The sequence below is a fragment of the Cherax quadricarinatus genome, chromosome 75 (genome assembly GCF_038502225.1).
Source record: "Cherax quadricarinatus isolate ZL_2023a chromosome 75, ASM3850222v1, whole genome shotgun sequence".
Lineage (NCBI taxonomy): Eukaryota > Metazoa > Arthropoda > Malacostraca > Decapoda > Parastacidae > Cherax > Cherax quadricarinatus.
Window position 1 is genome coordinate 13765350 of NC_091366.1, and position 132500 is coordinate 13897849.

At 41.1% G+C, this 132500-nt stretch overlaps 1 protein-coding gene across 1 annotated transcript; it reads left to right on the top strand.

The window, feature by feature from the left end:
• Nucleotides 1-31838: 31838 nt before the first annotated feature.
• Nucleotides 31839-86369, top strand: LOC128691920 (sterol regulatory element-binding protein 1-like). The gene is made up of 15 exons (XM_053780900.2): nt 31839-32012; nt 38824-39080; nt 40712-41632; nt 48687-48932; nt 51068-51275; nt 51412-51593; nt 60137-60318; nt 69784-69950; nt 70359-70638; nt 74456-74636; nt 75029-75186; nt 79550-79673; nt 84641-84805; nt 84912-85047; nt 85884-86369. The coding sequence occupies exons 1-15, from the start codon at nt 31970-31972 to the stop codon at nt 86102-86104; spliced, it is 3471 nt and encodes a 1156-aa protein (XP_053636875.2). The 5' UTR covers nt 31839-31969; the 3' UTR covers nt 86105-86369.
• Nucleotides 86370-132500: the final 46131 nt, after the last annotated feature.

Consider the following 132500-nt stretch of genomic DNA (forward strand, 5'->3'; position numbering starts at 1 on the left):
ATCTGCACTGCTCGTGGTCTCGAGGTCCTCTCGGATGAGAGGGGGGAACTTACGGCCCTTTCATGCCTTCTAGTGACTGTCCCTCTTTTTTCTTTCTTTCTTTTTTTTTCTTAAAAATAATAAGAAAGAAGTCCCATTATCATGAAGTCTTTGTTCTGTGATAACCCTCCTCCTCCCAGGCCCTTTTTGTTACCACATCCTGTTCTGACCCGGCTTCATTATTGAACCATTCTCCAGACTCTTCCCGTACCCCTGTGCCTCCTGCTGGTTACGCTTCATCACCCCCTCCATGTACTGAGGCTCCGCCCATTTCTTTTAGTGCCTCTGGCTCTTGCACGCCTTTAACTATGCATCCAGCTTCCCCGAATATGGTTTTCGGATAGCCCACTTACCTCAGTTCGGGCAACAGTAAACGTTCCAGACCATTTACTGATGACAGTTCTTCGATGTCTACTCATTCTACCCAAATATGACCTACACAAACCCCCTTCCTTTATGCACCATGTTTACAAGTATGCAGTGGACTAAATTCTTTTTCCTACAACCGACATCTCCAACTGATTATCTTTCTGATCATAGTATTGGTAAAGCTCTTTTACGACACGTTGGTCAAAATATATCCTTTCATGCTCTTCGAAGTAGTGTGCACATTGTTACAGTTCAGAATGCAGAACAAGCTCATGATCTTTCCTAAATTACTTCCATTGATAACATTCCAGTCACAGTTCATAAGCACACTACTCTCAGTTCTTGCAGTGGTACAGTGGTTTTACTGTGTATCATTGTACAAAGTGATTTTCTGTCTTGCGGTGATGATATTTTGGAGCAATTAGCCTTTCAGGATCTTCCTATTCTCAAACAGGATACGTATGTCCTGCCCACTCGTGGGTGGAGGTGCTTTCTCAGTAACATCGCCTGCTTAACCTTTGATTCCAGTGAACTCCCATCCTCTGTTTATATCACGAGCCATCGCCTAGAGGTCCGTAAAGTGGTTCCTACTCCCGAACAGTGTCGAAATTGCTGGCGCTTTGGACACCCCACTAAATACTGCAGATCTGTGGTGGAGTGCCCGGTCTGTGGTGCCACAGATCATGCTAATGCATCTTGCAGTCTTCCCCTCACTTGTCTCAATTGCAATGAACCTCATCCTTCTTTTTCCCACCATTGTGAGGCCTGTCGTAATGAACAAGAAATCCGTTGTCTTAAGAAGAGCGAAGGCCTTATGCTGTGGCTGCCTCATGACTCCGCCTTCATAGGAATTTTGATGCTATCTCCGACTATATTGCAGAGACGAAACCCTCGATGGACACCAGCACGCCTCCTTCTACCCCTTCTTATTTTTCATGACCCTCGCAGCAATCTTTTCCTTTGCAGCATTCTGATTCCTCCTTGCCTACATACTTTCCATTGCCTCCACACATTGACTTCACTGCCCCTAATAGCCCATAGATTTTATTGCTTCTTATTGTTGACATACCTATCTTTGTGAATAATGATTTATTTACATTGGAATATTCGTGGCCTCAGGGGTAATCGGGGAGAGCTCCAGGTGTTGCTCTCCCAGTTTTCCCCAGTATGTGTCGGGTTACAAGAGTCCAAAATTCATTTGGCTGTTATTTGTCCCATTTTGGGCTATATGCTGTTGCATTCTTCTGATCCCTTTCCTGATGAATCATTTAATGAGAGTGAGCTTCTTGTGCATGTTGGTATACCATGTCAACAGGTCTTTGTTTGTTCTCTGCTGCATTATACTGCAGCCCGTATTTATTTGCACAAATGGTATACAGTTTGCTCTCTATATCTTTCCCCTTCCTCTACATGTTTTAAATACAGGTGCTCCCACCCATTTTGACTCTCGCACTCAGTCTTTCTCTTGCATTGATCTTGCTATCTGCTCTTCATTAATTGCACTTGATTATGCTTGGTCTGTTCTCCCAGATTTGCAAGACTTTCCTATTCTTCTTACTTCTACTATATATTCCTGACCACCTTGTAACCCCCGTTGGCAATTTGGACGAGCGAATTGGGACTTATACTCTCATCTTAGCTGCTTGGGGCCGTTATCGATATAATCAGACCTCGGATCGTCTTTTGGATTTTAAGGGGGCAAGGGCAGTCGCTCGCTGCATCACATGCATCACTAAACGCACTTATTGGCAAGACTACATGTCTACCATTACCTCGACTTCCCCTGTGTGTGCGGTTTGGAAGAAGGTACGGAAGTTGTGTGGCAAGTACACTCCGGACCCAGCTCCCGTTTTGCGTGTTGCTGGTGTTAATGTTGCGGAGCCTCTTGAAGTTGCTACGGAAATCGGGAACTATCTTGTCCGTGTCTCCTAAGGGCTTCACCTTTGTCCCTCATTTCTTGCGTATAAGTCTACCAAGGAGCAATTGCCCTTGGATTTCTCCTCTAATGGAATGGAGCTGTATAATATACCTTTCACTCTCCTAGAGCTAGAGTCCATGCTTTCTGCTTGTCAGTCATCAGCAACTGGACTTGATATTCATATGAGTATGGTACAACATCTGCATTCTACAGCCCTGCCAGTTCTTTTGCGTCTTTTCAATATTATTTGGATGCGAGGGGTTTTCCCTTAACAATGGAAATCTGCCATTGTACTACCGTTTTGCAAACCAGGCACCTCGGGGCTTGATACCTCTCACCATCGTCCCATTGTTGTGACCAGTGTAGTCTGCAAGGTGATGGAACGATTAGTGAATAGACGCCTGATATGGTATTTGGAGACTCACAATAGTCTTTCTCCTTGCCAATATGGCTTTCGCAAGGGCCGCTCTACTTTGGACCCCTTTCTTCACTTAGATACTTGTGTGCGAAATGCCTTTGCTAACACTCCATCCCAGCAGTCTTTTTGATGTAACCAAAATATAATGTATAAGTTGGTTAGTTTAAAGACTATGAAGTACACGAGGGTCATTAGATAGGGTCAAAGATAGTTTAATACCCGTCATAGGTATATACTGTACATATACATATATGTATACACTGCTACTCTCAGTTTATACACAAACATATATATATACTCCTGAGGATAAATAGCCGGGTCACCTCTTCGATAAGACCCGGGCAGGGACTCATGGACAAGACCCGGGCAGGGACTCTTGGATAAGACCCGGCAGGGACTCTTGGATAAGACCCGGCAGGGACTCTTGGACAAGACCTGGGCAGGGACTCTTGGACAAGACCCGGGCAGGGACTCTTGGACAAGACCCGGGCAGGGACTCATGGACAAGACCCGGGCAGGGACTCATGGACAAGACCCGGGCAGGGACTCATGGACAAGACCCGGGCAGGGACTCTTGGACAAGACCTGGGCAGGGACTCTTGGACAAGACCTGGGCAGGGACTCTTGGACAAGACCCGGGCAGGGACTCATGGACAAGACCCGGGCAGGGACTCATGGACAAGACCCGGGCAGGGACTCTTGGACAAGACCTGGGCAGGGACTCTTGGACAAGACCCGGGCAGGGACTCATGGACAAGACCCGGGCAGGGACTGTTGGACAAGACCTGGGCAGGGACTCTTGGACAAGACCCGGGCAGGGACTCATGGACAAGACCCGGGCAGGGACTCATGGACAAGACCCGGGCAGGGACTCTTGGACAAGACCCGGGCAGGGACTCATGGACAAGACCCGGGCAGGGACTCTTGGACAAGACCCGGGCAGGGACTCATGGACAAGACCCGGGCAGGGACTCATGGACAAGACCCGGGCAGGGACTCATGGACAAGACCCGGGCAGGGACTCTTGGACAAGACCTGGGCAGGGACTCTTGGACAAGACCCGGGCAGGGACTCATGGACAAGACCCGGGCAGGGACTCATGGACAAGACCCGGGCAGGGACTCTTGGACAAGACCTGGGCAGGGACTCTTGGACAAGACCCGGGCAGGGACTCTTGGACAAGACCCGGGCAGGGACTCATGGACAAGACCCGGGCAGGGACTCTTGGACAAGACCTGGGCAGGGACTCATGGACAAGACCCGGGCAGGGACTCATGGACAAGACCCGGGCAGGGACTCTTGGACAAGACCTGGGCAGGGACTCTTGGACAAGACCCGGGCAGGGACTCTTGGACAAGACCCGAGCAGGGACTCATGGAGAAGACCCGGGCAGGGACTCAAGGACAAGACCCAGGCAGGGACTCTTGGACAAGACCTGGGCAGGGACTCTTGGATAAGACCCGGCAGGGACTCTTGGATAAGACCCGGGCAGGGACTCTTGGATAAGACCCGGCAGGGACTCTTGGATAAGACCCGGGCAGGGACTCTTGGACAAGACCCAGGCAGGGACTCATGGACAAGACCCGGGCAGGGACTCTTGGATAAGACCCGGCAGGGACTCTTGGATAAGACCCGGGCAGGGACTCATGGACAAGACCCGGGCAGGGACTCTTGGATAAGACCCGGCAGGGACTCTTGGACAAGACCTGGGCAGCGACTCTTGGACAAGACCCAGGCAGGGACTCTTGGACAAGACCCAGGCAGGGACTCATGGACAAGACCCGGGCAGGGACTCAAGGATAAGACCCAGGCAGGGACTCTTGGACACGACCCGGGCAGGGACTCTTGGGCAAGACCCGGGCAGGGACTCTTGGACAAGACCCGGGCAGGGACTCTTGAACAAGACCCGGGCAGGGACTCTTGGACAAGACCCGGGCAGGGACTCTTGGAAAAGACCCGGGCAGGGACTCTTAGACAAGACCCTGGCAGGGACTCATGGACAAGACCCAGGCAGGGACTCTTGGACAAGACCCGGGCAGGGACTCTTGGACAAGACCCTGGCAGGGACTCATGGACAAGACCTGGGCAGGGACTCTTGGACAAGACCTGGGCAGGGACTCTTAGACAAAACCCGGGCAGGGACTCTTGGACAAGACCCGGGCAGGGACTCTTGGACAAGACCTGGGCAGGGACTCTTGGACAAGACCCGGGCAGGGACTCTTGGACAAAACCTGGGCAGGGACTCTTGGAAAAGACCCGGGCAGGGACTCTTGGACAAGACCCGGGCAGGGACTCTTGGACAAGACCCGGGCAGGGACTCTTGAACAAGACCCGGGCAGGGACTCTTGGACAAGACCCGGGCAGGGACTCTTGGAAAAGACCCGGGCAGGGACTCTTAGACAAGACCCGGGCAGGGACTCATGGACAAGACCCGGGCAGGGACTCATGGACAAGACCCGGGCAGGGACTCTTGGACAAGACCCGGGCAGGGACTCTTGGAAAAGACCCGGGCAGGGACTCTTGGACAAGACCCTGGCAGGGACTCATGGACAAGACCCTGGCAGGGACTCTCGGACAAGACGCGGGCAGGGACTCTCGGACAAGACCCGGGCAGGGAGTCTTGGACAAGACCCTGGCAGGGACTCATGGACAAGAACCGGGCAGGGACTCTTGGACAAGACCCGGGCAGGGACTCTCGGACAAGACCCGGGCAGGGACTCTCGGACAAGACCCGGGCAGGGAGTCTTGGACAAGACCCGGGCAAGGACTCTTGGACAAGACCCGGGCAGGGACTTTTGGACAAGACCCGGGCAGGGACTCTTGGACAAGACCCGGGCAGGGACTCTTGGACAAGACCCGGGCAGGGACTCTGGGACAAGACCCGGGCAGGGGCTCTTGGACAAGACCCGGGCAGGGTCTCTTGGACAAGACCCGGGCAGGGACTCTTGGACAAGACCCGGGCAAGGACTCTTGGACAAGACCCGGGCAGGGACTCTTGGACAAGCCCCTGGTAGGGGCTCTTGGACAAGACCCGGGCAGGGACTCTTGGACAAGACCCGGGCAGGGACTCTTGGACAAGACCCGGGCAGGGACTCTTGGACAAGACCCGGGCAGGGGCTCTTGGACAAGACCCTGGCAGGGACTCATGGACAAGACCTGGGCAGGGACTCTTGGACAAGACCCGGGCAGGGACTCTTAGACAAAACCCGGGCAGGGACTCTTGGACAAGACCCGGGCAGGGACTCTTGGACAAGACCCGGGCAGGGACTCTTGGACAAGACCCGGGCAGGGACTCTTGGACAATACCTGGGCAGGGACTCTTGGAAAAGACCCGGGCAGGGACTCTTGGACAAGACCCGGGCAGGGTCTCTTGGACAAAACCCGGGCAGGGACTCTTGAACAAGACCCGGGCAGGGACTCTTGGACAAGACCCTGGCAGGAACTCATGGACAAGAACCGGGCAGGGACTCTTGGACAAGACCCGGGCAGGGACTCTCGGACAAGACCCGGGCAGGGACTCTCGGACAAGACCCGGGCAAGGACTCTCGGGCAAGACCCGGGCAGGGAGTCTTGGACAAGACCCGGGCAAGGACTCTTGGACAAGACCCGGGCAGGGACTTTTGGACAAGACCCGGGCAGGGACTCTTGGACAAGACCCGGGCAGGGACTCTTGGACAAGACCCGGGCAGGGACTCTTGGACAAGACCCGGGCAGGGGCTCTTGGACAAGACCCGGGCAGGGACTCTTGGACAAGACCCGGGCAGGGACTCTTGGACAAGACCCGGGCAGGGACTCTTGGACAAGACCCGGGCAGGGACTCTTGGACAAGACCCGGGTAGGGGCTCTTGGACAAGACCCGGGCAGGGACTCTTGGACAAGACCCGGGCAGGGACTCTTGGACAAGACCCGGGCAGGGACTCTTGGACAAGACCCGGGCAGGGGCTCTTGGACAAGACCCGGGCAGGGACTCTTGGACAAGACCCGGGCAGGGACTCTTGGACAAGACCCTGGCAGGGACTCATGGACAAGACCCGGGCAGGGACTCTTGGACAAGACCCGGGCAGGGACTCTTGGACAAGACCCGGGCAGGGACTCTTGGACAAGACCCGGGCAGGGACTCTTGGACAAGACCCGGGCAGGGACTCTTGGACAAGACCCGGGCAGGGACTCTTGGACAAAACCTGGGCAGGGACTCTTGGAAAAGACCCGGGCAGGGACTCTTGGACAAGACCCGGGCAGGGACTCTTGGACAAGACCCGGGCAGGGACTCTTGGACAAGACCCGGGCAGGGACTCTTGGACAAGACCCGGGCAGGGACTCTTGGAAAAGACCCGGGCAGGGACTCTTAGACAAGACCCGGGCAGGGACTCATGGACAAGACCCGGGCAGGGACTCATGGACAAGACCCAAGCAGGGACTCTTGGACAAGACCCTGGCAGGGACTCATGGACAAGACCCGGGCAGGGACTCTTGGACAAGACCCGGGCAGGGACTCTCGGACAAGACCCGGGCAGGGACTCTCGGACAAGACCCGGGTAGGGACTCTTGGACAAGACCCGGGTAGGGACTCTTGGACAAGACCCGGGCAAGGACTCTTGGACAAGACCCGGGCAGGGACTCTTGGACAAGACCCGGGCAGGGACTCTTGGACAAGACCCGGGCAGGGACTCTTGGACAAGACCCGGGCAGGGACTCTTGGACAAGACCCGGGCAGGGGCTCTTGGACAAGACCCGGGCAGGGACTCTTGGACAAGACCCGGGCAGGGACTCTTGGACAAGACCCGGGCAGGGACTCTTGGACAAGACCCGGGCAGGGGCTCTTGGACAAGACCCTGGCAGGGACTCTTGGACAAGACCCGGGCAGGGACTCTTGGACAAGACCCTGGCAGGGACTCATGGACAAGACCCGGGCAGGGACTCTTGGACAAGACCCGGGCAGGGACTCAAGGACAAGACCCGGGCAGGGACTCTTGGACAAGACCCTGGCAGGGACTCTTGGACAAGACCCGGGCAGGGACTCTCGGGCAAGACCCGGGCAGGGACTCATGGACAAGACCCGGGCAGGGACTCATGGACAAGACCCGGCCAGGGACTCTCGGGCAAGACCCGGGCAGGGACTCAAGGACAAGACCCGGGCAGGGACTCAAGGACAAGACCCGGCAGGGACTCATGGACAAGACCCGGGCAGGGACTCTTGGACAAGACCCGGGCAGGGACTCTTGGACACTCATAAAGAACGGCATGTAGCTTGGCAGGAATACTTAAATTCCTATAATAGAATTTAAAGCAAACTTTCAGTGTATACACTCAGAGAAGCACATATGGGTGTATATATTTTGTATGAAATTAGTTAAATATTGGTCTCGACACGGATCCCAGTCTTACAACGTCTCGTACTTGCCCGAAATGTAGCACATGCTTGTGGCTTTCTTTGGCGCCTAACAATATTTTATTACATGTAAACTACATTTCCTGTATACTACAGCAAAGAAATTAATTTATTATTATTATTAATTATATATTTCTGTGAATTTAGTTTAATATTCGCTAGTACAGCGTCCTGACACGGGTCTTAATCTTATGATGACTCGCCAGTTTATTTCTGTATGAAGGTTGGATTAGGTCAGGTTCGTCAGGACACATGACAAGTGTTTCTTGAGCCGCCACTGGATTATTATTATTATAATCAAGGGGGAAGCGCTAAACCCGGAGGATTATACAGCGCCTGGGGGGGGGGGATGTGGAAGGCATTCAGGCTTAATTCGGGGAACTGGAGCACAGATCCAATTCCCTAAATCAAGAGCCCCTCACCAACATCAAGGAACCAGCCGCCACTGGAGAGTTTGGTCATTTGACCCAGGCTTTCTACTTTATATATGAAGACACAGTCTAGTTATAGTGTATAAAATAAATATTTATTTTAGGTGTGATATTTCATACAGCATATATATATATATATATATATATATATATATATATATATATATATATATATATATATATATATATATATATATATATATATATATATATATATAATGTTGATGGTTGTATATCACAGGGAAGATACAATGTTCAGTGTCTCTCTCTCTTAACCATCTCTCACTCTGGTGGTTGGTTGGGTAATGGGACTTAAAGCTTGTCTTCTTTACGAGGGTCACTGAGGATGCTTGCCACTTGTTACCCATCATCATACTTGAATCCCTAAAATAGTGATTAAAGTATACTAAGTGTATATGCACTGAGACACCTAAACTAAACAGGCCAAGTGTCTATTAACAAGTGCCTCTGACACCAAACTACTACACATCTGGGTGTGTATATTCTCTTAACCTTGAGAGACGACCTTTGCTATATATAGTATGAGAGGTACACTCTAGGGGTGGAAACGCTGTCACTGGTATTCTAGCAATCAACACATATTTCCGTATATTTAATCACAAACAAGTAAATTAAAATAACGGGTCCATTGGGAAAGAAAATTCACGTAGTCAATTAAAGAAAAATTGGGAATGTACTGTATGTTTTATCTAGTGGTTCACTGAGGCTGCTGGGAGATGTTGACTCAGTAGGGTACACTAGGGATCAGGGTACGCAAGTCACTAGGGTACGTGAACTAAAAATTAACCCACAGTTGTGACGACGTCTAGCCCCGTCCCTGGACTATTGTCCCATATTTTTGATAAAGAGTACCATTCTTATTTCACACACAATACCCCACCACCACTACAACTACCCCCATTACTACTACCTCTATAACTAGTACTAACCCCACTACAACTTCTACTATTACTACTACTACTACTACCGCAAAAATATGTTTATTAATTACAGAAACAACAACTATTATTATTATCAGTAGTTATTGTACTAGGAGTCAAGTGAATTCTTTTCCTGACGAACGCAATAACTAAAATCATTATCCACTGTTGACTTTACGGTTTAAAATGTGTTAACCTACCTCAGTTTTTTTTCAGACTCGGAACTGTGTTATTACCTAACCTTATTTACGGCCTAATAGCTGTTATTTGCAGTCTAAAACCCGCTATCCTAGCTCAGCTTATATACAGACTAGGTGTTATTCTGCCTCAGCTTATTTACAGGCTAAGTGTTTTATTCTATCACAGTTCATTTACAGGCTTAAAGTTGTTAACCAATCATAGCCCAGTTACAAGTTAACGTTTTTTTATCTCATTTCAGATAATTTACAGGCTTAAAGCCGTTGTGAAATTTTTTTACATAATTTCCTAAATGTAGAACATATAAATGAATAATATAATAATTGTCTATTAAAATGTAATGCTATTTGGACACATCGAGAAATTTCGAGTGAGGGGTGATGTAGAGCAGCCGGGGGAGTGCCACGGGAGAAGACGCCATATGTAATTTGTGGGCGCTGGTTGTCGTGGAAAATTCAGCTAATAATCCGGTGTCTTGGTGGCCAAATTGGGGTTTACGCCCTGAATTTGTAATAGGAACCCTTTTTAATGTTCCCTGCTGAAGAATTGGGACAGGAAATTTACGGGACCTCAAGAATTACGTGTGGAGGGTGGAAGATAAGGGATGCGACCATCACTCACAGGGAAGTGTGCCATTAGTCTTTTCATTTAGATCTCTAACTGGCCAGTGTAGGGTCTAGGTGTAAGGCAAGTTGTGGTATGAACATGGACAGGTGTCTTGTGGAAACATGTCCTGATGTGGTAGTGCCTCCGTGTCAGCGTGTCAGCGTGCCTCGTTGTGCTCCGGGTTATCTCGTGTTTTCACGGTCGCTCTTACGTGCTAGAACTTTAATTTGTGTCATCAATCCTATACGATACATCCCTCTAGCGCCTGGAACCAATCTTGGGCGGAAAACATTATATACTGAGTCAAAAAAAGGAGAATTAGTGTGCACTACCTAGCAGAGTTTACTGCCAGAGGGGAATCATAGGCCTGTGTCCCGTGTGAAAAAATAATAATAATTGAACTTTTCGTGTCAGAGGAAAGAAAGTCTCCCTGATAACATTGAGTATACATAGTGTATAGTGTATACTACAGTGGCTCCCTAGTATATTGATGATAAAGGCTAAAGTGTCATTTGTAAACAGGTGAATTTGTAAATGAAGTGATAAGCCTATAGAGGCAGGTGCCAGAAGTCGCCAGAAACTTACCACAGGTCAGCTGTTTTAATAATCTTCCTGGCCTGCTAGTGTACTCGCATATAATCTAGTGATACCAGTGAATAGCAGAATACAGTGTTGTAGTAGCAACTAACCAGTATTATAATGGTACTTAGTGGAGTGGAGTGACTTTCATTAGTTTCTTTTTCTTGAAATACCAGACGTTACTGTGAATTTCATATAACCTGTAGTTACCAGCGGTCGCAATATACACAACGAGAAGCAATTATTACTACAGAAAAAGCGTCCTTCCTCCAAAATTTGCACCAGTCAACTATAGTGATAATATAGCATTTATTGTGGTGGAGACGGAAAAAAAAATAGAAAAGCTAGATACAGCGATTGATAAACAAGGGTTGAGGTCGACCGTTCGTCACTGTAGGAGCTGCCAGAAATCACCGATTTCTTCAACACGCAAGTTATACTTTTGTATCAGTCAAATCACATATTACTCGGGTAGATAATTTCCAGTAGATCCTTCATGTGTTAGCTCAAATCACCGACCAGTATGTTTTAAATAAGTGACCCACTGATCAGATCAGATCGACTGGTCCGAACCCTTGACTGGTCCGAACCCGGGACTGGTTTCAAACGGTTTCGTTGGACAATAAAGCAGACCGTAAACGGATGGGGTTGTAGGCGCCCTTATAAACACAAACATTAAAAATCAGGAACGTGACGGTAAGCTGTCCAATATACAAAAACAGTTAGAAACAGAAATACAAATAGCTAGAGCTTCATTTAAGGTTATTAATAGAATATTCAAGAGGTTGCTAGTAGAATTGCAGTAAATCATCCATTCAAATCATTATGAAGCTGTGTGTAGTCTGTGGTCAGTCAAACAAACGGGCTTCCACATGGATAAATTGTCATTTTTGTGGAAATTGGTGTCACGCCCCTTGTGCAGATATTCAAGAACTAGCTACAAGCAGTATTAAAACAGAGAAGTGTTTTTGGGTATGCCCAAATGAGGAAAATCTGTGGACTAAAATCACAAGGGTATTAAAAGAGGACAACATCAAAGCTGCTTTCATAGAAAACCTGGAAGCTTTCTACAACAGATGGGAACATAAAAAGTCTGGGCTGAATGGTACTGCCCTTGATACTGGCCATGTAGTCACAAACTGTAAGGCTGGAGGTGATGTCCTGGTAGTCAGTAAATGTGGGGCTGATAGTGCTGTCCTGGGAGACAGTAATGGTGAAGCTGGAGGTGCTGTCCTGGGAGACAGAAATGGTGAAGCTGGAGATACTGTCCTGGGAGACAGTAATGGTGAAGCTGGAGATACTGTCCTGGGAGACAGTAATGGTGAAGCTGGAGATTTTGTCCAGGTAGTCGGGAATTATACGCAGGAAGGAATACATATAAATGACCTCATAGGGGACAGGAGCCATAGTAGGGAAACAAGTGTAGTCAAAGATAAGATAAAACCAATATTGCAAACTAGAAATACCGCAGGAAATAGCAAACAAGAGGACTCCAATAGCAATAGTGAGGATAAATTACCAAAAACAACTGGTGGGAGCTCCATTGTTGGTGCTAGGGAGGATAGAAGTAAGACAGGGAAACATGCACCAACAGGGAATACAGTCACAGAAACCCAAGGCAAGCGGAAACCAAGCCTGTGCACATACTATGCACTTGGTATCTGCTGGCATGGGAAATCTGGAAAAACAGATGGGACATGCAACTATGACCACCCTAGAAAATGCCATGCCCATATGACAACAGGAAAATGCAAACTCCCTTCCTGTAAGCTTTTTCACCCTGAAATGTGTACCTCTTCAGTACAGGAAAGACTGTGCTATAACTTAAATTGCCAGGCATACCATCTAAAGGGGACAAAAAGATACAAAACATCCAGGCCATGGGAAAACCTGGGTAGCCACAGCCACTCAAGAGGGAGAGGTTTTTTAGTGCCAGGAAGGAAAAAAAACTGGCAGGAAATGGCAGAAATCGTACACCAAATCCAGTCATTCCTGGAGTGGAACCACAGTCGATGGCCTCCACTCCAAACCAACAGATACAGATACTAATGCCGGAAAAAAAATCCCCCCCCAGTACCAACAATACCACCAGTCCGATAACATTCTTCTTTGCAAATATACAGGGTCTAAAGCCAGCAACAAACAACAAAATACCTTTCATCCGTGGACTGCTTGCAGAGGCAAAGGCAATGTTCGCGGCTTTCACTGAGACCCACATAAAGGATCACTTGGACAACGAAATATGGATCCCAGGTTACAACCTATACAGATGTGACAGAGTGAACAGGCAAAAGGGGGGGGGGGGTTGGCCTGTACATTGCAGAGTCACTTGTTTGCACAGAACTGCTTAATGCCTCAAATGATGTAGTGGAAGTTTTAGCAGTAAAGGTCGAGAACCAAAACCTAGTCATTGTGGTAGTCTACAAGCCTCCGGATGCAACATCCCAGCAATTCCAGGAACAGCTGTTAAAAATTGACCACTGTCTGGAAAATCTTCCAGCTCCTGGGGGATTTCAACTTAAGGCACCTAAAATGGAGGAATATAGCAAATAATATTGTTGCAGTAATAACACCAGGAGGCAGCTCTGATGAAAACTCACACTCACACGAGCTTTTAAATCTCTGCACAAAATTCAATTTAAACCAGCAAATAATAGAGCCTACTAGACTGGAGAATACACTAGACCTCATCTTCACTAACAATGATGATCTGATAAGAAATGTCACCATATCAAAAACAATATACTCAGATCACAACATAATTGAGGTTCAGACATGTATGCGTGGAGCCCCAGACCGACAAAATGAGACTAGTCACAAGGGAGCATTCACCAAATTCAACTTCAATAACAAAAACATAAAGTGGGACCAAGTAAACCAAGTCCTAACCGATATAAGCTGGGAAGATATACTAAGCAACACAGACCCCAACTTATGCCTAGAACAGATTAACTCGGTGGCACTCGATGTATGCACAAGGCTTATTCCTCTAAGAAAAAGGAGGAGTAGATGTAAAATAGAAAGAGACAGGCGCTCCCTTTACAGGCGACGGAAAAGAATAACAGAGCGGCTAAAAGAGGTCAATATATCTGAAATGCGTAGGGAGACACTGGTCAGAGAAATAGCAAGCATCGAACTTAAGCTAAAAGAATCCTTTAGGAGTCAGGAATCGCGGGAAGAACTAAAAGCCATAAATGAAATCGAAAGAAACCCAAAGTATTTCTTCTCCTATGCCAAATCAAAATCGAGAACAACGTCCAGTATTGGGCCCCTACTTAAACAAGATGGGTCCTACACAGATGACAGCAAGGAAATGAGTGAGCTACTCAAGTCCCAATATGACTCAGTTTTTAGCAAGCCGCTAACCAGACTGAGAGTCGAAGATCAAAATGAATTTTTTATGAGAGAGCCACAAAATTTGATTAACACAAGCCTATCCGATGTTATCCTGACGCCAAATGACTTCGAACAGGCGATAAATGACATGCCCATGCACTCTGCCCCAGGGCCAGACTCATGGAACTCTGTGTTCATCAAGAACTGCAAGAAGCCCCTATCACGAGCCTTTTCCATCCTATGGAGAGGGAGCATGGACACGGGGGTCGTCCCTCAGTTACTAAAAACAACAGACATAGCCCCACTCCACAAAGGGGGCAGTAAAGCAACAGCAAAGAACTACAGACCAATAGCACTAACATCCCATATCATAAAAATCTTTGAAAGGGCCCTAAGAAGCAAGATCACCACCCATCTAGAAACCCATCAGTTACACAACCCAGGGCAACATGGGTTTAGAACAGGTCGCTCCTGTCTGTCTCAACTATTGGATCACTACGACAAGGTCCTAAATGCACTAGAAGACAAAAAGAATGCAGATGTAATATATACAGACTTTGCAAAAGCCTTCGACAAGTGTGACCATGGCGTAATAGCGCACAAAATGCGTGCTAAAGGAATAACAGGAAAAGTCGGTCGATGGATCTATAATTTCCTCACTAACAGAACACAGAGAGTAGTCGTCAACAGAGTAAAGTCCGAGGCAGCTACGGTGAAAAGCTCTGTTCCACAAGGCACAGTACTAGCTCCCATCTTGTTCCTCATCCTCATATCCGACATAGACAAGGATGTCAGCCACAGCACCGTGTCTTCCTTTGCAGATGACACCCGAATCTGCATGACAGTGTCTTCCATTGCAGACACTGCAAGGCTCCAGGCGGACATCAACCAAATCTTTCAGTGGGCTGCAGAAAACAATATGAAGTTCAACGATGAGAAATTTCAATTACTCAGATATGGTAAACATGAGGAAATTAAATCTTCATCAGAGTACAAAACAAATTCTGGCCACAAAATAGAGCGAAACACCAACGTCAAAGACCTGGGAGTGATCATGTCGGAGGATCTCACCTTCAAGGACCATAACATTGTATCAATCGCATCTGCTAGAAAAATGACAGGATGGATAATGAGAACCTTCAAAACTAGGGAGGCCAAGCCCATGATGACACTCTTCAGGTCACTTGTTCTATCTAGGCTGGAATATTGCTGCACTCTAACAGCACCTTTCAAGGCAGGTGAAATTGCCGACCTAGAAAATGTACAGAGAACTTTCACGGCGCGCATAACGGAGATAAAACACCTCAATTACTGGGAGCGCTTGAGGTTTCTAAACCTGTATTCCCTGGAACGCAGGAGGGAGAGATACATGATTATATACACCTGGAAAATCCTAGAGGGACTAGTACCGAACTTGCACACGAAAATCACTCACTACGAAAGCAAAAGACTTGGCAGACGATGCACCATCCCCCCAATGAAAAGCAGGGGTGTCACTAGCACGTTAAGAGACCATACAATAAGTGTCAGGGGCCCGAGACTGTTCAACTGCCTCCCAGCACACATAAGGGGGATTACCAACAGACCCCTGGCAGTCTTCAAGCTGGCACTGGACAAGCACCTAAAGTCAGTTCCTGATCAGCCGGGCTGTGGCTCGTACGTTGGTTTGCGTGCAGCCAGCAGCAACAGCCTGGTTGATCAGGGGCTGATCCACCAGGAGGCCTGGTCACAGACCGGGCCGCGGGGGCGTTGACCCCCGAAACTCTCTCCAGGTAAACTCCAGGTAAACAGAGGTTGACGCCCAACAACTTGTGAGGGAAGGTGTCGAAGAATGTACTCTCAGGTGGCCTTCATTGGTAGTGGGGTTAGTCAAGACATGGTTTACAATGTTAGTGTGAAACTGCTTCTCCAGCTCTGATTCTGATGTGCTCACACCGGCACAGAATAAGTAAGTTTATTTAGGCATACGTACACACAAGTACAATTATCATATATAATTTAAATAACCTGGGATAACCCAAAAAAAAGTCAGAAACCACCGAGCTGATGCAACTAAGAGTGTCAATAGTGGTGTTGTCGAGAGTTAGCAGTGTTCATGCAATGAAATCAAAATGTTTATTTCCTTGCAAAGTTTACACTGTGTGGTTTACATATTATAAAATATTAATTACAAAGAAGACCACTAGCATGCCTAGGTATTTCTGGCAAACTAATGCTAATTCTTACTCTATATTAACACAGGTTATGGAGCAGTACATTTTAATATACCTTATTGCATACTAGGTAACTGAAGTGATTAATTAGATTTATAATAGTGAGGTGGTACCAAACATATAACAATATTACAATTATTAAATTTAGTAATGGGAATGATAAGTCTTGTCATGATACACTGTTTCTATTAAATCTGCTATATTGGCAGAGTATCTTAGGCACACTTAGGACTAACTTAAGATTTATTAGGCAATACCTATGTTAAGAATTTTATGTTTGCAGTCATTTTATGTTTACAGTCATGGAAGTATGAGTGTGGTGGTGGTGCAGCACGGACTTATGGAGAAACTTCCAAACCATGCAAGGCAGTACTCACTATGGTATGATAGTAAGAGTCGGGCGGCAATACCTAAAATTCTTGGTTCTTAAATTGTTGACGCTAAATGTGAATTGTGTGTGCGAGGTTGTGAAGGAACCCTGGGTGGTATGTTCCGGAGAGTCCTGCGTCTGCGACTTTCGTTCAGGAGGACAAGTATTTGGATGGGGGCTGCTTCATGTACCTGATTATATCGCTCATGCTGTGTCGTCAGGTCGATTAAAAGAGGAAGTGGCTCTGTTTATGGTTGAGGGATGTCCTTTTATTCTGCACGTGGAGTGGGCGTACGGCTTACTATTGTGCCTTAAGCGGGGTGAGTGCGGTGCTATGGTGGCAGGGTTTTAGGGAGGTCTACCTGCCTGGAGGTTTATCTGGAGGTTATTCCAGGGATCAACGCTCCCGCGGCCCGGTCCACGACCAGGTGGCCAGAGGGGTAGAAACTGTGTATGAGGAAGTGATGAATTGAGTTATGATTAGTAGGAAATTAAAGAGAAAGGTTGCATTGGAAAAGGGAATGAGGTAAACTTGCTACCAGGCCACGGGCCTACCAGGCCACGGTGGCCCGTGGCCTGGTGGCAAAAGCTCTCGCTTCATACGCTGAGTGTCCGGGTTCGATTCCCGGCGAGAGTTGAAGCATTGGACGTGTTTCCCTATACCAGTTGTCTATGTTCACCCATCAGTAAAATGGGTACCTGGGTGTTAGTGGACTAATGTGGGTCGCATCCTGGGACAAAAATTGACCTAATTTGCCTGAGTTGTTCAGCATAACAAGCGGCTTTCTATACAGTAGTATGTCACTGATGTCAGCTATGGTGTGTATACCTTGTACATGTACTGGTAGAAATAAAGATATTATATTATTATTATAAGACCCTTTAGATAGGATGTTTCAGGTTTGGGTGGCGGGGGTTTCCTGACGAGTCAGGTACAGGATGTATCCTGTGATTGTTGGTTATGTTCATGTTACTGTGTGGACGAGTTACGGGACGTGGTTACAACGTATAGGGAGGAGACAGGATTGAAGGTGAATGTCAGCAAGACGAATATCATGGGGTTGAGTGACTAGGGATGTATGGGGGAGTGGGGTTGCTCCCTGGTTACATGAGAGGCGAGGCCGTTGAAAATTTATGGCATTCATTATGTTAATGACAGGATCCTAGGGAAGGAGGTTAACTCAAACCTCCTTCGGGATGGTATCGTTGTGCTCTGCACACTTCTTCACTTATTCTGTAAAGGCTAATTGTTGCGAATAAATAACTACAGTTAGTGGCTTCTTTGTGCTAAACAATATTTATATAAACCACACTTTGTATACTACACAATGAAATAAAGTTGTTTATTGTTTTATTGTTTGTTTTATATCCTGTGGTGGGCCAGGTAGTCGGGAAGATTCAGGCAACAGTGTTTAAATTTCACTGGAAGACTTAAGTGTGTGGGTCAAGCTGGAGGCTGCGGTTATCTTGCCCATGAGGAGAGCGGGTTGGGGTTATTAGATTTGTGGAGGCGGATGTTGTGTGTGTATGTTAAACGGTTAGTGGTCCATATGTGGACCTTCCAGACCGGTTGTATGAGTGTGTGGGAGGTTGTGGGGTATTTTTCAGGAAAGGGGGTTGGACGATTGCTGAGATTATTGAGAGGGTTAATGATGCTGCCAGAACCCAAGAGGATGCTGACTCAAATATTGTGTAAAATCCTCATACAGGATGCGAGGTCTTCTGACGAGGACTTAAGTCCATTGTATAAAAAACGAAAAAAGGCACAATACCGTGATTGGAACGATACACAAATAACCCGCACATAGAAGAGAGGAGCTTACGACGACGTTTCGGTCCGACCTGGACCATTTACTAAGTCATACTTTGTAAATGGTCCAAGTCGGACCGAAACGTCGTCGTAAGCTCCTCTCTTCTATGTGCGGGTTGTGTATGTATCCATTATATGTTTGGTATAACATATGGGAAATCCCGTAGTGTCCGTGGTTCGATCGCGGACAAGGGTGGAAACATTGGGCATGTTTTCTTAAGACACCTGCTGCCCCTGTTCACCTAGCAGCAAGTACCTGGGTGTTAGCCGACTGGTGTGGGTCGCATCCTGGGCTAGGCTTTGAAATGAGCTGAGGTAGGATAACAGCTCTTAGCCTGTAAAGTTGACTCGTGTAAAAAAAAAAAATGTTGTGGATTTCTCCAATGGAGAGGCGAGTCATGTACAAGTTCTTGCAAGACATCTTGCCTGCAAGGGCTGTGCTCCTCCCCAGGAAGGTTGTTTTCTCAGGATACGACTTATTATGGCATGTACTTTTGTGATGGGGTGTGTGAACTGAGTACGTGGATGTCCAGGGTGTTAGTGTACTCACCTAATTGTGGTTGCAGGGGTCGAGACTCAGCTCCTGGCCCTGTATGATGGGATGTGTGTTTTTCCTGTCAGCGCTGTCATTGGATTTTCGATGTCAGTCTGATTTAGCGGCCAGAGCAGATGCATATATTTTAGTGGTGTATTTGCTCCGGAATGTCGACCACGAGATGGTATACCTGAAGAGGGTTTCGGGGGTCAACGCCCCCGCTGCCCGATCTGAGACCAGTCCTAGTGGTGGATCAGGGTTTTATCAACAAGGCTGTTACTGCTGGCCGCAGGTAAACCGACGTACGAACCACGGCCCGGCTGATCAGGTACTGATTTTAGGTGCCTGTCCAGTGCCTTCTTGAAGACAACCAGGAATCTATAGTCCGGAAAAGTTGTTAGCGGCCAAATTCCACGTTACCCTGACACTGGTGTTCTTTATTTAGATCACCCATTACCTATACTACTAAAAGGATATTGTTGTAATCGTCAGGACGGTCATGTCACGGGTCATGACACGGGTCATGGCACGGGTCATGACACGGGTCATGGCACGGGTTATGACACGGGTCATGGCACGGGTCATGACACGGGTCGTGACACGGGTCATGACACGGGTCATGACACGGGTCATGACACGGGTTATGACACGGGTCATGACACGGGTCATGACACGGGTCATGACATGGGTTATGACACGGGTCATAATCTTACGATGACCTGTATATAATAGGTTAGGTTAGCTGAGATTGGTCAGGAAACAGGACAAGTATTTTAGTCATGTGATGACCCACCACTGGAGCTTTTGGTCATCTGACCGAGACCTTCCGCTGGCTTACCACTCCACCTCTTTAAAAATTATGGTTATGATTACAACCATTTCATTGTTATATGGTGGCCTCGTTGATAAGAAATTTTTTGCGTACTTATCAGATAATAATAATAATCTTTATTTCTACAAGTACATGTACAACTTATACAGACCATAGCTGACATCAGTGATATATTACTATATAGAAAGGCCCTTTTATGCATAGCATTTCTCGCAAATTAGGTCAGTTTTGTCCCAGGATGCGACCCACACCAGTCCACTAACACCCAGGAACTATTTTACTGATTGTGAACATGAACAACCGGTGTAAAGAAACACGCCCAGTGTTTCTACCCTCGCTGGGATTCGAATCCAGACGCTCGCCAAGTGAAGCGAGAGCTTGAGCCTCCAGGCCACGGGGCACAGGGCACCCCACCAATATTTCAAAATTAAAAAACCAATTCCATCATGTTTCTGTGAGATTTAGTGGCACTGTGATATAGTGGGGGGGGGGGGATCTAGGATACATGTCCTGAGTGGCACTTTGGCCCAATTACAATAGCTTCAGGGGCTCATATTGCTATTTATTTTGGACATGTGCTGGATTTTGTCATGCACATTTTAGAACTCTCATGAATGTGTGGACTCATGACAACAGAATATCTCCAAGTTCTACCACCTTCATGTTAGGGTTAGTTAAGGTTTGTCAGGAAACACGACAAGTGTGTCCTGACGCGGGTCTTAGATGATAACCAGCCATTGGAGCTTTTGGTCATCTGACCGAGGCCTTCCCCTGGCTTACCCCTTCACCCCTTTAAAAATTATGATCAGTTATATCCATTTTCTACCACGTTCATGCTTTCATTTGACCTATAATTGTCTGAAGTAATTATGTTAAACGACTGTAAGTGTTTACACTTGTAAATTGCATGTGAGTTTGACAGAATATAAAAAAATGGGCCATTGAGTACGAAAATTCACATAACGAAAGATGATAATATAGCGTGTGTTTTTCCTGGGAGATGTTTACTTAGTAGGGAACACCAGAGACTAGGGATCAGTAGGGAACACCAGAGACTAGGGATCAGTAGGGAACACCAGAGACTAGGGATCAGTAGGGAACACCAGAGACTAGGGATCAGTAGGGAACACCAGAGACTAGGGATCAGTAGGGAACACCAGAGACTAGGGATCAGTAGGGAACACCAGAGACTAGGGATCAGTAGGGAACACCAGAGACTAGGGATCAGTAGGGAACACCAGAGACTAGGGATCAGTAGGGAACACCAGAGACTAGGGATCAGTAGGGAACACCAGAGACTAGGGATCAGTAGGGGACACCAGAGACTAGGGATCAGTAGGGGACACCAGAGACTAGGGATCAGTAGGGAACACCAGAGACTAGGGATCAGTAGGGAACACCAGAGACTAGGGATCAGTAGGGAACACCAGAGACTAGGGATCAGTAGGGAACACCAGAGACTAGGGATCAGTAGGGAACACCAGAGACTAGGGATCAGTAGGGAACACCAGAGACTAGGGATCAGTAGGGAACACCAGAGACTAGGGATCAGTAGGGAACACCAGAGACTAGGGATCAGTAGGGAACACCAGAGACTAGGGATCAGTAGGGAACACCAGAGACTAGGGATCAGTAGGGAACACCAGAGACTAGGGATCAGTAGGGAACACCAGAGACTAGGGATCAGTAGGGAACACCAGAGACTAGGGATCAGTAGGGAACACCAGAGACTAGGGATCAGTAGGGAACACCAGAGACTAGGGATCAGTAGGGAACACCAGAGACTAGGGATCAGTAGGGAACACCAGAGACTAGGGATCAGTAGGGAACACCAGAGACTAGGGATCAGTAGGGAACACCAGAGACTAGGGATCAGTAGGGAACACCAGAGACTAGGGATCAGTAGGGAACACCAGAGACTAGGGATCAGTAGGGAACACCAGAGACTAGGGATCAGTAGGGAACACCAGAGACTAGGGATCAGTAGGGAACACCAGAGACTAGGGATCAGTAGGGAACACTAGAGACTAGGGATCAGTAGGGAACACCAGAGACTAGGGATCAGTAGGGAACACCAGAGACTAGGGATCAGTAGGGAACACCAGAGACTAGGGATCAGTAGGGAACACCAGAGACTAGGGATCATCAGAGACTAGTAGGGAACACCAGAGAGGACTAGGGATCAGTAGGGAACACCAGAGACTAGGGATCAGTAGGGAACACCAGAGACTAGGGATCAGTAGGGAACACCAGAGACTAGGGATCAGTAGGGAACACCAGAGACTAGGGATCAGTAGGGAACACCAGAGACTAGGGATCAGTAGGGAACACCAGAGACTAGGGATCAGTAGGGAACACCAGAGACTAGGGATCAGTAGGGAACACCAGAGACTAGGGATCAGTAGGGAACACCAGAGACTAGGGATCAGTAGGGAACACCAGAGACTAGGGATCAGTAGGGAACACCAGAGACTAGGGATCAGTAGGGAACACCAGAGACTAGGGATCAGTAGGGAACACCAGAGACTAGGGATCAGTAGGGAACACCAGAGACTAGGGATCAGTAGGGAACACCAGAGACTAGGGATCAGTAGGGAACACCAGAGACTAGGGATCAGTAGGGAACACCAGAGACTAGGGATCAGTAGGGAACACCAGAGACTAGGGATCAGTAGGGAACACCAGAGACTAGGGATCAGTAGGGAACACCAGAGACTAGGGATCAGTAGGGAACACCAGAGACTAGGGATCAGTAGGGAACACCAGAGACTAGGGATCAGTAGGGAACACCAGAGACTAGGGATCAGTAGGGAACACCAGAGACTAGGGATCAGTAGGGAACACCAGAGACTAGGGATCAGTAGGGGACACCAGAGACTAGGGATCAGTAGGGAACACCAGAGACTAGGGATCAGTAGGGAACACCAGAGACTAGGGATCAGTAGGGAACACCAGAGACTAGGGATCAGTAGGGAACACCAGAGACTAGGGATCAGTAGGGAACACCAGAGACTAGGGATCAGTAGGGAACACCAGAGACTAGGGATCAGTAGGGAACACCAGAGACTAGGGATCAGTAGGGAACACCAGAGACTAGGGATCAGTAGGGAACACCAGAGACTAGGGATCAGTAGGGAACACCAGAGACTAGGGATCAGTAGGGAACACCAGAGACTAGGGATCAGTAGGGAACACCAGAGACTAGGGATCAGTAGGGAACACCAGAGACTAGGGATCAGTAGGGAACACCAGAGACTAGGGATCAGTAGGGAACACCAGAGACTAGGGATCAGTAGGGAACACCAGAGACTAGGGATCAGTAGGGAACACCAGAGACTAGGGATCAGTAGGGAACACCAGAGACTAGGGATCAGTAGGGAACACCAGAGACTAGGGATCAGTAGGGAACACCAGAGACTAGGGATCAGTAGGGAACACCAGAGACTAGGGATCAGTAGGGAACACCAGAGACTAGGGATCAGTAGGGAACACCAGAGACTAGGGATCAGTAGGGAACACCAGAGACTAGGGATCAGTAGGGAACACTAGAGACTAGGGATCAGTAGGGAACACCAGAGACTAGGGATCAGTAGGGAACACCAGAGACTAGGGATCAGTAGGGAACACCAGAGACTAGGGATCAGTAGGGAACACCAGAGACTAGGGATCAGTAGGGAACACCAGAGACTAGGACTAAGTAGGGAACACCAGAGACTAGGACTAAGTAGGGATCAGTAGGGAACACCAGAGACTAGGGATCAGTAGGGAACACCAGAGACTAGGGATCAGTAGGGAACACCAGAGACTAGGGATCTGTAGGGAACACCAGAAACTCGGGATCAGTAGGGAACACCAGAGACTAGGGATCAGTAGGGAACACCAGAGACTAGGGATCAGTAGGGAACACCAGAGACTAGGGATCAGTAGGGAACACCAGAGACTAGGGATCAGTAGGGAACACCAGAGACTAGGGATCAGTAGGGAACACCAGAGACTAGGGATCAGTAGGGAACACCAGAGACTAGGGATCAGTAGGGAACACCAGAGACTAGGGATCAGTAGGGAACACCAGAGACTAGGGATCAGTAGGGAACACCAGAGACTAGGACTAAGTAGGGAACACCAGAGACTAGGACTAAGTAGGGATCAGTAGGGAACACCAGAGACTAGGGATCAGTAGGGAACACCAGAGACTAGGGATCAGTAGGGAACACCAGAGACTAGGGATCAGTAGGGAACACCAGAGACTAGGGATCAGTAGGGAACACCATAGACTAGGGATCAGTAGGGAACACCAGAGACTAGGGATCAGTAGGGAACACCAGAGACTAGGGATCAGTAGGGAACACCAGAGACTAGGGATCAGTAGGGAACACCAGAGACTAGGACTAAGTAGGGAACACCAGAGACTAGGACTAAGTAGGGATCAGTAGGGAACACCAGAGACTAGGGATCAGTAGGGAACACCAGAGACTAGGGATCAGTAGGGAACACCAGAGACTAGGGATCTGTAGGGAACACCAGAAACTAGGGATCAGTAGGGAACACCAGAGACTAGGGATCAGTAGGGAACACCAGAGACTAGGGATCAGTAGGGAACACCAGAGACTAGGGATCAGTAGGGAACACCAGAGACTAGGGATCAGTAGGGAACACCAGAGACTAGGGATCAGTAGGGAACACCAGAAACTAGGGATCAGTAGGGAACACCAGAGACTAGGGATCAGTAGGGAACACCAGAGACTAGAGATCAGTAGGGAACACCAGAAACTAGGGATCAGTAGGGAACACCAGAGACTAGGGATCAGTAGGGAACACCAGAAACTAGGGATCAGTAGGGAACACCAGAGACTAGGGATCAGTAGGGAACACCAGAGACTAGGGATCAGTAGGGAACACCAGAGACTAGGGATCAGTAGGGAACACCAGAGACTAGAGATGAGGTGACGTCAACTTAAACATAACTCCATACCAGTAGAATTTATTAATTACAATAACGGCAGCTGTTAGTGACATCACGAAATTAATATAATTGTTTAAGTTCTTTATGGTTAATGGTGTGTAGAACTATCAACTACACTAGCCTCACCACCAGACAATATTACTTTAATACCTAAAATAGGTATTACAGTGAACTCCAAGCATATATACACCGAGACATACCAGTTAGTTTAGTTTAATATGTTTATTATGCACCCCATACCCATCCTGTGGGCGGTAGTCAAAAGATTACAGAAGTACATAATTGGTCCAGGGACTGGACTCCAAAGTTTCGATAGCTGAGCAAGTTACAGAGGTAATGAACTCACAATTTACAAAGGTAATGAACTCACAATTTACAAAGGTAATGAACTCACAATTTACAAAGGTAATGAACTCACAATTTACAAAGGTAATGAACTCACAATTTACAAAGGTAATGAACTCCAGGTAGGTCTGGTCACAATCATGACCAGTGTGTGTATGTTGTGTTGTCTCAGAGAGGCGGGACAGTGTGTCGTGGGGTCGGATTCCGGCCTGCCGCAGTTTGGTAACTTATATATATATAATATCAGGGATAAGTTAATATCAAAATTTTGGGTGATACCGTTACTTTTCTATTTTTTTATTTTTATAATTACAGTGACTATGTTCATTATATAAGCGTTATATTATAAAGGAATACTTATTGCACAATGAGTATTAAATAACACAAGAAGGTTAAATATTAAATAATTTAATATCTCTGAGATGATGATGTTATTACTCATTACTTGACCTGTATTAATTTCTGGTTGTCAAAGGCACTTGTTGATAGTGTGTACTCACCTATTTGTGGTTGCAGGGGTCGGGTCGTAGCTCCTAAACCCGATTTTTCGATGGTCGTTACTAGGTCCACTCTCTTACTGTTCTAAAAGCTTTATCGTACCTCATCTTAAAGTTATGTATGGATCCTGCCTCCACTACATCACTCTCCAGATTGTTCCACTTCCTGACAACTCTGTGACTGAAGAAATACTTACTAACTTCCTTGTGACTCATCGTAGTTTTCAACTTCCAGTTGTGACCCCTTGTTGCTGTGTTCCATCTCTGGAACATTCTTGCCCTGTCTACCTTCTCAATTCCTCTCAGTATTGTATACGTCGTTAGCATGTCCGCTTTATCCATCCTATCTTCCAGTGTCATCAGGTTGTGTTCCCTTAATCTTTCCTCATTGGACATTTCCCTTAGCTCCGGGACTAGTCTTGTTGCAAACCTTTCCACTTTCTCTAATTTCTTGACGTGCTTGACCAGGTGTGAGTTCTATAATGGTGCTGCATACCCCAATATGGGCCTGACGTACACGGTATACTGAGTCTTGAATGCCTCCGGATGCAACGTCCCAGCAATTCCAGGAACAGCTGTTAAAAATTGACCACTGTCTGGAAAATCTTCCAGCTCCTGCCCCCAACATCTTGCTCCTGGGGGATTTCAACTTGAGGCACCTAAAATGGAGGAATATAGCAAATAATGTTGTTGCAGTGATAACACCAGGAGGCAGCTCTGATGAGAACTCAAACACACACGAGCTTTTAAATCGCTGCACAAAATTCAACTTAAACCAGCAAATAATAGAGCCTACTAGACTGGAGAATACACTGGACCTCATCTTCACTAACAATGATGATCTGATATGAAATGTCACCATATCAAAAACAATATACTTGGATCACAACATAATCGAGGTTCAGACATGTATGCGCGGAGCCCCAGACCGACAAAATGAGATCAGTCACGAGGGAGCCTTCACCAAATTCAACTTCAATAACAAGAACATAAAGTGGGACCAAGTAAACCAAGTCCTAACCGATATAAGCTGGGAAGATAGACTAAGCAACACAGACCCCAACTTATGCCTAGAACAGATTAACTCTGTGGCACTCGATGTATGCTCAAGGCTTATTCCTTTAAGAAAAAGGAGGAGTAGATGTAAAATAGAAAGAGACAGGTGCTCCCTTTACAGGCGACGGAAAAGAATAACAAGAGCGGCTAAAAGAGGCCAATATATCTGAAATGCGTAGGGAGTCACTGGTCAGAGAAATAGCAAACATCGAACTTAAGCTAAAGGAATCTTATAGGAGTCAGGAATCGCGGGAAGAACTAAAAGCCATAAATGAAATCGAAAGAAACTCAAAGTATTTCTTTTCTTATGCCAAATCGAAATCGAGAACAACATCTAGTATTGGGCCCCTACTTAAACAGGATGGGTTCTACACAGATGACAGCAAGGAAATGAGTGAGCTACTCAAGTCCCAATATGACTCAGTTTTTAGCAAGCCTCTAACCAGACTGAGAGTCGAAGATCAAAATGAATTTTTTATGAGAGAGCCACAGAATTTGGTTAACACAAGCCTGTCTGATAATATCCTGACGCCAAATGACTTCGAACAGGCGATAAATGACATGCCCATGCACTCTGCCCCAGGGCCAGACTCATGGAACTCTGTGTTCATCAAGAACTGCAAGAAGCCCCTATCACGAGCTTTTACCATCCTATGGAGAGGGAGCATGGACACGGGGGTCGTCCCACAGTTACTGAAAACAACAGACATAGCCCCACTCCACAAAGGAGGCAGTAAAGCAATAGCAAAGAACTACAGACCGATAGCACTAACATCCCATATCATAAAAATCTTTGAAAGGGTCCTAAGAAGCAAGATCGCCACCCATCTAGATGCCCATCAATTACACAACCCAGGGCAACATGGGTTTAGAGCAGGTCGCTCCTGTCTGTCTCAGCTACTGGATCACTACGACAAGGTCCTAGATGCACTAGAAGACAAAAAGAATGCAGATGTAATATACACAGACTTTGCAAAAGCCTTCGACAAGTGTGACCATGGCGTAATAGCGCACAAAATGCGTGCTAAAGGAATAACAGGAAAAGTTGGTAGATAAATTTATAATTTCCTCACAAACAGAACACAAAGAGTAGTAGTCAACAGAGTAAAGTCCGAGGCAGCTACGGTGAAAAGCTCTGTTCCATATGGCACAGTACTCGCTCCCATCTTGTTTCTCATCCTCATATTTGACATAGACAAGGATGTCAGCCACAGCACCGTGTCTTCCTTTGCAGATGACACCCGAATCTGCATGACAATCTCTTCCATTGCAGACACTGCAAGGCTCCAGGCGGACATCAACCAAATCTTTCAGTGGGCTGTGCAAGAAAGGTATAAAATACCGACAATATGAAAGTTAAGACACATGTGCAACATCTGGATATCTTTATTGTAGTAGACGTTTCGCCATCCAGTGGCTTTATCAATACAGATTCTAGGACATAATAGGATGGCGAAACGTCTACTACAATAAAGATATCCAGATGTTGCACATGTGTCTTAACTTTCATATTGTCGGTATTTTATACCTTTCTTGCACAACTTGTCAGACACTGCAACATCATGGAATCTTGGTTCAGAGGACATCTACAAGACCTTCCGGGCTGCTGCAACTAACCCATCTCTTTGGGAAGGACCTACTTCCACTGGGAAATCCCGCCTACCAGTGACTTTGCCCTCGTCTGCTGCCCGTCCCTATCCACTGACGCCTATATAAACCGCCAGTCTTCTTGTCTTTGCTCCAGATTCTCCTCCACCACGATGCTGTGAACACTAACTCCAAGGCCGAGGGACTGATTACCTCATCTTTTGTATATAGTTCTACTGTCTTCCTATTATGTCCTAGAATCTGTATTGATAAAGCCACTCGATGGCGAAACGTCTACTACAATAAAGATATCCAGATGTTGCACATGTATCTTAACTTTCAGTGGGCTGCAGAAAACAATATGAAGTTCAACGATGAGAAATTTCAATTACTCAGATATGGTAAACATGAGGAAATTAAAACTTCATCAGAGTACAAAACAAATTCCTTCCACAAATTAGAGCGAAAAACCAACGTCAAAGACCTGGGAGTGATCATGTCGGAGGATCTCACCTTCAAGGACCATAAAATTGTATCAATCACATCTGCTAGAAAAATGACAGGATGGATAATGAGAACCTTCAAAACTAGGGATGCCAAGCCCATGATGACACTCTTCAGGTCGCTTGTTCTATCTAGGCTGGAATATTGCTGCACACTAACAGCACCTTTCAAGGCAGGTGAAATTGCCGACCTAGAAAATGTACAGAGAACCTTCACGGCGCGCATAACGGGGATAAAACACCTCAATTACTGGGAGCGCTTGAAGTTCCTGAACCTGTACTCCCTGGAACGTAGGCGGGAGAGATACATGATTATATACACCTGGAAAATCCTAGAGGGACTAGTACCGAACGTGCACACGAAAATCACTCACAACGAAAGCAAAAGACTTGGCAGACGATGCAACATCCCCCCAATGAAAAGCAGGGGTGTCACTAGCACGTTAAGAGACAATACAATAAGTGTCAGGGGCCCGAGGCTGTTCAACTGCCTCCCAGCATACATAAGGGGGATTACCAATAGACCCCTGGCAGTCTTCAAGCAGGCACTGGGCAAGCACCTAAAGTCGGTACCTAACCAGCCGGGCTGTGGCTCGTACGTTGGTTTGCGTGCAGCCAGCAGTAACAGCCTGGTTGATCAGGCTCTGACCCAAGAGTAGGCCTGATCACAGACCGGGCCGCGGGGGCGTTGACCCCCGGAACTCTCTCCAGGTAAACTCCACGTAAACTCCTTACTTAGATGTCGAAATGCTATCCTTAGGTTTGCCAGGCGCCCGTATGATGCAGCAGTTATTTGGTAGATGTGCACCTCAGGAGATGTGCTCAGTATGATGCTCACCCCAAGGTCCTTGTGTGAGGTCTTTGACTCCCCGAGCCTGTACTCCGCAAGCGATCTTCTTTGTTTTTCCCAAAGCTTCATGGTCTGCAACCTGTTGTCTTTGTTGTCTTTCTGTGATCCTCGTCTGCTTGAATTCTCATTAGTTTCACGTTGTTTACGTCGTCTGTTTATGTACTCACCTATATGTACTTACGCTATTTTGGTTATAATCATAACTATGACTTTTAAAGAGGTAGCCAAGCCAGTGGAAGGTCTCGGTCAGATGACCTAAGCTTACAGCTCTACGTCATCGTATGAGTTAAACCCACCCCAGGAAACGCTTGTCCTGTTTCCTGACCTATATGTAGTTTCAGAGGTCGTGTCACAGCTCCTGACCCCGTGTGTGTGTACTCACCTATATGTGGTTTGCAGGGGTTGAGTCACAGCTCCTGGCCCCGTGTATATGTGTGTACTCACCTATATGTGGTTGCAGGGGTTGAGTCACAGCTCTTGGGCCCTGTGTGTGTACTCACCTATATGTGGTTGCAAGGGTTGAGTTACACGAGGAAATTAAAACTTCATCAGAGTACAAAACAAATTCCGGCAACAAAATAGAGCGAAAAACCAACGTCAAAGACCTGGGAGTGATCATGTCGGAGGCTCTCACCTTCAAGGACCATAACATTGTATCAAGCGCAGCTGCTAGAAAAATGATAGGATGGATAATGAGAACCTTCAAAACTAGGGATGCCAAGCCCATGATGACACTCTTCAGGTCGCTTGTTCTGTCTAGGCTGGAATATTGCTGCACACTAACAGCACCTTTCAAGGCAGGTGAAATTGCTGACCTAGAAAATGTACAGAGAACCTTCACGGCGCGCATAACGGAGATAAAACACCTCAATTACTGGGAGCGCTTGAGGTTCCTAAACCTGTACTCCCTGGAACGCAGGCGGGAGAGATACATGATTATATACACCTGGAAAATCCTAGAGGGACTAGTACCGAACTTGCACACGAAAATCACTCACTACGAAAGCAAGACTTGGCAGACGATGCAACATCCCCCCAATGAAAAGCAGGGGTGTCACTAGCACGTTAAGAGACCATACAGTAAGTGTCAGGGGCCCGAGACTGTTCAACTGCCTCCCAGCATACATAAGGGGGATTACCAATAGACCCCTGGCAGTCTTCAAGCTGACACTGGACAAGCACCTAAAGTCGGTACCTGACCAGCCGGGCTGTGGTTCGTACGTTGGTTTGCGTGCAGCCAGCAGTAACAGCCTGGTTGATCAGGCTCTGATCCACCAGGAGGCCTGGTCACAGACCGGGCCGCGGGGGCGTTGACCCCCGGAGCTCTCTCCAGGTAAACTCCAGGTAAACAGCGCCTGGCCCCGTGTGTGTGTGTGCTCACCTGTATATTGTTACAAGGGTCGATTCACGGTTCCTGGCCCAGTGTGCGTGTACTCACCTATATGTGGTTGCAGGGGTTGAGTCACAGCTCCTGGCCTCATGTGTGTGTGTGTGTGTGTGTGTGTGTGTGTGTGTGTGTGTACTCTCCTGTATGTGGTTGCAGGGGTCGATTCACAGCTTCTGGCTCCACATCTTCACTGGTCGTGTAAGTTTATTTAGGTACAGGTACACATAAGTACAATTATCATACATAGTAACATATGCGTAAAAAACTAGGATAACCCCAAAAAAGTGTGTGTGTGTGTGTGTGTGTGTGTGTGTGTGTGTGTAACTCACAATCGTGAGGTAAATTGTTAATGTTGATATTTTTCAGCACAGGCAATTTTAATATTTAAAAAAAATATCGGTTGTTATTGGCAGTTTTTAAGCGAACCCGTAAAAAGTTGTCAATACTGATAAGTACAATACATATATGTATTATATACATTGTGTATGATGTACCCAGAAGTGAGTATTATCGTACGCATCAGCCTTTATCATACGGCTGGCAGGAAGGGGCTCACTGTTTTGGTGTGACGTCACGACCATGACGTCATATGGCGTGATGGTGTGTGCGTCCTGTGATTGGCGGAGAGGGCGTGGGAGCATTGCGCTGATTGGCTGATAGAATGAGGCAACATCGCGCGATGGTCAGTCGTGAGTGAGACGTGAAGGAGGTAATACGTACGCGGGTACGTGCGCGCAGCAAGCACGTACACGTACCTTGGTCAATATTTTCATTAATGTGTGGACTATTGAGGCAGTATGGAGGACGACGTCATGATGCCCGACGACCTGGTGGAGGAAGGTATGTGCCACTCCTAGTGCCACCTGTCAGTCAACCATCAGTGGAAATAAATCACTTTTGGTTAGCCTAGGTAGTTAACACACATTACTATGTAATAGTTTAATTATACCTGACTAAACTTATTTCCTTACTAAGAACCCCATTTATGTATGAAAAATAATTTTTAATAGATTTTACTCCTTTGGGTTTAGCGGTTAGTTTTGATTGTAATAATAATAAGTTTTAATAATCCCTTAATTGTATCCTTTGGTTATCCTACGTAATTTATACATTATGAAAACCAATAAAAGTTTTGCCCTATTGGGTTTAGCGCTTAGTTTTGATTGCAATACTAATTAATATTAATACTACTACAAGTTTTAACCTGTAATTGTATTTTATGTACTTTATTTTATTGCATCTTATTCCGAAATTCATATAATGCATTGGATTTAATGATTTTTATTGCAAATAATCATGATTGATTTTTGGTGTATGTAATTAGCTGCTCAGGGGATGATAATACAAGGACCATAATGGAAAGTTTTTTTTGGGGAGAGTTTAGCCTAAGTAATGTACAATATATGATGCAAGACAGTTTTAATTATGCAAAGATTGTGTGATTGTACCTGAGTAAGATTACTTAGTATGGCATTTTATTAATGACGTTCTGATCATCAGGACTTACAGTTCGTGGAATAATAATATATTATTGATGGTATTTAGTTATGACAATTTGATGAATAATTCTTTTACAACACTTGGACTGGATATAATTATTGCAATAAAGATACGTTAATGTTACACATGTCTTGTTTATCATGGAATAATGTAGTACATAGTTGGAAAGTCACACATATTGTAAAACACAACTTTAGTGACAGTTTGGCCCACACAGTGGGATTTTTAGTCTTGTAAAGTAAAAGGACACAAGTACAACTATTGTGACATTTATTGTGGCAACGTTTCGCTCTCCAGGAGCTTTATCAAGCCCCTTTTACTTTACATATTGTCGGTAATTCTACCAACTTTATTACATTTTTAGTCTTGTAAAAGTCCACTACATGGGTGAAATAAAGGAGCAAGTTACACTGCATTTGTCCATTTCCTTGGTGTCAGTATTTTATACCATTTCTCTCCAATAATACAGTCCCGGTGAAGAAACATTTTTGTGATTGTAATGCCTTAACCTGAACTTTTTAACTTGCTTAGTCATAATACTCTACCATTGTAATATCCCTCGGACTTATTCTATGAACCCAAATTGTATGACCCATGTGGGTTTATCACCAGTTTGCAAATATAATTATCTGATCGGGGGATGCCTGAATGTTGGTGAGGTGTTTTAGACTTAAAGGGATGGAGTTATTGTTTTTTATTACCAGTCTGTGACACTTGTGGGTTATTGCACCCTCAGGGTAACCGCTACTCATAAGTTTTTTTTTTTTTTGTATAGCATTCCCCCCCCCCCATCCCCCAAAAGAAATGCTGACATCCCAGGGACTGTTAGGTTAGGTTAGGTACACGTCCACATAAATACAGTTATCATACATAGTAATATAACTCAGAGTCAGTGATGTATATACAGTTCATTGGGACCTTACAATACAATGCAATTTTTATTTCTTTGCAAAGGTTACAATGTGTGATTTACATTTTACAAAGTGTTGTTAAGTACAAAGAAAGCTACTAACATGCTTGAACATTATTTTTTTAAGCCTAGCAGTAAGTAAGTTTATTTAAGCACAGGTACACATTTATTTACACAAGATACGTATATAGTTTTATCATTGTTTACTTTTTTGGGGGGGACAAATCCATTAATCTTCTATATTATAACATCCATGCTATCCTTTCCATAGGAAAAGTAATTATTTGTTGAGGAAATTGTGTATTTGTGATAATAGGAAAAATAAAAATATCATGTATGTAAATTTTTAAAGTCAGTGTTGAACAGGTCGGAAAGAAACTTTGTGTTAAATAATTTTAATAATGTAGCTCAACCTAACCAAACCTAACCATAATATTGTCAGTTAGATTAGGTCAGGTAATATTGTGTTAAGTTATATATACAAAAAAGGTCTTTTCCTGTAGGTACTAAATATATATGTACATATCCATTGGACAACGCATGTAATACTGGAGAATTTACATCATAAAAATACACCCAGTCATAAAGCAAACATTGACCCATAGTTTTTATATGATTGGATGACATTTGATATACATATGGAAGTCCCTAGTTTTAGAGGGGCTTTACAGGTCATATAAGAGAAGACATGGGGGTTGATTCCCGTGACAGGTTTGTAACACCTGTTACCCCATTCATGTTGGATGCTTTGATGTCTGGTGAAAAGGTCTTGATCCGAGGCATTTTATGCTACCCTTTTCTTTATTAAACATATGAACATAAGAAAGAAGGAACATTGCAGCAGGCCTACTGGCCCATGCAAGGCAGGTCCAGTTCTCCTACCAGCCCGTGCAAGGCAGGTCCAGTTCTCCTACCGGCTTAAGCCTTAACCTAGTCAGGTCAGGTCTTGTTCACTTAAGGAAGGAACACAGCATCTGACCTAGTAGCACAAGCTAGTCAGGTCAAACTCACACCCACCCACACCCACTCATGTACTTATCTAACCTATTTTTAAAACAACACAATGTCTCAGCCTCTATGACAGTATTTGGGAGTTTGTTCCCCTCATCCACAACTCTGTTACCAAACCAGTGCTTTCCAATATCCTTCCTGAATCTGAATTTTTCCAGCTTAATTAAAGCCATTGCTGCAATTCCTGTCTAGGCTAGATATTTGTAGCACGCTAATTTACATCCCCTTTATTCATTCCTGTTTTTCATTTATATACCTCAATCATATCCCCCGTAATTCTACGCCCTTCTAGAGAGTGCAGATTCAGGGCCCTCAGTCTATCCTCATACGGAAGATTTCTGATACATGGGATCAACTTTGTTATCCTCCTTTGTACATTTTCCAGTGCATTTATATCCATTCTGTAATACGGTGACCAGAACTGTGCAGCATAATCTAAATGAGGCCTACCCAAAGATATATAGAATTGAAGAATAACCTGAGGACTTTTATTATTTATACTTCTTGATATGAAGCCAAGGATTCTGTTAGCTTTATTGCAAACACTTATGCACTGTTGTCTTGGTTTTCAGATTACTGCTTACCATACTCCTAAATCCTTTTTGCAGTCAGTAAAATTAAGATCTACATTGTATTTAGTTTATAAGTGGCATGGTTATTTTCCTGTCCAACATTTAGAACTTTGCATTTGTCTACATTAAACTGCATCTGCCACTTCTCCGACCACTGCATCAGTCTATTCAAATCATCCTGGAATGCTCTAATGTCCTCATTAGATTGATTGGACGACCTGTTTTGGTCTCATAAATAAATTTGCTTATGTCGCAATTTATTCCCTCATCTGTGTCGTTTATGTATATTGTGAGCAACAAGGGGCCCAACACTGACCCCTGTGGAACACCGCTTGTGAACACACTGCTGCCTGTTTGTCAACCTTGCCTCTACCCAGGAAAAAATTTCTCCTATTCTGTGTGCCTTAAGTTTCCTTAATAGCCTCTGATGTGGAACTGTCAAAAGCCTTACTGAAGTCCTTATATACAATATCATATTCAATACCATGATCTACCTTCTCAAATTTTTTTTTTTTTTTCAACAAGTCAGCCGTCTCCCACCAAGGCAGGGTGACCCAAAAAAGAAAGAAAATCCCCAAAAAGAAAATACTTTCATCATCATTCAACACTTTCACCTTCTCAAATACCTTAGTGAAAAAAGTTAGTAAATTCGTTTGACAAGAATGCCCTTTGTAAAACCGTGCTGAGATTCATTAATCAATTTATGCCAGTCAAGATGGCTATGAGTTTGCCTCGGCAATTATTGATTCCATAAATTTTCCCACTATGGAAGTACGGCTTATTGGTCTATAGTTCGAAGCTAGGGACCTGTCACCTGCCTTGTAAATAGGTATTACATTTGCCATTTTCCACTTGTCTGGCACTATGCCAATTTGTAGTGATATATTGAAAAGATTGGCCAAAGGTATGCTAAGTTTCTCTTTACATTCCTTTAAAACCCTTGCAAACAGTTCATCAGGGCCTGGGGATTTGTTAGGTTTTAATTTCTCTCTTTGTCTGAAAACCATGTCACTAGTTACCCTAATCGTGCATAGTTTATTATCGTCCTGTTCCACATAATTTATTATTGCTGGAATTTCGCTAGTATCTTCCTGAGTAAAAAGTATGAGGAAGTAAGTATTGAAAAGTTCACACATTTCCTTATCACAGTCAGTGATCTGATCTGAGTTACTTTTAAGTGGGCCTATCTTGTCCCTAATCTTACTTTTGTATACCTGAAACAACCCTTTTGGGTTAGTCTTCGAATCCTTTGCGACTTTAGCCTCATAATCCCTTTTTCCTTTTCTTATTCCTTTTTTTATTTTTCTCTTTAATTGAATATATTGATTTCTTAACTGCCCATCCCCTCTTTTGATACACCTATATATGCCTCTCTTTTGACCAATGAGATGTTTTAATCTATTGTTTATCCATTTGCGATCATTTTTGTTAGATCTAATTCCCCTACTTCAAATGAAAGTTGTCTAGGCAGCTACAGCATAACAATGCTCTGAAAAAGTCATATTGACAACCAACACCACCTACCTGACCCAAAGTCAGGTCATCCCAGTTTAGCCCATCCAGGTAATTTCTCAGCCCCATAAAGTCAGTAAAGTGAAAGTCTAGAACAGAGACTTGATTGCAGTTCTCTGGGTAATTCCATGATATATTGAAACTAAGTGATTGGTGATCGCTTTCCCCAAGCTCGTCATTAATCTCAAGATTATTAATTAGTGATTCTTTGCTGGCAAGAACCAAGTCAAGCAGGTTGTTTCCTCTAGTTGGTTGTGTCACAAACTATTTTAAGAAGCAATCCTGAACCATATCTAGAAAGTTGCTAGACTCAAGATTTCCTATCACATTGTTTCAATCAGTTTGTCTAAAGTTAAAATCTCCCAATAACACATTTTCATATCTAGATGCCTTATGAATTTTGTCCCATAGCAGTTTACTGTGCTCCCTATCAACGCATAGATACATACTTAGAAGTTGATTATTTTGGGTGCCGTCCTGGCAAAGAACCTAAAATAGACCTCACTGGAAATAGGCCACACTACTTGACTCACTTGAATTATCCTGGGCTACTAAAGCTCCAGGGTTAATAATTGTAATCATGTCTTCTTCACTTGTGTCAATTTCCACTGTTAATCCTACTTTACCACAGCTTCCTAAAATAATGGTAATAAGTTTTTCATTTAAAACCCCATTGTAAATAAGTCACAGAAATTATTCAGCCATTATCAAGTTAAATCTACATATACTATATATATACATATGCCTTCAAGACTATTATTCAGAATACACACCAGTAATAAATTACGTCTAACTACCTACAGCATCAAGGCACCTACAGGTAGGTACCTTGATGCTGGCGAAGGTCGGGTGTGCCAAGGTATAGAAGGTATCCTCTCCTTCCTTTGGATCAAACTTGAGTGCGTCCTATTCCCCAGATGCTGTATGAGGTTCCACTGTATTTTGACCCTGTACTGGGAGCCTCTTCAGAAGAGGACCCCAGGTGGAGGTCGAAATTTAGAGACCAATTGATTTTCTGAGTTTTTCTCCATGTGGGCTATTATTGAGCATTGACAAGCGTTCATTACACTTTCTTTAGTTATGCATATAGAACAGTTGTAAAATGCTTTTTCTCATAATTCCTTTTTTAATTGTAATGTATGTAAACATGATGTAAATTTGAAGGTTTAACATGATGTATATTTGAAGATTTAACACGAGACAGATTTGAAGATTTAACATGAGGCAGATTTGAAGATTTAACATGAGGCAGATTTGAAGATTTAACATGAGGCAGATTTGAAGATTTAACATGAGGCAGATTTGAAGATTTAACATGAGGCAGATTTGAAGATTTAACATGAGGCAGATTTGAAGATTTAACATGAGGCAGATTTGAAGATTTAACATGAGGCAGATTTGAAGATTTAACATGAGGCAGATTTGAAGATTTAACATGAGGCAGATTTGAAGATTTAACATGAGGCAGATTTGAAGATTTAACATGAGGCAGATTTGAAGATTTAACATGAGGCAGATTTGAAGATTTAACATGAGGCAGATTTGAAGATTTAACATGAGGCAGATTTGAAGATTTAACATGAGGCAGATTTGAAGATTTAACATGAGGCAGATTTGAAGATTTAACATGAGGCAGATTTGAAGATTTAACATGAGGCAGATTTGAAGATTTAACATGAGGCAGATTTGAAGATTTAACATGAGGCAGATTTGAAGATTTAACATGAGGCAGATTTGAAGATTTAACATGAGGCAGATTTGAAGATTTAACATGAGGCAGATTTGAAGATTTAACATGAGGCAGATTTGAAGATTTAACATGAGGCAGATTTGAAGATTTAACATGAGGCAGATTTGAAGATTTAACATGAGGCAGATTTGAAGATTTAACATGAGGCAGATTTGAAGATTTAACATGAGGCAGATTTGAAGATTTAACATGAGGCAGATTTGAAGATTTAACATGAGGCAGATTTGAAGATTTAACATGAAGCAGATTCGAAGATTTAATATGATGCAGATTTGAAGATTTCACTACATATTTGCATTATTTGCCTCTGTCATTTGTCAGTGTAACCTGTGATTTGATATGAAAGCATGTTTTCAAATTTAACAGTTCATTAATTTATGTAATTTTTTTTTCTAGATTTATTGACACACATGAACTGGCCAGATCTAGACCTAGACGACATTAAAGACTTAGGTTTAGATTGGAGTGAAAGTGATGTGTTGTCTCATGGTGGAGTTGGAAGCAGTACAAACCCAGTGCTTGGATCTACCCCAGTTAATACCTCTACTCCAACTCATAATACCAGCTGCTTCAACACAACACTTAACAGCAACCTCATTGGCTCCAGCTTTCTAAATAGCAGTGACTGTTTTCTCAACAGCAGTGGCTTTCAGGTGAATTTATTAGTTATCTTATTATATGAATCTTCAGTTCCTTCATGCTTATGAGAAGTCTCAGAATTTCAGATAGTAATCTCTAATCAATTGACTTTGTGTAATCTGAAATCTCTATAAACCAACCATCTTGCTAGTTTTGATGATAAAAAATTGTGAATGACAGCAAAGAATTCATATTAATAGTAGATTCTGTGGTAAGCGTTTTTTTTTTTTTTTACACATCTGAAAAGTAAGATAATTAAGCAAATACTAATGTAAATAAAAAATTTTGGTTTTCTGTATTCTTTAAAAATGAATTAATCACAATTTTTGTTTTATGGCTTCTCAGATACTCTGTGTTTTGGTAATTTTTAAAATAAGAGCATTGAAGTCAACTGAAAACATCATAATTTGTATGTGGTGAAAAAGTATTTTACTGACACTACTGGAGTGGTTGTGTTAGGTGAGGAATTAAAATCTACTGAGAGGTTGGCTTTAACCCTAGGAATTACTGATTTTAATTAAGATGAGCAATGGCTGAGTTGGAAATATTGACAAAAGGCATAATATTGGAAATAAGAGATCATAAAATAAAAGTGGGGAAGAAAAATGTAGTAGTTTTTGTGAGACATCTGTGGAAAGAAAGTAGTTAATCTGTAGAAGCAAAAAGGAGACTTTACTAGAGTATAATGGTACCAATGCTTTTATATGGGTGTGAGGCATGAGCTCTAAATGTTAGTGAAGAGGGGGCTGGAGGCAGTGGAAGTGTCATGTTTGAGAGCATTGGTGTGAATATAATTCAGAGAAGTTGGACCATGAAAGCTGAGGACTGTGGGGGTTACCAAAGGTATAATTCAGAGACTTGTTAAGGTAGTTGGACATTTAGTAGGGATGAAGAACTGATTGATCAAGATTATATAAATGTGAGGTGAAATGAAGTAAGGTTAGAGGTCATCTTAAAGATTCAGGGATGGAATAAAGGGGGTTCTGAGTACTAGGGACTTGAGCATCTAGCAAACTTTTGTGAGCATATTATATTGGAGTGAGCAGAGATAAGTGGTTTTTATAGCTTGATGTGCTAGGAGTGTGAGCAAGGGATTCAGGGTAACTGGTTAGCCAGACTTGAAGTTATAAGGTGGGTAGTACAGTACCTGGAGGGGTGTGATGTTGAATGAATGATGGTGAATGTGTTCCCTTTTTTATTTCAAGTCGCCCTACTTTTGTGGGAGATGGCCGGCATTTAAAAAATATGTGTACATACTGTTTTGGTCCGGTATTTGATTTATTGGCAAGTCATTTTTAAATATTTGGTAAAGAAATTCACATTTCACTATTCAGAGTATTGCTTAAGCATTCACCAGCTGCTTACACAAATGTGTTTGTGAGAAATGTCTTGTCTTTTACATTTCACATGACTGCTTCAGTGCCCAACAAGTTCACTATGCTATGTGCTTTAGAGTAATTTTGTTAGATTTACAATTAGCTCATTTTTGTGCAAGTATAGTAGGTCATTTATTAATTTATCATTTTAATAGTTCTTCATTGGTTTAATCTTAAGGATGGTATAAGAAAGCTGCCTTGTTAGTCACTGTGTATTGTACATTTCAGTTGCATTTACTGGTAAAATATAATTTATTTTTTTTCCACAGGCTTCAAAGATAGCTCCACAACAACAGCAGCAGCACCAACAACAGCAGCAAACAGTACAGCAGCAGCAAACAGTACAACAGCAGCAAACAGTACAACAGCAGCAGCAGCACCAACCAGTGCAGCAGCAGCAGCACCAACCAGTGCAGCAACAGCAGCAGCAACCGGTACAGCAGCAGCAGCAGCAGCAGCAGCAATCAGTACAGCAGCAGCAGCAACAAATACAGCAGCAGCAGCACCAACCAGCACAACAACAACCACAGCAAACTCAGCAGCAAATAGTTGTAACATCAATAAGTGGAACTCCAGTGAGACAAGTGGCACATGTTGCCCCTCGTATTGGCCAAACTTCAATCATCAGTGTTCCTCAGTCCTTGGTTACCTCTAGTGGATTAAGTCAAACCCCTCAGCTACAACAACTGCTTACCCATCAACAAATTGGTGTCCAACAACAACAAATTCAGCCTCATACTGTACAGGTTCACCCCCAGCTTCAGCAAGTTACACTACCACAGAATATTGCAAAGAGAGTGGTTACCACTGCTGTTTCACAAGTAGTGCAACAGCCTTCTTTAATACAACAGCTGGTTATACCTAAATCGGAAACGATTACCACATCTTCAACTGGACAATGTATTACTGTACCGCATACTGTCTTGTATAAAACAGCACCCACGATTGCAACTATCACAACACCCATTCAGAATTTTGATCAGACTGCAGTTGTCACTGGTATTCCAGTTGTGCTGGATTCTGACCGTGTACCCCTAGCAAGAGTTGTCAGCTCTGGGTCAAAAATGATGGTTGTACCACAGAAAGGCGAGAAGCGAAATTCTCACAATGCTATTGAGAAGCGATATAGGAGTTCCATCAATGACAAGATTTTGGAACTTAAGAATCTAATTGCTGGTGAAGAGGCAAAGGTATGTAGTATTTACAGAAAGTACATTTAGTTTATATTTAACATTAGATGAAACCGGTTATTTTATATAACCGGACTTCAGTCCTGGAAATGGGAAGTACAATGCCTGCACTCTAAAGGAGGGGTTTGGGGATATTGGAAGTTTGGAGAGATATATTGTGTATTTTTATAGGTATATACTTCTAAGCTGTTGCATTCTGGGCACCTCTGCAAAAACAGTGATTATGTGTGAGTGAGGTGAAAGTGTTGATTGATGATGAAAGTATTTTCTTTTTGGGGATTTTCTTTCTCTTTGGGTCACCCTGCCTCGGTGGGAGACGGCCAACTTGTTGAAAAAAAAAAATGAAAGCAGGAATGAGATGGACTGTTTTGTTTGTTTTTATATAATACATTCATTCAGTTGTGTCATAAGGTCAGGGTAGTAGCTTTTGCATTAAATTTAAATAAATACAGGTTAAGTATTCATCGTTGAAAATTCTAATACAGCCTCACCTCGCTTAACAATGGAGTTACGTTCTTAAGACTATATCGGTAAATGAATTTGTCGTTAAGCAAGGAGCATACTATAATGGTAGTGGGTTTGTGTCAACCATCTTTGATATTGTTTTAATGTCACCTTTGCATCATTTATAACATTTTTAGCATATTTTTAGATGTTTATACAGTAGTGTACTGTATATTGTAATAAACAGAATAGAGGAAATTAGCTCTAATATACATTATTTAGTATGCATACTGGTCAGAGAGCCCGTCGCAAGTCTGATTTGTTGGTAGACTCCGTGATTACCTCATGTTTTATGCTTATTTTCTGCTCTATGGTGCGAAGGTATTGTTGAAAATGCCAAAAAGGCCTGCAGATTCCCCTATGGGTAATAGTGATAAAAAAGTGTACCTGGAGAGAGTTCCGGGGGTCAACGCCCCCATGGCCCGGTCTGTGACCAGGCCTCCTGGTGGACAGTACAGTGTACAGTAGTAGCCTTTTAACCCTTTGACTGTCACGGCCGTATATATACGTCTTACGAGGTACCGTGTTTGACGTATATCTACTCATAAATTCTAGCGGCTTCAAATCAAGCAGGAGAAAGCTGGTAGGCCCACATGTGAGAGAATGGGTCTGTGTGGTCAGTGTGCACCATATAAAAAAATCACTGTCAGACTATGGGCTCCATCCCGAGCTATCTCATATTCCAGAATCTGAAAAATTCTGAGATCAGAGGAACTTCGAACCCCAAGCATTTCGTATAAGGGATATTTAACTCGTACAAAATATGTTGGGCTACCATCTGTACTTTGTGAGTGGGGGAACTTTGTCTGCTGTTCAGTGAGTGGATGGTTATATTAACCCTTTTGCTGTCCAGACCCCCAAAATTAAAATTGCTCAAGGGAAGTTCCTTGATGCTGGTGAGGGGCTCTTGATCTAGTGAATTGGATCTCTGCTCCAGTTCCATGAATTGATCACCTTCCATACCCCTACAGGTGCTGTATAATCCCTATGGGTTTAGTGCTCCATCAAGAGTATTATAATAGTGCTCTCAGTGTCCAAATTTATAAAAAGAAACTTGTACTGTAGATTAAAAGAGTACATTTCCAGGTGGTAGTAAAAAAAAAAAAATTACAATCGGTACTTGTTGAGATAGAGATGTAAAGTTGAAGGTCAGTGACCAGCTGGCAGTAACATTGGTGACTGCCAAGCACCCCACATTTTCACTTTTTTGTGGAGTTTTCTAATTTATTATATTTTCCAGTAACTTTCATGGCCCATGAGAACCATATTATGCACAATATACATATATCCACCCATTGTGTTTAACACAGTGCCTACATTAATGTCATCACTATATTCTTTACAAGCCAAGTTTGCACAACCTAAAAACACACACACACACAGGTACAAATTTTTAACATTACTACTGTTGTAATTTTTTTTAACACTTGGCTGTCTTCCACTGGGGCAGGGTGACCTGAAAAAGAAATCTTCTCATAAAGTTTTCCTTATTTTTTTTTTTTTTTTTTTTTTTTTCAACAAGTCGGCCGTCTCCCACCGAGGCAGGGTGACCCAAAAAAGAAAGAAAATCCCCAAAAAGAAAATACTTTCATCATCATTCAACACTTTCACCACACTCGCACATTATCACTGTTTTTGCAGAGGTGCTCAGAATACAACAGTCTAGAAGCATACACATATAAAGATACACAACATATCCCTCCAAACTGCCAATATTTTTATATTTAGTAATTTATGCAAGAGAAGGGGTTACTAGCCCCCTTGCTCCTGGCATTTTAGTCACCTCTTACAATATGCATGGCTTACAGAGGAAGAATTCTTCTCTACTTCCCTATGGGGATGAAAGGAAGTAAATAAGAACAAGAACTATTAAGAAAATAGAAGAAAACTCAGATGAACGTGTATGCATGCGTGTACATGCACATGTCATGTGATCTGAGTAGAAGTAGCTAGATGTACCAGTTATCTTGCATGTTTATGAGACAAAGAAGGACACCACATTGTATAAAACAATTACAGGTTTGTGTTTCACACTCATTTGGCAGGACAGGAGTACTTCCCTGGGTGTATACAGGCTGAGGTCATATTCCTAGAACTGTTGCAATCTGTGGAACTCTTTGAAACATGGCTTCATACACAGCTATTTTACACTCCTCACACACAAAATGTGTGTCTACACTTTGCTATGTGTCTTGTATGTGCACAAACATAACATCCTGTCTGGAGTAGGAAGTCTTGTTAGAAAAAAATCACCATGCCTCAAACAAGAGGGTAGTTGGTGATCAGATCGGGGGTGCAGGTGTTGTGACCTGGTATTTATGTATTATTTGCCTGATGACAAACAAAAGTGGGCATGCAGTGATCTGTTGTCAATCATCATCTCTGGTACATATATGCATTGAGCATTCACTGTCCACAAAAAGGAAGACGTTTCATGTACCACTTACAGCTCTTGCAGACACAATCAGCAAACCCAATCTTCATGTCACATTTGTGAACCAAATGCATATTGGTGGTGTAATCAATGACAGCCACAGGTTTCAAAATGGGTTCATGGATGTGTGTATTCACCCTTTCAGTGTTTTTTATTTCGTTGTGGTGAATTGATGTCATCGATATCACATCACGTTTGCCATGCCACTGTAATGCCATAATATTAGCATTAAACACCTCCACTTCACTGGTATCAATGCCTGTGTTGAATCTGGGCACACGCTTATCATGTTCACATGCAGGAATCACCGAGTAAGTTGCCTGTGTACTACCTGAGATATCCAATAACTTTATGGTTTCTTTCATTATTTAGCTTCCTGTGTACACAATCAGACCCAGTACCAGGCCAGTTTCACAATCACACAGCACAAACACCTTGATACCAAGGCAGTTCCTCCTGCTTGATATATACTGCCTAACTGACAGTCTACCTTTGAAAGGTATCAAAAGACTCATTGATGACAAGGTTCTTGAATGGATAAAAACACATACTGAACTTTGTTTCAGATGCATGAAAAAAACATCCCTAATCTTGATAACATTGTTTCTGCCAGGCCATGTTTTGTCTTTTGGTGTAGCATATATAACAGCAAGGATGTGATCACTGAAGGCTGGACCAGCATGATTGAATAATATGCTTATACATATGGGGCATAAGCATTATTGTGGCAAACAAGAGAACCATCTGAGCCACACTTGTCCTTCCACCAGTGTAGGTGTGATTGTCTTGAAACCATCGTGTTTGCCATTGGATACTGAAACTATCTTGTTGGTTTCCCTCACTGTAATTTCCATCAGGGGTTGATTAAAAAATAGTTCAAAGAATTGATGTTCATTGGCATCGTTCGTGAGGGTACAGTTGGGCAGGATTCAACTGTGTCATCAAATTGATGGTGATTGGCCACAAAATTTGCATTTTCCTGCCTGTCCCAGATGTGTTCTGGTGGGTAGTGCTGGATATTAGCAGCTGATTGTGGTGGTGGTGTGAGTAGTGGAGGTGGCTGTGGGTTATTGGAATGTTGAGTGTGGGCCATACCTCCCAGCCTGGGCTGGTGCTGTACATCTTGTCACTACCTACTGTCTCATGCGGTGGTGCCATTGCAAACAGTCTTATTCATCCTAATTGATGCAACTTCATCATCACTATTGCTATTTGTTGCTGGTGTTTGATCCTGGGATGTACATGTACTGTCTCCTTGGGATAGGAACAGACATACTACTACCAGATTGTGTATAACTGCATAAAAATTGATACTTCACAGGTGATATTGTTAATCACTGCCACTACTAGAATGGTCATCGATTGCTAGAAAATTAAAATCCACATCACTGTCATCATTACTCATATCCGAGCCCAGGCTACAGGAGAATATAAGCTTTTGTTTACTCTGTAGTAAAGGTGGACATGTTTCAAACGAACCAATCAAGAATTAGTTGTGGGTCATCAGGGTTTTCGACAATATTTCTGGCGTCCAGAACGTCAGTTTCAGTCAGTATACGCCTGTAAACAAAGAAATCCTTGTTGATTTCATAATCCTTATTTTAGAGCTGTCACTGAGAATAATACTTTCATTTCGCCTAGGAGTGAGGCTTTTGCGACTACATGACAGTGAACAGTGTGTACTACACATGGTGTTCCTACAGTGTACTCCATATGGTGTTCCCACAGTGTACTCCATATGGTGTTCCCACAGTGTACTGTTGGGGCTCAAATTTTTTGTATACTGTTTGCACTGACTTTGCAGAACCATTCTTTCATATGTAGGCCTACCAGGACTCTCATACTAAATTTAAAACTGCTAGAATTTGAGTAGATCTGCATCAGGGACCTGGGCATCAATGATGTAATTCTTCATGATGGCCACTGAAAGGGGTAAATTCTGTGCCAAGTCATAAATGTGTTTAACCTACATTCTGTGGTTTTCAGTCTTTGCCTCACTGTAATTTGTTCATTAAGTGTTGAACTTGAATGTGTATTTTGTAAGGTCTTAGCAATGATAGTAGGTTGAAGTGAAAAATTATATTAGGAGAGCACTGGTGGCAAAGTCTCAGACTTCGTAAAATTGAAGAGCGCCATGAAGGTGTGGCTATTTAGAGAGAATGAATATATGCATGATGATTGCCAAAGGAATTACAAGAGGGATGGGGATGTTACAGTTCAGAAGGTCATTTGAATTAGCAACACTTTTGGCAAGTGCAACAGTTGGGTATCATAATTCTGAAGCATTTCTCCTACACAGTAGTCTTCATTAGTGGAAGCAGAGGTGGCAAATGTGGTGACAGTAGAAGCACTGGAGAGGTAAAGATGATATTATAAATACATCATTCTTGACATAGTTTGAGGTGGTCAGTCCCTCAGCTTAGAGATATGTTCAAGGCTGTGAAATTGAATACTTCTACAGGCTGGGGGACTGACCACCTTAACCCTTTCAGGGTCCGTCCCGTAGATCTGCGGCTTTACGATGAGTGTCCAAACCGTAGATCTACGCCATGAGCTCAGCTCACTCTGATAAACTGTGAGTGGTACATTTGGGCCTAGATATGAGAGAATACATCTATGTGGTATATGTGCACCACATAAAACAGATCCTGCAGCACACTGTGTATAATGAGAGAAAAAAACTGAAATCATGATTTTTCGATTAAAACAGCAACTTTGCAGTGTTTTTTCGTATGTTTTTATAGTTGTATTTGCAATTTCTTGGTCTCATTTGATAGAATGGAAGACATATTGCAGAAATAGAGATGATTTTGATTGGTTTTAGCACTGGAAATGGCTTGAAACTGAGCTCAAAGTAGCGGAAATGTTAAATTTTTGCCGATATTCAAGAGTAAACAAACGACCTCACACGTCTAATACACGTCAGCTGGTGGGTCTAATATACATTCACAAATATGGTGATGATATTTATACAATTATTACAGTATTGCATAACAGTAAATCTTCTATTTTTTGGTGTGAATAAAAATTCATTATGTGAATAAAAAATCAAAATGGAATTTATTTGTAAAGCCTCAAAACATAACTAATGAACAGAGGAAATGTTAGTTTAGTGCCAGGAATGCCTACATTGTTTATTCTGGACCCTATTTTGAAATTGGAATATTTTGAACTTTGTGTTAAATTGGCCAAATTAACAATTTCCGATCACTTTATTTTGTAGTTGAAACAGTTGACTTGGCGATTTCTTGTGCTCATTCGATAGAATAGAAGTAATACTAGTGAAATAGCTAAGAATTTGGTTGATTGGAATAATGTAATTGGCCTAAAATGGGAGTCAAAGTCGGCAAAATCGCCAATTCGTAAGTATTGCTGACACATCAAAATTCGCGAGAGCATAATTTCGTCAATTTTTCACCAAATTTCGTACTTTTTGTTTTATTACCTTCACAAAAAGATTCTCTACGATTTCATAAGAAAAAATAAAAATTTTTTTTTTTGAAAATTCTTGGACACTGGTGTGTGACTCCAGATTTGGGCCTTGGACCCTGAAAGGGTTAAACTACTACTATAAGGTTGCTGGACTGATTACATCATCTTTACCTCCACTGCTTCTACTGTCTCCTTGTTTGCCTTCTACTGTGTGTAGGAGAAACATTTTGGAATAAGTAAACCTAACTGTTCCACATATCTTGTCTGTTTGTCAGTATTGTATACCATTATTGTAAATATTATATTGACACTTCTGGCAAAACATATATTAAATATGATGGTAAATGTCTTTTTTCTTGGGAGGTGGAGGAGCACACCACTGTTGTAAGAAATGGTCATTGATAAAAAATAATAAATGATAGTTCTCATAAAAACATAGTTGACAACATAAGCTATTTTGGTTGCATTAATAAACTAGCACTGTATGTCCTTTGTGAATTGAATAAATAAGTTTGCCTATTCTACATAAAGTTAGTATTGTCTCAAAAAAATTATTTTAAATTTGTACCTTGTACAAGTACATTCACATTAGTGCTTAGGTCTGAATAAATATTTGTAGTTATAGATGATAAAATCAATTTTGGTAATATTTGTGCAAGTGTAAATTATTTATAACTCTTTCAGCTTCACAAATCTCAAATTTTGAAAAAGGCAATTGACTACATAAGGTACCTGCAGACACAAAATGCTAGATTAAGAACTGAGCTGAACACTTATCGAATGCGTGACGGTAACCAGAAGATCACAGATCTTTTGGTTGGACCGTACACCCCTCCTCCATCAGACATTTCCTCACCTGCTAGGTCACCTCTCTCGGATTCTTCACTGCCGCCATCACCTAAATCAGAAAAAATGGAAATAAAAGAAGAGGTAAGTTTTATTTTTGTTTTATTATTAGGTATGTACAGGCAGACACACTTAATGAATAGGTTGAGTTTTGAGAAACTTTCAAAGTTTCAAATTTTCATAAGTGAGATATTCCAGGGAGAAAAGAATTTCAGCTTGAGAATTGTGAATAAAGAAATTAACAAAAATTTTAGATAAATGTAATAAATTCTTCAGAATGTAAGTAAAGCCTCAGTGAATGATCAGACTGAATCAATGGAACTAGTAAATGTGGTCATAATTGATCTGATTTCCTTAAAAATGGCTCTAATAGACGTCTTTGTATTATACAAATTTTGATCATTTATATTTAATATTCTACTGTACAACTATGAAATAATTACTTTCCTACTGTATAACTATGATGTACTACTCTTTAGTATTAAGTAGAATGTAAGCCAATAATGTTAAGTTGGCCCATAATGCCAAGGCATTATAGAGGCTCTCTTTGCATTGCAACCCACTATTGTATATACACAATCTCAGTGTACTGTTTGCAAAGACAGTAAGTAAATAAATAAATAAATAAATAAGAGTTTCGGCTGAACAAGGTTCATAGGTTCATCTAAGTGGATGCTGTGGAGTCAATGATGTGTTTAATAAAACACATCACTAAGTATTTTCATGCTAAACATCAGTACTATATACTGTATTTAATATACCAGAAATTAAAAAGTCAGAACACTCTCCCCAAAAATGTTAATTTAAAAACTCCACATTTCTTGATCAAGGTGGGAGAAACAGGAACACTAGAGCAGGGAAAGGTACAGAGATTGTATACTATTGTATAGAGCCAATGAAGCTGACCTAAAATATTGTTTGGTATTGATGGTTCCTTTTAAAGCAGATCTCTCGAGGGAGGTTTCTTAATGTTGGTGAAGGGCTTTTGATGCAAGGAATTTGACATGACCTCCTCCTCTTTGAATTGAACATAAATGCCTTCCATATTCCCAGCTGCTACATGACCCCTACAGATTTAGTACTTCAATGTAAATATAATATTAATAAAGGCAGGAGAAGTATCAGACCTGGGAAGATAAGAGATCATTTACTGCCTGCACAAAGCCAGTAAAGTGTTTAAACTACTGGAAACTCCTTAAAGTACTGTACATATTTTGAATTTAGTCTTTGGAGCGAGCAAAGCCGAGGTAGATGCACATTAATCTATACATAGACTGTACTTGAGGGCCTAATCCAAAGTCTGCACTACTGTCACAATGTACAGGGGACAGATGTGGAAGAAAATGTAAAGTAGACCCAGTAAAAAGCAAAGGCACCATGGGCACAATAAGATAACAATATTTCAGCAACTGTGGCACAAGGTTATTCATCCTGCTATGAGAAGATATCAGAAATATTGCTGGAATAAGTGTAAAAGTTTTCAAGAGGAAACTGGACCACTACTTTTGAAATGCCAAATCAGTTTTATTGTAATGGCTATGTAGATCATTGGGCTGCCAACAGCAACAGCCTTCACTTCATCACATTTAAATTGTCCAGAACTTGTACCATCAGTGCATGAAGGGGCAATAAATGTAGTGTTTGTTAGAGGAAAGAAGGAACTAGGGGGCACACAGCCACCCCTCAAGCGTTGTTAATGGTGTGTACATATGTCATCACTCTACCTCCCAGTTTATATTTTTCTTATGTTACTCTGCCAAATGCATTTACTCTTCATATATGGGTCATTCAATGTAAGTGTAATTTTTTGTTTGGTACAATTTGGTTAAGAAAAGTTTATTTTTAAAAACAAGTTTTGGAGGAAATTTTCACATTCCCTTTCATTTTATTTTTTGATCAAGTATGCTGGTGTATTGTATGAAAATGCTCAACATAATGTGTTATGTTATTCTACCACTTGTTTCCCCCTTAAAAAAAATTATTCTTAGATGGTTAATGGATGGGCCTGTCTTATATCTTTTCTCTTTGAGGGTATTCATCTGACTGTGACGTTTGGTTTATAGGTCTAAAATTGGGAGTACTCATTTGCTATGTAAAATTATTCCTTTGTCTTCTATAATTAAGGTGGAAATTGTATTTATTAGTAAATAATAGTAAATGAGTGGCTGCAAAGTTTGACTTTAAGAGCAATGTAATAAATTTTTTTATTTATAATTCAGGAGGTACCGTCGCCAGGTAGTAGCCCCTCATTCGTAACAGTGAAGCGGTCGATGGCGGATACTTCCCGCCTATTGTTATGTGCGATGATGTTTTCGGTCCTTGTTTTCAACCCCACTGCCATCTTCACCAAACATTTTGCACACAGAAATTCTTTGCCATATGATGAAGTTCCTGGAAGAACAATTCTTGAGATGGGTCCAGTTGAAAGTAAGTTGCTCCTTTTATTTTTCCAAAATGTGCAGTATATTTGCATTCATTGTATGTATATTTTTAATGCCATGTAAAAAAATTTAAAGGATGGAATTGTGAAAATTTGGTTGATAATACTGTTATCTAATTTCAGGTAACTTCTCCATTCAGAGTGTTCTGTATTCCTCCTTTATGGTGTGGATGGTTAATTTTGTCATAGCTGCCATGTTTCTTGTTAGAATATTTGTCTATGGAGAACCAGTCACGAGGAGAAAGTCAAGTATAGCAGAGATATTTTGGCGTCATCGTAAACAAGCAGACGTTGACATGGCCAAGGTAGTGTAAGTGAAATTAATTCTCAAGCAAATTTTTAAATTACAATATATTTTGCTGAGATTCTGTCAAAAAACATTATTATAGCAGAAGATATAATAAATGCATAATTTATTTTTTAAGAAAGGCTAGTGGTAAGCTTTGCACAAAGAAAAGCCACAGTAATAGCGAATAGAGTTTTTGAAACTTTGTCAGACCAGATTCTACCAATTACTGTAACCAAGAGTAAAACTAGTATTGTTATTGTATGCTTGGAGTAGTATATTAATTTGCATTACTGCTCTTGAATGGATAAAATGGCCAGGAGAGCCTAAAGGAGGGGATGAGGATGTTGCAGTTTAGATGGTCATATAAACTGTAATATCAGCACATTTTTGGCAAGACAACCATTGAATGAATGATGGTGAATGTGTTAGAGTAAACAGTTCAGAGATATACATTTACAGCTGCATTAAATTAAATGGGTAGGAAAATGTGCTTGCTTGTAAGATTTTTTTTTTTTTCTTTGTTTTTTAATCAACTGCCATCACTTGTCAGGGCAAGGTGACCCAAAAATTAAAACGCTTTTAAGAAATCGTTGTCTTAAAAATAATGCAAAAATCTTGAACACTTGGTTGTGTTCATGAGGAAAGTGAAAATATATTCATTTCATGAATTCCTAGGCCACTGCAGTTTGATGCTTAAAATTGTTCTTTTGCTAGAATACTTAATTGGCATTGTTACTATCTAATACTATGACATGGTTAATACTGCATCCCAAAAGGACATGCATAATTTTTTGAGAATTTTAATAATACATTGTACTGTATATTTTAATATGAAGTTAAGATAAGATTTGTTAGGATTTTTAACCCAGAGGGTTAGCCATCCAGGATAACCCAAGAAAGTCAGTGTGTCATTGAGAACTGTCTGTCTTATTTCCATTGTGATCCCTCAATCTTTTTCCCCAGGATGCCATCCACATCAGTCGACTAACACCCAGGTACCTATTTACTGGTAGGTGAACAGGAGTAGCAGGTGTAAGGAAATATGCTCAACATTTCCTCCCTTGCCAGGGATTGAATCACAGACACTTGGTGTGTGAGGAGAGTACGTTGCCTGCTGTTATGCGCATAAATCTCATAACAATAGTTCTGAACAAAAATCTCAGATGTCTTGCTTATTTAAAAAACTAGATTAGGGAGACTTATCTAAAATTAAACATGAATTTTATATGGAAAACTTAGAGTTTGATTGAATTCCAGATTTAAAAAAATCTGAAATCATTGCCTTTCTCTGAATTTTAGAATTAGTGATATAAAAAATCCTATTTAGAATTTTTGCTCTCGTTTGGAACATAAGGCAGTTTTGGTATTAAAATTATTATTTTTTTATAGAATTTGAGAGCCAAAATGTTTCATACTGTCAGTATGAGGTCACCAAAACTAAAAATGTTTTTTTTTATGCAAGTGTGGGGGAGGTGCATGAGACATTATGTAGAATGAAAGGGGGTAAAGCAGCTGGAACTGATGGGATCATGATAGAAATGTTAAAAGCAGGGGGATATATAGCATTAGAGTGGTTGGTATTTTTGTTTAATAATTGTATGATTCAGGGAAACCGGTTATTTTCATATAGTCGGACTTGAGTCCTGGAAATGGGAAGTACAATGCCTGCATTTTAAAGGAGGGGTTTGGGATATTGGCAGTTTGGAGGGATATGTTGTGTATCTTTATACGTATATGCTTCTAAACTGTTGTGTTCTGAGCACCTCTGCAAAAACAGTGATAATGTGTGAGTGTGGTGAAAGTGTTGAATGATGATGAAAGCATTTTCTTTTTGGGGATTTTCTTTCTTTTTTGGGTCACCCTGCCTCGGTGGGAGACGGCCGACTTGTTGGAAAAAAAAAAAATGTATGAAAGAGGGGAAGGTACCTAGGGATTGGCAGAGAGCATGTATAGTTTATATAAAGGGAAGGGGGGCAAAAGAGATTGTAAAAATTATAGAGGAATTAGTTTACTGAGTATACCAGGAAAAGTGTACGGTAGGATTATTATTGAAAGAATTTAGAGTGGGTAGGGGATGTGTAAATCAAGTGTTTACATTGAAGCATATATGTGAACAGTATTTAGATAAAGGTAGGGAAGTTTTTATTGCAGTTATGGATTTAGAAAAGGCATATGATAGAGTGGATAGGGGAGCAATGTGGCAGATGTTGCAAGTATACAGAGTAGGTAATAAGTTACTAAATGCTGTAAAGAGTTTTTATGAGGATAGGCTCGGGTTAGGGTGTGTAGAAGAGAGGGAGACTACTTCCTGGTAAAAGTAGGTCTTAGACAGGGATGTGTAATGTCACCATGGTTGTTTAATATATTTATAGATGGAGTTGTAAAAGAAGTAAATGCTAGGGTGTTTGGGAGAGGGGTGGGATTAAATTATGGGGAATCAAATACAAAATGGGAATTGAGTTACTTTCTGCTGATGATACTGTGCTTATGGGAGATTCTAAAGAAAAATTGCAGAGGTTAGTGGATGAGTTTGGGAGTGTGTGTAAAGGTAGAAAGTTGAAAGTGAACATAGAAAAGAGTAAGGTGATGAGGGTATCAAATGATTTAGATAAAGAAAACTTGGATATCAAATTGGAGAGGTGGAGTATGGAAGAAGTGAATGTTTTCAGATATTTGGGAGTTGACGTGTCAGCGCATGGATTTATGAACATAAGAACATAAGAAAGGAGGAACACTGCAGGAGGCCTGTTGGCCCATACTAGGCAGGTCCTTTACAATTCATCCCACTAACAAAACATTTGCCCAACCCAATTTTCAATGCCACCCAAGAAATAAGCTCTGATGTGAAAGTCCCACTCAAATCCAACCCCTCCCACTCATGTACTTATCCAACCTAAATTTGAAACTACCCAAAGTCCCAGCCTCAATAACCCAACTAGGTAGACTGTTCCACTCATCAACTACCCTATTTCCAAACCAATACTTTCCTATGTCCTTTCTAAATCTAAACTTATCTAATTTAAATCCATTACTGCAGGTTCTCTCTTGGAGAGACATCCTCAAGACCTTATTAATATCCCCTTTATTAATACCTATCTTCCACTTATACACTTCGATCAGGTCTCCCCTCATTCTTCGTCTAACAAGTGAATGTAACTTAAGAGTCTTCAATCTTTCTTCATAAGAAAGATTTCTAATGCTATGTATTAATTTAGTCATCCTACGCTGAATGTTTTCTGACGAATTTATGTCCATTCTGTAATATGGAGACCAGAACTGAGCTGCATAATCTAGGTGAGGCCTTACTAATGATGTATAAAGCTGCAGTATGACCTCTGGACTTCTGTTGCTTACACTTCTTGATATAAATCCCAGTAATCTATTTGCCTTATTACGTACCCTTAGGCATTGCTGTCTTGGTTTAAGGTTGCTGCTCACCATAACCCCCAAGTCCTTTTTGCAATCTGTATGGCTAAGTTCTACATCATTTAACTTATAAGTACTAGGATTATGGGCACTCCCAAGCTTCAGAACCTTGCATTTATCTACATTGAACTGCATCTGCCACTTTTCTGACCAAGAATAGAGTTTGTTTAAATCCTCCTGAAGTTCCATAACATCTACGTTTGAATCAATTATCCTACCTATCTTTGTGTCATCGGCAAATTTGCTCATATCACTAGTAATTCCCTCATCAAGATCATTGATATATATTATAAACAACAACGGGCCCAAGACTGATCCCTGTGGAACGCCACTTGTTACAGATCCCCACTCGGATTTAACCCCATTTATGGACACTCTGCTTCCTGTCAGTGAACCATGACTCAATCCACGAGAGCACTTTTCCCCCAATGCCATGAGCTGCCACTTTCTTTAACAGTCTATGGTGCGGAACTCTATCAAAAGCCTTACTAAAATCTAAGTAAATAATATCAAATTCTTTATCATGGTCAACAGCCTCAAAAGCTTTACTGAAGAAAGTTAATAAATTAGTTAGACAAGACCGGCCTCTTGTGAATCCATGCTGAGTATCGTTAATCAAGCTATGCTTATCGAGATGGCTTCTTATAATCTCGGCTATAATTGACTCTAGTAATTTGCCTACAATTGAGGTCAGGCTTATTGGGCGGTAATTTGACGGTAACGACTTGTCCCCTGTTTTAAAAATAGGAATTACATTAGCCATCTTCCACATATCAGACACTACACCTGTTTGAAGAGATAAATTAAAAATATTAGTTAATGGTTCACAGAGTTCCATTTTGCATTCCTTAAGAACCCTTGAAAAAACCTCATCAGGACCCGGGGACTTATTTTGCTTCAGTCTGTCTATCTGCTTCACAACCATTTCACTAGTGACTGTGATGTTACATAATTTATCTTCTTCTAGCCCACTATAAAAATTAATTACTGGAATATTGTTAGTGTCTTCCTGTGTAAAAACTGAGAGAAAATAATTATTAAAAATCGAGCACATTTCATTCTCTTTGTCAGTAAGGTGCCCATAGTTATTTTTAAGGGGACCTATCTTATCTCTAACTTTTGTTCTATAGACGTGGAAAAAACTTTTTGGGTTAGTTTTAGAATCCCTAGCAACTTTAATTTCATAGTCCCTTTTAGATTTTCTTATCCCCTTTTTAATGTCCCTCTTAATGTCAATATACTGATTCATAAGATGACCCTCACCTCTTTTGATACGCCTATAAATTCCTTTCTTATGCCCTAGTAGATATTTGAGCCTATTATTCATCCATTTTGGGTCATTTCTATTTGATCTAATTTCTTTATATGAGATAAACATTCTTTGAGCAGCATGTATAGTGTTCAGAAAACTGTCATATTGATATCTCACTTCGTTACCCCAGTCAACAGATGATGAGTGTTCTCTAAGCCCATCGTAATCTGCTAAGTGAAAATCTGGGACTGTTACTGAGTTATCGCTACTATCGTGCTTCCATTCAATGTTAAATGTAATTGATTTGTGGTCGCTAGCACCCAGTTCCTCTGAAATTTCTAAATTATTAACAAGGGATTCATTGTTTGCCATAACTAAGTCAAGCAGGTTATTTCTCCTTGTAGGTTCTGTCACAAACTGCTTCAAAAAACAATCCTGAACTACTTCTAAGAAGTCGTATGATTCTAAATTCCCAGTCAAGAAATTCCAATCAATATGACTAAAGTTAAAGTCTCCTAGAATTACTACATTACCGTGCCTTGTGGCCTTAACAATTTCCTCCCATAGTAGTCTCCCTTGGTCCCTATCTAAGTTTGGGGGATGGTATATCACTCCTAAAATCAGTTTTTCATGCCCCTCTGAAAATTCTATCCAAACAGACTTAATACCCGTTTTTATGCAACAGTTCAAGCGATCTCGGACATACAATGCCACCCCACCCCCCTTCCCGATACTTCTATCTACTTGGAACAATTTAAAACCCTGAATATGACATTCCGCAGGCATGTCCCGACTTTTTGAATTAAACCACGTCTCAGTTAAGGCAAATACATCAATGTTACCTGCACTAGCAACTAATCTCAACTCGTCCATCTTATTCCTAGCACTACGGCAATTAGCATAATAAACATTGAAAGACTCTCCTTTCTCTTTACCCTTCCTGCTCATTTCTGTTTTTCTACTAAACCTATTACTGTCCTTATCACCCAGAGTCCCTGGCTTTTCAATATCTACCTCGTTCTGCTTATTACTAGTTCCCCTAGAACTCGTAATATTACTACACTGGGACTTCACTGTTTTCCTGCCAAAACCCATACCACTAACTATTCCTACCTTTCTACTTTCTAGGATGAGGTTAATCATAGAAATGATGAAGGAAGAAAAGTGAGTGGTGTGTTGAGGTATATGTGGAGACAAAAAACGTTATCTATGGAGACAGAGGGGAATGTATGAAAGTACAGTGGACCCTCGACCAATGATATTAATCCGTTCCTGAGAGCTCATCGTTAATCAAAATTATTGTTAATCGAGTTAATTTTCCCCATAAGAAATAATGGAAATCAAATTAATCCGTTCCTGACACCCCAAAGTATTGAAAAAAAAAAAATTTACCACATGAAATATTAATTTTAATACACACAAACTGAAGAAGACATGCACAGTTACATGACACTTACCTTTATTGAAGATCTGGTGATGATTGATGGGATGGGAGGAGGGGAGAGTGTTGATGGTGTAAGTGTTTAGAAGGGGAATCCCCTTCCATAAGGACTTGAGGTGGCAAGTCCTTTTCTGGGGTTACTTCTCTTCTTCTTTTAATGCCACTAGGACCAGCTTGAGAGTCACTGGACCTCTGTCGCACAACATATCTGTTCATAGAGGCCTCTACCTCCCGTTCCTTTATGACATTCCTAAAGTGTTTCACAACATTGTCAGTGTACAGGTTGCCAACACGGCTTGCAGTAGCTGTGTCAGGGTGATTTTTCATCAAAAAAGGTTTGCACTTTAAGCCACATTGCACACATTTCCTTAATCTTTGAAGTAGGCAACTTCTTCAATTAAAGGAGGGGTTTGGGATATTGTGTATCTTTATACGTATATACGTACTTCTAAACTGTTGTATTCTGAGCACCTCTGCAAAAACAGTGATTATATGTTAGTGAGGTGAAAGTGTTGAATAATGATGAAAGTATTTTCTTTTTGGGGATTTTCATTCTTTTTGGGTCACCCTGCCTCGGTGGGAGACGGCCGACTTGTTAATAAAAAAAAATGACAGATATTCAAATTTTATACTATTAACCCTAATTGTTTACCCTAAATTATCTGAAGGCAGATCTCCCTCCCAAAATCATCTCAATATTTTTGTTAATTTTAACAGTACTTAACGTGCTATTGGAGTGTGAGCAAGGTAACATTTATGAAGGGATTCAGGGAAATTGTTAGCTGGACTTTGAGTCCTGGAGGAGGGAGGTACAGTGCCTACACTCTGAAAGAGGGGTGGGGATATTATAATTTGGATGGGCATCTAAGTTGTATGTTGGTGCCAGTTTGGCAAAACGGTGATGGTGCGAGTGATGGTGAAAGTCACCCTACCTCAGTAGGATACGGTCGGTATGTTAATAAATTAATTTAAGTAAATTTAATGTTTTTTATAAATTATGTATAAAATCTATATTTAGATACTTGGGTTATGGTGGACAGTTTTGTTTAAAATTTTGCCAATAGTTTGGACAAACTGGTTTTATTTTGGGGGAAACCACATAAATGCAAACAACCTGGCATTTGTTTGTCCAGTCCCTGCCCTCTTCTCGTATATATACTGGCTTCCTCTCCTTCATGCGTTAGTGTGACTAGTTAACCCTTTCAGGGTCCCCAGGCCCTCTCCCAGGCTTGTTCTCATTGTCGCCCAAATTTCAAAAAAAAAAAAAAAAAATTTCTTATGAAAAGATAGAGAATCTTTTCCCGATCATAATGACACCAAAAGTATGAAATTTGATGGAAAACTTAGGAATTATGCTCTCGCGAAGTTAGCGGTCTCGATGATGTTTACGCATCGGTGATTTTGCCCAATTTCAGCCCTATTTTCGGCCAATTCCAGTGTACTAGTCGACAGAACTCAACTATTTCGCTAGAACTCCATTTTTTCTATTGAATGAGTACAAGAAACCACCCATTTACCGATTTCAACTATCCGATACAGTGGTCAGAATTTAGCAATTTTGCCAATTTCACACAAATTTCAAAAGATGCCAATTTCCAAATAGGGTCCAGAATAAACAAGAAAGACATTCCTGGCACTAAAATAACATTTCCTCTGTTCATCAGTCACATCCCCAGACCCTCTTACATTCTTTTGCTTTCCACTTTGAATTTTTATTCTCACAAAAAATAGAAGATTTACTGTTATGCAGACTACTGTATTAGTGTAGAAATGGTATAAATAATATCAGCACACTTGTGAAAGGATATTAGACTCACCAGTTGACATGTATTGGACGCTTAGCATGATTTGTTTACTTTTGAACTTTGGTAAAAATCGAACATTTCTGCTACTTTGAGCTCAATTTCAAGGTACTTTTCATTGTAAAACCAGTCAAAATCATCTCAATTTCTGTAATATGTCTTCCATTCTACAAAGTGAGACCAGGAAAACTAGAATACAACATTAGATACCATACGAAAATACAGTGCAAAGTCGCTGTTTTCATCCAAAAAGAGTAAATTTTTTTTTTTCTCATTACGCACTGTGTGCTGCAGGATTTTTTTTATACTGCACACACTGACCACATAGACCCATTCTTTCATATGTAGATCTACCAGCTTTCCCTCACTAGATTTGAGGGCACTAGAATTTAGGTGTACTAGTATGTCAAAAACCCTGGTGCGTATGCCGTACTAGTACGTCTGAAACCCTGAAAGGGTTAATGATCCAAGTCAGGCCGAAACATTAGAAACTTTTTCTCTTACATGCAGATTATTTGTATATTGCATTTCTTTGCCTAAGCAAAATGTACCATTAATTAAATTTTGGCTCATTAATATAGCATAGTATAGGTACAGTAATTACATGAAAGTATATATATTCATTTACTTTTTTACAGGGTAACTACAGCAGTGCCTGCCAGCAGTATGGATTATCTTTAATGGCAGTGGGACGACCTTTACCTAGCACATTACTGGAGAGGGTCTTTTCAGTCCTATGGCAAGGAATTCGACAGGTTTTACAACGCCTTTACCTGGGACGCTGGCTTGCAAAATATGCCGGTGGTCTTTTTCTTGAGCCGTGAGTTTTATGCTCATATTTTCTTAACAAAATTATAAAAGGTTAAAATAAGTAGAGATAAAAATGATTAACACTTTTTTGTAATGTTCTGTAAATTATTGCATTGTGCTAAAATAGAAAAGGTTTGACAGTTGAGGATTATTTTAGTTTTGTATGAAATCAGCATTTAACCCTTAAACTGTCCAAACGTACATCTACGTTTTCACTGCCAGAGCTCCAAATATTTTGAAAAAAGTTTCTTTTTTTTTAAATGAAGAGGGCAATATTGTACATGTAATAAGATAAAAAAACTGAGGGTCAGCACTTACTGAGATATAAGTCCACGAAGTTGGTGCTGAAAGCTCAGGTGACGGCAACATGGAGCGTTGCTGTTTGCTGAAATATTAAAGATTTATTTTTTATTTTTTTCAATTCTTTTGTAATTTTCGTAGTGTTTATGTTATGATAATTATGTTTTGTTGCAGATCTTTTGATTTCATAGCCAATTGTTGTTTAGACACAAATGTTTGTCATAAACACACATGTTCACACTGATGAATTTGTACACCTGATTCAATCACAACTATATACAAGGTATTTACATGTCTCAGTTATGTTTCTAGAACTCCAGCATTGTATGATACTCCATGAAACATGGATTCATACAAAATGCCACCCCACATTGCTGACACATGAATTGTGTGTCCTTTTGTAGTTGGGGTCACCTTGTGGTGTTAGCACACACAACACACTTTCTGAAAATACATACTTCTTTTTTGGGGCAGATGGTATCTTTATCTGGCATTGACAGTTAGGGAGTATTTGCTCTGGCACTTTCCCCTGTGGTTGTGGTTGGGGGACAGGTCACTGTTGAGGGGCAGGTACAGGTGTGACATTATACTTTTTTACTTCAGTAGACCCCCTCATATTACACGGTAGTTACGTTCCTGAAAATACCATGTTATATAAATCCATGTTATATAAACTGAAAAACTTGTTGGAAAAATAAGGTTATGTTCCTGGGAATCCCCCGAAAGCCAAACAACCTTTTTTTTTTAGACATCCAGATCTTACAAAAATAAAAATGATAATGTTGTTTTTGTTGCTTAAGACTACAGATGCAACAGGAATATTATTATTTACCTGTATTGGAGTGTGCATAAATTCTGTAATGGATCTCTGGCTTCTTTTGCCCTGCAGTACATTATACATTATTCCAGAAGCTTGGTACTGCCAGGTTGGAGTCAGAGTCTATTGATGCAACTAGTTTTTTCATCACTTTTCTTGTGTAGTTACACTTGAATAACTTCCCAATCCAGTGGTTGTATTAAAGATGCATTTGGAGGTAAAAATACAACTTTTACATGTGGGGTCACATCCAGCAAAGCTTGTGGATGAGTACGGGAATTATCAAGAATGAAGAGGGCCTTAACTGCAGGGCTCTTGCTGTGCGGGTAAAACTTGCCTTCAGGAATAAAGTAATGCTTAAACCAGTCAATAAATATTTCCTCTGTCATCCATGCTGACTGGTTTGACCTCCAAATTGCTGGTAAGTTTTTTTTTTCTTTTTATCTACACCTTACAGAGCACGAGGATTCTTAAAGCGGTAAATAACCATGGGCTTACACTTGAAATCGCCTGATTCATTACCGCAGAGGAGCAAAGTGAAGCGATCCTTTGCTGCCTTGAAGCCTGGTGCAGCCCTGTGGAGACAGTGGTCTTGCCTACAGCCAGGTGGCGGCCTCAGCTAGGGAAATATCCTGCAGGCGACGCTCCAAATTTTTTTCCCCTCCCACAAACCTAACTGTGTTAAGTTAATTTTATGAAGTGTTGTATAAAATTATGCCACGGTTTTTCAGTAGTGTGTTAACCAAAACGTACCAAATAAATCCGTATAATGTAAGGGTCTGCTGTATCTGCTTTATGACACTGAGGGTGAATTCTGCATAGCGTATTTGTTTCCCAGTCTTTATTTCGTACATGTTAAAGGCATTGAGCATTGCAATGTCTACAAGGTGGAAAAACACTTTAATGTACCACTTGCGACTCCTACACACACAATCAGTGAACCCTATTTGCATGTTACAATTGTCGACTAGTTGCATATTGTTTGTATAGTCGACAATAGCAACTGGCTTTACAATTCGTTCATTGGTGTCCCTCTTCACTCTGTACCATCTCATTTCTGTGGATGGTCAACAGCAACGTCACATCCCATTTGTCATGCCACATCAGTGCCATGATATCATTGGCATGAGACACACTGCACCTTTAGCACTGCCTCCAGTGAACCTTGGCATGTGTTTTCTATTTCTTCTCACTATTCTACATGTTTCAGTATTGTTCACACAGAGGAAATCAGCGAGCATAGGGCTTGTATACCAGTTGTCTGTGTACAGTGTGTGATCCTTGCCAAGGTATTGCTCCATCATCTTGCGAACAACATCACTGGAAATGCCCAACATCCGCCTGGTATCGTCAAGTGTATTTTTTCCTGTGTAGATAATGACATCCAACACAACACCAGTCTCACAGTCACATGTAAAGAGTTTTATATCAAAGTGATTACGTTTGCTTGGTATATATTGTTTGAATGACAGTCGTCCCTTGAACAGATTCAAGGACTCGTCGACGACAGTGTTTGTGCGTAGATAAAAGTAGGCACTGAATACATAAACGCTTCCTGGATTTTGTAATAGTAGGTCATTTCTGTTGGGCATATTCTTGTCTGAGAAGTGCAACATTTGTAGCAACAGAGTGAATTTGTTGCAGGTAAGGAGGTCACGGAAGACTGGAGTACTGATGAAGTAGACTGTGGACCAGTATTGCGCTATGTTGTGCTTATACATATGTTGCATAAGCTTGACGGTGCCAAGGAATCAATGCATTTTGTCCACAGTTGTATCTTCCCACCTGTGCATCCATGGCGATTGTGCAACCTCTGTGTTGACCATTATATAGCGGTAGTATTTGTTCGTCTGGGTGACAATCAAGCTCATTATAAGGTTGTCAAAGTATAGTTGGAAATACTTTAACTCTGTAGACTCATTTGTGATGGGACATTCTGGCAGGATGCCACTTCCACTGGCATCAAAATTGCAAGGATGTGGCATGAATGGTGTACGTTGTCCAGGTCCATTCATGGTCTGGTGGTGCAGGGTGGACCTGTGGCATGGGGCATGGGGGAGCAGGGATGGGAGTGGAGGCAGCACATGGTTGAGGGGGTGCTGGGCTGTCCTTTGTCTGCCCACCGACCAAGCCATGCGGTCCAGGCACCATACCACCCACCACCACCTCTTCCTCCATCCCCACATATTCTCCTTCATGATCAGTATCACTATCAGTGGCCGAGGTTTTCTGTCATGACCTCCCACGACCCTTGGGGACTGCATATGTCACACTGAACATAAGCGACGACGTCTCAAGTTACGCTTCACTGGGGAATAATGTACATCACTATCACTCGACGAATCCTCCAAGGGCATAAAATCAATCTTATTGTCACTTATATCACTTCCAATATAAAAAAAACTGCAGGAAAATGATAATTTCTGCTTGCATAGTTGTCTTTGAGCAGTAACACTGGTCATCCCAGAGGTGCTTGGCTGAGGGTCTGGTGTGGCCACGCTGTCCACACCAGAGGTGATGGGCTGAGAGTCATCTGGGTTATCATCAACATTTTCACTAATTCCTTGATCATTAGTGGCCACATCGGTCTCAAATCCACTAAACTTGTGTTCTATATCACTTTCCTCGAATAAGGGAGTGTTAACCCTTTGACTGTTTTGGTCATATATATACGTCTTACGAGCCACCGTGTTTGATGTATATACTATACTCATAAATTCTAGCGGCTTCAAATCAAGTAGGAGAAAGCTGGTAGGCCCACATGTGAGAAAATGGGTCTGTGGTCAGTGTGCACCATACAAAAAAAAATCCTGCACCACGCAGTGCATAATGAGAAAAAAAAAACTCCAACCGTTTTTTTTTTAATTAAAACGCCAACTTTGTGGTCTATTTTCGTATGGTATTTATGGTTGTATTCTCATTTTCTTGGTCTCATTTGATAGAATGGAAAACATATTATAGAAATGGAGGTGATTTTGATCGGTTTTACTATGAAAAGAAAAGTAGGGAAGTAGGGAAAATGTTTGATTATTGCCGATGTTCAAAAGTAAACAAATGATGTCATTTTCCAATAAATGTCCTAGTAGCCATTCTAATATGCAGTCATGAATGGGTTGACATTATTTATACAATTATTACAATATTGCAGTAGTCTGCATAACAGTAAATCTTCTATTTTTTGTTTGAATAAAAATTCAAAATAGAAAGCAAGAGTAATATCAGAGGGACCTGGAGACGTGACTGATGAACAAAGAGAATGTTATTTTAGAGCCAGGAATGTTTGCATTGTTCATTCTGGGCCTTATTTTGAAATTGTCATATTTTTTAATTTTCGTGAAATTGGCCAAATTGCAAATTTCTGACCACGTTATTGGGTAGTTGAAATCGGTAAATGGGCAGTTTCTTGTACTCAATCGATAGAAAAAATGGAGTTCTAAAGAAATAGCTATGAGTTTGGTTGACTGGAACAATGGAATTAGCCGAAAATAGGGCTCAAAGTGGGGGAAATCATCGATTCGTTAATATCGCTGAGGTCGCTAACTTCGCAAGAGAGTAATTCCGTAAGTTTTCCATCAAATTTCGTACTTTTGATGTCATTACCATCGGGAAAAGATTCTCTATCATTTCACAAGAAATTTTTTTTTTTTTTTTTTAATTTTTGCGACACCAGGAGACACCTCAGGATTTGGGGTTGCGACAGTCAAGGGGTTAATACTACAAGGCATGAGTGAATCACAGGAGTTTGCCATGATGTTGATCCAAGATGGTGCTGTAACTAACTGGTGCTATCATGCGGTACCGGGGGTCTCCAATTTTTTTCATACTGCACACACTGAGTGCACAGACCCATTCTCTTATGTCTAGGCCACTCAGGTCTGTCGCGCCAAATTTGAAGGCAGGAAAAATAAAACGTCGATCTACATTTGGAGCGCTAGCTTTAACAACGTAGATATAATTTAGGACAGTTTAAGGGTTAATGACATGAATTAATAACAAAATGAATGTACATTTGACTGTAGCAAATTAAACATTTAAAAAAAAAAAATTATCATGATCTGCTAATACATTAGCAGGACACCTAGCTTAGGAGGGAAAACCCAGCTAGGAAATTTTATGCCTTCACCATAAATGCAGAAAGTGTCAATAGTTTGTACCTACCTGCAGAGAAATGAATAAGAGGAGCATAAGGATAACACTTGGTTAAATGACCTTGCAAAAATGTAAAAAATGAGAGAGAAAGCTAAATACGGGACACTATCTGCAGAAAATGGAAACAGAAGGCTCACGAAATCATACTAACATGATTGAAAACAAACCACATAACCCTCTAACACAGTGTTGCTGGGGATTTCCTATTCAGTCAAAAGATGGAAGTACATGCAAGCAAGCAACCCAGTAGGCATCTTTGGTATTATATTAGATCAATATACTTTCCATAATAAGAAATTAAACACTGTAGTAAACTTTTTCTGGGTAGTAGGTTGGTAGAAAGCAATCGCCCATAGAGGTACTACCATCCTCCCAAGTGAACATAAAATGGAAATCTGTAATTGTTTTACAAGATGGTAGGATTGCTGGTGTCTTTTTTTTTCTGTCTCATACACATGCAAGATTTCAGGTACGTCTTGCTACTTCTGCTTACACTTAGGTCACACTACACATACATGTACAAGCATATATATACACACCCCTCTGGGTTTTCTTCTATTTTCTTTCTAGTTCTTGTTCTTGTTTATTTCCTTTTATCTCCATGGGGAAGTGGAACAGAATTCTTCCTCCGTAAGCCATGCATGTTGTAAGAGGCGACTAAAATGCCAGGAGTAAGGGGCTAGTAACCCCTTCTCCTGTATATATTACTAAATGTAAAAGGAGAAACTTTCATTTTTCCTTTTGGGCCACCATGCCTCAGTGGGATACGGCCGGTGTGTTGAAAGAAAGAATAAACTTTTTCTGGGTAGTAGGTTGGTAGACAGCAACCGCCCATGGAGGTACTACCGTCCTGCCAAGTGAATATAAAATGGAAATCTGTAATTGTTTTACAAGATGGTAGGATTGCTTGTGTCTTTTTTCTTGTCTCACAAACATGCCAGATTTCAGGTATGTCCTGCTACTTCTACTTACACTTAGGTCACACTACACATGCATATACAAGCATATATATATATATACAGTGGACCCTCGAGTTTCCGCAGCCTCGACTTTCGTGAAATTCGACCTTCGGCAAGTTTTTCTGGCAAAATTTGGCCTCGTGTTTCAGGGACCATCTGGTACCCATCCGCCCGTCACCGCACACACCAAGCCAGTCTCCCACGCCATTCACGCTCGGTGTGCCGTTGTTTACCAACACGTGACCATCACCCCGCGGGTTCATACAGTACATTTCATAATAATCCATTGTTTTTTGTGCTTGCAACTGCTAAATAAGTCATCATGGACCCAAGGAAAGCTCATGCAAGCCCTTTGGTAAATTTATTTATTTATTTATTTATTTATTTATTTAAAAATTTGTGCACACATACAGAGGTACAAAAAATACAGAAAAGAGCAGTATGCCAAAGCCACTTATACTATGCATAGCATTACGGGCTGGCTTAAAATTAACTTAAGATGAACTAAGCAATGATGACATCGGTGATAAAACTTTAATGTAAACAGATTACTATAAAGCACAAGTGAGTATTACAAAGACAGGTCATATGGTTGTATGCATTGTTGTACATTCAGTAGAATGGAGTATTCTGTTAGGTAGTGTATTTAAAAAATAATAGTTAGATTGGGTTTTAGGTTTAACATTTATGTGATATAATTGTGAGAAACATTTAAGATATACAATTTATAAGGTTCAGTTATTCAGTATTTATTTGGTTTTGGGTGAGTAAGTGATCTTTGAGAAGAGACTTGAATTTATAAACAGGTAGTGTTTCTTTTATATTTACAGGTAATGAGTTCCAGATTTTAGGGCCTTTTATGTGCATTGAGTTTTTGCATAGTGTGAGATGGACACGAGGAACATCAAAGAGTGATCTGTGCCTTGTGTTATGGTCATGTGTTCTGTTGAGGTTGGCAAGGAGATGTTTGAGGGGAGGGTTAATATCAGAGTTAAGTGTTCTATGTATGTAATAGGTGCAGTAATAAGTATGAATGTTTTGTATGGTGAATAGGTTTAGTGTATTGAATTTTGGTGGAGTGTGCTGCCTATAGTGAGAATTTGTTATCATTCTAACTGCAGCCTTTTGTTGGGTAATTAGTGGTCTGAGATGGTTACTTGTTGTTAAGCCCCATGCACAAATTCCATAGGTGAGATAGGGGTAAATAAGAGAGTGATATAGGGCCAGGAGGGCTGACTGTGGAGCATAGTACCGTATCTTCGATAGTATGCCTACAGTCTTGGAAATTTTCTTAGAAATTTGTTGTATATGTGTATGAAATTTGAGTCTATTATCAAGGTGGATTCCTAAGAATTTTCCCTCTGTTAGCTTTGTGATAGGTGATCCGTTTATCATTATGTTAAGAGGGACATCTGTAGCTCTGTTACCAAACTGAATGAAGTAGGTTTTGTCAATGTTTAGTGTAAGTTTGTTAGTCCTCATCCAGGTAGATATTTTCTGTAATTCTGTATTTACAGTATTGGCTAGCGTGACTGGGCTCGGGTGGGAGAAGACGTATGTAGTGTCATCTGCAAATAGTGTGGGTTTGAGTAATTGCGAAGCATTTGGTAGGTCATTTATGTATAGGAGAAAGAGAAGAGGGCCAAGGACACTTCCCTGTGGGACACCAACTGTAATTGGTTGTGCAGAAGAGTTTGCCCCATTTGCATACACATACTGGCTTCTGTTGCTGAGGTATGACTTGAGGTAGTTGAGGGAGTGCCCTCTTATACCATAGTGTGACAATTTTACGTGGAGCAAGTCATGGTTAACTGTATCAAAAGCTTTACGTAAGTCAAGTGAGGAACACGATCCAGTGGGATTTTGAAGGGTTTGAGGCAGACCCTGTCCCTGACGACCCTCTGCCTGTTGTGGAAGGTGTTGTGGCATTGGGCAAGTCCATGGGGTTGGAAGTGAGTGACGGGGATGTGGAAGAGTTGGTGGAGGACCACACGGAAGAGCTAACCACTGACGAACTGCAAGAGCTTCAACTGGAACAGCATCAGACCACAGCTGAGGAACTTGCTCTAGAGGAGGAGGAGGAAAAGAGAGTGAAGGAGGTTCCTTCTTCAGTGATTAAGGACATGTGTGGAATGTGGAATGAGTTGCAAAGTTTTGTTGAAAAGTATCACCCTGACCAAGCTGAAACAAGCCATATCTGCAACATGTACAATGACAGTGTTGTGTCCCACTTCAGGGAAATCTTAAAGAAATGCCAGAAAAAGACCTCTCTGGACAGATATTTTGTGCGACAGGGGTCCAGTGACTCTCAAGTTGTTCCCAGTGGCATTAAAAGAAGAAGGGAAGTAACCCCAGTTAAGGACTTGCTACCTAAAGTCCTAATGGAAGGAGATTCTCCTTCCAAACAATAGTGTACACCTTCCTCCTATCCCCTCCTCCCGTCTTCCATCCGTCCAGAAGTCTTCAGTAAAGGTAAGTGTAATGTTATTATTATTTTTTATATGCATGTACTTGATTTCTCATTGATTTCAGTATATAAATCTTTATTTAATTTGAAAAAAAAAAGATTTTTATTTTAATATTTTTGGGTGTCTGGAATGGATTAATTTTATTTCCATTGTTTCTTATGGGGAAAATGGTTTCGAGTTTCGTGAATTTCGACTTTCAGCAGGCTCTCTGTAACGGATTAATCACGAAACTCGGGGGTCCACTGTATATACACACCCCTCTGGGTTTTCTCCTATTTTCTTACTAGTTTTTGTTCTTGTTCATTTCCTCATATCTCCATGGGGAAGTGGAACAGAATTCTTCCTGCATAAACCATGTGTGTTGTAAGAGGTGACTAACATGCCGGGAGCAAGGGTCTAGTACTCTTTCTCCTGTATACATTGCTAAAGTTAAAAGGAGAAACTTTTGTTTTTCTTTTTGGAACACCCTGCCTCTGTGGGATACAGCTGGTTTGTTGAAAGAGGAAGAATAAACTTTTATTATATTTTGGCAATGATTAACCCTTAAACTGTCCAAACAGATCTACGTTCACATGCGTAGTGCTCCAAAAGTAGATCTACTTTTTTTACGTATTTTCAAATATAACAAAAAAAAAATGTAGATCAAAGTTTTTTTTTACACATTTTCAAATGTAAAAAAAAAAAAGTCTACGTTTTTTTACATACTTTCAAATGTTGAAAAAATGTAGATCTACGTTTGGACAGTTTAAGGGTTAAATTACAGTTTAGATTCCTTTCAACAGAGTTGTCCGAGAAGAGATCCAAGAGTGCATGTGTGAGTGTGCACATGTGTATCATAGATTGCACAAATTGCATCTCATGGGACATACACCGGATTCATCATCACATCTCCTTGGTCTCTATCTAGCTCTAGCTGCCATCAACCTAGCAGAATGTGGACAAGTTGCAGGTAATCTTCAGTGTTTAACTTCATGGATTTAATATACACTGTATTCTATTTTTGTATGTTAGAGAGTTTCCCCCTCACTTTATGTAAAATTATTATTGTGTGATGTCCCATTTCTATCAGCATTTCCCTGTATGATGTTTACTAGCCATATGCCTCACGAAATTGTAATAACACGATTGCAAAAAAGAATACAGAATGGGTGGGGTTTGAACCCATGGTGAACGAGTCCTAAAACTCCAGCCCAGTGTGCAAACCACCCGGCCAGTTGGCCGAGTGCCTTACAAGTGCAGTATTAATGAGTGCCTTATGAAGTAAGTCCTAAAACAAGTTTGGCTGTGATTGTGTTGAGTACAGATAAAATACATTATATATTTGGTAATATCTTTAATCGTTCTATTGATTTTACAGGTGGAGAAATGGCAGAAATGTTGGTAACATCTGCTCTCAGAGCTAAAGAATCTCTTCCAGAACGCTGGCGCATCACCGCTCGTATGTTGTTAGCACAGGCTAAGCAGAAGTTTTTCAAGACTGACAAATCTGGGTTTTCTTCCCTTAACTGGTTGTTTACACCATCCGGCAAACGGTTCTTTGTTTCACACAAATGGTCTTACGATGCTCACCGTGAGTCTATGTTCAGCCAACTTACAGATAAAGCTGATCCATTAGCTTATCTGCTGCTGTTATACAGGTTGGTGGTGAAACTTTCAAGAATTTTATAAAATAATACAACCATTTAGTTAACCAAATGTTAATAACATTGATTTAAATATTCTCCCCCTAAAGATGCCCTTCTAATATATTCCATCGTTCTTTTTTTTTTTCCCAACAAACCAGCCATATCCCACCAAGGCAGGGTTACCTAAAAAAGAAAAATGAAATTTTCTCTCTTCCTTTCTTTCTTTCAACACACCGGCCGTATCCCACCGAGGCGGGGTGGCCCAAAAGAAAAAAACAAAGTTTCTCCTTTCAAATTCAGTAATATATACAGGAGAAGGGGTTACTAGCCCCTTGCTCCCGGCATTTTAGTCGCCTCTTATGACACGCATGGCTTATGGAAGAAGAATTCTGTTCCACTTCTCCATGGAGATAAGAGGAAATAAACAAGAACAAGAACTAGTAAGAAAATAGAAGAAAACCCAGAGGGGTGTGTATGTATGTACTTGTACATGTATGTGTAGTGTGACCTAAGTCTAAGTAGAAGTAGCAAGATGTACCTGAAATCTTGCATGTTTATGACACAGAAAAAGACACTAGCATTCCTACCATCATGTAAAACAATTACAGGTTTCTGTTGTACACTCACTTGGCAGGATGGTAGTACCTCCGTGGGCAGTTGCTGTCTACCAACCTACTACCTAGGGGTCCATTGTTCTTATGCTCTATTATTTTTATAAAGCATTTTTTTTTATTATCCTAATTACCTTTCCCTTCTCCTTAGGTTTATACACATTGCTTTTTTGTATACTTTACAATCAGATTACCTTTCAACCTATAATTTTTCAAGCCATTCTCAAGTATAACTTCTGATTCCCCATCTTTAACTTCAATTATCTCATGTGTCAGTACTCATTCTTGATCATACACTACTCCTGATTACTCCTATCTTCCTGAAATAACCCATCCTCATTATTTGTCGTATTTCATTTTGAAAGTTGAGACATAGGTTGACATAATGCTCTTCTCACCATTTGAAGTCTGTTACCACATGCCCTTAAAAACACCACTTGAAGTTGAATATATAACACTTGCTCATACATTGACGCTTTTTTTTTTGTGTATGCAGATCATTCCCAATTGTAAAGGCACACTAGGGATAATTAACCCTTTCAGTGTCACGATCCCTGCTTGCAGTCTTGCTCTCGAGGTCAAAGAATTAAAAAAAAAATATATGAAATATTAGAGAATCTTTTTCTGAAGTACGAAATTTGATGGAAAACTTAACGGAATTATGCTCTTGCAAAGTTAGCGGCAGTAGCAACACTTTTGCATTGGCAGTTTCGCCCACTGTACACACTATTTTTGGCCACTTCCATTGTTCCAGTTGACGAAACCCATAGCTATTTCACTAGTATTCCTTCCATTGGGTAAGTACAAGAAAATGCCCATTTAGCTATTTCATCTACCCAATAAAGTGATCAGAAATTGGTAATTTGGCCAATTTCACACAAAATTCAACAATTGCCAGTTTCAAAATAGGGTCCAGAATGTACAGTGTAGACATTTCCAGTACTAAATAAACATTTCCTGTGCTCCTTAGTCACATCTTCAGGCCCCTTTTACATTACGCTTGTTTGTCATTTTGAATTTTTATTCATACAAAAAATTGAAAATTTACTTTTATGCAGACTACTGCATTATTGTAATAATTGTATAAATAATGCCAGTGCATTCGTAAATGCATATTAGACTGGCCACTTGGACAAGTTTTGGACAAATGACATCGTGTGTACTCCGGAATATCAGCAAAAATCAAACATTTCCACTACTTTGAGCTCAATTTCAAGTTATGCTCAGTCCTGAAACTAGTCAAAATCATCTCTATTTCTGTACTATATTTTCCATTCTATCAAATGAGACCAAGAAACTGAGAATACAACCTTAAAACTCTTACAAAAATAAAATGCAAATTCATTGTTTTAAACCAAAAACATGGTTGCAGTTTTTTTCTTATTATGCACTGTGTGCTGCAGGACTTTTTTTATATGGTGCACACACACACCCATTCTCTCATATCTAGGTCCAAATTTACTGCTCACAGCTAATCTGAATGAGCTGAACTCGTGGCATCATACTACAGGACCAACACTGGCTTCAAAGTCATGATACAATGGCATGAACACTGAAAGGCTTAATAACCATATTCTGTATTTTATACAGCTTGAATTAACTTGTATGTTGGTTGACATAGCAATGCTGATTCATATTTTATACTCTGATGTATATTATTTTAGGAAATATCAGGTAGTAGGTTGGTAGACAGCAACCACCCAGGGAGGTACTACCGTCCTGCGAAGTGAGTGTAAAACGAAAGCCTGTAATTGTTTTACATGATGGTAGGATTGCTGGTGACTTTTTTTCTGTCTCACAAACATGCAAGATTTCAGGTATGTCTTGCTACTTCTACTTACACATAGGTCACATACATGTTTATGTATACACAGTTGCTGTCTTGTTGAATCCTCCCTAATACACAACTTTCCTTGTATGAATCTTAGTCGTGGCTTCGTCTCTGAAGATGCCTTCCTCTCCCACTACATTGTAAAATGCTCCAGACTTCAGAACACCCATGACTTAACCTGATTCCTCTTTTTTTCTTCTCCCTCTTCCCCTTTCCTCTTTCCTTTTTTCTCTTCTGGGTTGTCTTTCTTGTCTTGTGTTTCTGTTCCTTCATTATTTATTTCTTTATTTTTCCACTCCCCCCACCTCTGTGTTCTTGCTCTCTCTCTGTGGGCACCTAGCTCCCTTGCAGTGCTCCCCTTGCTTTGTATTTGACTGGCTCCTCTTCCTTACTTCCCCATTACTACTTCTGTCCATCTCCGCTACTACTGCTGCTGCCGCTGCCGCCGCAGAGAATTCAGATTGTGGAAATTAGGAAGAGGTGTGGAGTTACTAAAAGTATTAGTCAGAGGGCTGAAGAGGGGTTGTTGAGGTGGTTTGGTCATTTAGAGAGAATGGATCAAAGTAGAATGCCTTGGAGAGTGTATAAATCTGTAGGGGAAGAAAGGCGGGGTAGGGGTCATCCTCGAAAAGGTTGGAAAGAGAGGGCAAAGGAGGTTTTGTGGGCAAGGGGCTTGGACTTCCAGCAAGCGTGCGTGAGTGTGTTAGATAGGAGTGAATGGAGATGAATGGTTTTTGGGACCTGACGAGCTGTTGGAGTGTAAGCAGGGTAATATTTAGTGAAGGGATTCAGGGAAACTGATTATTTTTATATAGCCAGTCTTGAGTACTGGAAATGGGAAGTACAATGCCTGCACTTTAAAGGAGGGGTTTGGGATATTGGCAGTTTGGAGGAGTATGTTATACATTTTTATATATGCTTCTAAACTGTTGTATCTGGGCACCTCTGCAAAGACAATGATTATGTGTGAGTGAAGTGAAAGTGTTGAATGATGAAAGTATTTTCTTTTTGGGAATTTTCTTTTTGGGTCACCCTGTCTCGGTGGGAGATGGCTGACTTGTTGAAAAAAAAAAAAATCTGGGAAATACTATGATATCATTTGCACTGGTTTCACAATGATAATCTTGGATGCTTATGATCCATAACCTCTTTTGGTAAGTACATGATTGCCGTAAAATGTCACTTCATGCTACTAAATCTGTAGTGAAAATACATAAGTTACCCAGTCTTAGGCCTTCTCAATCATTTTAGGCTTGGCTCTTGCCCTACCACTTTTGAAATTTTAATTTTCACTGTTCTAATACAGATAAAATTAGCTGAGGGCTTATGAGATTTCAAATAATGCATGTATATTTTTTCTGAATATTCAGTTCAAGAGTTTTTGCAGAGAGCATTTACTGGAGCGAGCAATAACAACCTTGGTGAATCCTGGCAACAAGGCAGATGATGCATGTGAAGAAAATGCTCATCGTCGCACCAAAACATCAGACGTACTGGAGTACATCCGTCTTTTGAATGAAACCTACAATGGATCTGGAGCATCATTTGGGACTTTTTGTCGTGATGAGGTCGGTCTTAATCTGTCAGTTTTTATAATTTGTGAATACTGGAAGATGCTTAAGAATATGGTATGAAATTGAAAGATAAATACAGATTATCATTTGAGCCAGGTTATATTCTAAGAAACTAGTGTGTGTGCATACTTAAATATATTTAAGTTTCATTTCTTAACCTTTTGTTGTGGAACAGTATCAGTATGTGATTGCTTTGAATCTTGCATACAAATGAATGTGTAGTATTTTATATCTTTTTTCTAATCAGAATTGTTGGTTCTTAAGCCTATGAGCAGATATTTTACATATAATTATTGAAGGATAGAAATACAGCTGAAACGATGTGGTCTGATTTTATTGACTCAATGAGAACTTACCTTGGTTCTTTTAAAACAATTATCTCACAGGTGTGTTGCTGGTGGGGAGCATTGTTTGGAATTGTTGCACATTGGTTGTTGGGTGATGATGACCAAGCTGAAGTCCTGTACCCCACCTTGGAAAATGTTCCAGAGGCTCTGAAAATTTCTGATGACCCTTTGCCAATGGCTGTATTGTATGCTTCAAGGTACAAAATAATTATATTTTTGTTTTCTTCAGGCTGGAGCAATGTAAATTAAGATATTTATGAATTTAAAAGTAGCATATTTAGAAAGAATATTTAGTTCACTTAATTTTTTTTTTTTTTAACACCTCAGCCATTTCCCACCAAGGCAGGATGACCCAAAAGCAAGAAAATACTTTCATCATTATTCGTCAACATCACTCATACATAATCAGTCTTTGCAGAGGCGCTCAGATATGACTGCCTAGACGTTTCCTCTAAACTGCCAATATCCTAAACCCCTTCCTTAACCCTTTGACTGTTTCAGGCCCCTCTCTGAAACTGTCATTCTATGTCGCTCAATTTTTGAAAAAAAAAAATTATTTTTTCTTATGAAATGATAGAGAATCTTTTCCCGATGGTAATGACACCAAAAGTTCAAAATTTGGTCGAAAACTCGTGGAATTATGCTCCCGCAAAGTTAGCGGTCTCGGCGACATATGCGTATCGGCGATTTCGCCGACTTTGAGCCCAATTTTCAGCCAATTCCAGTGTTCCAGTTGACCAAACTCATAGCTATTTCTTTAGAACTCCATTTTATCTATCAGCTGAGTACAAGAAACCTCCCATTTACTAATTTGGACTACCCAATATGGTGGTCAGAAATTGGCAATTTGGCCAATTTCACACAAAATAAAAAAGATGCCAATTTCAAAATAGGGTCCAGAATAAACAAGTTAGACATTCGTGGCACTAAAATAACATATGCTCTGTTCATTAGTCACATCTCTAGGCCCCTCTTATATTATTATTGCTTTCTATTTTGATTTTTTATTCATACAAAAAAATACAAAATTTACTGTTATGCAGACGACTGCATTATTGTAAAAATGGTATAAATAATATCAGTGCACTAGTGAAAGAATATTAGACTCCCCAGTTGACGTGTATTGGACGTGTGGTGTGATTTATTTACTCTTGAACATTGGTAAAAATCGAACATTTCCGCTACTTTGAGCTCAGTTTCAAGGTCGTTTTCATCATAAAAGTAAGGAAAATCATCTCTATTTCTGTAATATGTTTTCCATTTTATCACCTAAGACCATGAAAACGCGAATACAACGATAAATACTATACGAAAATACACCTCAAAGTCGGCGTTTTATTCCAAAAAAACGATCAGAGTTTTTTTTTCTCTCATTACTCAATGTGTGCTGCAGGATTTTTTTTATGTGGTGCACACTGACCACACAGACCCATTCTCTCACATGTGGGCCTACCAGCTTTCTCCCACTTGATTTGAAGCCGCTAGAATTATTGAGTATATATACGTCAGAAACATTGGCTCGTAAGACGTATTTATACGTCGAAAACAGTCAAAGGGTTAAAGTGCAGGCATTATACTTCTCATTTCCGGGACTAAAGTCTGGCTAACCAGTTTCTCTGAATCCCTTCACAAAATATTACCCTGCTCAAACTCCAACAGCTCATCAGGTTCCAAAAACCTTTCATCTCCATTCGCTCCTGTCTGACATTCTCACGCACACTTGCTGGAAGTCCAAGCCCCTCGCCCACAAAACCTCCTTTACCCCCCCTCCCTCCAACCTTTTCGGGACCGACCCCTACCTCGTCTTCCTTCCCCTACAGATTTATACATTCTCCAAGTCATTCTACTTTGTTCCATTCTCTCTAAATGATCAAACCACCTCAACAGCCCTCTTGACTAACACTTTTAGTAACTCCACACCTCCTAATTTCCACACTACAAATTCTTTGCATAATATTTACACCACACATTGCCCTTAGACATAACATCTCCACTGCCTCCAGCCGCCTCCTCGCTGCAACATTTACAACCCTTGCTTCACACCCATATAAGAGTGTTGGTACCATTATCTTATACATTCCCTTCTTTGCTTCCATAGATAACATTCTTTGTCTCACAGATACCTCAATGCACCACTCACCTTTTTTCCTTATCAATTCTACTGTTAACTTCATCCTTCATAAACCCATCCGCTGACAAGTCAACTCCCAAATATCTGAAAACCTTCACTTCTTTCATACTCCCTCCCTCCAATGTGATATCCATTTTCCTTTATCTAAATCATTTCATACCCTCATCACCTTACTCTTACCTGTGTTCACTTTCAACTTTCTACCTTTACACCTAATATATATAATATATATATGCAAAAGATATCTAGTTCATAAACACTTGCATTTTTAAATAACAAAAATATCTAGGCAGTGAAAGATTGACTTTCATGTTAGAGGAAGTGAGTAAGGAGTAAGTGGATGTATTCAAATATTTGGTTTGGATATATTAGAGGGTGTGAGTAAGGAGGGAGTGGATATATTTGATATTTTGGAGCAGACATGCCAGCCGATGGTCTTATCAGACTAGGTGAGCCATCAAATAGATGGGTGGGGGGAATAGGTAGGCAGTGTGTGATTCACCTGTGGAAAGAAATAAGTTTATCTATAGAGGCAAAAGGGGTGATGTACCAAAGTATAGTAGCACCAACACTTTTATGTGGGCGTGAGGCATGGAGCATAGAAAAGAGAAGATTGTGTATAATTCAGAGGGCTCAGGAGGGATTCTGGAGGTGGTTTGGGTATCTAGAAAAGATAAGAGTGATAGGTTTTCTTATTTTTACTAAGCTATACAGGGAAGGGGTTACTAACTTATTGCTCCTGGCATTGTAGTCAGTTTTTATGATGTGCATACAGTAATAATTTTATTATTATTATTATTATTATCACACTGGCCGATTCCCACCAAGGCAGGGTGGCCCGAAAAAGAAAAACTTTCACCATCATTCACTCCATCACTGTCTTGCCAGAAGGGTGCTTTACACTACAGTTTTTAAACTGCAACATTAACACCCCTTCTTTCTACAAGTACATGTACAAGGTGCATGTACTATCCTGGATATGGGAAGTACAGTGTCTGCACTCTGAAGGAGGGGTGTTAATGTTGCAGTTTAATAACTGTAGTGTAGGCATGCCTCTGGCATGATGAAAGTTTTTCGTTTTTGGGCTACCCTGCCTTGGTGGGAAATGGCTGATGTGTTAATAAAAAATAAATAATGTATGAGGTATACAGGCCTAGCTGACATCAGTGACATACTAATATATAGAAATCCGCTTGTTACGCAGAGCATTTTGGGCAAATTTGGTCAGGTTTGTTCCAGGATGCGACCCACACCAGTCGACTAACACACAGGTACCCATTTTACTGATTGGGAACATAGACAACTGGTGTAAAGAAACATGCCCAATGTTTCTACCCTCACTGGGAATCAAACCTGGACCCTCGCTGTGTGAAGCAAGAGCTTTAGTCACCAGGCCATGGGGCATGTGTGTGTGTGTTAGTTAGGAGTGTGTCGAGACAAATGGGTTTTGGGACTTGACAAGCTGTTGGAGTGTGAGCAAAGTAATATTTTGTGAAGGGATTCAGGGAAACCAGTTAGCCAGACTTGTGTCCTGGAGGAGAAAAGTACAGTGCCTGCACTCTAAAGGAGGAGTTTGGGATATTTGCTGTTTATAAGGACATCTGGCAAGACAGTAATAGTGTGAATAATGGTGAAAATGTTTGTTTTGGGTCACTCTACCTATGTGGGAGATGACCAGCATGTTAAAAAGAGGGATAGGAGTAGGGGTCATCCTAGGAAAGGATGGAGGAAGGGGGTAAAGGGGGTTTTGTGTGGAATGGGCTTGGACATCCAGCAGGCATGTGTGTGTGTGTTAGGAGTGAGTGGAGATAGATAGTTTTTGGGATGTGATGATTTGTTGTTGGAATGTGAGCATGGTAACATTTGTGAATGGAGGTGGGAAACACAGTGTCTACACTCTAAATGAGGGGTGGGGATATTCGCTGTTTGGAGGTACGTATGAACTGTTGTATCTGTGCCCCTCTGGCAGTGTGAATGATGGTGAAAGCCTTTCTTTTTCAGGTCATCCTACCTCAGTGGAAGATGGCCAGTTTGTTGAAAAAAAAAAGAGGGAAGGATGATGAAAAGGGTGTATAAATCGAGGAAAGAAAGAGGGGTAGGGTTGTTCAGAGGAATGGTTGAAAGGATGGAGAAAAGGAGGTTTAAAGTTGGAGGCTTGAGCCTCCAGTAGGTTTGTGATTGTGCTAGTTTGGAGTAAGTGGAAAGGTGGTTTTCAATGCTTGGCATACTGTTGAAATGCACATTTATGATGGGTTTCAGGGTAACCAATTAGCTGGACTTCAGTCCTATAAGTGTGAAGGGCAGGACCTGCAGTGTGAAGCAGGGGTGATGTTGCAGTCTAATTGATTGAATGATGATAAGTTGCTGTTTTTTTTTTTTTTAATGTCTTGAGCAATGGTCAGTAAGATAAAATTCTTGTTTTCCTCTAGAGCACGACGTCACCTGGGACATAGCTATCCCTCATCAATACTACGCCTTTGTGAACGTGCTGGCTCTGCTTTAAGTGATTCAATACATCAGGCTTCTTACAAACAGCCAAATTCAATGGTCCAGGTTTGTTTCTTTATTTTTTTTACTAATAACTTTAACCCCTTGACTGTCGCAACCCCCAATCCTAAGGTGTCTCCTGGTGTTGCAAAATTTCAAAAAAAAAAAAAAAAATTCTTATGAAATGATAGAGAATCTTTTCCCGATTGTAATGACACCAAAAAAAAAAAAAAAAGAAATTTGATGTAAAACTGACGGAATTACGCTCTCGCGAGGTTAGCGACCTCGTCGATATTTACAAATCGGCTATTTCGCCCACTTTGAGCCCTATTTTCGGCTAATTCCATTGTACCAGTCAATCAAACTCATAGCTATTTCTTTAGAACTCCATTTTTTCTATCGGTTGAGTACAAGAAACTGAGAAATTTGCAATTTGGCCAATTTCACGAAAATTAAAAAATATGACAATTTCAAAATAAGGTCCAGATTGAACAATGCAGACATTCCTGGCTCTAAAATAACATTTTCTTTGTTCATCAGTCACATCTCCAGGCCCCTCTGATATTACTCTTGCTTTCTATTTTGAATTTTTATTCAAACAAAAAATAGAGGATATTCTGTTATGCAGACTACTGCAATACTGTAATAATTGTACAAATAATGTCAACCCATTCATTACTTCATATTATAATGGCTAGTTGGACATTTATTGGACAATGACATCATTTGTTTACTTTTGAACATCGGCAAAAATCAAACATTTCCCCTAATTTGAGCTCCATTTCCAGGTTCTTTTTATAGAAAAACCAATCAAAATCACCTCTATTTCTATAATATGTTTTCCATTCTATCAAATGAGACCAAGAAAACGAAAATACGACAATAAATACTATACGAAAATAGACCACAAAGTCGGCGTTTTAATTTAAAAAAAATGGTTGAAGTTTTTTTTTCTCATTATGTACTGCATGGTCCAGGATTTTTTTTATATGGTGCACACTGACCACACAGACCCATTCTCACATGTGGGCCTACCAGCTTCTCCTGCTTGATTTGAAGCCACTAGAATTTATGAGTATATATACATCAAACACAGTACCTCATAAGACGTGTATATATACAACCGAAACAGTCAAAGGGTTAAATTGGTAAACTTTTATTAGTGTTATGGTGATGTGGTGGTGGAGACTGTCATTGACAGCTGCTACTACAAAATACAGGTGATGTGAGCATTTTCTGTGAAGTCCATTTAATTAAGCAATGTACCCAGAACTGAAGTTAAACCTAAAAGTACTAAGATTATTTCTCAGTGACAAAATAAACTATGCATAATGTGAGAGAATTAGAATGGCATAGGGGATTAAGAGTTGTGCAGTTTAAATTTATAAATGATTACTAAAATTGGCATAGAAGGTTTCCTTATTTCCTGAGTTAACACAGCAGTTTATGAACATTAATATAGGAAAGTAAAGTGAAATAATACAGAACTGATCTATAAGATTGCAGTTGGAAAATGTAAGCTATTTTAGATTAGTAGCATTGTAAATACAGTAATTACAAATATTTAATATACTAAAACTTAAAATTAATAGTTTGTGTAATAATAATTATAAAATAGTAAGATACACATAAATGGCAAGAGACATGTTCTTTATTAAAATTTCTTTCAAATGTTTAATATTAAACAGATTAGTTAAATATTAGAGATCATTCAATATTTTGGTATCTTGATTTGTGTAGGTTTTATACAGCTTGCTCTACATGTGTAGACTATCAGAGGTACTTACTGCATGGTACCCACAGGTAAAGTGTGTCACAGATACTCTCAAATAGATCAGAATGTATATTTTAGGAAAACCTATTACAAAAACAAATTTGGAAGCATCGATTACTGTATATCCTGACGTCACTGATGCTTGGCTAACATGATCACCTCTCAGCATTTCGCGTGTTCATGTTTTTATTCTTTTTTGGTCTTGTAAGTGAATGTAGTTATTTTTTTTTAAGTGTCTTTTCAACCACTTGTCAGCTCTCAGCCTTATTCCTTCTTGAATGACTGTCATAGGTTTAGCACTTCTTTGTCAATACAGTGGACCCCCGCTTTACCATCAGCTCCCAATGCGACCAATTATGTAAGTGTATTTATGTAAGTACGTTTGTATGTGTATGTTTGGGGGTCTGAAATGGACTAATCTAATTCACAATGTTCCTTATGGGAACAAATTCATTCAGTAATGGCACCTGAACATACTTCTGGAATGAAATAATATCATAAACCGGGGGTCCACTGTATACTACTTAATGATTATAATGCTGTTTAGAGTGCCTCTCATTATTAATTCAACATTTGAGGTCTGTATGTACTGTATCCTAGGTAGTAGGTTGGTAAACAGCAGCCGCCCAGGGAGGTACTACCGTCCTGCCAAGTGAGTGTAAAACGAAAGCCTGTAATTGTTTTACATGATGGTAGGATTGCTGGTGTCTTTTGTCTGTCTCATAAACATGCAAGATTTCAGGTATGTCTTGCTACTTCTATTGCACTTAGGTCACACTACACATACATGTACAAGCATATATATACACACCCCTCTGGGTATTCTTCTATTTTCTTTCTAGTTCTTGTTCTTGTTTATTTCCTCTTATCTCCATGGGGAAGTGGAACAGAATTCTTCCTCCGTAAGCCATGCGTGTTGTAAGAGGCGACTAAAATGCCGGGAGCAAGGGGCTAGTAACCCCTTCTCCTGTATAAATTACTAAATTTAAAAGAGAAACTTTCGTTTTTATTTTTGGGCCACCCTGCCTCGGTGGGATATGGCTGGTGTGTTGAAAGAAAGAATGTACTGTATAGTGTGTGGTTGTCTATGAGCCTGCTTGTGAATTGTTTTCAAATGTTTTTGTATTGCAGGTTTTACATTAAGTGTATGCCTAATGCTAGCATTATCCAGTGTTAAGTTGTAGTTTTAATGTGCCCAAGATTCTTTGCATCATCATGGGATTTTCTATGCGAGAAACTGCTTTTGTAAACCAAATTCTGTGACATGTATCATGTAAAACATTAGTCAAGCACTGAATAAAGCACACGGTTTTACCCCTTCATGTTATAATAATTGTACGCTAAGCTGTAATTTTGTTGAAGGGGTTACTATTTCATTTTGTGGGAGGTTTTAGATTGAAGGGATTTGTTGAAGAGTATAGTAAAATAATATCATGTTGAAGATTGAGACACTTATGCACCATATGGGAATCTTTATTGAGGAAAAGTTTTGCCACACAGTGGCTTCATCAGTCCAATGCAAAGCAGAAAGGTGTAAGGAGAGGAGAAGTTTGAGGTAATCAGTCCCGCAGCCTGGAGTCAATGTGTTCAGTCCATCGTATGTTGCACAAGTGTCTCAATCTTCAACTTGTCGGTTTTTTAAACCATTTGTTACAAAATAATACCATGTTTAGAGTTGATTTCCACCACTAAACAATCTAGTTGATGCTTTCAGACTACCCTGAAACTTGAAATTTCATAGCATCCTTATGGCACATTGCATACTTAGCAATGATCGTTTTCCTTGCATCTTGATGAGCCTATTTTTTTTTTACTCCTAACTGGTAATTTTTAAGTGCTGTGTTTTTTACATCATAATATTCTTCATAAGTGTAATTCCTTTACACTTCCTTTGTAAGTTTGCCTCATTCAGTTCCAGAAAATCAAACTTCTAGCTTTTCTTAAGTTGCTTTATATTGATTAGGTGTGGCTTCCATGCTGGAGCCCCATATAGTGTATTGTTAAGACTTCATTGCGAAAAATGTCTGCAAAGAAAATAGATATGATGAGAAACTGCCATGCATGTTAATTGCAAAATTGAAATTAAACAGGACTTTGTGGAGAGTGTTAGGATAATGAATCTTTTGACATTGACAGTTTGTGTGAAGTGCTCAACACTAGATCAAGGGCATTCATTAGACGTTTTATTCTTGTGGCAATATTGTATTTGTGATGCTGCTTAGTGTGAAAGTATTATGGGAAAGATGTTATTCTGATTTATGTTTTAGCTAATTCATATCATACGCATTTTTTTTTTTTTTAAATGACTCGACCGTATCCCACTGAGACAGGCGACCTTAAAAAGAAAAATGAAAGTTTCTCTTTTTAAATTTAGTAATGTACACAGGAGAAGGGGTTACTAGCCCCTTGCTTGCAGCATTTTAGTTGCCTCTTACGACAGGCATAGCTTATGGAGGAACAATTCTGTTCCACTTTCCCATGTAAATAAAAGGAAATGAAAAAAACTATTAAGAAAATAGAAGAAAACCCAAAAGGGCATTTATATATATGCATGTGTAGTGTGACTTTAAGTGCAAGTAGAAGTAGCAACATATAACTGGTATCCCACACGTTTGAGACAAAATAAGACACCAATCCTACCATCATGTACAACAATTACTGGTTTCTGTTTTACACTCACTCGACAGGACGGTAGTACCTCCCTGGGCGGTTACTGTGTTCTTGTTTTCATATTATATTTTCCAGTATCTTAACAATTCTTTGCAACAACACTTTTACATAAAGTGTGAATATTTAAAAGAAAGAGTAAGGAAATTTTTTAAATTATAATAATTTATTACGCTTGGCAATACCAGTACATTTCAGCATAAGTTGGAACTACTATAAAACATTGATCTTGCCTCTGACAAGGATGCATTGTAGTTGCATTGCAGAGCAATTATATTGCAGTGCTTCTGCATTGCTTTCCTTGAGAGTTGGCTGAAGCAACAGTTTATCATGCAGGAGTAACAAGGTAAAATATATATGATATATGAGCTCAGTTGGTTTAGTCTTCCCTATGTTGTTATTATAATCAAAAAGAAGCGCTAAGCCACAAGGTCTATACAGCTTCCCTATGTTATTTTACTTTAAGTGGAGAAATGCTAAACTGAGTTGGTGCATCCTAATTAATATATTATTGTAATCAAAAAGAAGTGCTAAGCCACAAGGGCTACCTAATTAATATAATGTTAGTTTTTTTAAATTTTATTTTTTTTAGAGTGTTCAACTGATAGTGGTGGACTCGCTTCTTGGTGTTCGGACAATTGTGTGGGAGGGGGAGTCCATTACTGATTGTGACACACTAACTGTAGCACCAGCACATGTACTCCAGGGATTCCAACATGATTTGGCTCTGCTGCGGAAATTAGTTCAGCACATTCCTGTAAGTTGTACTCCCATGATTAGTTTGCTCAATATAGAAATGTTTGATTAAAAATTAAATTAATCCATAAATATATTTGCCATCCAAAAGTATCACTTATTCACAGGGTGCACTTGCTCGTGTGTTCTTGCATGAAGCAACACTGCGAATGATGGCAGGAGCCTCACCTGCTAGAACACAGCAGTTGCTGGATAGGTCACTGAGGCACAGATCCAACAAGCCATCTGTTATTTGTGGAAAAGGTAAGCATTTTTGGGTTCATTTAAATATAGAATATGAATATAGTTTATCCTTTACATGGCTCTCTTTTTTTCCATCTAAAAAGTTTTTAGTCATAAACCATTTTCCTGTGTATTTCACAATTCTCTTCAATGCATCATTCTTTAGAACTAGGTTTAGATGGTCATTTAAATTGTGATATCCTTTACTCCTAACAAGACAGGTATTGTGAAAAAAAAAAATTACAAATGGAGAATTTGTATTTCGATACATCATACATGGATGACAGTACTGTACATGAAAAGCCCTTGGTTGTGCAAAGCATTTCAGGCAAGTTACAATTAAAAATAAGAACCCCCCCCCCCTCAAGGGAGGTTCCTTGATACCACTGTTGCTCTAAGGAATTGGATTTTACTGTCCTTGGATCAAACCTGGTTACTTCCCACTTTCCTAAGCACTAACCTTCACTAATACCCCCATGATTGTAGATGATCCCTATGGGTTTAGTGCTTCCTACTGAATGCAATAACCAGAGGTTATGTTTTTATTATTAGCTTGCATGAAATTCTTTGCATAATGGGAGTTTACCATGTACTACTAAATGCCATCAAATTGTGTAACTACCTTCTGGAAATAAATTTTTTACTCGCCAGGAGCTTCCTGAACAAAACATCTAAAAGAGTTCCTCATACATTGCACATGTCTATACATTTAGAGGTACTAGTTACTGGTAGTATGTTGTCTTTTCTGGATCACCATACCTTGGTGGCAAGTGTCCAGTATCATGAAAGTGCTATTACCCACCCATTTTTTTTTTTTTTTCTCCATCATAGTAATTTAAATTTTTGTTCCCAAACAGAAAAGAAACTTGGAGGTTTTACAGGTGATCGAGAGCATGCCACAGCATTAATGCTGGCATGTAGACATCTTCCATCACCACTACTGTCTTCGCCTGGTGAAAGAGCAGGGATGCTAGCAGAAGCAGCAAAAACACTTGAAAAAATTGGTGATAAAAGAAGACTTCAAGACTGTTATACTCTCATGAAGAGTCTGGGTACTGGAGTATCTTCATATGGTTGACTGTACTGTAAATATTGTTTTCTGCTTTGTGCTTTATGTACAACTTTTTAAAACTAATAGAAATGTTTGTTCATCAATAGTTGCCATGATGTTTCCTGGTTATTTGCATAAATTAATTGGTACAATTGTACTGCACATAAAATCATGGAAATAGTTCAAAAATTTAGGAATGACTATGAACAATTTTTTTTTTTTAAATTTGTACCTGCACCACACTGAAGAATTTGTGTACTGTATATATGAAATTATTTTTGTTAACTTTCAAGTCGAGTATAATTATCCTTGAAAATAAACTTGTATATAACTACACAGGGTAGGTAATGACACTGGAATTACAATTTTAAGTGCTGTATTAACCCTTGTGGGTTTAGTGCTCAGTTATGATTATATCTACAAATGTTAAAGATCAACTAGGGAACAACTAACGGTGCTTTGTGTGTTCCCCCCCCCAAGGCAGGGTGACCCAAAAAAGAAAGAAAATCCCCATAAAGAAAATACTTTCATCATCATTCAACACTTTCAACTCACTCGCACATAATCACTGTTTTTTGCAGAGGCGCTCAGAAGCATATACGTATAAAGATACACAGTATATCCTTCCAAACTGCCAATATCCCAAACCCCTCCTTTAAAGTGCAGGCATTGTACTTCCCATTTCCAGGACTTAAGTCTGGCTACATAAAAATAACTGGTTTTCCTGAATCCCTTCACTAAATATTACCCTGCTCATACTCCAACAGCTCGTCAGGTCCCAAATACCATTCGTCTCCATTCACTATCTAACATGCTCACGCACCTCCTTTACCCCTTCCCTCCAACCTTTTCAAGGACGACCTCTACCACACCTTCCTTCTCCTACAGATTTATACTCTCTCCATGTCATTCTACTTTGATCCATTCTCTCTAAATGACCAAACCACCTCAACAACCCCTCTTCAGCCCTCTGACTAATACTTTTGTTAGCTCCACACCTCCTAACTTCCACACTCCAAATTTTCTGTATAATATTCACACCACACATTGCCCTTAGACAGGACATCTCCACCGCCTCTTCGCTGCAGCATTTACAAACCAAGCTTCACACCCATATAAGAGTGTTGGCACTACTATACTTTCATACATTCCCTTCTTTGCCTATATAGAAAGCATTTTTTGTCTCCACATATACCTCAATGCACCACTCGCCTTTTTTCCTTCATCAATTCTATGATTAACCTCATCCTTCACAACTCCCAAATATCTGAAAACATTCACTTCTTCCATACTCTTCCCCAAATTTGATATCCAATTTTTCTTTAACTAAATCATTTGATACCCTCATCACCTTACTCTTTTCTATGTTCACTTTCAACTTTCTACCTTTACACACACTCCCAAACTCGTCTACTAACCATTGCAATTTTTCTTTAGAATCTCCCATAAGCACAGTATCATCAGCAAAAAGTAATTCTGTCAATTCTCATTTTGTATTTGATTCCCCATAATTTAATCCCACCCCCTCTCCTGAACACCCTAGCATTTACTTTTACAACCCCATCTATAAATATATTAAACAACCATGGTGACATTACACATCCCTGTCTAAGACCTACTTTTACCGGGAAGTAGTCTCCCTCTCTTCTACACACCCTAACCTGAGCCTCCCCATCCTCATAAAAACTCTTTACAGCATTTAGTAACTTACCACCTATTCCATATACAGTGGAACCTCAAATATCGAACTTTCTTCGTTCCAGACAGCTGTTCGAGTGCCGTTACCGAATGAATTTATTCCCATCAAGAATAATGTAAATTAGATTAGTTCATTTCAGACCCTCAAAAATACACTTATAAAAGCACTTACAAAATTGGTTGAGCTGGGAGCAGTTCGATATTTGAGGTTCCACTGTACTTGTAACATCTGCCACATTGCTCCCCTATCCACTCTATCATATGCCTTTTCTAAATCCATAAATGCAATAAAAACTTCCCTACCTTTATCTAAATACCGTTCACATATATGCTTCAATGTAAACACTTGATCTACACCTCCCCTACCCACTCTAAAACCTCCTTGCTCATCCGCAATCCTACAGTCTGTCTTACCTCTTAATTCTTTCAATAACCCTACCGTAAACTTTTCCTGGTATACTCAGTATTATTATAATAAAAAAGAAGCGCTAAGCCACAAGGGCTATACAGCGCTGCAGGGTAGGAAAGGAAGCGAGGGTATTGGGCGGCAAAAGGGGGGAGGGCAATCAGTAGATTACAGAAAACAGCGGGGCAGGGTAGAGGGTAGCAAGAGATCGAGGTAGAAAGGGCTGAAGGTATCAGAGTTTGTGAAGTCAGTTGTTGTCAAAAAGTCAATGAGAGAGTCCGGATGAAAGGTGGGTCCATCAGCGAGACGGGAAGGTAAAGAGAGAGCAGCGGAGCGAAGACGACGACGGAGGTAAATTCTGCGTGCTCGTTGAAAAAGTGGGCAGTCTAACAGAATGTGGCTGACCGATAATGGAACCTGACAATTCCCACAGAGAGGAGCAGGGCGCCTCTCCATGAGCAAGACAAGTATGGCCAATGCGGAGACGGGAGAGGGTAGTCTCCCAACCTCGGCACTGGTGACAAGAAGATGGCCAGTAACCTATACTTGGTTTAATAGATGGAAGTTTGTTGCCGAGTAGAGTAGACCAACGTTGTTGCCAACGGGTGTGAAGGTGGGTAGCTATTGCAGCAAAATAGTCTGTAAATGGAACACCTCTATATGAAACTGGGAGGTCATGTACTGCTGACCGCACAGCAGTGTCTGCCTGTTCATTGCCCTGTACATCAACATGACCAGGGACCCAACAAAAAACAATATCTTTATGCTTGGTAGAGATGCGGCGTAGCCAAAGTTGGATACGGAGGACTAAGGGGTGAGGTGTATCAAATTTCTGTATAGCCTGTAAAGCACTAAGGGAGTCTGAGACAACCACAAATGATGACACAGGTATAGTTGCAATACGGATAAGTGCTGCAAGAATGGCATACAATTCAGCAGTAAAGATACTAGCTGAAGATAGTAAATGCTCTCGTATGATGCTGTCCGGAAACCCTGCTGCGAATCCTACACCATCAGAAGACTTAGAGCCATCTGTGTACACTGCAATGGCACGAGAATGAGAGTGGAAGTGGCCAAGAAAGAGAGAGCTGGAAGCTACCGTAGACAGTTGGGCTTTCGAGCAAGGGAGTGAGAAAGAACAGACTCGAACAGCTGGAACTTCCTAGGGGGGGTAGGGAAAAGTGAGATGCTACATGAACATAGAAAGGTGGAAATTGAAGAGAAGACAAGAGCAAATATGGGCGAAGAGAGAAGGGACGGAGCAAACAGGGGCGGCGAACAAATAAAGAATGTCTACTAATATCGGTGACCACTCTATAAATGGAAGGATTGTGGAGATCATTAGGGCGTACATAGTAGCGAAGGCAATGGGCATCACGGCGATCGGATAAGGATGGAACGTTCGCTTCTGCATAGAGGCTCTCAACAGGGGAAGAGCGAAAAGCACCAAGGCATAAACGTAATCTTTGGTGATGAATGGGGTTGAGGCTAGATAGGGTAGCAGGAGAGGCAACTGAATAGATCTGGTCACCATAGTCAAGTTTCGATAAAATGAGGGTGGAATGTAGGCGAAGGAGAGTTCGACGATCAGCTCCCCACGAAAGATGAGCAAGGGTTTTAAGAAGGTTCAGCCGGCTGTGACAAGTTGTCTTCAGAGAGGTAATGTGAGGTTTCCAGGATAACCTACGGTCAAAGAGGAGGCCTAGAAACCTGACTATCACGTTCAGGGATACGGGTGCCATAGAGGTATAAAGGATGATCGGAGATGACAGAGCGTCTAGTGAAAGTAATTTGGTGAGTTTTGGTACTGGAAAATTTAAACCCATGTGTGGTGGCCCAATTGGAAACACGGTCGACCGCATGCTGGAGAGAAATTGTAATGAGGTGACAGTCAGCGCCTGCACAGGCAATAGCAAAGTCATCAACATAGAGTGATGACCAAATATTGGATGGAAGACTAGAGGCCAAATCATTTATAGCAAGGAGAAAAAGTGTTGTGCTCAGAACACATCCCTGGGGGACACCTTCAGCTTGGATAAAGTCCAGGGAGAGCACATTATTAACCCGAACACAGAAATCTCTGTCAGTTAAAAAGTTCTTTAGGAAGGATGGTAGATTGCCTCAAAGGCCTAAGCCCCTCAAGGAAGGTTCCTTGATGTTGGTGAGGGGCTCTTGATTTAGGGAATTGGATCTGTGCTCCAGTTACCCGAATTAAGCCTGAATGCCTTCCACATCCCCCCCCAGGCGCTGTATAATCCTCCGGGTTTAGCGCTTCCCCCTTGATTATAATAATAATAATCAAAGGCCTAAGGAGTGGGCTTGGGCCAAAATATTATACCTCCAAGTTGTGTCATATGCCTTCTCAAGGTCAAAAAATATGGCAATAAGTGAGTGGTTATTCGCAAAGGCATTACGAACATACGTATCCAAGTGTAGTAAGGGGTCTATGGTAGAACGGCCCTTACGAAAGCCATATTTACGAGCGGAGAGACTGTTGTGTCTCTAAATACCACACTAAACGTCTATTTACCAGGCGTTCCATCACTTTGCAAACTGCACTGGTAAGAGCAATGGAACAATAGTGGGAGGCTTCATGTCCCGTAGTACCCGGTTTGCGGAAAGGGAGAACAATGGCAGATTTCCACAGCTGTGGAAGAACTCCTTGTGACCAAATAAGATTGAAAAGGCATAATAGGACTGCAAGGGCTGACTGATGTAAATGTTGTAGCATACGAATATGAATGTCGTCGGGCCCAGCTGCCGATGATAGGCAGGCTGAGAGTGTTGCCTCCAGTTCCTGAAGTGTAAAAGGCACATTATACTGTTCTTCTCTGAGAGAAGAAAAGTCCAAGGGTGCTAACTCTCTCGCAGACTTTGAGGAAAGAAATGAGGGTCATAGATGGAGCCCCTGAGAAATACGGACCAGATGACTGCCAATTTCTTTGGCAACATCTAGTGGGTTTGCTATATCAACACCAGCAACCCGCAGAACAGGAGCCGGGTCAGGAGAATATTTACCACTCAGTTTTCGTACTTTTTTCCAGACTGCACTCATAGAGGAAGCAGAGGTGATGGTGGAGACAATCTCGCCAGCGTCACGGATGGCACGGCGAGCAATCGCACGCTTCTGCTTAAAATCAAAAAGTCTCTCCGTGGTTCTATTGTACCGGTACCTGCCCCACGCAGCGCGTTTCAAACGTACTGCACGAGCAGAAGCAGGAGACCACCAAGGCACGCATTTCTGAGAATGCCTGCCTGAAGTTTGGGGTATAGAATGAGAAGCTGCGGTTAAAACGGAGGACGAGAAGAGGTGTAAAAGCTTATCAATGGAGGACGAAGAAGGAACCTCACTAAAAACAGTTAGTTGTGAGTAAAGGTTCCAATTTGCCTGATCAAATTGCCAGCGTGGGTTACGAAGAGGTGGTGAATATGAGTGGGAAGTAAGAGTGATTGGGAAATGATCACTGTCATGTAAATCCGGGAGAACAGACCAGGTGAAATCTAATGCGGCGGAGGAAGAGCAGACTGAGAGATCGATGCAAGAGAGAGTACGAGTCCGAGGATCAAAATGGGTGTGAGTACCTGTATTTAAAACATGGAGGGGGTGGGTAGCAAGAAAAGCCTCAAACTGAATGCCAAGGGAATCACAGTGAGACCCCCCAGAGGAAATGATGGGCATTAAAATCGCCAAGTAACAGAAGTGGTGGCAGTAATGACGAAACAAGAAAGGCAATATCCGGGATAGATAATGCCCGAGAAGGAGAGAGATACAAAGAACAGAGTGTATACCACCTATGCAAGTAGATACGGGCTGCTGTGTAATGCAGCGAAGTACGAACAAATAGCTGATGGTACGGAATATCAGTGCGTAGAAGAAGGGCACTTTCATTAAAGGTCCCATCAGGAAAAGGATCTGAAGAATACAATAAATTATAGCCTGAGATGGATAGATAACGGCAGAGTGTAATTTTGGTTCCTGTAAGCAAACACCAACAGGGGAAAACTAGGAGAGCAACATCTGAAGCTCACCCCGATTACCCGAGGCCGCGAATATTCCACTATAAATAGGCCATGATTGGCAACGATAATGATACCTGAAATCCGCAGGTAAAGGTACCTATGGACTAGAAGGGTTAGAAAAGCCTCTCCTGCTACTCTCTCTAGCCTTAACTCTATCCATCACCAAGGATTACGTTTGTGCCTTGGTGCTTTTCGCTCTTCCCCTGTTGAGAGCCTCTATGCAGAAGCGAATGTTCCATCCTTGTCTGATCGCCGTGATGCCCATTGCCTTCGCTACTATGTACGCTCTCATGATCTACACAATCCTTCCATTTATAGAATGGTCACCGATATTAGTAGACATTATTCGTTCGCCGCCCCTGTTTGCTCCGTCCCTTTTCTCTTCGCCTACATTCACTCTTGTCTTCCCTTCAGTTACCACCTTTATATGTTCATGTAGCATCTCACTTTTCCCTACCCCCCTGGGAAGTTCCAGCTGTTCGGGTCTGTTCTTTCTCACTCCCTTGCTCGAAAGCTCAACTGCCTACGGTGGCTTCCCGCTCTCTTTTTCTTGATCACTTCCACTCCCATTCTCATGCCACCGCTGTGTACACAGATGGCTCTAAGTCTTCAGACGGCGTCGGATTCGCAGCAGTCTTTCCGGACAGCGTCGTGCGGGGACATTTACTATCTTCAGCTAGCATTTTTACTGCTGAACTGTATGCCATTCTTGCTGCACTTATTCGTATCGCATCTATGCCTGTGTCATCATTTGTAGTAGTCTCAGACTCCCTTAGTGCTCTACAGGCTATACGAAAATATGATACATCTCATCCCCTAGTTCTCCGTATCCAACTTTGGCTACGCCGTATCTCTACCAAACTTAAAGATATTGTTTTTTGTGGGGTCCCTGGTCATGTCGACGTACAGGGCAATGAACAGGCAGACACTGCTGCGCGGTCAGCAGTACATGACCTACCAATTTCCTATCGAGGTGTTCCATTTCTGGACTATTTTGCTGCAATAGCTACCCACCTTCGCACCCGTTGGCAACAACATTGGTCAACTCTGCTCGGTAACAAACTTCATTCTATTAAACCGAGCATAGGTTACTGGCCATCTTCTTGTCATCAGTGCCGAGGTTGGGAGACCACTCTCTCCCGCCTTCGCATTGGTCACACTCATCTTACTCATGGGTATCTCATATAGAGTCACCCTGTTCCTCTCTGTGAGCAGTGTCAAGTTCCAGTATCGATTAGCCACATTCTGTTAGACTGCCCTCTCTATCAACGAGCACGCAGAATTTACCTCCAACGTCGTCTTCGTTCTACTACTCTCTCTTTACCTTCCCTTCTTGCTGATGGACCCTCCTTTAATCCTGACTCTCTCATTGACTTCTTGACAGCGACTGATTTACTCCACAAACTCTGATGATACTTTTCGCACTCCCCTCAGCCCTTTCTAGTTCAGTCTCTTGCTGCCCTTTACCCTTTCACCATCCACTGCCCCGCTGTTATCCATAACCTATTACTCATCCATCTCCCTTTTGCCACCTGATGCCCTCGCTTCCTTCCTGCCCTGCAGCGCTGTATAGTCCTTGTGGCTTAGCGCTTCTTTTTGATAATAATAATAGAAAAGTCCACATGCGGTGGCATGAAGGAACGGCGTGTTGTGAAGAAAGGAGCTGCGCAGATAGAGAAGAGGAAAGAGAAGGAACAGAGGGTGGATCAGTGTCCATTGATGGTTTGGTCTCTGCAATATATTCAGAGATTGCTTCAAGTGTTTCGGAGTTCAGAGATGGCGTATGGGAGACAATATTGGAGATGGAAGGAAGAGGAGTTTGAGTAAAGATCGGAGCTGTAATGGACTGTACCAAGGTGGGGGGGGGGCGAAAGGGTGGAGGGAACTGGAGAAGTGTGGGAGGGGACACAAGAGGCAGAAACCCGGGAGGTGGCAGAAGAGGAAGAAACTTCGGAGGGGACAGGGGAGGAAGGCACAGTACGAGGAGGATGAACCTCCACACTTGTAACGGAGCCAGTGAAAGGGGAAGACCTAGGTACAGAGACCGGGAAGGTAAAATGTGGAGGTGGATGAAGGGAAGGAGGGGTTAAAGGAGATTTGTTGGACCTCTGAGAAATAGAGGGTCGATTGGGAGGAGGTGTCGTACAAGGTCTTGTCGATACCAGGGTTTGTGAGGGAGAACACGAAGAAGTGAGGACAGACTGAGGTGTTGAAGTAGGGACGTCTGAGCCCAGGACAGCAAAAGAATTAGATACAGGAGTGACTATGGGACTGGCAACCACAGAGGAGGCTGCAGAAGATGGGACCCCAGAAGTGGGGGGACATTTTGAAACATGAGAATAAGAAACATGGAGTAGTCTCCCTTGGAGGCGGAGATGAGAAACTGCCATAGCATAAGGGAGACCTTCTGCCTCTTTGAGGCAACGAATTTCCCGCTCATTTAAGTAGACCTGGCAACGGCAAGAGTACGAAGGGTGAGCCTCATGACAATTAAGGCAAGAGGGAGGTCGACTGCAAGATGTATTAGAATGGTCATCGGCACCACAGACTGGGCATTCAGCTATAGATCTGCAATATTTTGCTGGGTGGCCAAATCACCAGCAATTCCTACACTGTTGCGGTGTAGGGATCACCTTCAGAACTTGTAACTGATGTCCTGCTACATAAACAGAGGATGGGAGTTAACGGCTGTCAAAAGTTCTTCCCGCGGGCGGGAAGAACATAAGTGTCTACCTTGAGAATTGGGAGATCTTGGAGTTCCAGCTGTTCGAGAATGTCACTGCCACATGTCTGGAAGTTCTGTTGGACTATGGTATGGGGCAGAATAACAGTACCACTACAAGAATTGAGGGAATGATGTTTTTCAATAGTGATAGGAATAGTATCGATATGTGAAAGAAGAGAAAGATCATGAGCTTGGGTAGAATTCTGGACTGTGATGATGCGCATACCACTCTTAAGAGCATGAAAGGAAATATCTCTACCAACGTGGCGTAGGAGTGCTTTGCCAATACTATGGTCAGAAAGATAGGCAGTAGAAGAAGTTGGTCGTAAAGTAAAGAATTTAGTCCATTGTGTGGTCCGAAACTGAGTGTGGAGAGGGAGTGCATGACGTGTCGGTCTTTTCCGAGTAGAATGGGAAGGTAACGAAGTAACATCGTCAGGAGATTGTCATTGGCGTTTAGAAGTGGGACCAGAGTTGGTCCGATGTGAGACGGACTGGCGATTCGAAAATCGTCGCACCATAGAGGGAGAGGCCGGAAGCATAGCCAAAGGAGAGCAGAAGTCAGACAAATCGAAGGAGTCAGTGGAAGCCCCGGTACCTGAAGCGGGTGAGGAAACAGCACCAGCAAGAGGTACAGGGGCCTTAGGAGTGTCCAAAGAGTGGCCAAAAGACGAGGCGAGGTCAGAACAGGGTGCGGTAACAATAAGGGGCCCGGGGATAGCGGGGTCATAGATTTGGGACTCCATGGTTAGGTTACTTTTTTCTTTTTGTTTTTAAGAAAAAAAAAAAAGAATAAAAAAGGGGGGACCGGGGAGGGATAGTTCCTAGGAGGAATGAAAGGGCCAGAAATCTCCCTCCGCGCCCAAGAGGACCTCAGCACCACAAGTAGCACAGATGCAGCATGGAACCCGTGCCATACCCTACCCTTCATGCCAGTAAACCAGCAATCCGGGATAGCAACCTCACATCTGCCGAGCTACCTCGGTGGACAAAAGAGAGGGCGGCCGGATATCCACCACAAAGCATACCTCCTTCGGCCACCACCCCTGGAATCCGAAAGGTGGCTTCCAGAGATACACCTGTTGCCCAAAAGACACCCAAAGCCACCCTCCGGGATACCAGAGAGGGATCGGGACATCCCCAGGCGATCCAGATCCCATGGCAAACTACGCCACCGCCAAGAACCTCAATGGAATGGGATGGACCCCGGTATCCTTCCCCCTACCTATGAACTAGTGTGCCTGTGGGAAAAATCCCAAAGGCCAAAAAGAGGAAGGGCAAAAGGGAGGGGTGGGGAGGAGGAGGAGGAGGAAAGGAAAAGGGGAGGATGGGATAGGGAAGGGGGGTTGGGGGGTAATTAGGTTCGGTCTGAGGAAAGAGACCGACAGGTCTAATTCCTCAGACCAAGAGCCTCTTCACCATGCCAAGGAGCCCCCCTGGAAGAGGGGTATACTCAGTAAACTTATTCCTCTATAATTTTTACAATCTCTTTTGTCTCAATTCCCTGTATGTGTATATATATTATACATGTATATATATATTTTTTTTGTTAGCACACTGGCCGATTCCCACCAAGGCAGGGTGGCCCGAAAAAGAAAAACTTGCACCATCATTCACTCCGTCACTGTCTTGCCAGAAGGGTGCTTTACACTACAGTTTTTAAACTGCAACATTAACACCCCTCCTTCAGTGTGCAGGCACTGTACTTACCATCTCCAGGACTCAAGTCCGGCCTGCCGGTTTCCCTGAATCCCTTCATAAATGTTACTTTGCTCACACTCCAACAGCACGTCAAGTATTAAAAACCATTTGTCTCCGTTCACTCCTATCAAACACGCTCACGCATGCCCGCCGGAAGTCCAAGCCCCTCGCACACAAAACCTCCATTACCCCCTCCCTCCAACCTTTCCTAGGCTGACCCCTACCCCGCCTTCCTTCTACTACAGACTGATGCACTCTTGATACACGTCCGAACTAACTAACTAACTAAATATATATATATATATATATATATATATATATATATATATATATATATATATATATACAGTGGACCCTCGACCAGCGATGGCATCGATTAATGATAAATCTGACTAGCGATACATTTTATCGCAAAAATTTTGCCTCGATTAGCGCTAAAAAACTCGACCAACACTATTCCTTCCGTCTGAGACGCGTCCACTTCTGGCCAGTGTTTACAAGCCAGCCAGCCACCGCGGTCGCTTCCAAGCATACAATCGGAACATTTCATATTATCACAGCCTTTTTAGTGATTGCACCTGCAAAATAAGTCACCATGGGCCCCAAGAAAGCTTCTAGTGCCAACCCTACAGCAAAAAGGGTGAGAATTACTATGGATATGAAGAAAGAGATCATTGCTAAGTATGAAAGTGGAGTGCATGTCTCCGAGCTGGCCAGGCTGTACAAAAAAAACCCAATCAACCATCGCTACTATTGTGGCCAAGAAAACGGCAATCAAGGAAGCTGTTCTTGCCAAAGGTGCAACTATGTTTTCGAAACTGAGATCGCAAGTGATAGAAGATGTTGAGAGACTGTTATTGGTATGGATAAACGAAAAACAGATAGCAGGAGATAGCATCTCTCAAGCGATCGTATGTGAAAAGGCTAGGAAGTTGCATGACGATTTAATTAGAAAAATGCCAGCAACTAGTGGTGATGTGAGTGAATTTAAGGCCAGCAAAGGTTGGTTTGAGAGATTTAAGAATTGTAGTGGCATACATAGTGTGATAAGGCTGCCAGTTTGGACCAAAAAGCAGCTGAAAAATATGTGCAGGAATTCAAGAAGTACATAGACAGTGAAGGACTGAAACCCGAACAAGTGTTTAATGGTGACACTGACAATGTTGTGAAACATGTTAGGAATGTCATAAAGGAACTGGAGGTACAGGCCTCTATGGGCAGATATGTTGTGCGACAGAGGTCCAGTGACTCTCAAGCTGGTCCTAGTGGCATTAAAAGAAGGGAAGTAACCCCGAAAAAGGACTTGCCACCTCAAGTCCTAATGGAAGGGGATTCCCCTTCTAAACACTAAGACCATCAACACACTCCCCTCTTCCCATCCCATCAATCATCACCAGATCTTCAATAAAGGTAAGTGTCATGTAACTGTGCATGTCTTCTTCAGTTTGTGTGTATTAAAATTAATATTTCATGTGTTAAAATTTTTTTTTTCAATACTTTTGGGTGTCTTGCACGGATTAATTTGATTTCCATTATTTCTTATGGGGAAAATTAACTTGATTAACGATTATTTTGACTAACGATGAGCTCTCGGGAATGGATTAATAGCGTTAGTCGAGGGTCCACTGTATATATATATTTTTTTTAACAAGTTGGCCGTCTCCCACCGAGGCAGGGTGACCCAAAAAGAAAGAAAATTTCCAAAAAGAAAATACTTTCATCATTCAACACTTTCACCTCACTCACACATAATCACTGTTTTTGCAGAGGTGCTCAGAACACAACAGTTTAGAAGCATATACGTATAAAGATACACAACATATCCCTCCAAACTGCTAATATCCCGAACCCCTCCTTTAGAGTGCAGGCATTGTACCTCCTATTCTTCGCCTACATTCGCTCTTGTCTTCCCTTCAGTTACCACCTTTATATGTTCATGTAGCATCTCACTTTTCCCTACCCCCCTGTGAAGTTACAGCTGTTCGGGTCTGTTCTTTCTCACTCTCTTGCTCGAAAGCCCAACTGCCTACGGTGGCTTCCCGCTCTCTTTTTCTTGATCACTTCCAAACTCATTCTCATGCCATCACTGTGTACACAGATGGCTCTAAGTCTTCAGACGGCGTCGGATTCGCAGCAGTGTTTCCGGACAGCGTCGTGCGAGGGCATTTACTATCTTTGGCTAGCATTTTTACTGCTGAATTGTATGCCATTCCTGCAGCACTTATTCATATCGCATCTATGCCTGTGTCATCATTTGTGGTAGTCTCAGACTCCCTTAGTGCTCTACAGGCTATACGAAAATTTGATACACCTCACCCCCTAGTTCTCCGTATCCAACTTTGGCTACGCTGCATCTCTACCAAACATAAAGATATTGTTTTTTGTTGGGTCCCTGGTCATGTCGACATACAGGGCAATGAACAGGCAGACACTGCTGCGCGGTCAGCAGTACGTGACCTACCAATTTCATATAGAGGTGTTCCATTTCTGGACTATTTTGCTGCAATAGCTACCCACCTTCACACCCGTTGGCAACAATGTTGGTCAACTCTGCTCGGTAACAAACTTCATTCTATTAAATCGAGCATAGGTTACTGGCCGTCTTCTTGTCATCAGTGCCGAGGTTGGGAGACTACTCTCTCCTGCCTTCGCATTGGCCACACTCATCTTACTCATGGGTATCTCATGGAGAGGCACCCTGTGCCTCTCTGTGAGCAGTGTCAAGTTCCAGTATCGATTAGCCACATTCTGTTAGACTGCCCTCTCTATCAATAAGCACGCAGAATTTACCTCCAATGTCATCTCCGCTCTACTACTCTCTCTTTACCTTCCCTTCTTGCTGATGGACCCTCCTTTAACCCTGACTCTCTCATTGACTTCTTGACAACGACTGATTTACTCCACGAACTCTGATGATGATACCTTTCGCACTCCCCTCAGCCCTTTCTACCTCAATCTCTTGCTGCCCTCTACCCTTTCACCATCCACTGCCCCGCTGTTCTCCGTAACCTATTACTCATCCATCTCCCTTTTACCACCTGATACCCTCGCTTCCTTCCTGCCCTGCAGCGCTGTATAGCCCTTGTGGCTTAGTGCTTCTTTTTTATTATAATAATAATGTACCTCCTATTTCCAGGACTCAAGTCCGGCTATACAAAAATAACCGGTTTCCCTGAATCCCTTCACTAAATATTACCCTGCTCACACTCCAACAGATCATCAGGTCCCAAATACCATTCGTCTCCATTCACTCCTATCAAACACGCTCATGCACGCCTGCTGGAAGTCCAAGCGCCTCGTCCACAAAACCTCCCTTACCCCTATTTGTACAGAACTACCCTAATGAGGTTTGTTGATGCTTGTGAAGGGCTCTTGACCTGAGGAATTACCTTCCCTACCAATCCTATTCCCAGTTACATTAATTGGAGAGCATGCACTGAACCCACGGGTTGTACTGCACCTGGGAGGCTATACAGTTTTATCCAAGTAAGGGGATGCTGAGTGACATCAGAGAACCACCTTTGTGGGGTCTTCTGCCAGAATAGCAGGATATCCACCTTTTGCAAAACTTGGATCTTTTACTATCATTCAAGATAAGCACTAAATCTGTAGTAATTTATAGCTAGGTGGCTTGGGAGGTAATTGGTCCAATTTCTCGGATCAAGAGCCTCTTAACACTAAGGCACTTCCCTGGAGAGGGATCATGTAGCTTTGTTAATGTGGGTTATTAGTGTACACAAATGCTTTCAAATGAGATGCCTAGATGCAAGGAATAAGGCTTGCCCTCTCCTTGGGGATGTTTGACTCTTCCACCAACACCCACCACTAACATTAAACAGAACACTATACAAATATATTAACTAAGCCCCAAAAAATCTTACCAGCAGTAGATCATGTAAAATAATGCTGCCCCTCAAGAGGCTCCTTGATTATGGTGAGGGGCTCTTGATCTAAAGAATTGGATCTGTGCTCCAGTTCCCTGAATTAAGCCTGAATACCTTCCATCCCCCCACAAGCGCTGTATAATCCTACAGGTTTAGCACTTCCCCATGATTATAATAATAAGGAATTGGACCTGTGCTCCAATAACTTTAACTGAGCCTGAATACTTTCCATTTCCCCAAGGCCCTGTATGACCCCTAAGAGTTTGTTTACCCCATTAATATAATGTTGATATTGCTGAAAGGTATCCCACATGTAAGACAAGAATACAGCAACGTAAATTTCTGTATTTAAAATTCAGCTGGAGTCATCAGCAGAATGCACATGGGGGAGAAACAAGTCAAGTCTAGCACTTCTCAATGCCCTTACAAACTCTACCTCTGTTATACATACTCTCCACCCTCGCTAGTCTCAGATCAAATATATTAAACTGTTAGTGCCCCTACCCCTGCAGCATTGTATAACCCTTGTGGGTTTAGCACTTATTTTTTTTTTTTTTTTTTTTTTTTTTTTTTTTTTTATTATAAGTCAAGTGAAAAAATAAATGCTGCAATTGGCTTCCCCTCAAGGAAGGTTCCTTGATGTTGGTGAGGGGCTCTTGATTTAGGGAATTGGATCTGTGCTCCAGTTCCCCGAATTAAGCCTGAATGCCTTCCACATCCCCCCCCCCAGGCGCTGTATAATCCTCCGGGTTTAGCGCTTCCCCCTTGATTATAATAATAATAATGCAATTGGCTTACCGGACAAAGACAATGAAAAGTGAAGCTAAGAACTTGAGTACCTTCAAAAATTGGTTGGATAAATGTATGGCTGAGAAGGGTTGAATTTTGAAGAGGATCTGCCTGGCAAAAACCAGTAAGCATACTGTAGTGCTGCTACATTATGTACCAAGTTGCACACCACTTGAAACTAGTAGGATTTCATTTCGTCTCCATGATGAGACCATTAAATAACTTCACTACAGCATATACTGACTGGCACAGAGAATTTACTGACAGGCACTGACGAATGGGTCAGTTTTTCTGCAAAGAATAAGTCTTTACAATAGACATTGTCCTATTAAAACTGAGCAGATGACAGCAAAGAGACTAGCCCATGGCTAACAAATAGCATCCTCATGCCCTGTGATAAGAAGCATAACTATTTAGAACAATAGAAACTGGGCTTAATAACTAAAGAACAAAGCAAAAACTACATCAGTACTTACTATGTTTTATGACCCCTCATCGAAGGTTCCTTGATGTTGGTGAGGGGCTCTTGATTTAGGGAATTGGATCTGTGCTCCAGTTCCCCGAATTAAGCCTGAATGCCTTCCACATCCCCCCCCCCAGGCGCTGTATAATCCTATGGGTTTAGCGCTTCCCCCTTGATTATAATAATAATAATATGTTTTATGATAGCAGGGCCCCCTCAAGGGAGGTTCCTTGATGCTGGCAAGGGGTTCTTGATCTAGGGAATTGGATCTGTGTTCCAGTTCCCTGAATTGAGCCTGAATACCTTCCATCCCCCCCCCCAAGGTGCTGTATGGGTTTAGCACTCCCCCATGATTATAATAATATGCTAGCAGGTTCAGAGAAATAAGGCAATATGAAGAAGAACTGGAACATACTCAAATCCTGGTTTCTCAGAAATTCTCTGAAACTGAGATATTGTCCTAACCAAGCACAATGAACCACATATCCTGCATGTTGAAATAGTCAATGCATTAAATGATTTCTTCTCTACCATAGGATCAAGTCTAGCTGGCAAAATCCCAAGTACCACAGCTCAAGCAACAATCCTGTTGGAAATTTTCAGAACTCCCTCTATCTGGCTCAACTAATTGGAGTAGGAATTGAAAAGCAAGTCAGGAAAGCTTACACAAGTGTTGCCACTATTGTTCAAAAGAGGAGCTCATGTGCTTTCACCCACCATTGCAATATGTTCGACAAATCATTAGAAACCAACATATTCCCGACAATGCTTAAGATAGCAAGGGTTACCTCAATACACAGAGGAGACCCAACCAATGTAAATAACTACGGTCCTATATCTTACTATTGTCCAAAATCTTTAAAAAATTAACTGACAAGATTATACTTGTTTCTAGCATCATTCAACCCGTTAATTTGGTTTTAGACCAAGTAAGAGCACAAACAGTGCAATTATAAACATGCTAGACTTCCTTTATGCAGAATAAAGAATATCCACTAGGTCTCTTTACAGACCTTAGAAAAGCTTTCGATACAGTAGACCACAATATCCTGCACCTTAAGCTAGAACACTATGGCATCAGAGGTCATGCACTTGTATATCTAAGGTCCAACCTTAACAAGTAACACCAATATGTCTCCATCAAGGGCATAACCTCATCAACATGACCTATCAAAAGAGGGTCTTCCAAGGTAGTGCTCTAGGCCTACTGCTGTATAGTCCTTGTGGCTTAGCGCTTCTTTTTGATTATTATAATAATAATCTAGGCCTACTGCTTTTCGTCATATCAATGATCTTCCAAATGCATCTCAAGAACTTAGACCTATTCTGTTTGCAACCACAACAACTTTTGTCATCTCCCTCCCAAATTGAAATTCTCTCAACACTGTTAATGGGGAACTCAAAGATATATCTACCTGGATGACTACTAATAAACTTACTCTTAACACTGACAAGACCTACATGATGTTTGGGAACAGAGCTATAAATGTCCAACTTAATGTTATGATTAACGGTTCTCCCATTGTAAGACAAAACAAAGGCAAATTCTTTGTTCTGTTCCTTGTCTGCAACTTGAAATTCAACACCTACATACAACACAAAAAAATATCCAAATAAGTTGGCATCTACTTACATTATACCATTTAAACTATCCCTACCTCACCTATGCTATTTGTGCCTGGGGATCTACTACAGCATATCAACTTAGGTCAATAACAACTCGACAAAAAACAGCTTTACAAATAATCGCCCAGTTTAGTGCCAGACAACACACACTCCCACTCTTCAAAAGTCTAAGCTTATTTAATAAACATACATTTCACTCATACTACTGTGCATACTGTATGACCTGTGATGATGATGATGTTTATTTCTGTGAGCCATACAAAAAATGTACCATAGTTAAATTTATTAGTACAATAGTTGGCATAAAAGAAAGACACTAATTATGAAATGCATTTTGGGCAAGTAATCTTAAGGTTTACATGCTACTTAAGAACCAGACATGGCCTATCATGTAAGACTTCTTGTGCAGGTAAATACAGTGGACCCCCGGCTTACGATATTATTTCATTCCAGAAGTATGTTCAGGTGCCATTACTGAACAAATTTGTTCCCATAAGGAATATTGTGAATTAGATTAGTCCATTTCAGACCCCCAAACATACACGTACAAACGCACTTACATAATTGGTCGCATTGGGAGCTGATCGTAAAGCGGGGGTCCACTGTACAATCATAATTATGTACAATAGAAAGGTAGATAATGATAAAAGGAAAATTCACCATTTAAGTCATCATGCCACTCAGGTCAAGAAAAGTATGTTATGTAATCTTGTCTTTAGAGTACTGAGAATCTGTAGCCCCCATTCCTTCATAAAAAGAAAAAGGAATCACTGGATTATGAAACAATTCAAGGGTTTAGGGTACTTGATTGGTTTATTCTGGTGTGAGGCTTTAGATTTAATATATATAGGACAGGGAGGAATTTAGATCAACCTGTAATGAGACTATCATACACAACTGCCTGCAAATACAAGTGGAAAAATAATTGAATAGTCATTCATTGACACCCAATTGAATTTCAATGTCAAAGGGATAATAGAGACCTAGTCCTAATGGTAAATTTGATTTGAAGAAGCCTTCCAGCTCCAGACCTACTAGATCAAGGACCAAGCTTTTCATACAATTGAAGATATGCTACTTAATATTATAAGCTGTACCATAATGTACGAGCACTATAATATTCCTACTGGCCTGTCTTAGACAGGTCCTCAAAATTGAATCCTTCTCAAATATATATTTGTCCAATCAATTTTTAAAACCACTCTCACTGCTAGCTTCATACTCTCCATTGGCTTGGCCAGTAGGCCAATTGTAGCATTTCATTTATCTTTTTAACCTGACTTGGTGCCCTCCTAGTGTGCATTCTGCTGATAAAGACTCCAGTTTTGAGTTGAAATATACGATTTCATTTCCACTGCTGTTTTCTAGTTTACATGTGGGATACTCTTCAGCTAAAACAAGTGTTCATTGCACTTTTATTATTATCTCTGGTATTGCAAGTGTATAACTTAATTTGCATTAACTGTAAATGCAAATTCAAAGAACCAAAATTTGAAACCTGCTTCAAGGGTCAAAAAATTCTATCTCCCAGCACTGTAATTCCAAAACCATTGTCAAAAAACCCTTATCCTGAATTTGATGTATTATTTAATGTGCAGCAATTACAAACATTTACTAATTGTATCTTACAATGATAGCTTATTCAGTTGCTACCTACCATTCTAAATTAAGTCATTTTATCACAGAAATTATTTATGTGGAATTGTTATCATCTTTATCATAATAAGAATTATAACATGTACTAGTATCCAGTAGTTCGTAAGTACATTACTGTACTAGTTTGAGTGCCCGATGCTTCACAAAACAAGAGGCTGAATTGAACATACAGTGGAACCCCGAGTTTCGGTCGCTTCAAGTTTCGACTGCTTTTTTCGGCTAAATTTTGTCCCAAGTTTCGGCTGTTGCCCTGTGTTTTGGTCGGCGTACCAGACCTGTCCACCTGCCTGTGCAGGCGTCATGAGCCAGTCTAGCTTTGTTTATCCTTGAGCGAACATTACCCTGCGCGCTCATCCAAACATTTCACAAAAAAAATAGTGTTTAGTGCTTGTTTATTGATTGTGACTGTGAAATAAGCCACCATGGGAGACAATTGTGGCCACAATGTGTCATCCAAAGGGATTTTGAAGGGTTTGAGGCTGACCCTGACCCTGCTGGCCCTCTGCCTGTTGTGGAAGGTATTGTGGCATTGGGCAAATCCATGGGGCTGGAGGTGAGTGGTAATGATGTGGAAGAGTTGGTAGAGGACCACAGGGAAGAGCTAACCAGTGACGAACTGCAAGAGCTTCAACTGGAACAGCATCAGATCATAGCTGAGAAACTTGCTTCAGAGGAGGAAGAGGGAGTGAAGGTGCCTTCTTCAGTAATTAAGGACATGTATGGAATGTGGAATAAGTTGCAAAGTTTTGTGGAAAAATACCACCCTGAGCAAGCTGAAACAAGCCATCTCTGCAACATGTTCAGTAACAAAACAATGTCCCATTTTAGGCAAATCTTAGAGAGACGCCAGAAACAGAGCACTCTTGAAAGTTATTTTGTGCGACAGGGGTCCAGTGTCTCTCAAGCTGGTCTTAGTGGCATTAAAAGACAAAGAAGGGAAGTAACCCCAGATAAGGACTTGTTACCTAAAGTCTTTATGGAAGGGGATTTCCCTTCCAAACAATAAGTCCTCCCTCTCTCCTCCTCCCCATCTTCCAGATGCCAGCAAGACTCTTCAATAAAGTTACATAAATGTGATTTTTAAATGGTTATTTAAATGTTTATTTATATTTTGTATTACTCATTTAAGTACTATATATATATATATATATATATATGTTAAACTATAGTTATTATTTAAAAACTATTTTTTGTGAATACTTTTGTGGGTCTGGAATGGAGTAACTGTAGTATTTACATTATTTCTTATGGAAAATATTGCTTCAACTTTCGGCCGTTTCGAGTTTAGGCCTAGCTCCTGGAACGCATTACGGCCGAAACTCAGGGTTCCACTGTACACAAAATGATTTTAATTCCAGAGTTTAATAAATACTATATTTCTTGGAAATAAAATCTGGCTTTGATATGGTAATGTGAAAAGTGTTAAAGGGAACTAATACTTAAAAAACTTCCATATACTCTGAAATTAATTTTATTTAAACTATTCTGCAACAATATTTTCTACATTTTAATGTACTTAAAAAAGGACGGCATCCACTAGAATCATGTCTGGAATTCTAGGTTTACAATAACACAAAACAGTCAGTTTACTGTACATAACACCTATCTACATATATGCATGCATGCTTGTGCATACAGTATAACAGATGAAGAGCTAATTTCAACATGGTAAATCTATAGTATCTGGAGAATCAAGTTAAAAAAAAAAAGCTATATAACCATTATCATGTATCTCGTTACTTTTAAACAGAGCCAGAATTAGAGTATTAACTAAAATCATGTATGATGCTTAGGCCAAATGTAAGCTCTTAAAACCTGCTGCACTATAGTCATGCTATTCTCATCACTTTGATACAATTAATTATAGCACTATGACTCATATGAATTTAGCACCATTTTAATATAAGAAGATAGTAAAATCAATTCAAGTATGTAGTCTGTCACCAGTTATCCAAATAAAATAATAATAGTAATAATATCAATTTAAGCACTAAAACCATAAGGGTCACACAATGTTGATATCCAAATACATATATGGGGCCTGGAGCCTTGTTTTTTTTTTAATGAAGCCAAGGAAATGAACCCAGCCACCCCATCCTTTGATCAAGCCTGTCTTCCATAACCCAAATGCTGTATGATTCTTAAGGGTTTAGCACTTTTCCATGACTATAACATTATTAGTTGGTCATGGAAGAGCTGGTAAGTCAAGTTTACTGACAATATAAACACAGTACTTAGCTGGAAGTAATTCTTGGTATTAAATCAATGTTAGGAATTAACAAACTGGTTTCTGTTCTTTAATACTGATAAAATTGTGATTCATGAATACAGGAGACAAGGCGCCACGTGCTTAACTTATGCTGTTGCCTGCCTTTAATGTCTGCCTCAGTGCCTGCCTTTAATGTTGTCTGCCTCAATGCCTGCCTTTGTCTGCCTCATATTATTATAATCAAAACCAAGTACTAAACCCATGAGGGTCATCTGCTTGACATAATGCCTGCCTTTCCCAGTACATTCTCCTATGTTCTGATCTTCAAAAAACATGTGATTTGACCTAGCCTTAGCTTTCTCACCTCTTCTGACCTTTCCTTCACCTGATCTATCTCTTCACCTTTTTCCTCATCAGTTTACTGACCCTTATTCTTGTGTTACCATTCCTCTCTCAGCTGTGACTTAATGATTCAAGAGAGACTGAAATGTCTTATGATTCCTCTCTAAATTTTGGGTTAGATGTGTATACTGTATATTTCATTTTTTTTTTTAATGAACCAGCTGTATCCCACAGAGGTAGGGTGACCTAAAAAGAAAATCGAAGTTTTTCTCTTTAAATTTAGTAATTTATACAGGAGAAGGGATTACTAGCCCCTTGCTACCAGCATATACATAATAATAATAATAATATCTTTTTTTCTACAAGTACATGTACTAAGTATACAGGCCTAGTTGACATCAATGACATACTGCTATATCATAAACATAATTTCCAAGCGGCAGTTCTGTTAATGATTCAAAATCACTTGTTTCATGATTTCATTGATATTACTATGTAGAAAGTCCCTTGGCATGCAGAGTATTTCAGGAAAATTAGGTCAGTTTTGTCTCAGGATGCAACCCACACCAGATGACTAATACCCAGGTTCCCATTATTGCTGATGGGTGAACACAGACAACTGGTGTAAGAAAACACACCCAATGTTTCTACCCTCACTGGGAATCGAACCCAGACACTCACCGTGTGAAGTGAGAGCTTTACCACCAGGCCACGGGCCCGTATATTGCAAATACATTACTGTATTATGCTTCACTGGAAAAATTTGTGTTGATACATGCACCAGTAGGAATTATACAGCACCTGGGAAATGGGAGGACAAGTCCAATTCCTAAAATCAAAAGTCTCTCACCAACAAGGGACCTGCCTTAAGGCATCCTACACACATATTCAGTGTTTTGTACTGGTCTGTACTCTTTAATCTGTAGTTTATAACTGAATATACTATATGCCACTACTGGATGCACTCCCTATGGATACCATATATCACAAAATATGGTGGTATGTTACCAGTGGATATACCATACCCCACCAATGGGTATGCCATACCCCTACTACATTATCCTAGGTAATTTACACATTTTAAACCATGTATGATAATTGTACCTATGTGTACCTGTACCTAAATAAACTTGCTTACACTACTTGATATGCCATACCCCACCATTGGTTACACCATATTCCACCACTAGATATGCCATACCCCACCACTGGGTATGCCAGACACTAGCTCCAGAAATGCCACTGCCAGGTATACCATATAACACCATTGGATACACCATATGCCATCAATGAATACACCATAAACCAACACAGGATATGCCATCACCAGATTTACCAAATACCATCATTGGATATACCAGTTGCCTCAGCATCAAAGCACCAAAGAAGGTGATCCATAAAAGGAAACACATTTACCATTATTTATTCAGTTGCTGTCTTGCTAAAAGTGTACTGTACATTATATAATGTAGTATATCTATTGTGTAGTGTTCATATTATATTTAGGGGAGGAGTTCTAAACCCAGAGGGGTCACACAGCACTTGGGGAACTGGCAGGCAGTTAGGTTTGATTCAAGGATGGGGACCACAGGTGCAATTAGACCAAGAGACCCTTCACCTGCATCAAAGAACTTTCCTTGAGGGGTATTGTGTAGGGTAGAATATTAAAACTTTAATATACATGCACAGCAATCCAGAGATACGAGATTAATGTGTCCTACAAGATGGCTCAGAACATGAAAAACTTGTATCATGGAAATATGATGGCATACAGTACTTCTGCACTTACCAATCAAATGTAAATTTTTGCATTAAAACATATCATTTGGAAAGCAAAAAAACAAATACAGTACAAATACAATATTAACCCTTTCTCTGTCGAGACCCCTGCTCACAACCTTGCTCTCAGTGTCTTATGAAATGATATAGAATCTTTTCCTGTTGGTAATGATACCAAAATTATGAAATTTGATGGAAAACTTATGGAATTATGCTCTCGCGAAGCTAGTGGTCTTGGTGATATATACGCTTGGCGATTTTGCCCACTTTGAGCCCTATTTTTGGACAATTCCATTTTTCCAGTTGATCAAACTCATAACCATTTTGCTAGAACTCCATTTGTTTTATCGAATGAGCACAAGAAACTGCCCATTTACTGATTTCAACTACCCAATAAAGTGGTCAGAAATTGGCAATTTGGCCAATTTCACAAATTTCAAAAGATGCCAATTTCAAAACAGGGTCCAGAATAAACAATGAAGACATTCCTGGCACTAAATAACATTTTCTCTGTTCATTAGTCATGTTTTCAGGCCCCTCCTATATTACTCTTGCTTTCCATTTTGAATTTTTATTCACACACAAAAAATAGATTTACTTCTATGCAGACTACTGCATTATTATAATAATTGTATAAATAATGTCAACCCATTCTTGACTGCGTATTAGACTAGCCAGTTGGACACGTATTGGACAGTGACGTCATTTGTTTACTCTTGAACATCAGCAAAAATTGAACATTTCCGCTACTTTGAGCTCAATTTCAAGATACTTTTCTTTGTGAAACCAATCAAAATCATCTCTATTTCTGTAATATATCTTCCATTCTGTCAAATGAGACCAAGAAAATGAGAATACAACCATAAATACCATACGAAAATACACCTCAAATCGGCGTTTTAAACCAAGAACATGGTCAGAGTTTTTTTTCTCATTATGCACTGCGTGCTGCAGGATTTTTTTATACTGCGCACATTGACCATGCAGACCCATTCTCTAATATATAGGTCTACCAGCTTTCTCCTGCTAGATTTGAAGCCACTAGAATTTTGGTGTAATACTATGGCACCAACACTGGCTTGCAAGCCATAGTACTAAGGCACCGACAGTGAAAGGGTTAATAAAATAAAAAAACATTTTTAACATTAACCCTCGTATGTGATTCTCATATTGTGAAGAAAGGTGCTCGTGTGTTGATGTTGGGTACTAAAGAAAGATGCTCGTATCAGCAAAATCTCATACCTCTGGGGAGTGCTGTATTTATATCTGCCTCCCATAATTATTATGACCACCCCTGGACTATCATTTAGCCTAAAATATTTACTCAGAAAGCCAAGACATGATCAATCTTGCCAATATATGGTAAATTATTAACCCTTTGACTGTCGCAGCCGTATATATACGTCTTACGAGGTACCGTGTTTGATGTATACAGGAAGGCCCCGCTTTACGGCGTTTCACTTTACGGCGTTCCGCTATTACGGACATTTCAAATTATGACCAAAACTCACTATACGGCTCCCCCCACCTGACTTTCTAATACGGTCACCGTGCCCCACCCTGTTTGTTTACATTCTCCATGAGCTCAGTAAGCACTAAGTCTCTCCATTTTGTCTGGAAACTCCAAAATTTCAAATGTTTTTAAAAGTTATTTCATATTTTATATATACTCTGATAATTATACTTATGTATACCTGTACCTAAATAAACTTACATACATCGAGTCATTTAAATGTCGTATATTACGTTAATATACACATTTTCATTAATCCATCCATGATATTTTTTTCAAAATTATATAATAAACACGATGCATAACATATAAATAAGATAAATACACCCCACAGTAGAATAAATAAACAAATGTGAGATGTGAGCAGACGACTTGCACAAGTGGTGATAATAACAATACTGAGTCTCATTAAATGTCGTATATTACGGTAATATACACATTTTCATTAATCCATCCATGATATTTTTTTCAAAATTATATAATAAACACGATGCATAACATATAAATAAGATAAATACACCCCACAGTAGAATAAATAAACATAAATGTGAGCTGTGGTAGCAGACGACTTCCACAAGTGACGCCATAATAACAATAGTCACGGAGTCTCATTAAATGTCGCATATTACGGTAATATACACATTTTCATTAATCCAGCCATGATATTTTTTTTCAAAATTATATAATAAACACGATGCATAACATATAAATAAGATAAATACACCCCACAGTAGAATAAATAAACATAAATGTGAGCTGTGGTAGCAGACGACTTCCACAAGTGGTGATAATAACAATAGTCACGGAGTCTCATTAAATGTCGTATATTACGGTAATATACACATTTTCATTAATCCAGCCATGATATTTTTTTCAAAATTATATAATAAACACGATACATAACATAAAAAGATGATAAATACACCCCACAATAGAATAAATAAACATAAATATAAGATGTGGGAGCCTGGTTTGTTTACATAACTCTGCTTCTGTTACCTCATGTACTCATTCTTTCTCTCTCATTTATTCGTTTTATCTCATTTACTTACTCCTGACCCTACATTAAGACTACAAATATTTTAAGGTAAGTAATGAGTGAACTGTATATACATTTTATCGCTCTGGGATGCTTAAATATCATAGAATAGTATGTGTGGGTGGGGTGGCCTGTAAGGTAGCCTGGCTATTACAATACATACCACACTTGATTTCTTACAATAAATACTACTTGTCTCACCCTAGATTAAGACTATAAATATTTTAAGGTAAGTAATGAGTGCACTATGTGTGTATTGTACCTTTTTATTGTTTTTTGATGCCTGGTTCTATTGCTAACTTAATATATGTTAGTGTAAACTTGTTATCTAGTGTTTGTATGCATTTATAAGTGGAAAAAAAGGGTGTTCCACTTTACGGCGATTTCCGCTTTACGGCGGTAGCCTGGAACCTAACCCGCCGTATAAGTGGGGCCTTCCTGTATATACTCATAAATTCTAGAGGCTTCAAATCAAGCAGGAGAAAGCTGGTAGGCCCACATGTGAAAGAATGGGTCTGTGTGGTCAGAGCACCATATAAAAAAAATCCTGGAGCATGCAGTGAATAATGAGAAAAAAAAAGCTGACCGTTTTTTTAATTAAAATGCCGACTTTGTGGTCTATTTTCGTATGGTATTTATGGTTGTATTCTCGTTTTTTTTTGGTCTCATCTGATAGAATTGAAAACATATTATAAGAAATAGAGGTGATTTTGATTGATTTTACTATAAAAAGAACCTGGAAATGGAGCTCAAAGTAGGGGAAATGTTTGATTTTTGCCGATGTTCAAAAGTAAACAAATGATGTCATTGTCCAATAAATGTCCAACTAGCCATTCTAATATGCAGTCATGAATGGGTTGATGTTATTTATACAATTATTACAGTATTGCAGTAGTCTGCATAATAGTAAATCTTCTATTTTTTGTTTGAATAAAAATTCAAAATAGAAAGCAAGAGTAATATCAGAGGGGCCTGGAGACATGACTGATGAACAAAGAAAATGTTATTTTAGAGCCAGGAATGTCTGCATTGTTCATTCTGGACCTTATTTTGAAATTGTCATATTTTTTAATTTTCGTGAAATTGGCCAAATTGCAAATTTCTGACCACGTTATTGGGTAGTTGAAATCGGTAAATGGGCAGTTTCTTGTACTCAATCGATAGAAAAAACGGAGTTCTAAAGAAATAGCTACGAGTTTTGTTGACTGGAACAATGGAATTAGCCGAAAATAGGACTCAGAGTGAGCGAAATCGCCGATTTGTAAATATCGCTGAGGTCCCTAACTTCGCGAGAGCATAATTCCGTCAGTTTTCCATCAAATTTCGTTTTTTTTATGTCATTACAATCGGGAAAAGATTCTCTATCATTTCATAAGAAAAATAATTTTTTTTTTTAAATTTTGCGACACCAGGAGACACCTCAGGATTGGGGGTTGCGACAGTCAAGGGGTTAATGTACTAAACAAAAAAGAAGGGAATTTTCAACAAATTAGTACAGATAAGAAGAAAACATCAATTCCTATTGTTATGAACAAAAAGAAGCTGATGTCTTAGTTCCAAGGAAAACAAAGCTAAGGGGTAGTGAAAAATATTAAATGATCAACCATAGAAAGAAAATAAGTGGGAATAAATGTTGAAATTCATCAGTTATGTTCATTAGAATAAGGATGGGATGTGAGAAGTGTTTATACACCTGTAGAAAAGAAGTGTGCAGATGAGAGAGAGATTTTGGGAGGTGTTAAGTGGATTATTTGAAAGTTTTGTACAAACTGAGAAAATAATTGTTGTAGGGAACTTAAATGTGTTGTAGGTAAGTTTGCAGCACCAGTAATAAATGATAATTGGGACCTCTAATTATGTATGGAGATATCTGGCAATGGGCAACACTTATTTTAAGAAAAAGAGGATAAATACACAATATAGGGCATAATGGCAGCAGTAGAGACTTCTAGTTGTGTATGTTCTTAGAGGGGGCAACAGAGATATCAGATTATTATTTAACCACAGCTACAGTGAGAGTACAAGGTAGATGAGGTACATGGAGACTATCAGCAAGTAAGAGTGAAGTGAAAGTGAATAAATTAAAGGAGACAGTTAGGGTAATTTACCTCTTCTCTTGTATATATGCACTGGTCGCCATTGCCCAGCAGTGAGAGTAGCCACTCTCATTGCTGAGGTCCAGGTAATAAACCCTGAAGATTAACATAACATTCTCTTGTATAAATTGCTAAATGTAAAAACTTTAAAGTTTTCTTCTTTTTCTAGTCATCCTGCCTCGGCGGGTGATAGCCGAGGTGTTGCAAGAACAGAAGTTAGGGTAATATATAAATAACTATTGGGAGAAATATGGGCTAAAGAGAATACAGGTATGAGGAGAGGTTCAAGGATGTTGGGGTGGATTTAAAAATGCAGTGATAGTATGTGCAGGAGAGGGCTGTTGGTACAGGAGGATGGATGTGAGTGGGAAAAGAATCAACTGATGGAATGGCAATATAAGGAACATGGTAAGGAAGAAAAAAGTTAGCATGCAAGAGCATTATATAGTGTAGGAGTGAAATACACAGGGTGGAGTATATGGAGAGAGAAAAAGGTTAAGAGAGTGGTGGCTTTATCAACAAAATCTGGCTGAGAATAAGACATTAAAAGCAGGCATGGATACAGTTTTGGAGTGGCTGTTAAACACGTTCAATATATGCATGAAAGAACAAACAAAAACAACTGTATATCTATAAAGCGGAGTATTGTACAGTATAAACTGACAGGTTTAAACTACTTTATAGAAAGTGACTCACGAAATCGTAATGACACAATTGCAAAGTCATGTTGATGGCTTTGAGGGGACTTGAGCTAGAGAGCTAGAGTTCGTCACGGCCATGCTAGCGAGAGATTCATCTGTAAAAACTTGCATTTGTGGACACATTATTATTATTATTATAATCAAAAAGAAGCGCTAAGCCACAAGGGCTATACAGCGCTGCAGGGTAGGGAAGGAAGCAAGGGAATTGGATGGCAGAAGGGAGGGGGGATGATCAGCAGGTTACAGAAAACAGCGGGGCAGGGGATAGTACGGGGGTAGAGGGTAGCAAGAGATACAAGTAGAAAGGGCTGAAAGTATCAAAATTTGTGGAGTAAGTCAGTCGTTGTCAAAAAGTCAATGAGAGAGTCCGGATGAAAGGTGGGTCCATCAGCGAGAAGGGAAGGTAAAGAGAGAGCAGTGGGGCGAAGACGACGACAGAGGTAAATTCTGCGTGCTCGTTGATAAAGTGGGCAGTCCAACAGAATGTGGCTGACTGATAATGGAGCTTGGCAATTCTCACAGAGAGGAGCAAGACGCCTCTCCATGAGATATCCATGAGTAAGACGAGTATGGCCAATGCGAAGACGGGAGAGAGTAGTCTCCCAACCTCGACACTGGTGATAAGAAGACGGCCAGTAACCTATACTCGGTTTAATAGACTGAAGTTTGTTGCCGAGCATAGTAGACCAACGTTGTTGCCAACGGGTGTGAAGGTGGGAAGATATTACAGCAAAATAGTCCGTACATGGAATACCTCTATAAGAAACTGGTAGGTCATGTACTGCTGACCGCGCAGCAGTGTCTGCCTGTTCATTGCCCTGTACGTCAACATGACCAGGGACCCAACAAAAAACAATATCTTTATGCTTAGTAAAGATGCGGCGTAGCCAAAGTTGGATACGGAGGACTAAGGGGTGAGGTGTATCAAATTTTTGTATAGCCTGTAAAGCACTAAGGGAGTCTGAGACAACCACAAATGATGACACAGGCATAGATGCAATACGGATAAGTGCTGTAAGGATGGCATATAATTCAGCAGTAAAAATACTAGCTGAAGATAGTAAATGCCCTTGTACGACGCTGTCCGGAAACACTGCTGCGAATCCTACGCCGTCAGAAGACTTAGAGCCATCTGTGTACACAGCAATGGCATGAGAATGAGAGTGAAAGTGGTCAAGAAAAAGAGAGCGGGAAGCGACCGTAGACAGTTGGGCTTTCGAGCAAGGGAGGGAGAAAGAACAGACTCGAACAGCTGGAACTTCCCAGGGGGGTAGGGAAAAGTGTGATGCTACATGTACATAGAAAGGTGGTAGTTGAAGAGAAGACAAGAGCGAATGAAGGCGAAGAGAGAAGGGACGGAGTAAGCAGGGGCGGCGAACAAATAAAGAATGTCTACTAATATCAGTGACCATTCTATAAATGGAAGGATTGCAGAGATCATGAGAGCGTACATAGTAGCGGAGGCAATGGGCATCACGGCGATCGGATAAGGATGGAACGTTCGCTTCTGCATAGAGGCTTTCGACAGGGGAAGAGCGAAAAGCACCAAGGCATAAACGTAATCCTTGGTGATGAATGGGGTTAAGGCTAGAGAGAGTAGCAGGAGATGCCGCTGAATAGATCTGGTCACCATAATCAAGTTTCGATAAAATAAGGGTGGAATGTAGGTGAAGGAGGGTTCGACGATCAGCTCCCCACGAAAGATGAGCAAGGGTTTTAAGAAGGTTCAGCCGGCTGTGACAAGTTGCCTTCAGAGAGGTAATGTGAGGTTTCCAGGATAACCTACGATCAAAGAGGAGGCCCAGAAACTTGACTGTATCACGTTCAGGGATACGTGAGCCATAGAGGTACAAAGGATGATCAGAGATGACAGAGCGTCTAGTGAAAGTGATTTGGTGGGTTTTAGTGCTGGAAAATTTAAACCCATGTGTGGTGGCCCAATTGGAAACACGGTCGACTGCATGCTGGAGAGAAACTGTAAGGAGGTGACAGTCAGCGCCTGCACAGGCAATAGCGAAGTCATCAACATAGAGTGATGACCAAATATTTGATGGAAGACTAGAGGCCAAATCATTAATAGCAAGGAGAAAAAGTGTTGTGCTCAGAACACATCCCTGGGGGACACCTTCAGCTTGGATAAAGTCCAGGGAGAGCACATTATTAACCCGAACACGGAAATGCCTGTCAGTTAAAAAGTTCTTAAGGAAGGATGGTAGATTGCCTCGAAGGCCTAAGGAGTGGGCTTGGGCTAAAATATTATACCTCCAAGTTGTGTCATATGCCTTCTCAAGATCAAAAAATATGGCAATAACTGAGTGGTTATTCGCAAAGGCATTACGAACATACGTATCCAAGCGCAGTAAGGGGTCTATGGTAGAACGTCCCTTACGAAAGCCATATTGACGAGTGGAGAGACTGTTGTGTGTCTCTAAATACCACACTAAACGTCTATTTACTAGACGTTCCATTACTTTGCAAACTGCACTGGTAAGAGCAATGGGACGATAGTGGGAGGTTTCATGTCCCGTAGTGCCTGGTTTGCGGAAAGGGAGAACAATGGCGGATTTCCACAGCTGTGGAAGAACTCCTTGTGACCAAATAAGATTGTAAAGGCGTAATAGGACTGCAAGGGCTGACTGATGTAAATGTTGTAGCATACGAATATGAATGTCGTCGGGCCCAGCTGCCGATGATCGACAAGCTGAGAGTGTTGCCTCCAGTTCTTGAAGTGTAAAAGGCACATTATACTGTTCTTCTCTGAGAGAAGAAAAGTCCAAGGGTGCTAACTCTCTGGCAGACTTTGAGGAAAGAAATGAGGGGCATAGATGGAGTCCCTGAGAAATACGGACCAGATGATTGCCAATTTCATTGGCAACATCTAGTGGGTTTGCTATATCAACACCGGCAACCCGCAGAACAGGAGCCGGGTCAGGAGAATATTTACCACTCAGTTTTCGTACTTTTTTCCAGACTGCACTCATAGAGGAAGCAGAGGTGATGGTGGAGACATAATCTCGCCAGCAAGTGCGTTTAGCGTCACGGATGACACGGCGAGCGATCGCACGCTTCTGTTTAAAATCAAGGAGTCGCTCTGTGGTTCTATTGTACCGGTACCTGCCCCATGCAGCGCGTTTCAAACGTACTGCACGAGCACAAGCAGGAGACCACCAAGGCACGCATTTCTGAGAATGCCTGCTCGAAGTTTGGGGTATAGAATGAGAAGCTGCGGTGAAAACGGAGGATGAGAAGAGGTGTAAAAGCTCATCGATGGAGGACGAAGAAGGAACCTCTTTAAAAACAGTCAGGTGTGAGTAAAGGTTCCAATTTGCCCGATTAAATTGCCAGCGTGGGGTGCGAAGAGGTGGCGAATATGAAGGGGAAGTAAGAATGATTGGGAAATGATCACTGTCATGTAAGTCCGGGAGAACAGACCAAGTAAAGTCTAATGCGGCGGAGGAAGAGCAAACTGAGAGATCGATGCAAGAGAGAGTATGAGTCCGAGGATCAAAATGGGTGTGAGTACCTGTATTTAAAACATGGAGGGGGTGGGTGGCAAGAAAAGCCTCTAACTGAATTCCACGGGAATCACAGTGAGACCCTCCCCAGAGGAAATGGTGGGCATTAAAATCACCAAGTAACAGAATTGGTGGCGGTAATGACGAAACAAGGAAGGCAAAATCCGGAATAGATAATGCCCGAGAAGGAGAGAGATATAAAGAACAGAGCGTATACCACCTATGTAAGTGGATACGGGCTGCTGTGTAATGCAGCGAAGTATGAACAAATAGCTGATGGTACGGAATATCAGTGCGGAGAAGAAGGGCACTTTCATTAAAGGTCCCATCAGGAAAAGGATCTGAAGAATACAATAAATTATAGCCTGAGATGTGAGAAATAACAGCAGAGTGTAATTTTGGTTCCTGTAAGCAAACACCAACAGGGGCAAACTGGGAGAGTAACATCTGAAGCTCACCCCGATTACCCCTGAGGCCACGTATATTCCACTGTAAAAAGGCCATGAATGGCAATGATAAAGATACTTGAAATCCGCAGGTAAGGGTTCCTACGGACTAGGAGGGTTAGAAAAGTCCACATGCGGAGGCAGTGGAAAATGTTCAAGCAGCGAAGGAACGGTGCGCTGTGAAGAAAGGAGTTGCGCAGATGGAGCAGAGGAGAGAGAAAGAGCGGAAGGTGGATCAGTGTCCATTGATGGTTTGGTCTCTGCAATATATTCAGAGATTGCTTCAAGTGTTTCAGAATTCAGAGATGTCGTATGGGAGACAATATTGGGAATGGTAGGGGGAGGATGAGTAAAGATTGGAACTGTATTGGACTGTACCAAGGTAGGGGGGGGCGAAAGGGTGGAGGGAACTGGAGAAGCGTGGCAGGGGACAGAAGAGACAGGAACCTGGGAGGTGGCAGAAGAGGAAGAAACTTGGGAGGGAACAGGGGAGGAAGGTACATTACGAGGAGGAGGGTGAACCTCTGCACTTGTAACTGAGCCAGTGAGAGGGGAAGAACTAGGGACAGAGACAGGGAGGGTAAAATGAGGAGGTGGAAGATGGGTAGGAGGTGTTACCGGACCTTTTTTTGACTTTTGAGAAGTAGAGGGACGATTGGGAAGAGGTGTCGTACGAGGTCTCGTCGATACTGAGGCTTGTAAGAGAGAACTCGAAGAAGCGAGATTAGACTGAGGCGTTGAAGTAGGGACGTCTGAGCCGAGGACAGCAAAAGGATTAGATACAGGAGTGATTATGGGAGAGGTAACCACAGAGGTGGGTGTAGAAGATGGGATACCAGAAGTGGGGGGACGTTTTGAAACACGGGAATAAGAAACATGTGGGAGTCTCCCTTGGAGGTGGAGATGAGAAACTGCCATGGCATAAGGGAGACCTTCTGTCTCTTTGAGGTAACGGATTTCCCGCTCGTTTAAATAGACCTGACAACGGCGAGAGTACGAAGGGTGAGCCTCATGACAGTTAAGGCAAGAGGGAGATCGATTGCAAGACGTATTAGAATGGTCATCGGCACCACAGACTGGGCATTCGGCGATAGATCTGCAATATTTCGCTGGATGGCCAAATCGCCAGCAATTTCTACACTGTTGTGGTGTAGGGATCACCTTTCGAACTTGTAACCGATGTCCTGCTATATAAACTGAGGATGGGAGTTCTCGGCTGTCAAAAGTTAAACGAGCCACATTGCTAGGGTATCGTCTCCGCCCACGGGCAGGAAGAACGTAAGTGTCTACCTTGAGGATTGGGAGATCTTGGAGTTCCAGCTGTTCTAGAATGTCGGTGCCACATGTCTGGAAATTTTGTTGAACTATGGTATGGGGCAGAATAACGGTACCACTACAAGAATTGAGGGAATGATGTTTTTCAAGGGTGACAGGAACAGTATCTATATGGGAAAGACGAGAGAGCTCACGAGCCTGGGTAGCATTCTGTACGGTAATGATGCGCGTACCGCTCTTAAGAGCATGAAAAGAAATATCTTTACCAACATGGCGTAGGAGTGCCTTGCCAATACTATGGTCAGAAAGATAGGCAGTAGAGGAAGTTGGTCGTAAAGTGAAGAATTTAGTCCACTGTTCAGTCTGAAACTGAGCGTGGAAAGGTAGTGAAGGACGTGTCGATCTTTTCTGAGAAGAACGAGAAGGTGAAGGTGGAGAAGTATCATCAGCAGGTAATTGTCGTTGACGTTTAGGCGTGGGACCAGAGTTGGTCCGACGTGGAACGGGTCGGCGATTTGAAAATTGCCGCACCGTAGAGGGAGAGGCCGGAAGCATAGTCAGAGGAGAGCGAAGGTCTGATAAATCGAAGGAGTCAGTCGAGGCCTCAGCACCTGAAGCAGGTGAGGAAACAGCACCGGCAATAGGTACAGAGGCATGAGGAATGTCTGAAGAGTGGTCCAAAGACGAGGCGGGGTCAGAACGGGGTGCGGTATCAAGAAGGGGCCCGGGGGTACCAGGTTCATGGACTAGGGCTGCCATGGTTAGGTTACTTCTTTCTTTTTGTTTTTAAGAAAAAAAAAGAAAGAAGAAAAGAAAATAAAAATAAAAAAAAGAAAAAAAAAGGGGGGACCAGGGAGGGATAGTTCCTAGGAGGAATGAAAGGGCCAGAAATCTCCCTCCGCGCCCAAGAGGACTCGACACCGCTAGTAGCGCAGATGCAGCATGGAACCCGTGCCATACCCTACCCTTCATGCCAGTAAACCAGCAATCTGGGATAGCAACCTCACATCTGCCGAGCTACCTCGGTGGACAAAAGAGAGGGCGGCCGGATATCCGCCACAAAGCATACCTCCTTCAGCCACCACCCCCGGAATCCGAAAGGTGGCTTCCAGAGATACACCCGTCGCCCAAAAGACACCCAAAGCTACTCCGGGATACCGGAGAGGGATCGGGACATCCCTAGGCAATCCAGATTCCACGGCAAACTACGCCACCGCCAAGAAACCTCAACGGAATGGGATCGACCCCGGTGTCCTTTCCTCTACCTAGGAACTAGCGTGCCTGTGGGAGAAATCCCAAAGGACAAAAAGAGGAAGGGCAAAAGGGAGGAGTGGGGAGGAGGAGGAGGAAAGGAAAAAGGGGAGGATGGGGAGGATGGGATAGGGGAGGGGAGATTGGGGGGTAATTAGGTTCGGTCTGAGGAAGAAGACCGATAGGTCTAATTCCTCAGACCAAGAGCCTCTTCACCACGCCAAGGAGCCCCCCTTGAAGAGGTTTGTGGACACAGTGGTGCCTATGCTAACCTCCTTATGGTGCAGAAATATACCTAGTTGGATGAATCTTACTGAAGCTAGCTGGCCCAGTGGCTAATGCGATGGTCTGGAGTTTTGACTCTCTGACCGCGGGTTCAAACCCCACCCGTGATAATTTTTTTTTTTATAGAAAGTCCCTTGTTATGCATGGCATTACAGACAGCCTTAAAACTAACTTATAATTAGTTGACAATGAGGGACATGTAGTTCATAGGAATAAGAATACAGCCTCTCCTCACTTAACGACGGAGTTTTGTTCCTAAGACCACATCGGTAAATGAATTCATCGCTAAGTGAGGAGCATACTGTAATGGTAGTGTGTTTGTGTCAACCATCTTTGATATTATTTTAATGTCACCTTTGCACCATTTATAACATTTCTGGTATATTTTTAAATGCTTATACAGTAGTGTACTGTATATTGTAATAAACAAAATAGAAGACATCAGCTCTTATAATTAGGTATGCATATTGGTCAGAGAGCCTGTCTTAAGTCCGAGTCATTGGTAAACATGTATGTCGGTAAGTGAGAAGAGGCTGTACTTAGTTTATAATATATTGAAGGTACTTAGTAATTAAATACAAAATTATAATTAAAGGTTGGTTGGTAGACAGCAACCGCCAAGGGAGGTACTACTGTCTTTCCGAGTGCAAAACAAAAATCTGTAATTGTTTTACATGATGGTAGGATTGCTGGTATCTTTTGTCTGTCTCATAAACATGCAAGATTTCAGGTATGTCTTGCTGCTTCTACTTACACTTAGGTCACACTACACATACATGTAGTACAAGCATATACAGTGGATCCCCGGTTAACGATATTTTTTCACTCCAGAAGTATGTTCAGGTGCCAGTACTGACCGAATTTGTTCCCATAAGAAATATTGTGAAGTAGATTAGTCCATTTCAGACCCCCAAACATACACGTACAAACGCACTTACATAAATACACTTACATAATTGGTCGCATTCGGAGGTAATCGTTATGCGGGGGTCCACTGTAGTATATACACACCCCTCTGGGTTTTCTTCTATTTTCTTACTAGTTCTTGTTCTTGTTTATTTCCTCTTACCTCCATGGGGAAGTGGAACAGAATTCTTCCTCCGTAAGCCATGCGTGTTGTAAGAGGCGAATAAAATGCCGGGAGCAAGGGCCTAGTAACCCCTTCTCCTGTATAAATTACTAAATTTAAAAAGAGAGACTTTGGTTTTTCTTTTTGGGCCACCCTGCTTTGGTGGGATACGGCCGGTTTAAAAAAAAAAAACAAGGTTTCACATACATCTTGCTATTTCTACTTACACTTAGGTCACACTGCACATGCATAGACAAGCAGATGTATACACACACGCACCCCTCTGGGTGTGTGTGTGTACATGGGAAAGTGGACCAGAATTCTTCCTCCGTAACCCATGCATGTCGTAAGAAGTAACTAAAATGCTGGGAGCAAGGTGCTAGTAACTCCTCCTTCTGTATAAATTACTAACTTTATAATAATAATATAATATATTTTATTTCGACATGATGCATGTACATACAAAGTAGTATAATAGTTGGGTGTACATGCCGAAAGCCCCTTTATGTGCATAGCATTTCGGGCAAACTTATAATGAACTTAAGATTAATAAGGCAATAACAGTACATATGGTCATTAGACGAGTTACAATGAATATGAGAGACTTGAATACAGTAGAGTGGAACCTCTACTTACGAGTTTAATCTGTTCCATAACCTTACTCGCAACTGGATTTGCTTGTTTGCAGTCAATTTTCCTCATTTAAATTAATTGAAATGGCATTAATTCATTCCAATGGAATTCAAGGCATGAGAAAATACTTTAATAATTTCCCTAATATCAACTCTACAGGTTATTTATCTATCACAATTCATGTAATATGACATAATAAACAATATTAATAACATATAAACATGATATATACACTAGAATGAATAAAATACATGTCATTAGGTATGTGGCTAGTGGTGGTGACAGCAGCCATTGTTGTTGGGGTTTATGGGGCCACCACAGCGGCCATTCCTGCTCATGACTACATGTGTAGAGAACCTAGGATAACCCCAAAAAGTCAGACAGAGTGACTTATAAGTGCTACACTCTTAATGCTTCACTTAATTGCTACGCTCTTAATGCTACACTTTGCCACTGCTGCTTCATGTTGTCTGCCACTGCTACCTCATGATGTCTACCATTGATGTCGCCAAAGAATCGAACATTTATGCTATTTTGAGCTCAATTTCAAGGTACTTTTCATCGTGAAACCAATTAAAATCATGTTTATTTTGTATGTCTTCCATTCTATCACATGAGACCAAATAAAACGAGAATACAACCATAAAAACCATACAAAAATTGGACTTTCGTTTTTCTTTTCAGGTCACCCTGCCTCAGTGGGATAAGGCCTGTTTGTTGAAAAAAAAAAAAACATACATTAAGGATGAAGCTAGGTACCTGAATTGATACAAAAAATGTCTTTATAGTATAAATGAGAGTTGAAGGAAGGATGGAACAACAACAGGGACAATAATTGATGAAAGACAGGGTTACAGGGTTTCAGGATTTGTTTGGTATTATAAATTGTTGCCAGGATCACATTAAAGTAAGGCATTTTTTAATAATAGCTTTGAAGTGGTTGGCAGATAGGGTGCCTCTGGAATCTTCAGGCAAAGAGGTCCAAATTTTAGGTACTTTTACGAACACTTGAGTTTTTATACAGGTTGAGTCAGACAAGGATGCCAAGGAATTTGGATACTTTTTCTTGTGTTGAATGTGGTGTTGAATTTCAAGCTGCTGACAAGGAACAGACCTAAGAATTTTCCTTTTGTTTTGTCCCACACTGGATTAGATTAGAGCTAGATTTTGCCACTGAAATGGCTAGTTTATTGTGCATCCCATTTCCATCCTTGGGATGATAGTGCAAGACCATATGGATACACAAATGGAGTAGGAACTAAGCCCCAAAAGGGTTAACAGTAATACATCTGGATTTATATCCATAATTCAATTATCTGTTAACTGGGAAAACCATTAATTGTAACATTTAATTGGACATTTGTAGATGTTCCCAAACATCGTGTAGAATGTCTTGTCAATGTTAAGAGTGAGTTTATTGGTAGTGATCCAGGTAGACATCTTTATAAGCTCCCAATTAACAGTGTTGAGAGAATATGGATTTGAGAGGGAGGTGACAAAAATTATCTGCAAACAGAACAGGTCTAAGTTGTTAATCTGCAGAATGTTGTGATTACTTTTTTGAAAGCTTTCCTAAGGGCTATATAGAGACCTAGTGGATATTTATTGTTCTCAAGAACTCCATAAAGAAAATCTAACATTTTTACAAGTGCATTGTTTGTGCTTTTCTTGGGTCTGAAGCCAAACTAACATGGGTTGATTGACACTAGAAAAGAGAATAATCTCTTGTGGATTAATTTTTTCTAATTCTGGACTATAATGGTAGCTAGACATAGGTCTATAGTTATTTACATTGGTTGGGCCTCCTACTTTGTGTACTGGGGTAACCTTTGCTATCTTAAGCATTGTCAGGAATGTGATGGTTTTTAATGATCTATTGAACAATATTGGTTAAAGTACATGAGCTGCTCTTCTGAACAATCGTGGTGGCACTTGTGCTAAATTTCCTCACTTTTTTTCAGTGAGTTTATTATCAAAGAGAACTCAGTAGGATTAGCTGGAGCCAGATAGAGGGAATCTGGAAAACTTCCATCAAGTAGTTACTCGATCAAGCATTGGTACTTGAGAATTTGCTAGCCAGACTTGATCCCATGGTAGAGAATAAATTATTTCATGTATTGGCTATTTCTGCAAGTTGGATAGTGGTTCACTGAGGTTGGTTAGGACAATATCTCCAGTTTTGGTTAATTTCCCAGAACCCAGGATTTGAGTGTATGTTCCAGGTCTTGTTCATTGAACTTCCTAGCCTAATACAGTTGTTTAGACTTCCATAGTAATTTGATAAATACTGACATACAGTTTTTGCTTTGCTTTACAGTTAAGCCCAATCTGCATTTTTTTATAGTTATATTTCTTAACAATGGGAGGGTACCTAAGGATTGGTGGAAAGCATGCATAGGGGGACAAGACAGAGCACAAGATTTATATGGATAGTATAACTATCACTGCAAGAGTTGCGAGTAAAATAGGAAGAATGATTGCAGGACAACAATGAGGATTTAAGAAGGGTAGGGGATGTGTAGACCAAGTGTTTACAGTGAAGCAGGTTAGTAGACAATACTTATATCAACATAAGGAAACATTTGTATCTTTTATGAATTTAGAAAAGGTGGATAGGGAAGCAATGTGGCAGATGTTCCAAACATATGGAACAGGTGGTAGGTTACTATAAGTAATAAGGTTTTTTATTGGAAAGTGAGGCTCAGGTTTGGGGATGTAAGAGAAAGGGGCACTGTTTACTAGTAAAAATAGGCCACAGACAGGATGTGTGATGTCATCATAGTTACTTAATATATTTAAGGTGCTGGGAGAGGTGTGAGATTATAAAATAATGAGTGATACAAAGTGGGAGTTATCACAGTTGCTCTTTGTTGATGACATTTCTTTTGGGATATTCAAAAGAGAAATTCTAAAGGTTGGTAGAGGAATTTAGGAAGGTATATATGTAAAAGAAGGAAATTACGAGTGAGTACAGAAAAGAATAAAGTGATAAGAATAATAAAGCAAAAATGGTAATGTAGGGTACATGGGTGTGAGGCATGGGATTTAAATGTTGCAGTGATTAGGCTCGAGGCAATAGAGTTGTCATGTGGTGTGAATATGCAGAGAATTCAGAGCATGGAGATTAGAAGACAGTGTGGGGCTATCAAAAGTATAATTTAAAGGGCTGAGGAGGGGTTGTCAAAGTGGTCTGGACATTTAGAGCAGATGAAGCAAATCAGAATGACTAAGAGGGTATAGAAATCTGGGGTGGAAGTAATGTGGGGGTAGGGGTCATCCCAGGAAGGGATCAAGGGAGGAGGCAAAGGAAGTTTTAAGTGGTAGGGGCCTGAATATCCAACAGGCTTGTGTGAGCATGTTACATTGGAGTGAATAGAGACAAGTGGTTTTTATAACTTGTTGTGCTGTTGGAGTGTGAGCAAGGTAACTTTTATGAAGGGATTCAGTGAAACCAGTTAGCTATACTTGAGTCTGGGATGCATCAAGTACAGTGCCTGTATTCTAAAGGAAGAGTGAGGAATATCAAAGAGTCATCTGAACTATGATGTCAGCACACTTCTGACAAGGCAGCAACTGAATGAACAAAAGCATTTGTTAATAAAATAATGTTCGAGTCTTAGACCTTCAGATTCTTAAGTCAGTGACCAGCCAACTAAAAATATGAAGTGCAGAACCTTGCAAGTTTCTGCTTCCATAGTGCCAATCTTACAAATATTTAATTTCAGTATATGAAATTAAACCTAAGAAAGCATTATAAACTTTTTTCAAGGTAATTATGCTAGCTGTCTTTAACAGTAACTGTGGGCAACATACTAGGAAATAGGACCACACTATCTCAATATATAATCGTGTAATTTTTGTGCCTCAGCTCAACTATTTGTGTATCCCATCACCCTGTCATAATAAGGAAAAACTATAAGTAAGCATGTCCATACACTGCATCATGGACAACAGTGCCTCAGTAGCAGAGTACATGTAAGCAGTGTGTGATATGCCACTTCGCATCTATGTAAGCAGGTTTTTATTAGATTTGTTTACATAGTATACAAATAATTTTACACTGGTCTTAAGGGCACACAGGTATTATGTACACAGAGTGCATTGTGATGATCTAACCCAGGATAATCAAATAAAGTCAAGCAATGTGACTTATTCCATACAAAAAATAACCCACACATAAAAGAATGAATCTTATGGCAACATTTCAGTCTGACTTGGACCATTAACTAGTTTACACAGAAGCGCGAAGAGAAAGGAGCCAGTACAGCGGACCCTTGGTTTTCGTGAGTCAGTTTTCGTGAATTTTGCTTATCGGCAACTTTTTTCACCAAAATATACTTGGTTTCATGATTTCCCTTGGATTTCGGCAGTCATACAGAATGTGTCCCAGTGGCTCATGTACACAAAGCCTCCCACAGACGCATTCAGAGTCAGTCTGGCATTGTTTCTCGGTGAGTGAGCATCACCCCCGTGTTCATACAAAACAGTTCATAATAATCCATTATTTTTGTGCTTGTAACGGCTAAATAAGCCACCATGGGCCCAAAGAAAGCTCCTAGTGCCAGCCCTTTGGTAAAGAAGGTTGTAGAATGTATTGTGGCATTGGGGAATTCCATGGGGTTAGATGTGAGTGGCCAGGATGTGGAAGAGTTGGTGGAGGACACAGTGAAGAGCTAACCACTGAAGAGCTGCAAGAGCTTCATCTGCAACAGCAACAGACTACAGCTGAGGAAATTGTTTCACAGGCAGAGGAACAAAGAGGGAAGAAGGCACCTTCTTCAAAGATTAAGGACATTTGTGCAAAGTGGAGTAAGGTGCAAACGTTTGTGGAGGAACATCACCCTAACAAAGCTGTTGTAGGCCATGTCTGCAACATGTTCAATGACAATGCCTTGTCCCATTTTAGGCAAATCTTAAAGCGACGCCAGAAACAGAGCTCTCTGGAACAATTTTTTGAGCAACAGGGGTCCAGTGATTCTCAAGCTGGTCCTAGCACCATTAAAAAACAAAGGGAAGTAACCCCAGATAAGGACTCGGTGCCTAAAGTCTTAATAGAAGGGGATTCCCCTTCCAAGCAATAGTAACTTCTCCTCCCTCTCCCCTCCTCCCGTCTTCCATACACCAACAAGAGTCTTCAATAAAGGTAAGTGTGATGTTATTATTGCTTTATATTGATTTGTCATTCTTTCTGTATGTAAATGTATATTTAATCTCTAAAAAAATTATTTTTTTGTTAATACTTTTGGGTGTCTGGAACAAATTAATTGGATTTACATTATTTCTTATGGGGAAAATGGTTTCAGTTTTCAAGAATTTTGTTTTTTGGCAGACTCTCTGGAGCGGATTAATCACGAAAACCAAGGGTCCACTGTATATACATACAAGAGGGGAAGGGGAGTGGCCAAGAGTAGAATGAGTGGAGGTAGTAGAAAAATGGAAGTAGTGGTGGAAACACATCTGATATCTTAAGAAACCAGTGTACATAGTATAAAAAATTGAAAACAAAAACAAAATAAAAGACAATAATTAACTATCAATAAACTGTAAAAATATGTACTGTTATGAGCATTTATGCTGCTCGTCAGTGAGTGATCATTTTTGATCAACTTCGACATGCCATAAAACTAAGTTTTCTTTTGATATAATTTTTATTTCCAAATTTTTTTTAGAAAAAAATAGGCTCTGTTTTCAAAATTTTGTTGCACAGGGGAATTAAAAGCGAAGGACCTGCCATAGTTAATGGGTTAAAAATATTCTTTAATTTCCCGAATATTAATCCATTTTGTTTTTATCAGTAATAACTATTCCTTATTAATATCAAGCAAGAGTTAGAGGTATAAAGTGACAGACACACTTTGAGTCACAAAAAAAAAAATAATTAATATAATGAAATTGTATTTCTTCAACAACTTTACAGCTGAAGAATAAGACACATGTACAACATTTGGATATCTTTACCTGCAGATGTTTCACCATCCAGTTGCTTTTTTGATACATACATGAACATTTGACAACTATAGAAATATATACAGCATATCACGGTGCTCATTACCTGTTCCTAGGCTGAGGGAATGATTACTTCACCTTCCACTCTCTGGTGTATATATTTCTGCAATTCTCATACACGTCCATGTATCAATAAAGCCAATGTATGGCAAAACGTCTACAAGTAAAGATACCCAGATATTGCACAAGTGTCTTATTCTTCATCTTATCTGTAAAGAATACCAACGATATAAAATTTACAGCCGTTTTCCTCTATCAAAAACCCATTGTTTGTACTGTCATATGTAAAGAATAAGTCACAATACTGTGCCTTGAACAATTCACAACTCACACACAATTCAGAGAAAGCTTTACATTATGATCTGTCCCAAACCATTAGCAACTTTTGCCTTCATAATAGTTTAAGATGGAACAAAACTCACAATTAACCCATGAACTATGAGTTAGTTGTGAGTTTACAGTACTACTTAATTCTGACTACAAGTCAAAACATAACATACAAAGAGCAACAGATGCAAGTAATCTAACATAAAAGAAGCAAGAACTTCAAATAATCTAACAAAACACAAGAAATAACTTCTAGTAATCTAACATAACACAAGAAATAACTTCTAGTAATCTAACAAAACACAAGAAATAACTTCTAGTAATCTAACAAAACACAAGAAATAACTTCTAGTAATCTAACAAAACACAAGAAATAACTTCTAGTAATCTAACAAAACACAAGGAATAACTTCTAGTAATCTAACAAAACACAAGAAATAACTTCTAGTAATCTAACAAAACACAAGAAATAACTTCTAGTAATCTAATAAAACACAAGAAATAACTTCAAATAATCTAACAAAACACAAGAAACAACTTCTAGTAATCTAACAAAACACAAGAAATAACTTCTAGTAATCTAACATAACATACAAGAAGCAACAACTTCAAGTAATCTAACAAATACATAACATACACCTGCTGCTCTGTACCTAACTAAAGAAACCTACTGTGTAGGTGAAATATTTCAGTCAACAATAAAGATACCCAACCGTTGCACATGTGTCTTAATCTTCAACCTGTCAGTACCATAAACCATTTTCAACATAACATACAAAAAGCAACAACTTCAACTAATCTAACATAACATACAAGTAGTAACAACTTCAACTAATCTAGCATAATATACAAGTAGTAACAACTTCAACTAATCTAACATAACATACAAGTAGTAACAACTTCAACTAATCTAACATAACATACAAGTAGTAACAACTTCAACTAATCTAACATAACATACAAGTAGTAACAACTTCAACTAATCTAACATAACATACAAGTAGTAACAACTTCAAGGTCACCAAACTGCAGTGAAGGACAGACAATGGGAAATTCTTCTTCCAGTGTATATATTCTTTTTATACAGACCTACTGAACAACCTACCTGCCATTAGCTATCAAAACGAAGACTATGGTACATTTCAAAATTTATCGAGTGAATCTCATGAAGCAAAATGTGTGGGACCCTGCCCACTGTGAGGCCATTAAATATGACCAACAGGTAAATATGAAAGGAACACAAACACTGAGCTTTACAAAACACAAAAAAACACTTTCATTCAAACTTATCACTTTACTCTTTAAGGCCCTCGTTGTTAAGTGTGATAACTAAGACAGTTACCATATAAAGCACCACTATGACCAGCACTAAGTGGGCCATTAATTTCTCCTCGTTTAACTATTTATTTATTTCAAAGGTTTGGAAACAAGTACTGATGTGTTTGTGTAAATACCAGTATTTATCAAATATTTTCATAAAATATATTCATTCCTCATAAGCACTATTGCAATGTCAAAACCAATCCCCAAGAAACTCATCTGAATTTATAAATTTGTTTGTGACCTCACACAAGCAAATTTCCTCACAACTGCATCCCATTCCCCTAGCAGTAAACAGGAAGTATAATTGGGTGTTACACAATTAGAGCCATATCTAGGGTGATGCTCAAATGCTTTCCTGGGATAAACCTTCATATGCCAAGTCTCATCCTTCCCAACAACATACAATATAATCCTTGTAATAATGTTGGTAGAATTACTGACAATATGTTAGGTAAAAGGACACAAGTGCAACTGATGTGTTATAAACAAGGCATTCTCACCACAGGTTTATGTGCACCTTCTATTAATCTTCTCAGATGGTATATACAGTTATCATCAGTTATACACAGTTATTATCACCACAGCTTACAAAGGCGGTGAGTCATCATACTCAAGACCAGTGACTACAACACTAAAATGATGGGCTTCTTGAACGACCAGTCTACATATGAGCCAATCAGCACAAAACAGTGGGATACACTCATCAAGGACTTCCTATACAAAACCAGACACTTGATACCCAGCAACCCTAAACCAGCACACATGTATGGACTACCTTAAACCAATCACATCAGGTATAGGCAGTGCACCATGTAAATTAGCCACAGCTCTTGCCAAACATCTTTCTTGCCTTCTGGGGACCATCAGCTCCACCCATCTAAAGCATTCAGACGACCTCCCCAACCGCATCAGAGACTCTCCATCCAAAACAAGAAATTAAATAGTTTGGATGTAACTTCCCTCTTCACTAAAGTACCCGCCTCACAAGCTATTGACATTCTTCGTCGTAAAGTCAATCAGGACCTTACTCTTCCCCTACCTCTCAGAGATTTCGACCTGACAGAACTCTGTATAAATTTAACTGCTTTTCTTTCAATAACAGGCTCTACAAACAATCCTATTGTATGGGAATGGGGTCTCACATCAGTGCTGTCTTAGCCAACTTGTATATGGAACACCTGGAAGCTGAATGCTTCATCATCGTCCCCACCAGAAGCACCCGGTTATGGTATGTGGACCATGTAATCATAATAACTCCCAAATGTTTTGATGTGCAAAATCTTCAGGGAAGGTTCAATGCAACTGAACCAGCTATACAGTTTACACTTGAAGAGTCCAAAGTCAGGTTACCTTTTCTAGATGTCCTCTTTCACAAAAGAGATAAAACTAAGGTTTCAATTTGCAGTCCTGATTTTCTTGACAAGGAGTGTACATACATACACCAAACCTTCAATGATCTATGTTTCCCTTCCTTTTTCACCAAAGACTGCAAGAAAAGAGCCCTTCAAATCAATTCCCCACACACTAATACCACTCTTAACAGATATAATCCTTCCTTACAGCCAGGTTACACTGAATGTCTCGAAAGTGCTTGTACAAGCCAACACTAGAGTAGCCACTGCAACTAGAACTTCTCCATAAAAGAT

Bases quoted from the DNA above. Each gene is read 5' to 3' on its own strand.
- LOC128691920 (XM_053780900.2), top strand. From the start codon at position 31,970: ATGGAGGACGACGTCATGATGCCCGACGACCTGGTGGAGGAAG. The intron at 32,013-38,823 runs GTATGTGCCACT...TTTTTTTTCTAG, and splicing joins CGACGACCTGGTGGAGGAAG to ATTTATTGACACACATGAAC. The intron at 48,933-51,067 runs GTAAGTTTTATT...TTTATAATTCAG, and splicing joins AAATGGAAATAAAAGAAGAG to GAGGTACCGTCGCCAGGTAG.